At 36.6% G+C, this 144,179-nt stretch overlaps 2 protein-coding genes and 1 long non-coding RNA gene across 3 annotated transcripts; all 3 read right to left on the bottom strand.

The window, feature by feature from the left end:
• Positions 1-28,904: 28,904 nt before the first annotated feature.
• On the bottom strand, positions 28,905-100,396 carry TNIP3 (TNFAIP3 interacting protein 3). Its single transcript, XM_060686451.2, has 11 exons — positions 100,093-100,396; positions 87,291-87,379; positions 70,484-70,586; positions 49,776-49,850; positions 47,103-47,168; positions 45,458-45,589; positions 40,188-40,295; positions 35,066-35,185; positions 32,946-33,071; positions 30,355-30,408; positions 28,905-29,595 (listed from the first exon to the last, which is right to left on the bottom strand). Exons 2-11 carry the CDS (start codon positions 87,320-87,322, stop codon positions 29,431-29,433), a joined length of 981 nt encoding a protein of 326 aa, XP_060542434.2. The 5' UTR covers positions 87,323-87,379; positions 100,093-100,396; the 3' UTR covers positions 28,905-29,430.
• LOC132710498 (uncharacterized) lies at positions 59,808-63,069 on the bottom strand. The gene is made up of 2 exons (XR_009621207.2): positions 62,386-63,069; positions 59,808-60,039 (listed from the first exon to the last, which is right to left on the bottom strand). It is a non-coding gene; the product is annotated as an uncharacterized LOC132710498 (long non-coding RNA).
• Positions 100,397-114,235: 13,839 nt separating the features above from the next.
• On the bottom strand, positions 114,236-143,835 carry QRFPR (pyroglutamylated RFamide peptide receptor). The gene is made up of 6 exons (XM_034442830.3): positions 140,960-143,835; positions 124,354-124,512; positions 123,077-123,138; positions 121,909-122,144; positions 120,401-120,498; positions 114,236-115,732 (listed from the first exon to the last, which is right to left on the bottom strand). Exons 1-6 carry the CDS (start codon positions 141,297-141,299, stop codon positions 115,335-115,337), a joined length of 1,293 nt encoding a protein of 430 aa, XP_034298721.2. The 5' UTR covers positions 141,300-143,835; the 3' UTR covers positions 114,236-115,334.
• Positions 143,836-144,179: the final 344 nt, after the last annotated feature.

Here is a 144,179-nt window from a genome sequence, read left to right as displayed (position 1 = left end):
CCCTGAAGAAGGGAAACATCAGGCCTTTGTGGCCTATGCAACATTTCAAAAAGGTACAAAAATTAAATAAAAAGTAAGCATGCTGCAAATGACAGCATCAACATTTATCATAGTATTTGTTTGTTTATTGTTTTATTTATTTATTACTGTATTTGTTGCTGCCCAGAGTAGTCCCATGGCAAAATAGGCAGCAAATAAATTTAACAAAAAATAATACTGTGTTGCTAAAACTTTGAATTTTGCAAAGAAATGCCTGTGGTGGTGCAGAGCATCTAACAGACCCAGTTTGTTTTTTTAGTATATATTTGATTAATGCATAGACATAGTCTACCTGGCAACCATTCTATGAGTAGCAATAGCACTTAGATTTATGTACCATTTCACAGTGCTTTACAGCCCTCTCTAAGCAGTTTACAGAGTCAGCATATTGCCCCCAACACTCTGTGTCCTCATTTTACAGACCTCAGAAGCAGTAGTGGGTTTCAAATCCCAGCGCTACCAGTTTGCTATCAGTGTGCTTGCTTTGAAAGCGTGTGATGCTTCTGCGCATGCGCAGAGTATTTTTGATGACATCTGGGCGGATGGACGGAACTTCCCTGCTCCGAAGGATGGAAGGCTGAGTCAACCTTGAGCCAGTCAGGATCGAACTTCAGGAGAGAGTAGCGAATTAGCCTGCATTACTGCATTCTAACCACTGCGCCACCATAGACCATATCTCTGCTAGTAATCATTCCCCTTCCATTGCTTTCAAAATGTGTCCTGCATAAAGAACTGCCTATCCCTGCATTAGAACATGACAAAGCATTTTGATTACGGAGACTTTAATGGATATATGAGAAAATGCAGAGGACAACATCTGGAGTGAGAAGACTGGCTTAAACTCTCCCAAAGTTATTTCCCAATGCCTCCCCTTAATTCTGTCAGTGGAGAGTTTCCCCTCCAAGATGCCTTCCTAATAGTCTTTGTGCCTCTTTTCTCTTTCCTGTCAGAGAAGTTTATAATGCCAAATGTTGTAATACTAACGAAGTTTAACCCTAGCTGCAGTTTTAATAGAATGAGCAATATAAAATAAAATTGGAGAACAGTATAGATTGAAATATAACATTTGTAAAAAAAAAAAAACAGTTATTTTCTTATCAACAATGGCATTTTCCTTTATAGTGTTTTTCAGTTCAATTCAGTTTTATTACAGTCATATTATTGCGCATGTTCAGACATGCAGCACACAAGAGTATAGAAGTCAAATAAATTAGATAACATTATCCTAAATAGACATTCAAATAGAATCATTATTCTCTCACACATGTAATATTAGGACTGCCTGCTTCTTTCACACCAGAAAGTGGTTTTGTTTTAATTTTCCAACCTTAAATGTTGGGAAACATATTGGCACTAGATTATAGCCATAACAAGAACCCCAATATAGAGAAGCAAAGTGTGCATATGAACCAGTTTCTTCCCTTTGGTCATTAAGTGTTATTGAAAAAAAATATTCAGGAAAGTACTAAATGGCTAACTATTGTGTTTATGTTTCTCCAAGTTATGTATTTGTAATGTAAATGCATTTTATTTTAGAAGTTTATGGTTATAATATAGAGAGAAATACATTATATTTTAATATAACCCAAGACTCATAGGCAATATAAATGGGAACAGCAGAGTCAACCAACATGCCATCAGTTTGTGCTGAGAAAAGGTTTTATTTAATTAAGGAAACACATTTATTTGGCATCTTGTCCTATACACCTTTCAATACCCAACTGCAACAAATATGTTAACCTTTTGTTTCATAATATGATATTCCTATTTATTTATGTGGTATTCTTAAAGCTATTTTGTGAGCTTGGTAACAGGAATATAAAATAAAATGAATATAGAAAACTGCAAATGAAAGACTGTTAAGATTTGCATCATGTAACTATATAGTTTTAAAACCAGGGCAATAATTCAAGCCTGAAGCCTTGTAGTGTATTTTTAAATTTTTGATGTATATAAGCTTGTGTTGCCTCACATACTAAGAATAAACATATTATCTGGCAGGTGGTAGAAATGTTGCATTATATGAATTCTTGGTGTATATAAGCTTGTTTTGCTTCAGCTATTAAGAATAACCCCAACCTGGCAGATGGATAAAAATATTGCATTACATGAATGAAATTCAGTACTCCTCTCTTGATTATGTTAACAGAACCAGATGCTGTTGATATCTTTTCTCTCTTCACCACCATCCCTCTATTATATCACACACAAAATCAGTTTGAAGAAAGAAAGATAAGAAGATTTCTCTGCATCTACTGTACCTCTCCAATGGTGGAAAAGCTCAGGTACTGATTGCCCATTCCCTGGCTGGGTCTATGACAATTTTCAGCATCCAACTCACCACGGCCAACTTGCTCCAGGACAACTCACTTTGGGACAAGAGTTACACTAACATCAAAAAAATAGTGGAATGCAATCATTAAAGAAAGGATGCAAAAGGAGAAACAGAATGAAATGTGAATGGCAAAAATTAAAATACTTTTTTATTTATTTTAAATTATTAAATAGAATTGTAAATTGTCCCACAGCAAGTTGTCCCACAGTCAGTTGGCCATGGCGAATTGTCCTGCAGTGAGTTGTCCTGCAGTGAGTTGGCTGAAGCAAGTTGGCTGTGTCAAGTGGTCCCTATTGTGGCTCCGTCCTCCGAGCCTATCTTATCGGAGGAAGAAGGCTCCGAACATGAAGGAGAGGAGCCAGCCAGGCCTCCCTCTCCAGGCCCCTCCTCTCTGGCAATGCCTCAGGTGTCTGCTGAGGGAGAGGAGATTGACCAGGAGCCAGGTGTCTCCGATGACAGCGATTGGGGTGATAAGTCGTTCCTGGATCCACGCCAACGAAGGCGAGATAAATGTTTGCAGCAGATGAGGAGGCGTGCCAGGGATTAAGCTGAGTCACTGGACCACACCCCACAGGCTATATAAGAGAGTGTGGTGGCCATTTAGACTCTGTGACGGACAAAGCTAACTTCTGGCTATTCACTTTGTACAACGCCTGATCTGCTGAAGGTTTCATGTTTGAGCTAGACTGTTTTGAAAACTGTGTGTATTAGTTGGTGTTATCTGTTATTAACACTCCCTCTTCTTGAAGTAAAGCACTTGGCAGACGGTTATCGTATTGCTGCCAAGTTCCTGATAACGAACCTTGTGTGTGCCGAGTACTTCTTTAATGCCTGGCTGGCTGTTTGTGTGGGGGGAGGGGGGACAGAACAGTCCCATTACATCCTTGGCTATAGATATTGAGGCAAGGCAAGAGAAAGGTAAGAAAAAGGCTGCATATTCATATCTACTGACTTCTACTTGTCATACAGTTGCAAGGGATAGGACACCTGAGCCACATGAGAAGCTATTACAGTGTGGGAATGCAAGAAAGCTCAAAGAAATGCAACTAGGAATGGCCAGATAAAAGGCAGCTCAGCCTGAAGCAGGAATGTGAAAATGGCAAACATCTTAGAAGGAAATCACTCAGATCTTTGAAAACTCCATTTTATGATATGATCCTTGCACCGTATACAAGATATCTCTATCTTTATCTTAGCAGTGGTATTGATAATATCTCCTTCAGCTGCATCCCCCTTAGGTCCACACTGCTTTCTTCTAAAGCACTTATTTATTAATGTAACTAAGTTTGTTCAGTTGGCTTCCTCCCTTGCCTTAATTATTTGTATGCCTATCTAGAGGAAAGAGAGCAATTATGAAGTAGGATTTTGAAAGCATGGGAGAATTAATAGGATAAGATTAAATTGCTTTCTTATGCTTCAGCATAAGTAATGGAACAATTATACCATTGGAAGGCAAATGGATCTTTGGTATTGGATTTAATCCTGTAAATAGAGGGTGTGCAAAAAAAGCAGAAAAAATGGGAACGTATTAAATACCTCTAACAAGTCTATATCAAGTTCACAAGAAATGTAACTCATTTCTCATGCTCTCCTCCCCCTCACCTCCCCCCAAAAAATTGTTAAATAGCTATTTGTGTGGGTAAAATCTTATCTATTTGGCTCTTCAACGGTAGGAGTAAATAATGACATTCATATATGAAACATCATTAGAGCATTAGTCTAAATCTGAAAATATCAGATTCAAAACTCTAAGTAGCTATAAATTGACCAACAGCAGTAGGTTGTAATGCAGCAGTATGTTATAAATAAATATAATTCACATGACAGTTTTGGCCCAGTCATAATCTCTTGGTTTAATTCATTTTACATGATTATTAGAGTGGTACATTGACTTACTTTTGATGTTCTTCAAAAGGAAGTTAGGGCAGAAGTTTAAATAAGCATGTAAAAAAACTCTTTTTCCTTTAGATAACAAATTGTGGTGCTATAGAAAAAATTGATATCAATTTAAAAGGACCTTTTCTTACACAGACAGACAGCAAAAATAGAGTCGACACATTTAACTAAACCTAACTGAGGAGATTCAATGAAGGAAGATGGAGAAACTTGCTAAGCACCATGTGGCCCCCAAAATGCTATTAAAGGTTTCAAAGGGAGAAGCCAACAATCATGTAGAAGGGGATTGGGGATAAATATGAGTACGTGTGAATAAAGGGCATAACAAAATGCGGCTTTCAAATTATGCTTTCCAATATTCAAGTGCATCAAAAACAACAAAGTGCCCCAAAATGCCTTAAAGATTAACAGACACATTGAAGATTGGTTAGCTGTAAGTTTAACTAAAATTATTTTAACTATTAATTAATTAAAAGTTGATTAATAAATATGGAAAAAGAACACTTTGGCAGAAACAGTAACAAAGTAAAATATATTTGAATATGATAAATTGTATATGATATGATGTGATACGGTCAATGCTCTGTTTCAAAAAATATGCAGGTGTGTATGGAGGGGGACCAATAAAACTTGTCAAAAAAATTATTTTAACTAATACTTAAATGCTTTCTAATTCATTAAGACTCTTACTACATGCATAGAAAATAAATGGAATATTATTCTGACTGTATAGAATTTTTAAAGATAGGTAGGTAGGCAGGCAGGCAGGCAGAAAAAGACAGAATCTTAATTCCTGCTTTGAATATATTGAATATATTAGGGAGATATTCTACAAATATCTACTTAAATTGCCATTAAACAGTTTGTAAAAAAGTATAAATATTTCATCATTTCTATCACTGGAATTTAGGCAGATAATATTTGCTTGATTAGGCAGCAATACAGAGCAAAACAGAAGATGACATTAAGATAAAAAGTTATTTTAACACTTCAAAATATATGAATTTTATCTGAAATCCTTTTCCTATATCACTTTATTTCAAGGAGCCATTATATATGAATCTCAGTTTTCATGAATTTTCATGTTAATGACAAATTTAACAAATAGAAGATTCAGCCTTCATAGTTAGGTGAGCAGAAAGGTTGACATGAACAAAATAAGGCTTGTTGGCTCTAATACTGTATCTGCTCTACAGACGTTTATTTGTAGTGTTCACTTCAATCCAAAGTCTGAGGTGCTTTTTCACAAATACTGATCACCTGCTGAGCATTTGAATTGAGTTAAGTTACATTATAATTGGATTTTCCTAGGGCACTATATTAGCATTTTCTACTATCTCACTTTTATTAGCCAAATCACTAATCAAGAATATTATGGCTATACTGCCTGCTAGCTAAATTATCTGCTGCTTCTAGATCTTTAAGCCAAGTTCCTATCCATTAACAAGGCTATCATTCCCATTTTCTATCAAAGGGCACTTGTATTATTTTTCAGTGCCTAAAAACAAGGATAAATGTAATTTTCTGAAACTTATTTTAAAAATAGTTTGTATTTATTCAGTCAGACAATATTTTTCCTGATAAGGAAGTATAAAATGAAATTCACTTAACTGCAAAAGAATTCATATTGCAGCACACACCTTTAGTTCTAACAATTCTTTTAAGTGGAATCTAAATCAAATGTATGAATGAAATAATTAGCATGTCTATGATTCTCCAGCTGAATCTGTGCTTTCCAAAATTACCTGCTAAACCTCCACTACAAATAAGTGTGTTGGTGTAAATTGATTTTTTTTCTTTGTATGTGTGTGAGAAAGAGAGATAGAGAGAAATAAACCTTTATGGCAGTCTTGACTGCTGGCAAAAATCTGTATATTCCAAAAAGAATTGATAATATCAGGTTAGTTAGGAAAAATACATACAGATAATTTTGATTAAAAATAGCATTTAAAACAGATAATATGCTTTCTCAGCTACATGTGTGCAACAAAGAAAAAAGATTAAAATTAGCAGTGCAGTAGTATAAGCTTTACACTAGTAGTAGAAAATAGAAAAGTATTGATAAAGCAATAAAATTCTACAAAGGCTATAAACTTATCTTACAGACCCTGTCAAACCTGAGAAGAACATATGGTATATAGTATGTAGTATGTAGTATAATAGCTCCCATAGCATGTACCAATGCATAAATACCTCAAGAAGTTTAAAAATATCAATGCTTAATGCTGAGCCTGAACCATTTCTGACTATCCATACTCTTAATTATTATAATAGCTCTTAATTATTTTGACCCAGATTTGCATACCACCATGCAAGACCTGGCTACCTCATCTGTTATTCAGGGTTGATGATAAAGTAGGAAGTAGGAAGCTTCTATTCTTGATTGGCGAATTCTGTTTTGGTCATCAGGAGTGGGGTAATTAAGAGCATTTCAGAGCACTGTATAAAATTGGCAATACAGAAGAACACATTTGGTAGTTTCAGCCTGTCCTGAGTCACAGGGCAACATTTAGTATGAAACCTGACCCGACTTAGCTTCTGGCCAGATAAGATTGGCCAAAGGTGTGCATAAGAGCACCAGTATGCATACCGTCCCTGTCCAAATGCTTCTTCTACATGTGTCTATTTTATGTATCCAATCCATGCTTATTGTCAGGTTTCGAGGTCGTCTCAAATAAATTGCTTCAAGCTGCATTTATTCTAGTGCTGACACTTATACTTATTACCTAATACGTTCTTGACAAATGAATAAATAAATAAATAAAATAAAAATATTGTCTTTTGAGACAGTAATATATAAACATGTTCTGGACTATGATTCAATTTTCAAGGTAAAACATAATCTAGCAATGTTTATTAACATACTATACACTCAAACACATTACATTCATTACACCATCCCATTGATAAAGAATCAAAACTACCAATTTCCAAATTTATCTCTGCAGAAAATCTAAAATTGTCATTTATATAAATAGGACCATAATTAAAGAAAGAATACAATAACTATTGTTTGGGCAAACAAGAGCAATTAACATTGTTGAAAATCTAGTTTGCAGTCTTAAGTAAATTTTTGAGTTATTTGATTGAAATTCTCAGTCATATAAATTCACACATTAAATAAATATTTTGATTAATGTGTTTTCTATCTATAAATATTGTCCCTGATCAGACATCCAGGGTAATCTGGTAAAGTTTCTCTCATCTTCATTTTATGATAATAAGGAAGCACAGATCTATTCTAGACATTATCACAATCCATATATAAATTAAATTAGATACCACCATTTAATATAATATATAATTGAATAGATTGTAGAAACCATTTTATAACTCGGAATGAAATTATTTTTCACATTTTAGAATGTATTTGAAATGTAGTTCCAATACAAATATTTGCAGCAATCACCAAGACGATTTGCTTAGAAAACTCTCTGATGGTTTCTATGTAAAAATAGATTAATGAATTTGTTTTAAAATTTTAATTATCTCATTGGAGGAATGACACTTTTAATTATAATGTGCATTTTTTTCTCTGATTTCAAAATAGAATCCAAAACTTCTTACGAATTATTTTGAATGTGTTGTAATTTTTATTTACATCCTCTCTAATTGCTCCAAAGACATTTAGAAATTTTGGCCCCAGGTGGCCGTGGAGGGGCCAGGGGAAGATTTGAGGCAGAACTACAAAATCCTGATAATCCCCATCTCTGTATATACAGGGGGCTCTGTTGGAGTAATCACTATTGTTAGCAAGGGTACACTCACAAAAGGCAAGCTATTGTTCTCCACAATTTTTCCAATGCCCTTCAGCTTCAAAATGAAGACTATGTATTACCTTCCTACTTTTATCATTTCTGGGCATTCTCCAAAGCCTTGCAGATATTTTATAATAAATAGTTGTGTAAATTTTATCCAAACAATTGAAAATGTATATTCTATTAAATAAATTATTTTTAGCTGAAATAGTGATGCAACTTTCTTAGTTAATACAAATATACAAGAAATGTAAGTTAAATACTACAGCATCCTTTATTGGGATAAAGTAAATAAGATAAATACTCAAATTCCTTTTATTTTTATGACTGTACACTCATGCCAAAAGTAAATCCTACTTAACAAAAATGTTGCTAAAATTGGATCAAAGGTTTAGCAATGCAAGCTCAGATAATCAAATGAAGATTAAGGCATTACATACATTTCCCCTTTGACCTCAAAATGTCTGATATCTTTTATTTGCTTATTATTTCCATTTGTAATCTTTCCTTCAATAGAAATATGGAGGGGAGCAGGAATCGTTCATTCATATGAAACAGGAGGAAAGTTGGTATTAGGCAGTGGTGGGATTCTGGGGGTTCTAGGGGGTTTGGCCGAACCCTTTGTTAAATTGCTGGCTCACCCCGCCCCTTGCCGCGCCCCTCCGCACTACTATTTATTCCCAATAAATGGGGTGAGCGAGCCAGCAATTTAGCAAACGGTTCAGTGTTTTTTTGTAATTTATTGGCTCCGCAGCACACAGAACCATTTGTTAAATTGCTGGCTCGCCCGCCCCTCGCCCGGCCCCGCCTCCCACCCGTGCGGCGCCAGCCTACCGTAGCCAGGGGTAGGCAATTGTGGCTCTTTTACAACCTGTGGCCTTCAACTTCCAGAATTCCTGAGACAGCTTGGCTGTCTCAGGAATTCTGGGAGTTGAAGGTCACAGGTTGTAAAAGAGCCACAATTGCCCACCCCTTCCCTAGCCTGAGTTTCGCTGCCTGGGATCCATGTGGGCTGCCACGTGGTTCCCCACCGGCTCCGGACGCAAGAGAGCAGGATGGAGAAAGCAGCTTCCACGCCTTCACTCACCCTCACTCTCTGCTCTGTTGGATCGCCGGCCGTTCGCTTACCCCGCCCACTCCCAATCTATTGCTGTCTCCAGAGTCCCAGCTGATGGCTAGAGGAAAAAAAACTTCAAATTCTTGCTGCGGGGCTTCAAAGGGCCGCCCTATAGCCAGTGGTGCAGCCGAACCATTTGTTAAATTGCTGGCTTGCCCCGCCCCTCCGCACCACTATTTATTGCCAATAAATAGTGGTGGGCGAGGGGCGGGCAAGCCAGCAATTTAACAAATGGTTCAGTGGTTTTTTTGTAATTTTATTGGCCCACGGAGCTTCAGCATAGGCTAATTAGCCCCTTGATTCTATCGGCCTCCCGGCTCTCAGCTGATTTGCCTCAGCTGTTTTGCTCAGGGCTCTGCTGCTTCCTTGCAAAGAGTCCTGGAGCAGATTTTTTTTCCCTTAGCTCTGCTGAAACATGAAACTGAAACTGCTTTGCTGTTGCTGCAACGTTGGAAAATTAGGCAGGCAGAATTCTTTTCTTTTTCCTCACCAAAATAGGTAGGTGCAAACAATGGGAAATTTAAGGAAAGATTTTAAAACACAAAAGAAAAAAAGCTTTATTTAACTAGGGAATTGTAATAATTGAGATACTATTAATTGTATATTTCTGAAAGCAGAAATGGTTAAGTTGTGGTTTGGAGGAATATATGGGGAAAATTATTTGGTTTATTATTATTGGTAAATATAATTAATTGATTTGATTTTATCCTTTTATGCATATGGACTACTCAGAGGGCTAAAAAAGTTATTTCTGACTGGTCTCACACTTTTGACCAGTCCTTGAACTTACGACTGTCCTCACATTTTATGTTTTTGCCCTATCTTGTCACCATGGTGAAGAGAAGCAGTTGTGAAATGAGTGACATGGTTGTTAAGAATGCTACAATGGGCATAAATGTGCCCTATCTTGTCACCATGGTGAAGAGAAGCAGTTGTGAAATGAGTGACATGGTTGTTAAGAATGCTACAATGGGCATAAATGATGACCAGTCATAAGTGGGAAGACCGGTCAAAAGTGCGAGGACCTGTCAGAAATCAGCCCTCTGGGTAGTCTTTTTGTGCATATGGACTACTCAGAGGGCTGAAAAAGTTATTTTTGACTGGTCCTCGCACTTTTGACCAGTCCTCGAACTTACGACTGTCCTCACATTTTACGTTTTTGCCCTATCTTGTCACCATGGTGAAGAGAAGCAGTTGTGAAATGAGTGACATGGTTGTTAAGAAAGCTGCATGGGCATAAATATGAGTATGGTCATAAGTGTGAGGACCGGTCAAAAGTGCGAGGCCCAGTCAGAAATGACTTTTTTCAGCCCTCTGAGAAGTCCCTATGCACATAGCCACGTCCACCCGGTCACATGACGAGCTAGCCATGCCCACACAGTCACATGATTGCCAAGCCACACCTCCAATTAAGCCACGCCACAGAATCTGTTAAAAAAAGTGAATCCCACCACTGGTATTAGGCTATAGCAAAAAAATGTTACTTAGATGTTTTAGGAAACCGGTGTCACTAAATTCATTGGCACTCACAATTAAAATCATGTCTGCATGATTTTATTATAATTGAACTTATTAATATGTCCATTTCTCAGCAGCTGAGGACATGTATGATTAGCAAAGTTAAAAATAGATGAGAGAACCAAGAAGATTGCACTTAAAGAACGATCTGTATCTGTTTCATCAAAAAGGTGAAGAGACTCACATCCACAACTTCATCTCTTTCAAGATTGTGGCATCTATATTAGTGAACTAATATAGCATGGAACTAATTTCATGTCCCTCTTCCAGATAATGAATGAAAAGGCCAAGATTTTCCATGTGTTAAATGAATGCTTCATGAAGCCAATGGAGAAGGAGAAATACAGCCTGTTAACATCTGGGAATTTAAAGTGTATTACTAGTCCTAGTATTATGACTGCCATATGCAAGCACAGTGCAAAAAGAGATAGATAAAGATACTGCAAGATACTAAGTTATATTCCCAATGCATCCTGTCCCTCACATCAGATAATCATTATATTTAGACCTCTTTATGATCACTTCGAGCATGTATTATAAATCAGGAAACAAATACATTTGAGATCATGCTACTGTTCAAACTAAGCATGATGTACCCTTAGAAATTCTTCTAAGAACCATATATCTTTAATATCAAAAAAGCTATTGCTTAATTTAAAGTTAAGGACAGAAATAATACAGCATTGTATTTTAATGTACAGTACAATATGTATATGTAAGATTTAAAACATTAAATACATATACAGATACAGTATATGTAACTTCATAATACTAAGAAACTAACATTATGTATAAAAGTAGTCCTAGTTTTTATTATTTATCTCTCACTGGAAGATAATTTTACATTGTTTTGATTCATTTGTTTTGTGGCTCTGGGAATTGTACCTAGAGTGAGTTTATTTTGCCAAAAAAGTAATGCTAGAATCAGGCAGGATATTTATTTGGAAAGCTTTCTTTCCCACTGAAATAGTTCCTTTTGGTTTTTACTTGTTCAGGCTCCTTTTTCCCTTGATGTAATTGATGATGAGAACTCTTCCATGGAATCCAAGTAACCTCCCATCTAAAGCACTGATCACATCAAAAGCTGTTTAGCTTCAGGATGATAGCTGCATTATGGGTTTTCCAGGCATCCTGGAAGTAAGTAGGGACTTTAACTCTCCCTGCACCACATTTGGAAGGGCATTTGCAATAATTAGGCAAACTGCTGATGTCTTTCAAATATAGTCACAGTCTAAATAAGACATGAATAATTCTTTATTTGAATGATACCAGAAAGAAGCTTTTATAAACAGTGAGCAGTCAATTATTGCATGTTTTTCTTCCCATTTTATTTTCTTACTCACTCTTTTCTGGATGCACTCCAGTTTGTTAATATTTTTTCATAAAATGCCATGCCCAGAACTAGGCATAACATTCTAAATGTGGTCTGAAAAATAAACAACAGACAGCTGTTGATGCAGGCCAGGATTGCATTTTATTTTTTGTTGCATTTGCAATAACAATAATGTCAGCAATCTCCCTCTGTGGATAGACTATGTGCAAGGATGTTACTGAAAAAAATGACAGATGTAGAGCAGATTTTATCTGACAAGGTAGAGATGGTATCAAAAGTAGATTTACAACTGACCAATTGAAAGAATCACTTGGAGAAGGATATTTCACTGGCTGCACAACCGAAATTGCCTGATGTTTTAAAATTCTAATGGAAAATTTAAATGATAAACCAAGACAGTGACCTGGACAATTTTTTCCTATTGGATTTACAAAAGAAGTTTGCATCTTTCATCCTTTCTTTCTCTTTTCTTTAAGTTTAATTTGTACTATACTTTATTCTAATAATCAAAATTTTGAATCTGAATTATTTATTTTATTATTTATTTATTATTCGAATTTCTATACCGCCCTTCTCCTTTCGGACTCAGGGCGGTGAACAGCCAAAATAAAAACATTTATACATAAATACGATTAAAAATAGATTTAAAATAATTAAATTTGGCCCATAGTTTAAAATTTATCAATTTAAAATCCATATCAAAATTTAAAACCAACCATAAAATCATAAAATCAAGAGAGACCGGCTAACTGAAAGAGATGAGTTTTTAGGGCCCGACGAAAGGTCCGGAGGTCGGAGATCACTCGTATCTCTGGGGGTAGATTGTTCCAAAGGGTAGGTGCCACCACAGAGAAGGCTCTCCTCCTGGGGGTCGCCAGCTGGCATTGTCTAGCCGACGGCACCCTGAGGAAGCTCTCTCTGTGGGAGCGAACTGGCCGGTGGGAGGCTATTGGTGGCAGAAGGCGGTCCTGTAAGTACCCTGGCCCTAAGCCATGGAGTGCTTTAAAGGTGATCACCAACACCTTGAAGCGCACCCGGAAGTCCACCGGAAGCCAATGCAGCTCGTGCAGGAGAGGAGTCACATGGGAGCGCCCAGTCGCTCCCATAATCCCCCGCGCGGCCGCATTCTGCACCAGTTGGAGCCTCCGGGTGTACCCCAAGGGGAGCCCCATGTAGAGAGCGTTACAATAGTCCAGACGAGAAGTGACAAGTGCTTGAGTGACTGTGCGTAGGGAGTCCCGATCCAGAAAGGGGCGCAACTGGCGTATCAGGCGAACCTGATAAAAAGCCCCCCTGGCCACGGCCGTCATATGCCCTTCTAAGGACAGCCGTGCATCCAGGAGGACGCCCAAGTTGCGGGCCCTTTCCGTGGGGGCCAATGATTCACCCCCAATAACCAGCGATGGCGTCAGCTGGCTATACCGGGACGCCGGCAGCCACAGCCACTCGGTCTTGGAAGGGTTGAGTCGAAGCCTGTTTCTCCCCATCCAGACCCGCACGGCCTCCAGGCACTGGGACATCACTTCCAAGGCATCGTTGGGATGGTCTGGGGTGGAGATGTACAGCTGAGTATCATCAGCGTACTGATGGAACTCCACCCCAAAACCACGGGTGATCTCACCCAGCGGCTTCACATAAATGTTGAACAGGAGGGGCGAGAGGACCGACCCTTGTGGCACCCCACAAACAAGGCGCCTCGGGGTCGACCGCTGCCCCCCTGTCAACACGGATTGCGACCGGTCGGAGAGATAGGAGGAGAACCACTGCAAAACGGTGCCCCCCACTCCCAGTCCCTCCAGCCGGCGCAACATGATACCATGGTCAATGGTATCAAAAGCCGCTGAGAGGTCTAACAGGACCAGGATAGAGGAGTAACCCCTATCCCGAGCCCTCCAGAGATCATCCACCAACGCGACCAATGCCGTTTCCGTGCTGTACCCAGGTCTGAAACCGGACTGGAGCGGATCCAAATAGACAGCTTCATCCAGGTACTGTGGAAGCTGTTGCGCCACCACACTCTCAACAACCTTTGCAATAAAGCGAAGGTTGGAGACTGGACGATAGTTAGCCAAAACAGCCGGATCCAGGGATGGCTTCTTGAGGAGAGGCCTCACCACCACCTCTTTCAAGGCGGCCGGCAGGACACCCTCACTCAAAGAAGCGTTGATAATTCCCTGGAGCCAGCCTCGTGTAACCTCCCGGGAAGCCAGCACCAACCAGGAGGGACACGGGTCCAATAAACATGTGGTGGCGTTCAGCCGTCCCAAGATCCTGTCCACGTCCTCGGGAGCCACAGGATCGAACTCCTCCCACATAACATTCTCAAGGCCTGCCTCAGTCATCTCGTCTGAACTAACCCAGTCAGTGGCCAAGTCTTCCCGAATCTGAGTTATTTTATCATCCAGATACTGTACAAAATCCTCAGCTCGGCCCTGCATTATATACCCTCCCCAAAAGTAGCTTTTCATTTTATAGTACTGTTGACAGCAGCAAAAATTTAACACCACAATAGGCTACAACTCTTATCCTAAGCACAATTTTCAATAGCATAAAAGTTAAAATTCACTTACTAATTGCTGGTGCAGCAACTGTTCAAAGTTACAACAATGCTAAATAAAAAGTAAGCTTGCATCGAATCTTCACAACCATTGCTGCATCCTGCAGTTATGTAATCGCCATTTGCCCAGTGTACAATTACAACCATCACAATGTCACTCAGTCATGTGATTGCCATTCATCTATTTCACATCTGGTGCATATTTTCATTTGTAACCAGCAGTTAATATTGTACAGTATGGAAAGCGGAAGTAAAATCTGAAGTTGAAGCTATGTGATTTGGTAACAACCACATTGTTTTGCTTAACAACCAAAAGGGAAATAAAGTCATAAGCCCAATCGTGGTCATGTGATTTTCTGCTTAGGAGCCACATCATTTAATGACTGAGTTGCCAGTCCCAGTTGTAAGTTGCTAAGTGAAGACTATCTGTAATGCAATATCAACTTTGGATTTCATTTGGAGGTAGCATTTATACGATAGAACAGAAGGTAGAAAAAAGTTATGCACTATGTGACATGGCACTAAAATTTTGCAACAGTTTCTTATGAAAATTAAGTTGCAACCAAGAACTCTTTTGGAATATTTTCACACCCCACAGATTGTGCATCTCTGTTCTCAACCATTCTTTTTACAGTCCACCAGTTGATCTCTTTTTTTTCCTCACCAGCTATTGTGTAAGGAGACAAATCAAAGACACATCCACTGGTAGCTATGCTGTCTTACACTTTTATCTGACCATATCCATGTCCCAACCCCTGACAAATTTCCTCTACAACAATATTCAGACATTAGGCTAAAAATAATGTCTGAAGTGAGTCTGAATCCCAAAACAGTTAAATATGAATAGTATATTTAGCCATAAAGATATTGAATTTTTCTTTAGGCCTGCAGGGTTAACGAGACAGGGAATGACATAGCAAAAGACTGATTCAATTTCCTTTGAGATAAATTTATAATTGCCAGAGAAATCATTCAGGTCTTAGCAATTATTAGGAAAAACTATTTGGAAGTAGTCATCAGGGGCCTGATCCTACATTAAAGACATTAGGGTTAAAGCTGAGTTTCTCTTTATGACAGAGCAATCTAAGTAAGAAAGGGAAAGATAAAGTGAACAAGCAGAGGGAAGAGGTTACTAGTTTATGCTCATCTGCATACAAAATGTGTAAGAACCTTTTTGTAATAAGACTTGCATTCATTTCTACACTTCAAAATTTAATGGAAAGTACTTTAAATCAATAACCTGCATATGTGAAGGACAGCAAAAAGCATTAAAGGTATCATTAAAGGAGGGGGGGGATCATTTTTTTAAAAAAATAAACTTTTAAGTGGTTGTTAAATTGTCTCCATAGGCTAAAGCCGGAGGTGGCTTAGGCTGTCTTCCACTCCAACACTTTTTGTAAAGAGTAGATGTGCTTAATTTCTGGATCTTATTAAAGCACATTCTGGAGCGGGCCAAAGTTGAAGTACGTGCATTAATAACATCTAAACAAAGTTTCCTCTTGGACTTTTGTTACCTCCCTAGCAATTATCATGTAGGAGCTTTGCTATCCAGCTTCTCCAGAATATGTTTTTTAAAAAAATGAATAGAATTCAGTGTTAGAATACTTTACTTACAATAACAGACTTTCTGTGGCCAAAATGAGTCAGAATGACTCGGAAGGTGCTTCCAGATGGAAAGCTTCTAGTAGACTTTTTAAAAAAATCCTTGGGAAGTTATTCTTCCTTTGTTTTAATTTTTTTTTTTTTAATTCATTCATTGGTTGAAAAGAAGGAAAATAGGAGGGAAAAGGGAGAAAAATACAGAAGGACTACGTGGCAAACATGCCATTCTGATCCACTGAAAATTATGTGAATGAATCAAGGCGGTTGCATGAATATATTTTAACAGCAAATATTTAAGCTGGATAAAAAAATATTTAAGACTAAACTACAAAACACAGTTTTGGTGTAGTTGCTAAATGCATTTGTAGAACAGGGACATCAAATGTTCTAACACTACCACACAGCTGGGTGACTTTAGTCCAGTCACTTTTTCTCAACCAAAGCAAGAAGACAATGCCAAATCACTTCCAAAATACTGGGATTTGTCCATATGGTTTCCAGAAATCAAAATGGATTTGAAGGCACCACAAAGCAAAAACAACTGCAAAAAATTCAACTATTTTAAGTAGTGTTGAAATGTTTTAACTGGAAGCAGCAGTGAGAGAAAAGGGGACCAGGACCAAAACCATAATGCAGGGATTTCCAACCTTGGCAACTTTAAGCCTGGTGGACTTCAACTCTGGGAGTTGAAGTCCACCAGGCTTAAAGTTATCAAGGTTGGAGACCCCTGCCACAGTGCACCCGGGCATGCAGATTAAGACTTCAGAAGTCCAGTTAATCACAAACCAGCATCCAAAAGGAAAAACATGGGACAGGAACTTTCCCAGGGCAACTTCCAGAGACGGCATGAAAGCATGTAGTCCAGTGGTGGTTGCCCCCATTTCGGACCTGTTCACAAGAGCCAGTAGTAAAACCAGCAGGAGGTTCTGCCCATTGACCCGGACGTCATCAGAAGTGATCTGCACATGCGCGCACAGGCACGATGCGAACCAGTAGTAAAGGTAGGTAGAATCTACCCCTGATGTAGTCATTGACTGGTTCACACACTGGTCTCAGTATGTTTACCCATACTTTATTGAGTAGATCACAATTCACTGTGCATAATTCAGATCTCCGGACTGGGATCTCTGAACTTGGCTGAGTATGCTGAAATGAAACAAAACAAATTGTAAGGGCCAGAGGTCAAAGTCAGACAGCAAAAGCCAAGACCAGACAGGACGATAACAACAATGAACAGATAGATGTCTTCTGTCACTTCCACTAAGATGCAACCTACTCCTCAGGTGCATATCTCATATCTGCTACATACATATATCTTGTAGTATTCAGCTGCCATTGCTGGTTATTTTCTCTATTATTGCCTTTGTATCTTACTGTAGAACTGCTATCGATAGAACTGCATTATCAAAAAAATGCTTTCCTTCCTGATGATAGTACCAATTGTAAGAAATAGCCTTGGCACTAATTGAAATTTCCTTCCTAAAGGTAACAGTATATTTTGAGGTGACATACCACATCAAGAGAGAAAATATATATTCAATAATTTGTTTGTATTACTTCACATTTACTCTTTGAATGTCGAATTTTTTCAATCAGTATTTGATAGTTCTAATTTTAATATAGTTGTGATTATTTCAGTAATATTTTCCCAGTCTAGAAATACATTGGGAGCTCAAACTTGCCTGGTAGCCATTATAGGAGCTACAATCAAAACATGTATTGAAAAGCAAGCACCATGATGGGGAAAGTGCTAGGACCATATGTAAGCTACCTGAATCTTGATGTTTTTTCCAGATCAAAAATTCTAACATACCTTTTTGTTACCTTAGAGTCTACTTCTGGATATATGAAATAATAATCCCTATTTAAATAGGCAGTTCAGAATTTCTTTTCATATCTTACCCAATAAATAGTAAACAAAGTAAAACTTTCATCTACGCTCCAGCAACTCTTTCCAAGACTTTGAAGCCAGACTGACTTTCTCTGCAAATGTTTTTGTTCTTTGTGGACAGTTGGCTCACAATTATATGAAACTTCAACTTTATAAACTAAAGCTTTTAAGCACTTCAGGGGCTCCACGTATGTGGAGCTAGTCAGCTTGGATTCAATAGTTGGTTGGTTGGTTCAGCAATACTCAAGCCATACAATCCAAGTGATTAAGTACTTATAAAGAGACACAGAGCTTTCATACAAAGAATTAACAGACAATCTTATGGCTACAACAATTATTGCCTCTAAAGAAGTTTTATGAACAGCAAAGTGGGCATCTGAAACAACAATTTGAATATGATATGCTGATGTTGCTTTGCCAGATAAAGCTTTTAGCATGTAATCTGCCTTATTCACGGAATGTTATAGGGGCCAGATGTTACTGGATTCCACTTGTAATTTACCATCTTTTCTATCCACAAAAATCCATTAAGTTAAAAAGAAGGGGGGAAAAGACATAATGCCTGCCAACATTAGTGCTGGTATAGGAACTGAAAACAATGTTAGGAATGTGATGAAATCAGAGAAAAAAATTCTGTTTGGTTCCAAAGATAGCTTTCAGACAAGGCATCTTTAGATTACTTAAAGATAAGTAAAGCATGAGATCAAATAATCACTGTCATCATCCTCATCATCCTCATCATCATTTTAGACATTGGCATTCCACTGGAAGATGAAGGCCTCTTCAGCATGTTTCCAACCAATGTCATCTTGAGCTTTCTTTTGCTAATTGGGCCCACAATGCTTGCTGATCTCGTAGATTCATCTTGTTTTAGGTCTCTTTATCAAGTAGAATCCATTCTATGACTGCCTGCCACCAGTTCTTCTTGCTATGAGACCAATTTCACTGCATTTATTTTAAATAAAGTTGACTGTGAATTTAAGATGATCAACATTTCTAAATAAAAGCTTGATAAAAATATTTTGTAAAGGCCACCATTGTATCAACCTAGGATTGCCAATACAAGCTAAAACAAATCCCATATATTTTCATCTGTCATAAATGGGTGCCTGTGACATATTCATACAGCAATGTGTATTAGACTGGTTTGTGTATGTATGTGCATAAGTGAAGGTGTGAAGAGAAGGATAAAGGAATATATTAATTGAATTTTTAAATGTGAATTAAGAATTGATTTCTTATAAAATAAGTTTCCCTGTTTTACAAACTATTTACTATATATATTGTCATTGTTTCACAGACAGATAGCACTTTAAAATGCAAATATAAATTCTCAAGAACACACACATGACTTTCCTTTTTCTTTCAGAAATAGTAAAAAATAAATCAGGAAAGATGCTTGCAATGAAATGAAAAGAAAAACAAATGAAGGACACTAAGGAAAGTAAGATGAGGGAAAACAGTAACAAACCGGGGGAGGGAAACTCTAGGTGATACAAAAAGGGTTAAATTCACCAAACAAATCACCCTTCCAAGCAACATTTTCCCAAAGGTGCTTTTTTCAGAAGGCAACTGGACTTCCCTTTGTTTTTTCTTTGAAGACGTTTCTTCAAAGGAACATCTGCAAGGAGTATAAATCCTTCTATTCCTTACTATTCTGTCAGAGCTGAAGAAGCTTCTTGGATGAGAAGTGAAATGTCTTCAAAGAAAACAAGTCCAGTTGCCTCCTGAAAAAAGCAACTTTGGGATAACCATGACCTAAATGACTGAGAATCTCTACAGACTTTTATCCAAGCAACAATTTATCCAGGCTAATTTCAAAGGCATCCATGTTTTGGATAACTGTAGTATATTGCCTTTCACTCTTTTTTGGCATAAAACTAAAAAAGTACCTTCTAGAAATGATGGATGATATCACTTCAAACAATCTTGCCATAGAAAGTGTCTGGCCACATTTCCTTTGGCTAGTTTGCAGGAATTGGGTATGTCCAGTCTAGAGCAAAGAAGGAGTAGGGGTGACATAATAATAGCATTCCAGTATTTGAGGGGTTGCCAGAAAGAAGAGGGGGGTCAACTTATTTTCCAAAGCAACAGAAGGAAAGGTAAGAAACAATGGATGGAACTAATCAAGGAGAGAAGCAACCTGGAATTAAGGAAAAACTTCCTAACAGTGGGGATAATTAAGCAGTGGAACAGCTTGTCTTCAGAAGTTATAGGTGCTTCATCACTGGAGGTTTTTAAGAAGGGATTGGACAACCACCTATCTGAAATAGTATAGGATCTCATACTTGAGCAGGGGGTTGGACTAGAAGACCTCCAAGGTCCCTTCCAGCTCCATTCTGATTGATAACTGCAATGAATTTCCCTCTAGTATGCAAAAACAAATTGGCTATTTTCTTTACAAATCAAAGATGCACCATCTACCTTTAGATCAGTCAAGAGATACGCTGTTCTGATTCAAATAGTTATATGACAATTTCTTCTCCGTGGGTATGATTATTTACACAATTCTTTAATGTATAACATATTTTTAAAATAAAAAGCCTGACAGCTGTATCATATTTAGAATATATAGTCTTAGCCACATGTATGCATTGTAGTTTTACAAAATAGAGCTGTATACACATCATTGACTGCTTATGAAAGTATATTAGCTATCACCCTCCCCCTCAAAAAAAGACCCATTAAAAGAAAATACTTAAAATATGTGTTTGCTGCTGCCTAACCATTTTCCTTGTGGTGCACATCTGGCGGAAACCAGTCAGGAACATACCATTGATAGTCTGGCTGCGCAGAACAATAAAACATTATTACAGCAACATGGACTTCATAGGCATTTCAAACAAAAGACTAATATAAATAGTAAATATAATTATATTATAAGACAGTCATATCAAAGTAATTTCCTCCTAAATTGCTCCCTCTTATTTTCATGAATTAATTCTTCTGATTAAATTCTTCAGCTGTTTTTCATTTTATTCCTGTCTTTTTGATGAAATCTCCTAAATCAAATCCTAAACTTTATTAATGTTAGCAAATCAGATTTCTGAGAATTTGATGAATCTTAAAAAGCAACAGAAGAATACATGGCAAAATGGAATGCACCTGATGCTATCATAAACAGATCTCTAATGACTGTCAATGTCAGCTGAAGAAGCTAAGAGAAACCTGGTATGCATCAATTTGACAGGTGAAGATGTTCCAAAGGGAACTTGATTGTGTTTGTTACAATTATTTTAAAATGCATTGACCTCATAGATGAAATTCTAATCTCCATGTCTGATGGCAGTAAGTTAGGACTTGAGTACTTTTTTTAAAAAAATGCAGGTTTTGCAAAATCATGCAGTATTTCAGTTAACGTATTCATTTCAGATCTTAATTGGAACACTGAAATAAAATGTTAAAAGGCAATGGAATGGGAGGCATAGATATATTTTGAATTGTCGGAAAACAAAACAACAGAGTTGGAAGGGATTTTGGAAGTCTAGTCCAACCGCCTGCTCAGGCAGGAACCCCAATACCATTTCAGACAAATAGTTGTCCAATCTCTTCTTAAAATTTTCCAGTGTTGGAACATCCACAATTTATGAAGGCAAGTCGTTTCACCGATTAATTATTCCAACAGAATCCATTTTATTGGTGTGTCCCAAAATGGCAATTATCAGCCACAGTACACACATTAGAAGTAACCCTACCCTTTCAGAGTGTCTCTTATTATGCTTCCTTACAACATTCATACTAAAATATTGGAGTGTAGCCATCCACATTTTTATTTTAAGAATGTTTATGGACTTACGTGTAGACATTCTTAGAAATAAGGCTGATGCAGAGGTGATTAATTTACATTGCAACATACCAATTTCCCATATTAAACTCTTAAAATGAGACTGGAAGTGGAAACTGATAAGCACTAAAGAATTTGTTAGTGAGCATATTGGTGTTCATAGGTACCCTAAGGAGGACCTATGCTTTTATGTTTTCTTCAAAACTAAAGAGCTCAATGCACTTTTGGATAGGTACAAAATGATACTCTGATTTAACGAAGGCTATAAACAAACAAATGTTAACCAAATTTTCAAGTAATCTACATCTACAAAGTAATACATTGGTTTTCCCTGAACAGTATTTTTCATTATATTCTAAATGTTATGTGATGTATTATATGTTTCAAAACTTATTGTTACAGTTAGAATTCTCTTTTAACCAGGATATCAAATCAATATAAAGTTGTGATAGAACACTAAACCTATGCACCAAGACAAATTCCTTGTGTGTCCAATCACACTTGGACAATAAAGAATTCTATTCTATTCTATTCTATTCTATTCTATTCTATTCTATTCTATTCTATTCTATTCTAATCCCATAACTGTTAAAATTGGCCTCATTGTCTAAAAGAGCTGAAATTCACAGTCCCTATTCTTATATCGATCTGGGACTGTATAAAGATTGATTTGAATTCAATAGCTAGGGTTAGGTTCCTGGATATATGTAAATATGATGAAAAACTTAATGCTAGATTTACAGAAGAAAAATATCTTAATAGGAAGAAGCTGGAGAATGATTCCAGTGACAAAATTATTTCCTGGAAAATTTGTCAACCACAAAGAGATTACCACTAAGCCAAATCTTTCATATTCAAAGCTTTCCTGTACTTGATTTTTATGCAAGAAAAAGATGGAATTTGTGTAATGCAGTACTTCCCAAACCTAGGTAAATTACCCAAAATTGAGTAAAAGACGTTTTTCTTTGGATAACAAGACATGAAACTATTACCCAATCACAGCACAGAAGGACAATCATATTTAAAGAAGGACTTTCTAATAAGCAGTTTAGGTAATAAAGGAAAAGTTTGGAAAACACTGGTTTAATATGTGACAATTATAGAAATATCTGGTTTCATTAAAACTATATTTGCCCAGGGATTATCTTTCCTTTGAGGAAAAACTATGTCTGATCTACATTACTCAAGCACTTATCAACCCAATAGCAGATTTCCTTTAAAGGCCAACCACAAGTTATAACTATGACAGCATGAAGAACATTCATAACTGTTTCGTGATGCACATGCACTATAACAGAAAAAGTAATCTAATCTAAACACCTGATGAACCAATTGTCCATCTGCTTATTTTCTCATAACTTCCTTTAGAAATGCTTTAGGACAGCTTTTGTATGTTCTGTCTATCAAGATCTATTTAAGTCAGTGTTGCATTTAAAGCAGTGGTTCCCAATTTGATTTTTAATGGGGGCAATTGGAACCTTGTTTAAACCAAGTTAGTGGCCTTTTAGGCTTCGTCCTATGAGTAGGAGTTCACTTTTTGAATAGTAAGAATTATATGTCACAGGAGGGGAGGCATCAGGATTTTCGAGATTCTCGGGTGGGGCATGGCCAAAAAAAGGTTGGGAACCACTGATTAAAGGTAAATTTTGTTAATATTTGACCTTATTAGTAGTCTCAACCAAGGAGTAGAGCAAGGAAAACATGCATTCCCCCTCCCAATTAGAGGCAGCCCATGATCATAGAGAAAGATTTGCATTCTACTTGTCTATTCTCTATCTGTTTTTCAGGTGAATGAACTATAAAAATAAAGATTACAGAATGGATATGATATGAATGGAATGGAATGGAATGGAATGGATTGGGATGGGATTGAATAGAATAGAATAGAATAGAATAGAATAGAATAGAATAGAATAGAATAGAATAGAATAGAATAGAATAGAATAGAATAGACGTCCGGTTGACGTCGCGGCGAGAACAGAAAATAGAATCTATTATAATTAAAAATAAGCTAAGGTTAGAAGCTGGAAGTTTAGAATTAGGTAATCTAATTGTATTATTAATATTAACAGTGTGTTAAAATATATTATGAATTTAAACTTTTAAGGATTAAAAATTGTGGGGACTTTAAGATATAATCCCTGGATTGATTAAATTTTGTTAATATTTGGCCTTATAGTAGTCCTAGACAGTTGGGATATTGAAATTATGGTGGAATAATGAGTAATTTTTAAAATATTAAATATTTGTGACTTAGTAGGGGATAACAAATACATGATGCAAAGAAATGTTATTTAGGTGTAAATGAATTAATGGGAAAAATGGTAAAGAATTATAAAGAGAGAATGGTATTGTTGAAGATTAGGATTATGCATAATTATTTGTATTATTATTGTTAGCATTGTTTAAAAAGGACATTGACCCAGTCAATACACTGTCCACAAAATATGTATGGTGTGAAAGGAAAACTGCAAATAAAAAAAGAATTAAAAAAAAGAATAGAATGAGCTGGAAGGAACGTTAGAGGTCTTCTAGTTTAGCCCCTTGCTCAATCAGGAGAACCTATACCATTTTAGATAAGTCTGTCTAGACAGGGGTGTAAAACTCGATTTCATTGAGGGCCGCATCAGGGTTGTGTTTGACCTTGGAAGGTCTGGTGGGGGTGGCCAGGGTGGGCATGGCCAGCTCAACATTACTCATGTTGGGGGCACATGAGCTGTTTTCACTGAAAGAGGGTTGCAGGAAGCAATCACAGCCGAAAACAGAGGTCAAGAGGGCCGCATGCAGCCCTCCTGAGCTCTGTTTTTGCTGGCAGAGGGACTGCGGGCTGGTCCTTCTCTGTTTCCAGGGCCGCCCCTACAGGGCCTTGAGTTTGATACCCCTGGTCTAGACTCTTCTTAAAAACATCCAGTAATGGTGTGCCCACGATTTCTGCAGGCAAGCTGTTCCATTGATTAATTGTCCTCACTGTTAGTTTCATCGGGAAAAACAGGCTGTTCTAATCCAGCTTGTTTGTAGTTGTTGTGCCTAAATGGACAAATTGCTGAACTGAATAGAATTATGGCATCATACCCTCAGCTAGGCAATTTATATAAGAACTTCAACTAATATTCATTTATCTCAATATTTTCACATTGAAATAAAAAACAACTTTCTACAGTTTAACAACTCCCTGGATCAATGTTTCTCAACCATGGCAATTTTATGCTGGTTGGGGAATTCTGGAAGTTGACGTACACACACATTATGTTGCTAAGGTTGAGAAACACTGATCTAGACAGTAGAGATGGGAAAGATATATATTCCCTGATTTACTTTAGAGGCAAATAACTGAAGGTTCATTTGCCTTCCCTCTAAAAGAGGAAAATAGCAAGCCATTTCACTAGCTCTAGAGTAATAACAGCTCTGTCAAAATGAACAATTTCTAGCTGGTCAATGATAATGCAATTTGATTTTTTGCCCCCTTTTCTTTTCCTTTCCATTCTCCCTCACTCCCTTTTGTAAAATTATAAGCAAATACTGGGATAAATTGCCCAGTATACCTATTTTAGCAGAGAAGGATTTTAAAAAGTATAAATAAAATGAGGATTTGGAGGTATAAATATGCAACCAAAAGTATAAATGGTTTTTAATGAAATGCTATGTCGAACTACTGAATATTCAAAGAAACCAAACACTAATGTGCAAACTCTGCGTTATAACAAGTAAAATCATTTTCACAATTAGGGTCTTGAAACTATTCCAAAAAATAAAGAGCCAGGACTTGCATTCAGACTAAACAAAAGTTTTCATGGATAACCAAAAAGTAAATAGTAAATGTGAGATACAAAAGAGGCACATAGAAAGTCAAAATTTAATGAAGTAACTGTACTGTATTCCATACGCTAAGCCTGAGGCTCCTTTAACACTTTTTATGTTTGATGATAAATTGCTTGGCAGATTATAAAAAAATACATGTTAGAGCTGCTTTGATTGTATAAGAAAATGATCATAAGGACTTCAGAAAAAAATACAAAAACAGCCAATCAGCAAACAATTCCACCCTTGAAACTCTATTCTCAAAGAAAGACAAAAATTGTTTAGAATATATTACACAGCTCAAAATCCAGATTGTGAAAGCTGTAGGATAAAGGCCAACTTTAATGAACTTCATGTTAGAAAAATAAAAACAAAATTATTAAATTAAATTATCAAATTTGGTTTATATTATATCAGTGTTTCTCAACCTTAGCAATTTCCAAATATGTGGACTTTCAGAATTCCCAGCCAGAATGTTGGCTGGAGAATTCTGGGACTTGAAGCCCACAAGTCTTAAAATCGCCGAGGTTGAGAAACCTGGTGTGTGTGTGTGTGTGTGTGTGTGTGTGAATGTGTGTTTGTGCGTACATTTTTATTTTGTTATAAATATATAAGAAATTTAAAAAATCTATTTACTCTTATGGCACAATTATATCCTAAGCAATGCATTTTGGGAAATGTCCCTAAATGAACAACACAGACTTATATTATCCTTTGCTGTACATATGTTAAATTGGTATTTCCCCCAGGATCAATATGTATGAAATTTGTTAGGTTTTGCCACTCATTCTTGCAAAGAATGTCATGTGATTGCATTGACTTGAGAAATAAGTAATAGAGACAAGACAAAGATCAGAAAGAGATCAAAACATTTCATGCTGCCTTGATGTTGACACATGCATGCATGCATGCATACATACATACATACATACATACATTAAGGTGACCAGACGTCCCGCTTTTGGCGGGACAGTCCCGCTTTTGAGCAATTTGTCCCGCGTCCCGCGGCGTTTCAAAAAAGTCCCGATTTTTCTTGAGCCCCAGCTGATGGCTAGAAGAAAAAAAAACTGTTTAAACTCTTGCCCGGGGCTTCAAAGGGCCGCCCTACAGGCAATCAGTGTAAAGCAGTTTTTTTTTCCCCTAGCTAAGCTTCAGAAACGAAACCGAAACCAGAGTTTTTGGTGCAGCGTGACAAAATGAGGCAGAGAGAGATTTATTTTTATTTTTATTTTTCCTCCCCAAAAAAGGTAGGTGAAAAACTGCAAACAATGGGAAATTTAGGAGGAGAGTTCAAGATTTTAAAACACAAAGGAAAAAAAGCTGTATTTAACTAGGGAATTGTAATAATTGAGATACTATTAATTGTATATTGTGTTGAAAGCAGAAATGGTTAAGTTGTGGTTCGGAGGAATATATGGGAGAAATTATTTGGTTTATTATTATTGGTAAATATAATTAATTGATTTGTAAGAAATTGGATTGCATGGAAATAATTGGAATATTCATGTTCATATTGATTAATATACAAAAAAGATAGTTTTATAACTAATTGATTTATATTAAAATGTTGAATTTGTATTAAACAACTATTACATAATTACATAATTAAACAATGTGAGGATGGATATAAAAATAGATGACAATGGGAAGGGGTATAATATAGAATAGAAGGGAAAAATTGAATTTGATTAAGATTAGAGATGAGGATGAAGGGTAATATTGGTTTTTTTTAAAAATAGATGAGGAATAAATATGGCAAAAAGGAAATATAGAAATTGTAAATTTAATTGAAATGACTAAACACTGTTTAAATTTGTGAACCAGCCAAATATTCTGTTCAAAGAAAATACATTGTATGTTTGTATGTGTGTTTCTAAGTATTGCTATTTATTCATATTTGTTCTCTTTTATTCTTTAAAGTTTAACAATTCATTCTTTATCTTAATATCTTTATATTTGCTTGGGGTTGGCTTTCTTCCCTTTCATCTTTTTTATTGTACAGCAATCTTTCTCCTCAAACCTACCACCTCTCTCTTTTCTTTCCTTCTTACTTTCTCTTCCCTCCACCCTCTTTTTCTCCTCCCTACTTCCTCTTTCTTTCTCCTTCTCCTCCTCTCTTCCTCCCTCTCTTACCCTCACTCCTACTCTAATTTCCATTCCTTCATCCCTCTCTATTGCTGTAATCCTTTAATGCATATGGACTACTCAGAGGGCTGAAAAAGTTATTTTTGACTGGTCCTCACACTTTTGACCAGTCCTCGAACTTATGACTGTCCTCACATTTTACATTTTTGCCCTATCTTGTCATCATGGTGAAGAGAAGCAGTTGTGAAATGAGTGACATGGTTGTTAAGAATGCTGCATGGGCATAAATGTGAGGATGGTCATAAGTGTGAGGACCAGTCAAAAGTGCGAGGACCTGTCAGAAATGACTTTTTTCAGCTCTCTGGTTAGTCCTTTTGTGCATATGGACTACTCAGAGGGCTGAAAAAGTTATTTTTGACTGGTCCTCACACTTTTGACCAGTCCTCGAACTTACGACTGTCCTCACATTTTACATTTTTGCCCTATCTTGTCGCCTTGTTGAAGAGAAGCAGTTGTGAAATGAGTGACATGGTTGTTAAGAATGCTGCACGGGCATAAATGTGAGGATGGTCATAAGTGTGAGGACCAGTCAAAAGTGTGAGGACCTGTCAGAAATGACTTTTCAGCCCTCTGAATAGTCCCTATACACATAGCCATGGCCACCCGGTCACATGACCAGGTAGCCACGCCCACCCAGTCACATGGCCTCCAAGCCACGCCCACACAATAAGCCACGCCCACAATGGTGTCCTTCTTACCAATGTTAAAATCTGTTCACCTTACCCTATAGACATAGCCATGGCCACCCGGTCACATGACCAGCTAGCCACGCCCACCCAGTCACATGACCAGCTAGCCACGCCCACAAAATAAGCCACACCCACAATGTCCCTCTTTACCAATGTTAAAATCTGGTCACCTTAACATACATACATTACATACATTTACCCTTTTCTTAATACCTGACTGTATTATATCTCAAGTATTCTTAAGCTTTATAATGAATTTAGCTTCTCATATTTGCTTTTGCAGCTTTAGCTACTGTGGTCTATCTATTTGTGATTTTCCTGGTCATTTTGTTTTTTGTATCAAGACAGGCTAAAGGAATGTATACAATCTCTTTTACAAAGGGTTGTATAAAATTAACTAAATGGTAGTAAAATAAATTACATTCTGCTTATAACTTCAAATTAAAAATATTTTATCTACAATTTATTTAAGCTACTATATATAAATGTACAACTGTTTACAAAATTAATATGCATAAAATAATTTCAAAGTGAAATATATTTTTCTAATTGAAAAGACAGATAATGTATATCAGTAGATAGAGAAAAATGCATGCATCTTTTTAACAATCTGAACTTACTTTTTAAAATGATAATGATACAGAAGTACAGCTGTAAAAGGGAAAAATAAGAATAAAATGTTTTTTTCTTTTGCCTTTTAGAATTGATGTGCAGGAAATGCAGATAATAGAAATGAGTCCATTACTTGTTACATAATAAACTTATCAAATTCCCAGAAGAAAGCAAAGTGATGAGGTCAGTGATGGAAGAGGATATAATGAAATTATAGCTAAGAAAGAAATGTGGTATTTGGAAATAAAATTAAACTGCTGGTAGAGTTGCATATTTTTTAACGTGACTAAATTCTCACAGAACAGTCTGCTTGTAAAATGTTGGTCTCTGAGTCTTTTTGCTGACAGAGTCTCAGTTTACAGGGGCTGCTGCTGTTTTCTGTTAGCACCAAATGACCCCAATGTTATTTGAGGTTCACAGGATGGCTGAAGGAGGCCACAATTCCCACAATTAAGACAAGAAGGAACAAACAACTGCTGCCGGCTGAAATATTTTTCTGTAAGCGCTTGGAAATCTTGGGCCTATATAAAAATGGACATAAAACAAAATTGATAGAAACAATTATTTTTCTTGGAAAAACATGACATGCTTGTATTTCTTGTTTTTGTGGCTCATTGTTTTTGGTTCAATATGAACTATTTTTTAAAACATTTAAAAATATACATTAATACAAAATAAGATTTTTTAAAAGTTCCACATTGTCTTAGCCTTGGTGGGGGAAAGGGTCCCTTAACTTGCTTTGAGCTGACTTTATACCCCAATTATCAGAGTATAGATAATATACTATTCAAGTACAGGTATCTAAACTCTAATTATGGGCGTCATTTTTGGAAATGCTTTTCAAAAACTATATTAGCCTAAAATAAGGTTGCAGAGTACTTCCCGAAATTTCTGAGGAAAAGTGTTGATTTAACTTTAAAAGCTTAAATTTGGTTATGACTTTAATTTTCTAAATGTATTATATTATAATTATTACATATATATATATATATATATATATATATATATATTGTATAACTATTAGGGTTGTGTTTTTTATTTTTATATTGCTTTAACCAATAAACAGGTATGTATGCCAGCCAAATATTTTTATTATAGTGCATTACAAAAATATTGAATTATATGCAGAATAATTAATTAAAAAAAACTTTAGCTTATTAAGTTGCAGTAACTATAAAGCTGAATATTAATCAATTTTAGCTTAACCATAGTAGTTATATTAAAAGTATAGTCTGCAAGCTTAGGAGTCACTAAATAAATCTAAAGCAAAAAACACAAACCTGTTGTTTTACTTGCTTCTGAAGAAATTCATTTTCTCTCTGATAGTGTTTAATCTGTGAAGAGAAGAAATTCAGCCAATGAAGTAAAATATACACGATATAATACACAGCTATAAAGAAAGAAGTTGTATCAGTAAGAAGAACTACTGGTATTAAATATTGCATGAAAGTAGCATTTAATTATTACACTTATTAAAAGATGAAATTTTAAAAAGCCTTACAGCCTTGTCTAAATATGCATTTGTCAGTACCTTGCTAGGTTTCAGAGTAACAGGGGCCTGGCCCTTCATCCAATAAGGAAGCAAGTATTAGTTGTGTACCTACAAGCCTTCACGAAAAGGAGCATCTGACAAGATCAAGCAGTTATTTAAAAGCAAATTTCAGAATTGTTGAAAGGAGAACCTCTTGCACCCTCTAGTGGTCCTTTCACTGCATCATTTTATAACTTAGAAATGTGATTGTTTTTACTGCATTCCAAATTTTTAAAAAAATGACATTGATGAATAAAATTGTTTAATGTTGATAAAAGATATATTGCTTCTTCTGAATAAAGGTCTCAGTAAAGAGTAGTCATTTCAATAAACTAAGCAGGCTATTTTAGGTTGAATACAAGGTGAAAAGCTATTAAACATTTGACTGGGATGGTAGAAGGCTCCTTCCTGCTTTGAGCAGAAGATTGGACTAGAAGACTACTGAGGTCCTTACCAGCCCTGAGATTCATATTTTATGTTCTAAATGCAATGTAATAGCATGTAATTCTTAGAAGGGTCATGCAAACCTCCATTTATCAATAATTGTCAAGAAACTATTGAACAAATTCCTGTCAAGGATGTCTTAGGTACAGATTATCCTGCGTTATTGACTGAACTCATTTCTCTTATACACTATAGAGTGCATAAATCATTTGCATTTATGAAATGTTTTATTGATACAGAGTATCAATTGCCATTTTTTTCATTCCTTCATTTGTTTCTTTAGAACAGGGGTGTCAAATTTGATTTCATAGACGGCTGCATCAAGATTGTGTTGGACCTCAGGGGGCCGTGATGGGTGTGGTCAGGGTGGGCATGATGTCACTTGTGTCAGGGCCGCCTGCGAGCGAAAATGGGCTCCCGAGCTCTGTTTCTGGCTGCGACAGCCTCCTGCAACCCTCTGCCAGTGAAAACAGAGCTCCGTTTTCACTGGCAGAGGCACCATGGGCTAGTCCCTTGCTGTTTCTAGGGTGGTCCCGCAGGCCTTGAGTTTAACACCCCTACTTTAGAAGAACTGCAGACTGGCTGATCAGAAGTGACAGGTCCTGACCAAGGTAGAAGCCGGTATTCCAAGAACTTAGAGCTAAGTACCGTATTTTTCAGAGTATAAGACGCACTGGAGTATAAGACCCACTACCTTTTTTGGTGAGGAAAAGAAGAAAAAGAAATCTCCCCCTGCCTTTGCCTCTGAGCAGTTTTGCCTCATGGCAGCAAACAACCTGCTTTACTTTCATTTTCGTTTTCAGCATAGCTTGATTAGCACAAAGAAAAAAAATTTGCTCCAGCAATTTACCTCTTTGCAGTAAGCAGCAGAGCCCTGCGCAAAACAGCTGAGTCGGGAGGCCTATCCAATCAACTTGTGCTAATTAGACTGTGCTGAAGCTGAAAGGAGCTGTTTTTTCTTGCTGTTTGCTTGCAAGGAGGTCCCAAAGAGTAGGGACCAGTGGGTGGGCAGGGCTACATTCGGTGTATAAGATGCACCTAAATTTTCACCCCCTTTTAGGGGGGAAAAGATTTGTCTTATACTCCAAAAAATACGGTACATAATAACTTTTTTGTTGGCACAATGCTACTATTCTGCTGTGATTTGGCAGACATCACCCGCTCTATGTTACGTTCACCTTCCTATCTCACAATCCCCCAGCCAGAGAATGCAATGTATCTAGAAGGCATTATGTTGGGGAAACTGGTCTAAAGATTTAGTAAAATAGTTACAATTCTACTGAAAAAATCACTGGTGATCTCACATTTAGATTTAGGCTCCAAATACAAGTGCATTATTTTTTTCACCATGTTTCTTGTGGTTGAGATCCTATACAAAATTATTTTTGAGTATGCTGCACTAACTTCCAGAGATGTTCAACATGGGCTTAAAGTGTAAATCTTGCAGTAGGAGACATTACTGAGCCATTATTATTTGTTTTGCTTTTCTTCTATGTTCTGGAATCCATAAAGAAGAGGTAGGAAAAAAGAGCATTTTATATTATTTACAGAATATTTAAGGAGACAGTGTTTATTATTATATTTATTATATTTCACGTTCTACCGATATCAGAAATTTAGACAGAAGCAGTGTTGTACCATCACGGCACAAGCTCTTCCCTTCTGTAAACATATGCAACGTCCTGATGCATGCAAAAAAGGCGCAGAGCTTGTATCATACTGATGCAATACCATTTGTGATACCTGATCCCCCTGCAGTTGTGCCTGGAATGATTTCTTCCAAGCTGAGGATCTCATATAAAATATTATGTCAGTTATTTCTTGGGTTACACTGGAAGTGAGAAACTAAGAATAAAGTATGTGTTTTGGGAATGATACTTTTGTTTTGAGACATACCTGAGATTTTAATTTGTTCAGCTGGGACTGTGATTGCTCATTAAGTTTTTGCAGAAGTTCTTTCTCTTCACTGAGCCTCTCTCTCTCGGATCTTTCCTTTTTGAAATCTTCTTCATAAATCTGAACCTACAATTGGCATTATTTAATGTGATAGCTCTACACAAACATTATTAATTAAAAGAGGCACAAAAATGCAAATTTGTTTACTTCTGTCTATAGGGTATAAATGTCACATAGAAAAATATTTACATGCAAAATACATGAGTTCGCATAAAAATCTTTTTTACAAGTCTTTTTTATTATATTTCATGAACATAAAAAAACAAAGTAATATGACGGGAAAATGGGGAAGGAAATAACAAAACAAGTTAAGAAGTGACAAAAAACCCATAAAAAATATAAAACAAAAATGACTATCAAACTTTTTTCAGAACAAAATTCTTCAAAAATGTTTGATATTCACATTTTAACATTTCTTTAGTTGTAGCATTTACATCCTCAGCTATACTATTTTTCATCATTCTCATAGTATCTATGATTTTCTTTTAATGAATTAACTTTATCGCATTTGTTTTAAGATCACACCTCATTCCTATACTAATCTCTAAAGTATACCTTGCAGCAGCCCCTTAAATCAGTTTTATCCCAAATAATTGTATTATTTTTATTTAAAATTTTACTCTCTAGTCCTTTTTAGTGCTTTTCACTCACTTTCAACAGTTTTTTAAAATTTACATCAAAATCAATTTCCTGATCTTTTAATCTTAACATCCCATGATGTTTGATTACATTCTTTGTAATTACCTTTTTCTGTGCATATGCATTAAACAGTATCTTTTTCCATATTCATTTCTTCAACAATCATTCTCTAATATGCATATACATGTACAGCAGTCAGTGGTGGGCTGCTGCCAGTTCAGACCAATTCGGACGAACAAGTAGTTCCCACCAACGGCTGGGCCCACCCACCTACCCTGGCACCATCACACCATCACAGTGCATGCGTTCACATTTTTGGTTACGGGTGAACAAGTTGTTACAGTATGTGAGACCCACCTCTGATGGTAGTCCTCAACTTATGACCACAACAGAGCCCAAAATTTATGTTGCTAAACAACATATTTGTTAAAGTGAGTTTTGCCCATTTTACAATCTTTCTTGCCACAGTTGTTAAGTGAATCACTGCAGTTGTTAAGTTAGTACTAGAATTTGAGGTGACATGATAGCAGTGTTCCAATATTTAAAGGGTTGCCACAAAGAAGAGGAGTCAACCTATTCTCCAAAGCACCTGAAGGCAGGAAAAGAAGCAATGAATGGAAACTAATCAAGGAGAGAACTAATCTAGAATTAAGTGGGGGAAATCCTGACAGTTAGAACAATTATTCAGTGGAATGACTTGCCTCCAGAAGTTGTGGGTGCTCCAACACTGGAGGTTTTTCAGAAGAGATTGGACAACCATTTGTCTGAAAGGTTATAGGTTTCCTGCTTGAAACCTATAACCTAAGGGGGTTGGATTAGAAGATCTCCAAGGTCCCTTCCAACTGTGTTACGCTATTATTTTGTTAGTAACATAGTGGTTAAGTGAATCTAGCTTCCCTACTGACTTTGCTTGTCAGAAGGTCACAAAAGGTGATCACATAACCCCAGGACACTACAACTGTCGTAAATATGAGCCAGTTTCAAGCATCTGAATTTTGATAATGTGGCCATGGGGATGCTGCAATGGTTGTAAGTATGAAAAACATCATAAGCCACTTTTTTCAGTGCCATTGTAATTTTGGTCACTAAATTGTGATTACTAAATTGTGGTCACTAAATCACTGCTGTAAATCAAGGACTACCTGTAGTTTGTTTAGTTTATCATTCCAACAAGCAAATATTTTCATATTTCAGAGTGACAGAACATTTGTTCTGAACAAGGAGTCTCCAATGAGGGATTTGCAATAATGCATGAAAAAAGCCAAGGATAGCTACACAATCAGAGTTCTGCCTACTTTAAATGTGTGTACAGGTTTTAACCCTGTAATCATCGTAACCTCTGAGCCCCATAGATGCTGCTGCTTCCACAATTTTCAGAATTAACTGAACGTTGCAAAGAGTTATATTCTGTCCACTGATACCTGTTCCCAGAGAACTTCGATTTGCATTCCCATCTCTTCTTGGTTGCAATTCTTATTCAATGCCTCAACATGAGAACTCTGGGAGAATGCATTTTGATGTTTCAAGATATCCAAAAGAGACTTAATCCCCAAAAGCAAAAGGCAAACAAAGAACAATAAGAGATACGTATATATTTCCTCCAACTAATCCAAAATACAAATATAAACTCTTTTTTTTAACAGTTAATGTATACAAGATATGGTGTGACTTTTCTTCTATATTTGTTAGAATCACCTAGACTCTACGTAATTTATAGAGTTGCAAAAACGAAACCAAAACTATGAATCAAACCAAAAAAAATGAGAGTAGATAATATTTGGATAAAATAGTGTCACATAAAGAATGAAAATCCATTGTCATTTACTATAGGTCCTATAGTAATGACAATGGATTTGCATTTTTATGTGATAGTATTTTATCCAAATATTATCTATTCTCATTTTTTTAAAAAATAAGAATAGTTTTGATTTGATTTTTGCAACTACATTTCTTCCTCTTCCCATTTTAAATAAGTATACTGCTTCAACTCTACAATCCGACTATATATATTCTTGGAGGTAAAATTATATTCAATGAAAACTATTGCTATTTCCTAATTCAGTGCCTAATTATATTCAGTGGACCTATGTTCTAAAATATGGCCTGAAATCTTTATTATGTACACCTGAAGCTTACATACTTTTATAGGATGTAAACGAATGGAAAAACCAGGGATTGTACTATTACTACACTAGTTACCTTATTTACTTTATAGTACCAATTTCAGATTCTTGCAGAAACCATTATTACACAGACTTCCACTGTTTGTAAACAAACATTTATCTAACCAAAATATTTAGTTATCCATTTAATTTTCCCATTTTTCTAGCAAATGTTGGAGACGTCATCCGTTTCCACTAAATTGTTTCCTTTATGGTGCAGAAAAGAGGATAGATCATCTGGGTATACTAATTTTATCTCTGTTCTGCTGCCACATAATATATTTAAATGAGTAACTAAATACCATTCTTTCGTACTCATAGTATTATTATCCATAGCTCTGGAATATTCTGTGCCTTTGGTGTGTTTTGCCTGCTGATTTTTTTTGCTGGCTGGTTTGTTTTATCACTTTCAATTGTGTGTCAATTTATTTTATCAGAGAACACGAGATAGTCCATGTAGACATTTTTTTGCTTAAGAAAACTTTGTAGCTGCCTGGGTTCACATGTTAAATTATAATGGCATTTGTATGCTTTTTGTTTAATATTATCTGCATGCCAACCAACTGATGATTATATCTTTGCCCAATATATAAATTCCGTCAAACCACATTGTGGCAGATGGTCTAGTTCTTGCACTTAATTTTAAAATAAGTTATTTTAGTTTTTAGATAATAGTTTATAATACACTATTAATTATAAAAAATTCAACATTCAGATTAAAAAAGATTTGAGGGCTTATAATCATGCGCAATATCCACAAATACATTTGAATACAAAAAAATGTAAAGATAAACATTGTTCTCCCAAATACAGAATCACAAAACAAACTAGTGGTGTTTATTTTCTACAAATTAAACTATTGCTGTCAATTTTGTTGTTCTTTGAGCTTCCTGATCTATATATCCTTAGATTGTAAATAAGAATTTTAATTATACTTTTTGATTTCTTAAAATCTCGTTTTGTTTCTCCATCTACACATCTTTACAAGTTTATAGTGAACCAAATCTAACAACTTCCTTTTTTTTGGTAATTTTCTTAGCTAAGAAACCCCTGTTTCTTAGCTTTAACCTTAGAACACTTTTTTAAGAAATAGGTTTCCACAGGAAATATGTGTAAGGTTAAGCAGGAAACATATTTTAATTTAAACAATACATTCATTGCAGAGGTGAAATGCTTCCGGTTCGGACCGGATTGCCCGATCCAGTAGTGATGGAGGCGGGTGGTTCGGAGAACCGATAGCAAAAATCCCTGCCTACCCCATGCCCAGCTGAGGCGCGCAATCATCAGAGGCTTTTTTAAAAAAAATTTAAAAGCATTTTTTCTACAACCTCTTCGGCCAAAAAATGCTTTTAAAAGTAAAAAAAAAGGCCTCTGATGATCGCGCGGCTCAGCTGGGATCGTCAAAGGCTTTTAAAAGCATTTTTTCTACAACCTCTTCAGAGATTTCTTTTCAGACCGCCAGCCCCGCGATTCCGTTGGAGCCGTTCTGACAGCGCTAATCAGCTGTCAGACGGCTTGAAAACCTCTCCTTCAGGAGAAGAAGGAGAGGAGAGCCGGTGGGCGAGCAATTCCAGGGGCTTGGAGGGTGAGAGCTCCCTGTTCAGCCCACTGAAGCTCCGGATCCGTGGCGACTCCATTTTAAACGGAGCCAGACGCCGGCGACCAACTCTGCTGTGAACAAGGAGATTAATTAAGTCCAAAAGCAGGCAGAACAGAAGCAGGAGAACAAGCCTTTGCAAGTATGTTGCTTAACTCCTGGGATACATTGTTTCTACTTGATTTTGCTGAGCTGAAGGAGGAAATGGCGTCTTCATTATGGCTGGACTGAAAGTGAAAGTTAAGTGCTTGTTAATAGATTTGTGCTTAGAGACTGGACTTAAACTGCTGGGATTTGAGAGCTGGGTGTAGAAAAGACTATCTTGCTTGATAAACTACAAATAAATTTGAGAAAGTTGCTTAAGAGATGTTTTGGCTTTGAAAAGAAAAAATTTCTTAAAATAATATGGCTTCCAAGCAAGGAGTTTTTGAAAGTGGTGGAAGCTCTCTAATGGTGTCAGAAATGACACAGAGAACTGATTCACAGAGCCAAGAGGATTTTTTCAGAGACTTTACAGAATTTATAAAGGAAACCATGAATAACCAAATAGCAATTATTAATAACTTTACAGCAATCATGGAACGAAAATTTATAGAACTGGTGGAGGATATAAAAGCAAATGAAGATGTTTTTGAAGGAAAGCACAATGACAATGAAGGAGACATTTTGATTAAAACAGAGAAGCTGGATTTGGCTGATTCTCAAGAATCTTCAAACTTTCTTCCTGCCCTTGTGGAATTAACTGACAGAACTTTTCAAAAATATAATTTGGAGCAGAAAGAAGAAGAAACTGATCAGCCCTATGAGGTTTCGGAAGATTTGGCAGAGGCTTTCACACAATTAATTGAAATGCAACAACTGGACTTTTTTTTCCAAACTCATCGAGTTAACTCTTCGTTCTATGAACTGACTGATTATATAAGCAAGAAGAGTCAATATGGGGGCTCCAAATCAGAGGAATTGATTCCAAGAAAGGGGCAAGTTTTAAAGATACATCAACCTCCAGTTGAAAATCAAAACCTCCTCAAAATAAAAGTAAGAGGGAGGAAGAAAGATTGGAAAAAATATAGAAAGAAAGGAAGAAGGGAAGATTAATTTTCTTTAGTCTAATAATTGATGTATTAATGACTAATTACAATGACTAAGTAAATGAATTAAGAATTCAATTAATGATTAATTAAGGTTTAAGAAAAAATATTTGAATTTTGAGAATAAAAGTAGGAGGGAGAGTAAAATGATTAAGAAAATGAACTAAGAATATTTTACAGATGTATTATGAGAATTTTAGGCTTTGAATGATCTATTAGTGTTTGTTAATGTTTTTAAAACTCTTAGGCCTAAAGGATTATATGTTATTTTGAGTTTATAGGAAGGTTGATGAATAATCTGTAGAAGGGGAGTTAAGGGGTCTAGGGAGTTATAGTCTTGCATTAACTTAGCATATTTTAGCGTATGTTTGATAAAACTTATACCCTGTTTTTCTTCTGGGAAGTCGGGGGAGGGGGTGGAAATGGGGGGTGGAAGGTTGGGCTTATAAATGTTTAAATATACAAGTGAAAATGTTATTTGTTTGATTATAAAAAATAATAAAAACTTTTTTTCAAAAAAAGAAAAAGAAAAAAGCCTCTGTCAATCAGGCAACTCAGCTAGGATCATCAGAGCCTTTTGAAAGCATTTTTTTACAACCTCTTCGCCGAAGGAGTTGTAGAAAAAATGGTTTTAAAAGTAAAAAAAAAAAAATTGGCCACACCCACCCAGATACATTACCTCCCCAAACCACGCCCACAGAACCGGTAGTAACAAATTTTAGATTTCACCACTGATTCATTGGTTTTTGCTGCCTTCCTGGTGGAAATATATTTATTTACTATATATCTGTAACATCCAGATAGCTATTGACTTCCAGCTGTTCATGCCCAAAGATTCACATATTAAAATAGCTGCTGCATTCTATGGTAGATAGAGAGTAAAGCAGATGATCTTGATGAAATTTGCAAGACCAATTACCTATACAAAACAGGTGTTTAAGTTCTTAAAAAACAAAATAATATTCAGAAGCAGATCAGAGAGATGGCTTCCTGGTTCATTGGAGCATAATGAGTTGGATGTAATGGTTTGTGGAAATGATCTTGAGGAACAAGGGAAGAAATGCTGCCTGGAAAATAATCAGATAAGAGAAGGAGGAGCTCCCAATCTCAACTGTCAGAGGAAGGACCCATCTAATTATTCAAAACTGGCATCGGAAGTTTGTTCCTTCAAAGTTGCAAGATTCTGTTAATTTCTACCTTTCAAAAAGGTAGAAAATTAGCTCATCTAGTTGTATTCCCTATCTGTCTGGTTTACCAGGGAGGCTGGCAGGAGAAAAGTACAGGAGGTGCGGTCCAGTGGTGGGTTGCCCCCAGTTCGCACCGGTTCTATAGAACCAGTAGTAAAACTGGCGGGAGTCTCCGCTCACCGACCCTGACGTCATCAAAACGCTTCTGCGAATGCACAGAAGAGCGCGTGCATGAGTGAAGTGAGCGCACGTGGCCCCGCTGTGAACCGGTAGTAAGTAGAACCCACCCCTGGTGTGGTCTCACTAGATTTAATTATATTTCCTTTAGTTTATACCTTTATATTTTTTTATTCTTTTTCTTGCCATGAATGAGAATGGCATGATTAATCTGTGTGTAGGCATGATAATCCACATAATCCACAATGTAATATTACCAAGTGTATAAGAAAGATATATGAGTATGATTTTTTAACATAGATATATGAATACTAAAACAAGAAGAATCCTACCTTGTTTAGTCGATTTATTTCACATTCATAAAACATATTCTTTGTGCTTGAACGGGTAGTTTCCTGTTTCAAAAACCTGTTCTCTTTCCTCAGTGTGTTCTTGTCTTTCTGGAATGAAAAATATATAAATACATTGATAAACTACAGATAATTGAAGCTGTCCCTTTCCCTAACAGATTATTATATACATTTTATGCCGAACATTTCAAAAACAAAACAACATAAAACTGATGCATAGTGTATCTCTGAAACAGAAAGAGTGATAAAACTCTATTATTTCTTCTTGGGCTCTCTGTAGGCCATACATGCCATAAACAGTGCAATATAACTGAAGAAATATAGCTTGTGGGAAATCAATCTTGCTATTATTTTTATATAACTTGTATCATTCTTCAATCTCAAAACAGTGACTACTAAAAAGCAAAATAAAGGGGATCTATAAATAAAAGTTGGATGTACACTGTGTACAAAATAATAGTGTCTTTACCTTCTCCACCCCGTACCTATTTTCTATTTAGTAACCAGTCGCCCTTCTATGCCCACTGAGTATGCGTAATCCACTGGATTGTTTCAGAGGAAGGGATTTTCCTGACTGGTATTTTTGAAATATGTTTTGTATTAGTAAAAGTCCTACGGTTACCCCAATTTTCCATCATTTTTATCTCAGAGTACAAATAGTACTATTTGAGCATCATGGGAACACGGCTGGTCATGTGAATGATTTAGAGTGATTGTTTATTTTACCTGATGAATTTATTTGATATATGCATATGACATCTCCTTTCCTGGATATCAGGAGACTGAAAATTATTTTACAGTCAGTCTTCCTTTTCTCTGGAACAGCCTAAAACAACTCCAAACTTATCCTATCAAATATTCCCCCATACAAATCATTTCTTCTGACATTTGTCAAGAAAACGAATTTAGTTTTCTCTCTGACTTGCTAGCTATCTGTGTTAAGAAGCAATTATTTTGTATCGTGGATCATTCAACATGTGAATGACGAATTAGGCCAGGCTTAGTGCAGAACAGCAAGCAGTTTTGAGGACTTTTTCCCCATCTCAAATTTTAAGGAGTTACTTAAGCCAACCTTGCAAAATGGTTACTATCTTGGGCATAGAGATAGAGAAATTCACTAGAAGCCATCTGATAAGTCTGCTCTCTATCTCTACCTCAGGACTCTTTCTGGACAATCTTATATTTTTGGGGTAGGTTTGGATCATGTATTTACATTTTTTTTCCTAAGAAGGTCTAAAGTAGTGTTCCTCAATTTTTACCAATTTTAGGATTTGTGGACTTCAACTCCCAGAATTCTCCATCCCATCAAAATGCGTTGAAGTCAGTAGTGGGATTCAAATCCCATCGCTACTGATTCGCTCACATGCGCAGAGACGTCCGGGCGGGTAGGCAGAGCCTCCCGTCGCTGCTGCTACCAGTTCGCCCAATCTGGGGCAAACCGGTAGCAACCCACTAGTTGAAGTCCCCATATCTTAAAGTCAGCAAGGCTGAGAAACACTAGCCTAAATTATCAATTTGGAACTCAAAGGATTTCTTGTAAAGAAATATGACATTGGAGATTCTTACAATCAGTACAAAAACAAGACAAATGATAAATTTGACCACTACAAAAACAAATGACAGATGGAGTCAGACCAGCCCACAGAAAGATAAAAGTGTGTAGTTGTTTGGTAGGCCAAGAAGACCATGTGTTAATAGTCTCTTCCTAAAATGCATAAAGAATGGTGTTCACTTATTTCTTCAATAAACATTACTTAGTAGACTTAGAGCCAGTTTGCCAGCTCTGCTGAAATCCTATTTAGGCAATCGAGAATGGATTGCATGTTTTGTTGTTGTACATAAAACTTCTTTAAGTGTGTTTTTGGCAGAAGAGCAAGAAAAAATATTTTCAATTGTTTCAAAATCCACTTTATTGAAACTGGAACTAATTTCCACTGTGTTCCAGATGCCATAATAGTAAGTAATTTTGCTCTTTGAGAAGCCAAACGTCTGGTGTAAAATAATATTGTTTAATAATTTTTCAGAACATGAAAAATAGGAAATTGTTTTTTGAGATTACACTATCTGTTGTTGCTATTACATTTCACTATCTAATATTCTCAATGATCTGTGGAATAAGATTTATCATCTCCTGAGCTTTTTATCTGGATAACTAGATGCATTTGTTATTTATTTTATTTATTTATTTATTTTTGTGATTTATATGCTGCCATTCTCCTGAAGGACTCAGGGCAGCTTACAACAACAATCAATAATACAAATCACAAAATGACAAAATAAGTTAAAAAACCCTTAAAAACCATATTTAAAATTATTACAGTTTGTGCAACCCCTAGCAGATCAATTTATTTGACGGAAGAGCCACGTCTTCAGTTCGCAGCGAAAGGAAAGGAGATCTGGGGCTATCCTGAGCTCGGTGGGCAAATCATTCCAGAGGGTCGGCGCTCCGACAGAGAATGCTCTCCCCCTGGGGACCGCCAGTTGACATTGTTTGGCCGACGGCACCCTGAGGAGGCCTGCTCTGTGGGAGCCCACGGGACAGTGGGAGGAAGGCAGAAGATGGTCCTGCAAGTACCCCGGGCCTAAGCCATGTAGGGCTTTATAGGTAAGTACCAGCACCTTGAAACGGACCCGGAGAGCAACCGGCAGCCAGTGCGGCTCGCGCAGGAGAGGGAGTAACAAGGAACTCCCATAACTACCCATGCGGCCGCATACTGGACCAGCTGGAGCTTCCGGATGCATCCCAAGGGCAGCCCCATGTAGAGAGCGTTGCAGTAATCCAACCGAGAAGTAACAAGGGCATGGGTGACCGTGGCGACGGCATCTCGGTCTAGGAAAGGGCACAACTGGCGCACAAGTCGTACTTGTGTGAAGGCTCCCTGGTTATGGCCGTCAGATGGTCATCCATGGACAGCCGAGAATCCAGGAGGACACCCAGATTGCGAATCCTAGCGGAGAGGGTAAGAGTCTCCCCTCCTATCACTAAAGATGGTACCTCTAGATCCCGAGATGCCAGCATCCACAGCCACTCAGTCTTGGATGGATTGAGTCTAAGTCTGTTCCCACCCAATCAAGCCCACATCGCCTCCAGGCAACGGGACATCACGGAAAGGGCATCCCTAGGGTGATCTGGGGTGGAGATATAAAACTGGGTATCATCCGCAAATTGGTAATACCTCACACCAAAACCACGAATGATCTCACCCAGTGGCTTCATATAGATATTAAAGAGCAAGGGGGAGGGAACCGATCCCTGAGGCACCCCACAAGTGAGGGGCTTCTGGGAGAATCTCTTACCCCCTGCCGATACAAACTGCAAGCGGTCCAAGAGATAGGAGGAGAACCACTGCAGAACAGTGCCTCCTATCCCCAACCTCCCGAGTCGCTGCAATAGGATACCATGCACCAGTTATGTGCTGTTGTTACCAGGCCGTCTCTTATCTTTAAGAATTCAGCAGACGAATAGCCTGAAATTTTCTCTACCTAAGAGTCATACCCATGTGATTCAAGCAGATTCATAGTAAATACAAATTTCCCCAGAAGCATAATAATTCATTACTAATATGATAGTGGGGATATTGAAGATGAAACAGTCAGGATTTATATGAGTTTTACGGTATATTTTATTATATTTACCCTCTTGTGGACTATAATCTCTAAAGAAACATCAAACTGAAGCTTTCAAGAGCAAATGGTTTTCTGCATGTCTTTGGTTTTTCTCCAGAATTCTTTTTAAATTTAAATAATCAAAATAATAATCTATTATTTGAAAACAGAGTGCTAAATGTCTTTGTCCAAAGAAATTTGCTTAAATGATCACAAAATAAAATTGCTCCTTGGCATGCACTTAATAAAAACAAAATTGAATGCAAACATTATCTGAGCTGTGTTACTGTGCAATCCCTGTGAAAGCGGCTTTTACAAGACCACGGTTCCTGAAAATGACATTTTCTCAGATTTCTCAAAATCCCATCTAATATACAGCATGCTCTGCCCTTGCTCCAAGGAAATTATAGAAGATTTTACCCATTACTGTCCTATTTGTACTTCATAGTGTGTAAAATTTCTAGAACCCCTCTTTGTAAAAAAATCATTTTGGCCTGATTCAAATAAAACTGAGTAACAAATGAATTTAAACAAGGAGACACTGATTAGATATTAGCACAATTTTTACTGACTGCAGTTAAAAAGAGAAAATACTTTATAAAAAGTTTCTAATATTTTATTTTCTGTAATAACACATGTTAATATTTTCAGTGGTTTTTGTAATTTTAATGTATTTCATTAAGGTTTGGCCACTTTTGTATAGCTTTGATCATATTCGTTATGACAGATGGGCAAAACAATAAAATCAAGGGACCAATTGATTGATTCTGTTGTTACTATATTTTATAAGGTCAATTGTCAGTATATTACCGTATTTATAATCTGATGGACTTGAGCAGTTGATAATTTTATAAATAAAAAATAAATAGGGTCTAAAAGAGCTAACTCTTTATGTAAGTTGATGATATTATAAAGATTAATTCTCCCCTAGACCACAGAAATACAGCATATTTTTGTTTCTTCACTTTACATCATAGGTGTCAAATTCGCTGCGTCACATTGCTATCATGTGACATTTCGTGACATTTTCCCCATTCGCAGAGCTGGGTGGGTATGGCCTGTGGGTGATGCATCCAGCCCGTAGGCCACCAGTTTGACACCTAACGTTAGACTATGTGGACTTCAATCTTCAAAATTCTTGAGTGGTAAATTCTGTGAATTAGAGTCAACAGATCTTAAAGCTGCCAATGTTGAGAAATACTGATCTAAACAAATTTTAACATGCAGATTTTTTTAAACTCTCCCTTTAAAAAAAAAAGTTTAATGAAACTGTACAAGGGGACTCCATTAAAGGGCTGGACAACTGTGTTCTAGACCTATAAAAACTTTATCTGGTTGGTCCTATATTACTTTATTACATTATTATTATGAAAACTATTTTATGAGAAAGAAAGTAAAGTAAACCAGGTTTCTTGAATTAAAGAGACCAGTGAATGACGGTGAAGATATTTCTGAATGACAGCTCAATAAACGTAAATCTTGTTTTCTTTTGTCAATAGTTACCAAGTGAAAGGTAACTCCTTGCTATTTCAGTCACTTTTCAACTAAGCAAGATGCACAAATACAAATTGTGCATTGTTAAATACTTTAACAATGAACAGTAGAAACCAGGCCTAATAAAACATTAGCACACCCAGTTCTCCTACCATTTCCTGCGTTAATCGGCTCCTCATGAAATCTCCCAGTCTTTTGCACTCTTCCTGTGTTTGATATCTTTCTCGTTCAAGATCCCTAATAATCTTCTGCATAGTTTCCAGTTTTGCTTTCATTTGCATGATCTGCAACAATACAAAACTATGCTGTAAGATAGATAGATAGATATACACATATACACATACACACATGCACCCATTTGTTTGTTTGTTTGCTTGCTTGCTTTTTGTGCCACCCATCTTCCCTACAAGGTGATTGTAGAAATGAGTCTTTTATTCTAAGATGTTCCATCAAGAAGCAACAATTGGAAAACACAACAGTCTGCTCAAAAACATAAAGGAAACCACTGACAATAAAATGTATTTTAGTCAAGATCTAGGAAGCTAGACCATGATATAATAATCAACTCTTATCACAGAGACAAGCTTGTGTACAATTGACAAAATAACTTAGTTTCAGTCACAAACCTCCACAAACTGCCTCCTTACTTCAATCCTTGAATGTTTACAGTATAAATTATACCCTAATGTTAAATGTATGAAGATTATTAAGAAGTCATATACAAATTACATGGAAAATTTGTTTAGGTTGCTAACATTGGAGTTACTAAATTACTCAAATATCAATTTCCATTTTTTGGCCCTTTACTAAAATTTCTAATATAAGGTTAGAAATGAAACACATGGCTTTGTGGAGTATCTCTTCATTACGACCTCATTTGAGCACTGCTCATGGCACCATTTGACAGATATTCAGCAATTGCTACATTGTCAGCTCATTTTTGTTTGTTTGTTTGCTATTTTCTTGACAATAGCAGAGATGCCATATTTTTTCCTCCCACGGTGCCTGAAGTTATATTATCTAGGATGCTATGGGAGGAAAATTGATGCTTGTGACAGAAATAGTGCAAAAGTCCCTAGTTGCTGTAATGTTTTGTTATTATTTCCCAGTTCTTCATGTTTCAAAGAAGGTGAGCACTTAAGTATAGTAACCTAAGATTGGAATATAGGAAATTACAATAGGCTGATGAAATGGAAGTATACTTTTTCTGTTGCTAATAAAGGAAATTTAAAAGACAACATTATTGTTGTTACTGTTATATACTGTTATGTTTATTTCTATTTTTCATAAAGGTTAAATGTTGCAGAAATGTCAGGTGTCTCTTGAAAACATTAGATAAAGTCAGGAGGTCTGAGAGATTATATGATTGACCTAAAATCACTCCATGAGCTCCAAGGACAACGGGAGCCTGCATCTGAGTCTCTGTGATCCCAATCCAAGACCTGTGCTTACCCATTGTCCGTATTAATTATGAATATTCCCAACCAATTATTTTTATGCATATTTTATAGCAAAATAATAGCTGGCAATTTTCATTTAGTTTTAAGGATTATAGTTTTATGCCTTTATGTGTTCTACAATACTATTTTCTCTTTTCTGCTTGGTATTACACTGTTTTAGATTGTAGAGGCAACGTGCTGACTCTGTAAACCACTTAGAGAGGACTATAAAGCACTGTGAAGTGGTATATAAATCTAAGTGCTATTGCTATTAAAGTTAAAGAAAAATAACTATACATTGTAGAAAATAGATCATACTTTGAAACAACAGTGAAAACAAAATTGTTATTTGTTTTACCTTTTTTTCATAATGCTGTTTCATCTGCCTGGAATGTTGATCCCATTGATTGTTCACTGACAAAAGCTGAAACGGTTAAGCAATGCTTAATACAATATTTTCACATTATTTTTAAATAATGTTACACTATTTTACCATATAATCTTTAAACTGCTATGCTATTGTGGGTTTTTCATTCCTCTAAATTATTATATTAAATACAAAGAAGTTTTTCAAATATCATTGGCATAAAATTCTTCGATAAAACGTATATGTGTATGTGTGTGTGTGTGTGTGTGTGTGTATGTATGTATGTATGTATGTATGTATGTATGTATGTATATAGCAGTAGTGTAGGCAATACTGAAATTTTACATTTAGGACACTGTATCATCATAAATATGAGTCAGTTGCCAAGCGTCTGAATTTTGATCACATAACTATGGGGATGCTGCAAGTCACTTTTTTCAGTGCCACTGTAACTTTGAACAGTCACTAAATGAACTCTTTTAAATCAAGGACAACCTGTACAATTCATAACTGTTTACACTGAATACATTGTATTCTTAAGAATATTTAATCTACTCTGTAATTCAGAAATGAATGAATATGAATGAATATAAGTGCCAGGCAAAAAATAGTTTGGGAGTGGCAGATGAGTCAATATTATACTGTAGTAAAATTTACTGCACTAAATTCTCAACTCAAACTGCCTGTGGGAATTTCCAAGATGTGCAGGATCCTTTACATTTCTGAAAGTTATTTAACAATATAGCATTAGCTTCTCTCCAGCTCCTTGGTGTCATGTTATAATTACTCTGTGTATTTTAATATGCAGAGCTAGTCTCACAGGCAAAAGACTTTGTTGCATATTTAATACAAATCAACCTCCAGTAATTCACAGTTCCTGAATAAGGTGCACATTGAAACATAATTATTATTTATTTTTCTATCTCTATCAGAGAAAATGCACGCAAATAAAACATATTTGAAGAAATGCATGCAAAATGTCTCTATTAGTGACTTTTAAAAAATAATTTTGATCTGAAACTTAATACAATAAACTTGTGTTTAAAAGGGGAAATGTTACAAAAATATGTTTGAATGCTTATTATACAACAGGCATTTCAAACAAGCAGCTTTAATTATCATATGTATTTGCTGCATATATAATGTGTTTCAGTTACACAGAATGTGGTAATATTATGCTCAGATCTAATTTTTAGCCACATGCTTGAAATAGTCCATGCATAGGACAAAGTTAAATATAACTATAACTTCTTACATGCAAAAAATGTAAAAGTTTGTGCCACTAAAATTAGATGGGAAAAAATGTCACATAACTGTGAGTTTATCAAATCATAAAACTGTGAATAATGAGAAGTATAAGTTTATATACTTAGTTACTTAGATCATACTTCCTAATCTGACAGTCTGCAGATATGTTTAATTATTTCTGAGATTTTAATCCCGACTTTTATTATTTTATAAGTAACTCAAGGGCTGAATATACCTAATACTCCTTCATCTTGTTTTTCCTACAACTCTGTCAGTTGGGCTGAAAGAGAGTGATTAGACAATGTCATCCAGCTGGATTTCATGCCTAAAGCAGTCTCCTAGTTTTTAGGCCAGCACAGTGGTGGTTTTCTACCGGTTCACCCCAGTTCAGGCAAATCAGTAGTGTCGGCGGCAGGAGGTTCCGCCCACACACCCAGACATCATCACGGACGCTCTACGCATGCGCAGAAGCGCCACGCGTGAGTGAAGCGAACACGCGTATGAGTGCACTCCCAATTCCGAACCAGTAGCAAAGATAAGTGGAACCCACTACTGCGCCAGCATCTTAATCGTTATAGCAAATTGGCTGTCCTATTCTACAACCTGCAGAGTTCCCAGTGAGAATTCTGGGAGTTGCAGCTCAAAATACCTGGGGAAAGCTTGACTGAGCAGTTTCCTAAAAGACAGGTACCAAGTATAGTAGGTGTTAAGAAGTTCTGCTATCTCATTGTTCTGTATTATCAATTCATCACTTTCTCCTTGCAATGGACCAACACTATCACTGGTTTTTTTGGGGGGGGGTTCTCCCTCTATTTATCTGGGGGGAAAAAATTAGTTATCTCTTGCAAACCCCCATTTAATCTGTGCTTTAGCTTCACACGCAGGCTAAATTCCTAAAGTTTCTGGAGACCATTCTTCTTTGTCTACATAGTCCATTTCTTATTCATGTACCCTTTTTCCCATCAGGATTTTAGAGAGATCTGTATATATCTATATAGGACTATTTAAATTTCTTTCATTTTCCTTTTTGTAGGAATTATTTGATTGCCCCTTCAGCATCTCATTTGTAGAAAAATGTAACCTGAAGTCACCCAAGATCTGGCAACTATCGTATAAACAATTTGGTGATTCTGAAAGGAATTCTAAATTTAACTGTTGGATTGCATATTACCCTCATTGGCGTCCAGAAATGCACTGTTAGATCAGTGATCTGCTTGGCTTGCTTTTCTGGCAAACCACAAGTAAGCCTTTATAGTTGGAATGAATCATCATGAAATCTGCCATGCAGTTTTATTCTTGTTCTTCATGTGTAGTTCTCCTTCCATGCAGACAAACCCATAAAATAGTATAGAAACTGTGTTTTGGAGAATCTTAATGACTTAGGTTCAAAGCGCAACAAAGATTGCTTCAACTTACCTCCTGCTTCTGCTTTTCTAATGATATAATTTTTTGTTGCAGTGGTGTATCTGTTAAGTTCTTTGTAAATATACACTGCAAAAACAAAATGATTTAGTTGAAAATATATCTATTTACATTGACCTAAAGTGTGTGTGTGTGTGTGTGTGTGTGTGTGTGTGTCATTTTTTTCAATTTTTCATTTACCAACTAAACCTATATTATCTATATTTTGAAACAAGTGCTACGGATATCCAAAATATTTATAATATTTATGTACAAATATTGTATATAAGTATTGCAATATTTAAAATTACATTGAACACTTACAATATTACAAAGAATTAAGGGAAAGGAAATATGCATCTTTTCTGATAAAAGTATCCAAGATAATTTTTAAAAATCCTAAAACCATTTTTACAACTTACTAAAATAATATTTTACAATATGGTTCAAATCTATTAAGCTGCTATTTATTTACCTGTATATCAGGGGTGAAATCCAGCAGGTTCTGACAGGTTCTGGTGAACCGGTAGCAGAAATTTTGAGCAGTTCGGAGAACCGGTAGCTGAAAATTTGAGTTGTTTCAAGAACTGGGAAATATCACCACTGGCTGGCTCCATAGTGGGTGGGAATGGAGATTTTGCAATATCCTTCCCCCAGAAGTGGGGTGGGAATGGAGATTTTGCAGTATCCTTCCCCTGCCACACCCACCAAGCCACGCCCACCAAGCCACACCACACCCACCAAGCCACACCCACAGAACCGGTAGTAAAAAAAATTGGATTTCACCACTGCTTTATATGCATATGTGACTGTTTCTCCAGAAAGATAATTTTAATTATTTATTAAAAGGCATTTTGGGACTAGTAGTTTATTTATGATTTGCTGTGTTTTGAATGCTCTTATTTTCTATTAATTAAATTAATCATAGCTAACATATGCCTTTAGTTCACTTTAGTATCAAGTACTTTCTCATTTCATTAATGTTTCAATCATGTAGGAAAAGAAGTGGCTGAAACTGAAGGTGGAGTCAAAACGGAAATTGGGCTAGAATCTTAACATAACCACAAATTTTATTTTTTATTTTTTTTATTTTATTTCAAATTTATATACCGTACCTTCTCTCGAAAGACTCAGGGCGGTGTACAGCCCGATAAAAACATACAATACAAACATTAAAAAACAATTAAAAGGATATATATTAATGGACTAAATCCAATTCCCCTTGAATTCCATTAACCCTGAACTAGACAAAACAGTGCTAACCTTTGAGTAGATTCCTGTAAGTAAGAGCAATAAATCAGTTTAACTGGACCTTTACATGTAGGTCTTTCACACCTGACATATAGGCTGTTTAATAAGCCAACTTAAATTCGACTTCCGGTTTGGTATTGCGGCGAGACAGTCGGAGAAATAGCGGGCTCTATTGAGACCCGCGAAAATCCCAGCTGCCGAACCGCCGCCAATGGGTCTTTGGACCGGAACGGTCCTGCAGGGACAGGGGAAAAGGAGGGGTACCTCGGATGACCAAGAGGAACAGGCAAGTTCCTCAGAGGTCAGAGGGAATCCTCTGTGAGTCGACAGCGGGGGGCGGCAGCCATGGCGGCTGCCACAAAGCTGAGACAACCAGGCTAAGAAAAGTGCTGGAGGAAAGCGGACTGAAACTGAGCTCTTTGAAGCCGGGTGAGTGACAATAAACCCAGGCTTGTAACAACATTTGGAGCAATATTAATATTTAGAAGACCCCCTAGCCTAAAATAGCAACTATGCAACAAAAGGGCTTTGGAAAGTTTAAACTACAACTTTAAAAAGACAAAGACCCGAGAAACAACTAATTTTTGAACAGAATTAAGGGAATTAAATATCGAGATATGGTTAAAAGACTGGATTTTTTAAAATTTGAACTGGATCTTTAAAAAGAAGATTTGATATTTCTAAAAGCAAGGGGGGAAAGTATAAATTGGACTGTTATATAATTGAAACAAAATGGATTCTGGCATGACTAATGGAAAATGTGGATTGTAGAGGGACACCTTCTGGCTCAAAAAGGAACATTGTAACTTGTTTTTGTTATGGAAAATTTGGAACATTACAGATAAGTCATGGGACTTTGCGGAGCAGTTTTTTTTCTTCATGTCTACAAGCAGCTTGACTTTGGTGAAAAGAAAAGGAAATTATAATGGAACTCCTACAATTGAAACAATAATAATTTTAAAAACTGGCACAGGAATAAAAGAAGGCTCAAGCGCAGGCTCAAGAGAAGGGGACTTGATGCATTTTATCCAGAATAAAAATAAGAAAAAGATTTAATATGATATATGGAGGACAAATTTGAAGATTTTGAAAACGAAAGGAAATATTGTCAGCAGGAGAGGAAACAAAGAAACAAGACAAACACGACTGGAAAAAGGGAAAAGAAGATTAAAACTATTGCTTAAGGCACTGTAAGCCGCCCTGAGTCTCCGGAGAAGGGTGGCATATAAATCAAATTAAGAAAACAACAACAATGTGATCAAAAATAAAATAATGTATAGGTGGATAAGAGATTTCTATAAGAAGTTAAGCTTGTTAAAAGAAAAATTATAAATATATTTAAAGATATGTTTTAAGTAAGAACCATGTCTCAATGTTAAATTGTTATGAAAAAGATGAAGATAAATATGATTAACTGGAAATAAGCAATGTATAGTTGGATGGAAATAACAAAGGATAAGATAAATATGATTAATTAAGAATGTTAAAATGAATTTATAAATATATTTAAAGGTATGTCTCAAGCAGGAATCATGTCTCAATGTTAAATTGTCATGAAAAAGGATAAGGATAAATATGATTAACTGAAAATAAGCAATGTATAGATGGATGGAAATAACAAAGAAAGGACTAAGTAGGGATTAATAGTTAAACCAACTATGACTATGCTGTATTTAACAGCCAAAAAATAAAAAATGGTTATGCTGTGTTCAACAGCCAAAAAAAAAAAAAAAAAATGCTGTGTAACAGCCAAAAAACAAAAATGACTATGTGTGTTTAACAGCCAAACAAAAATGGTTATGCTGTGTAACGGCCAAAAAGCAAAAATGAGTATACTGTTTTTAATAGCCAAAAACATAAATGGTTATGCTGTGTTTAATAGCCAAGAAATAAAAATGATTGGTTTAACAACAAAGATAAAGATAAAGATGCTGGGTTTTATAACAAAAATAAAATGAGGTGGGATAGCCAAAATAAGGAGGACTATGTTGAGATTAACGGTAAAAATGAAATGAATAAACTAGATTTAATAACAGAAATAATGATGATAAATGTTGAGTTCAATAGTAAAAATAAAACGATTATGTTGGAATTAAATATTTTATGAATGTTTTGTATGAATGTTAGGAATTGTAATCATTTATATTTTTAAAATATATCCATCTAAGCAAAAGAAAGAGAAAAATTGAATGATATTTGGTTAGGATTTAAGATTTAAATAACGGGATTTTGGGGATAATGGCATAGTTAAATAGATAGATTTGAGGGAAATAACTGAGTAAAATATTAAGTTGTGTTAATTGAAAATTAAGATTTGTTGGTGATTTGTATTAATCTGTGACCGGATCAAAAGCTTCATTTTGAAAAGATGTGTTTTATGTTTATGTTTCAAAAATAATAAAAACTTTTTTCAAAAAAAAAAAGCCAACTTAAATTCTAGCTAGAGGAAATTTAAATGGTTTTTTAAAAGGTTCAGTCAAGGTGTTAGTACTTAATATGAGTCATTGGAAACTCCAACTTTCAAGCATTAACTGGACAACTTCGCTTATATGCAATCTGATGTATGCTGATATTGAAGGGCTCTTGTCCTTCTTATAGAATGGAAACTTGAAGATTGCAGTTTTATATCTACTTGGGAATACAATGCTATTGGTACTGGAAGCACTTATTTTTGAATAGATATGCATAAGATTACACTATTAGTAAGATTAACCTCACTTTACATATTCTATGCAGTATTGTACATCAGACATGATCCAATATGTCAAATTGGTGTGCTGATGGTAGCGCATTACAAAATAGTGACCATAATAGGGAATGTTACATAATACTTTTTTATTGTTACTTCCCTCAGTGAAAAATTATTTCACAGAGAAATTGTTCCTTGGCCACATTTCAAGGTAGCACTATATTATTGTTTAGCTTTACAATAATGAGTTATTGTGACTTTTACACACTTTATACTTCTCCTTTGTTCTACTTCCAAAGCACAGAAACAAAATCTGTTTCTGTTTTAAATCAAATGCAGCTTTAAAAATTGTCCGAACCCTAACAAAGAAGCAAATTAGATTCATATACTGGTTAAAAAGTAATTAAATACCATTTTTCTGGATAAACACTGTTTTTTACAACTATGCTAGGTCCAGACCAAAATCATGCATTTCTGTTATCCTCAACAAAATATTTTAGCATTTGCAGTGTGTAAGATTCATTTAAATATTTCACTTGTTCTATATTATATACCAGCCACAGCCACACGACGAATATGGAACACATCCATGATGATTAATTTCACAAGAGATCAAATTCTCAGATACAAGGCATTTTGCTCCATCCCATTTTATTGAATAGAAGATATTAGAGTTCAAGCACATTGCAGGTATATTTATAGCAATAGCACTTAGACTTATATACCGCTTTACAGTCCCCTCTAAGCAGTTTACAGAATCAGCATATTGCCTCCAACAATTTGGGTCCTCATTTTACCAACCTTAGAAAGATGGAAGGCTGAGTCAACCTTGAGCCTGGTGAGATTTGAACTGCCAAATTGCAGGCAGCAGAAGTAGCCTGCAGTACTGCAGTCGAACCACTGCGCCACTGTGGGTCACCATGGGTCACTAATTATCATGTGTGCATCATAGTAAAAATGATGTTGTTCATCTTCTCTGCATGGCTTTATCACACTTGTTCTATGAGAATGGGAAAACTAGGTTCCCACTACTACCAACTTGGGGCCACATATTTGCTTCCTTCCCATGTCTTATGGGCATTAGATTTCAAGGCAGTGCATGCAAATTATTTTACCATCAGCTAGCATCAGAAATTATATATAGGAAGAAGAGACCTATCTTCAGCAAGCATAAATGAACATTGCCCTTTTTTTTTTTTAAAAAAAACAGGGTTATGTTTAGGAGCATACCTGAGGGGCAAAACAAGTTTGGCAAAGCATAGATGTCAATTTCATGTAGGCAATGTTTTTTTGGAACAATTTGGACATGAATAACCACATAGTTGGAATAGTTCTCTCTTCTATGAAAATAAATCCACACAATAAACCATTCAATTACAAAAATGATCACGTTCACCAGGAAGTTTAAAATTCTTATTATAAAATACATATTAAAACAGAGGAAAAATCCTGATTCATTTAAAAATTCCAAAAAACAATAACAATTATATTTAATCACAGTACATTAAAAGATTATTATTTAATAATAATTTTGTTAATTCAATTCAATCCGTATTTTATTTGCTTTTTTATTGTTTATTGAAAGATTGAAAGATTATGGCATAAACTGGCCAGGATTGTCTCAGTGTTTGCACACTAGGTGCCATGTCAAAAATCTTAGAAAATCTGCATATTGTCAAAATTTCTATCAATTACAAAAGGCTATCCTGCTTGGATCTGCACATATGCTACACTGAAACATTATGACATCTTAGATACTTGGGAAGAATTCAGTACATGTGAAAGTCAAATCTAGCTAAAAAACTGAAACTCTGATTTTATATTGTTGTGTATATACACTGTTGTGTATATAATAATAATGTAACAATAATAAAAGTAGCAATAATAATAATATATTAAATATTCATATATTAGTATATATTTATAAAATAACATTAAATGATTGAATTGCCATAGACACACCTTTAGACCGGGAACATACTTACTTCTGAAATGCTTTCTGAAATTTTCTTGGATTTCATAACAACTTGTCTCATCCCTGAACAATTTTGGCTCTTGCTTTTTGCAAAGGGCTTTAAATGATGCAATATGAAGAAATCATGTACACTATGATAGAATCAATCCAAAGAGGAACACTAAAACTATAGTATCAGGAACTTTACATGAGAATTTCCCATTTTTTTCTGCGTGTCAAATGTTGAAAGCAATGGAACTTGTATTTGAATCTTTTATAAAAGGGGCTTTCCAGAATATCTCAAGCATACAGCCGATGATTAATGAATAAAGGTAACTGTTATAAATGCAAACTGCAATTTCCCTGTTGTCCTTCAGTTGTTTTTGGCTGGGTGGGACTGCACAGGCAAGAAAAAGAAATAGAGTAAATTTATTATTTCCTCACCACCATCCATGATAACCATTTCCTATCAGAATTTTTTCTATGCTATTTCCCACATGAACCAGAAAGTTTTCTGATCACTGTTAACACATACTGGATATTTGCCCATGACAAGGAAATGGGTGAATCATATTTTATACAGCAGAAGAATGACTATTCTTGAGGTAAATTTTAAATGACTATTCTTGAGTTAAATTTTAAATTGATTTTAAATTTGGTTGTTTTAATTTACAGCCAAAATATTTAATTATTTTAAACTGCTTTTAAATTTTGTATGTACTGTTTTTTACTTTGGCTGTTCACCGCCCTGAGTCCTATTTGGAGAAGGGCGGTATAGAAATAGGAACAAATAAATAAAATTTTAATACCACAAAGTATGTCCTTTATGACCTGGGAACGAACTTCAATGAAAGTTAACTTGCAAATAAACACATTTTCTCTATTGTGAAAATTGGTGGGTTCAAAAGGAAAAGAATTCTGGAAGAAACTTATGTTTTTACTTGAATAGAATAGAATTTTGATATAATTTCTAATCACAGCAATAATAAATTTATAGTAACTATATAGTTGTTATGAGCTTTTCCCTGTGTGGGAAGAACATTTGCTAAACTAAGAGCTGGTGTAAAGTTATACTCCTTGGTGATACATATCTGGATTGACCCATCATTAACTTAGTCAAAAAAGCAGAGGAGTACTGTACATCTTATATTATCTACTTTGTTTTTGTTTTAAATATTTTTGTAGACATTCCCAATTCATTTGATTGTTTGCCACACAAAGTTACACCATGTTTTGTGAACTGTTGTAGATTTATGCATTGAATGAATTTTCCATTGATAACTGCACCGATATAGCAACAGACTTTTCTAAATATGAATTGCAGATATTTGCTTGACAATGTTAATCAATAATAATGCTTTTATACAAAAAACCCAGATTTAACATGATAACTTCCCTCAAATAGCAACTAAAGCTTTAATAAGTTTCTAAATATTCTGGAAAATCTTTCTCTCCAGTTTTTCTAAAGCACTTTCAGTGCAATTTCAGGCTTTGGCTGCTACTCATTCATGAAATTCTTAATTTTAAAAAAGGAAATTCAGATTCACAAATATAGATATATTGTGTATTGTTTTCAATAAAGATTTGTTTTCCTAGAATTTTAGGTTAATTTTTGAATTTATAAGTAACAGATTAGAAAACTTTGCCTTTTCTCCATTATTTTGCTTGGAAGCTTTCTTACTACATGTCTGAATCAACATTTCTATTAATAACTTAGTAGGTATATTGGACAGATAATTAAAATGCGTAAATAAGAATATAGGTGAATATAGGTGAATAAGAATCTATGATAGACTTCCAGTTGGCGACCCGTGGCGGCATAGTGCTGTGAGAGCGATCGCTGCTCCACAACGCCACTTTTACGCCGCGTTTTGGGGACCCTTCAAGGTGTGGAAGCTTGGAGAGCTTCGTGGATAATAGCGGGATTTCGGCAAGCAGAGTGGTGAGAAGCAAGCACTCTCTGCTGAACTGATTGCCGCTGTCAAATCAACGTGGCGCGTCTGCCTCTTAATGGTGGAAGCTGCGATAGCCAACAAAGATGGGAAGCAAGGCATTTCGGTGAAGTTGGTGTTGGAAAAGCGCTCGTACCTACTCTCCTCGAACACGTTGTGATTGAAATCAGTAAAATCAGATCGGCTGGGTCGGACGAAAAGGATCCACAGAAAGAAGCAAGTGGTGACTGCAAGTGAAGGCGTGAATTTGGTCTGGTTGAAGGAGTGGGCAACTCTGGAAAATAAAAGACTCCTGACCTTGGAAGGGCATGATCTACAGAGGGGCTGGCATGCCTTTCTCTGGGACATAGGGAAAAGAGCAAGGACATATTTTCATAGTCATAAAATAAGGGATACACTAATACAGACATGGGGTGAAATAAGACGGAAACAATATACAAAAGTCCCGAGATGGCTCTCCACAATGGAGGCCAATCCTAACTTATTGGAAATGGGGAAAATGGTCAAATATAAAGAGATATTAGATGGGTGAGGGAACCTTAAAACAAATGAAGAACTGGAAGAACAGGGCATCCACATTGATTGGTGGCCGTATGCACAAATAAAGTCCCAGTACAAAAAGGACAAGGAGGAGTTTGGCGTTGAGATAGGTATTAATGAATTCGATAAGATATGGATGGGAACAGACAACAAAATATTAGCGAAATTATACAACTACTTGCTGGAATACGATATGATGGAAAAGATGGTTAAGGAACACCTTAAGGTGGTTATGATAGCATGGGCCAAAAATATCGGACAAAATATAAATTTAAATTAATGGGACACAATTTGGAATAGCAACCTTAAAATGACCAGGGCGGTGATTTATAAGGAAAATCATTATAAGATGCTGTACAGGTGGCATCTAGCCCCAGCCAGGATAGCTAAAATATATCCCAATATGAGTCCCAATTGTTGGAAATGTGGCCATCACCAAGGCACCTTCTACCATTGCTGGTGGACCTGCCCCTAAGTGAAAAAATTCTGGAAAATGATCTGGAAATGGCTTATGGAAATAATAAAAGATAATATTGATTTTGAACCGAAAATCTTTCGCCTGGGAATCCTGAAAACAGAATACAAAAAAAAGAAGAAGTATCTAATCATACATATAATGACAGTGGCAAGAATAACCTACACTCAGTATTGGAAGGAGAAAAAACTACCACCCAAAGAACAAGTAATCAGGAAAATATTAGAGTGCGCCAAAATGAATAAGCTAACATTAGAATTTAACGAAAGAGAGAACACGGAATATTATAATGTGTGGGAGCTATGGTACGAGTGGATAGAGAAAAGAAACAAAAAGTGAAATTTGAGAAGTATTAAGGTTAACTAATAATGATCATAAAGAGTTAACTATTACCATGTGCATTACTGAACTAAGGTTGCAATCTATGTAAATAACAAGTAAATAACATGTATATATGATCATAAAGAACTGTGCATTACTACCTGTAATAATACCCAAACCATATACAAGCAAAGATGCAATACTATGTAAATAATATGTAAATAATATGTATTTATATTTAACACCACAGAACCAAAAAACGCAGAATTGTATTTCTATATTTTCACAATAAAAACCAATTTAAAAAAAAGAATCTATGATAATTGAGTTCTGTGTAAGAATGAGAATGGAAATATATCACTTTTTGTGGGTGTAGTATATTGTAGTTATATATAGTTATTCTCATTTAAAATTTTACACATTTGTAAACGTGGGTGGATTTAAAGAAACCATAATTCACCCTTTCAATTTATGAGGGAAATTATTATAACTTCTATAGTAATTCCGAAGCTATATATTTTATTTAAGAACTCTCCATAAAATATGGGCATGTTTTCTCTTTTTTATGTAAAAATAGCAAAACAATTATGTTAAATATCACATTGTTATGTGTTCCATAATCAGTACCTTTCTAAGAAGATGCTAAAGAAACAATATAAAATATGCCAGTGTTACAGTTGTTAAGTTGAAAGAAATAATGCTAAAAAAGCATACTTTTACTATCCAAATATCACCCTAATAGAAAAGCCCAGTTTATCAATTTTCACAGGAAAATTGGTCATGTATGTTTTTTAAAAGTCAATGCCTGTAATATGTACAACTATGAGCTATTTCAGGTAGGCTAAAACAGTAATTAGACTATGTGAGGATTATAAGAATGTTTCTTTATTGCTATAGTGTACATTGACAAAATCTTGAAAGAATCTTGAAATCATGCCAGAATTTTCTTCTGTATTTTCAGATACCAAACAGATTCAAGCCAGGATTATCTTGAATTTCTTTCTCATGCTTTCTCCTTTCCCAAGAGTTTTTGAGTTACTGTTTGCTTTGTCTTAACAGTTCTTGCATTCCTTCATCAAATTTATCTCTGTGCACCTCTACAACCGTACCAGGGAAAGGGACATTTGAAAAAAGAGACAAAAGAAAATAAGTTGTAACTTGTTATTATTTCTACATTTCTTTCTTTCTTTTCTTTTCTTTCTATTTCAATAAATGTGGGTAATTTACAATTAAAAAATTAAAAGCAAAATATGTCAGAAAAATTATTGGTTATACCTAGTACCTGAAACTTCCATGTTTATGTGACAATGAGTTAGAAATCCAGGACATATCTCTTCTCACGTTTTAAGAGCTGAAAAGTAATAGTATATTTTTCTCCACAGGGTATTTGTATCTCTACCATCAAAAACTATTACACTATTACCTAAAGAGAGGTAATAACTACATGTAGTCTAAGACATTTCCAAAGAATTTAACTGAATTCATTTTACTGAAACCGGATTTGTAGGGGAAAAGTATGTTCTTATCTCCAAAAATTAGAATATTTCACTCTGCATTTCAAAATGTATTTTTTAAAAAATCTTTCATTAAGCTTTTTTGTTGTTATTATTGGGACATAAATTGAAGCACTCTTATTTCCCCAAATTCATTAAAATGTAATACAGTATTATAAATCTCTCTTTAGATTTCCAGATTATACAGTAAATTTTTCACATATATAGCTACTCCATTTTTTTCTCACCTGGGTGAAGCCACATTTATTTACTGATATATTTGCATTCCAAGAATTTTCATTACTGTTTTTAATGAACATCTCTTGGAAACATTTAATATAGGATTTTCATTACTTACCTTTAAATGTGTTTTTTTATTTGAAATAAGCTATATAACACATTAAGCCCATAACAAAATAGTAGAAAATGTTTGCCTTCAGATTACAATGTAATCATAAAGAAGGATTTATGACAGTATATGCAAGTTTCTTACAGTATTATATACCAACAGAACTCCTTTAAATAAAGTAAGCACCATTTTGATCTATTATGGCAATTTGAAGTTTTCAATTATATTACATACAGCTTCAAACAGACTCAAAGACATAAAGATTTTGATTACTCAACGTAAAAACACAAAAGGAATATACAATATATTCTTAATGCAGTTCTCCTTAAATCTAATATTTATGAAATAAATTATGGAAATGGCATGCTTAGATTAAAAAAATAAGCTATCTGCTTACAGCTAAGTAGACATAACTGTACAACAAACATGTTCCAATTACATTTTATATAATAAAACTACCATATTTGAATAAAATAAGACTAAATTATAACAAAAATACTAGAATGCAATAAATCATATCCACTTTACACTAAAAAAAAGTTTAAGAAAAAAAATGCCTTCTTCCCAGATTTTAATAAAATTTATGTATTTTATAAGACAGGAATGAGTTTCTTATGGAATATTTGGCCACAGAATGAGAAAATGTTTAATATGTTGGGCAATTTGATCAAAGTCTGCAATGTTGTTTTCTGGGGTTCTTGTTTAATTTGCTGAAGATTTTTTTTATTGATCTCAAATTTCATGCTACTCAAAAATGCAAGCAATAATAATTTAATTACTAATGATGAAATCCTTTTGCGTTGTAATTTTTGATTCCTTGGAAACAAGAGTCTTTGGAAGACAAGAATTTGGAAACATGAATTGCTAGCAGTTTAATATACTTGGGGAAAATCCCTGCAAAGCAAAGTGCAAGCTCTGCCAGTTTTCAAATCACAGGAAGCCTTCAAACATCTCTGACCAAATGTGCACGCAGGACAAAGAACCATGTTGAAAAGTGCAAGAATCCATGATATAACGTACTGTATATTCCCTTTCAAGTTTTATTTCTAAAATAAAGACACTGAGCCTTGGTAGTACAGTGGTCTAAGGCACCCTGTTATTAAGCTGGTTATTAAGACCAGCTGCCTGCAATTACTGCAGGTTCGAATCTCGCCAAGGCTCAAGGTTGACTCAGCCTTCCATCCTTTTCTAAGGTAAATTGAGGACCCAGTTGTGGGGGCAATAAGCTGACTTTGTATAAATATACAAAAGGATGAAGGCTATTGCTGAACACATTGTAAGCCGCCCTGAGTCTCCGGAGAAGGGCGGCATATAAATCAAATTAAAAAATAATAAAAAAAAACTGATTTCCCCCCAAAAAACAATAATCTTCTATAGTTTGGAAGAAGAGGGACCAATTTTTCCTTCCTTCTTTCATCTATGCAAATTAAAGCTCAACTTTTTATTATCATTTCTTCATTGCATCTTTTTCTTCTTTTTCCAGGAATATTAAGTCTGTCCCAAATAAATTGTATCTCAATCCTTGCTTGTATAAACAGAGATATAGAATCAAAATCATTAAAGTATTATTACTTTTTTATAAAACTTTAGTAACACCACACCTGGAACACTGCATCCAGTTTTGGTCACCACATTACAAAAAAGATATTGAGATTCTGGGAAAACTGTAGAGAAGAGCAACTAAGATGATTAAAGACCTGGAGACTAAAATAAATGAAGAACAGTTCCAGGAACCAGGTATGGCTAGTCTAGAGAAAAGAAAGACCAGGGGTGACATGATAGCAGTATTCCAGTATTTGAAGGGCTGCCACAAACAAGGGGGGGGGGGTCAACTTATTTTCCAAAGTACCAGAAGGCAAGATAAGAAACCATGGATGGAAACTAATCAAAGAGAGAAGCAACTTGGAATTAAGGAGAAACTTCCAACGGTGAGAACAATTAACAAGTGGAACAGCTTGCTTTCAGAAGTTGTAAGCGCTTCATCACTGGAGATTGTTAAGGAGAACTTGGACAGCCACATGTCTCAAATGCTCAAACCCACTTGAGCAGAGGGTTGGACTAGAAGACCTCCAAGCTCTCTTCCAATTCTATTCTGATTGAAGTAGAAACTGCAGCTTTACATTTGCTTCTAGCATGTACTGTATGCTGAATTGAAAATATACTGAATATTTATGTAAAGAAAGCTGGTAAATTTATTACTGTGTCTATCTCAGTTTTCAAAATTTTTACACTATGTGTGGTCATAGAAATTAGGGGAACCAATAATAGAAAATATATGTTGCTCATGGTTCAACTGAGTTGAACTACTAACTCAGACAAAAAATCAACTAAACAGCCTAATCAAGGCACTACTAAGAAGAAAAAACACCCCCAATCAACATTGATAGGTCAAGCTAACTGTAAATAAACTGAGAGCAAGTCTCACTCCCTTCTAGCTTCTAGCACTAAAATTAGGTAACAAAATATCTGCAAGAAAACAACCAACCAAGAGCACCAAAGATTCAACATTAAGAAAACCATTTCACTGGATTGCCCTTTGAGATATTATTGCAAAACTAGCATAATTTTTGACAGGTTCTGGGCCTATAGACAGGATCTGGGCCTATAGGACAGGATTCTGGGCCTATAGACATATTTAGAAGTGAGAATGTGAGAGAAAACTTCTCTCACGGTTTGCTGTGCCTATTGATTGGCTTCTGCTTTGGATATTTGAATCGGCCAATCAGAGCGCAGCTCCTAACTTTGAATTTCCTGGGCTTTTGTAACTGACACTAACACGGTATATAAGGAACTGCTCTCCAGCGGGAAAAACGCTTCCTGGGTCAGAGACAAGAGCTGAAGTCACTAAAGCCTCCTTCTGAGGAAGGAAGACCCGGGCTCCAATCGCATGGACCAACTCCAAGAAGAGCTGTATGGACATTGCTGAAAGGGAGATGACTATTGATATTCTTTTGTAGATATTGTTTTGTTAGTTTTATTAAATTAGTTTGTTTTGAACTCTTCTGTCTTGTTTGTTTGGTGCATTTGTAAGCGGATGAGGTTGCAGTCTACAAAACCTCCACAACAGAGAAGTTATGTAAACTCTCACAAAATGGTTGCCATGAATGTAGCCAGCCATTATTTGTTCAGCTACCAGAAGGCAAACCTTGTTTCCTCTTCTCCCAGGTTCCCCAAGCATAGTCTATCATATTAGCTTACCACTATTTTTTCCAAGAGGCAAACTTCCAAATAGAACACTGTAAAAAAAGTTTGTTTTATAAGTGTATCTGTATAGAACCCAGACACTTTATCAAAAATAAACATGGCATGAGGTTGTATATTTGCTTTGCAGCATGCTAATTTGCAATTAAATTATTTGCAATAATTTTGCAATTATTTTATTAATTATTTTATTAATTATTGAAAATAAATTTATTTTCTAAAAAATAATACATGGGTAAGATGACAAAGAGTGGCATCTCGATAGGTGCCACATTGCAGGCCCAGATTTTAGAGCAATGTGGATGAATAGAGTTGAGTAATCCCTGCCACAAAATAGATTGCGATAAATATTCAGGACCTTTGTGTATTTTGTCCCACAAATCATGTGATAAACATTTAATACATTAGGTTTGTACTACTGTCAATGTTAGGAAATATACTTGGAGGTATGTCGCTTATAAACAATAACAGTAACAGTTGAAAAGGACCTTGGAGGTCATCTAGTCCAACCCCCTGCTCACACAGGAGACCTATATTAAGGATTCGAACCGCCGAACTGCCGACCTTTCTGATCGACAAGCTCAGTGTCTTAGCCATTGAGCCACCTAGTGCGATAGGGAAACATTTTTTTGAAAACTCTGCTGGGCAATAATTAAAATGAAACTGGTTTTGAACTCCATTCTGCAAGAATTCAGTGCCAAGACAGAGGCTGAACTATATTTATGGGTGTTCAGATATATCAAGCTGAATCTACTGATTCTTTGGATCTGTTTGAGCAGGATTACAAGAAGCTTTTGTTAGGCTACAACTCCCATAGTCATTGGAGAAATAATCCTTAAATGATGTGTCAGGAAGCAAACCTAATAAATAGATGCATAGGTCACACTTGTTAAAGTATACATCAGAAATTTCACGAGAGAGAGCGGGGGGTAGGGGGGATAAGGAGGGACGGATGTTTATACCACTTCATGCCTAATACACCCAAATTATTGTTAAACAAAGAAACATATGATAGACACATTTCCTTTCTGTCTTCTAAAAGAAAGGCTAAAAAAGAAGGAAAGAGAAACAAGAAAGAAAGAGGAATGGGAAACGAAACTGGATGGAAAGCAAATGGAAGGAAGAAAAGCAAACTGAAGCCTGGTTATGCATTAGAAAAAGAAATAAATTCACTGGAAAGGAACAACTTTCAAGTAACAGCTACACCTCTGACTAATTTGTAATGGCATCTACATTTTCCAGCTGCAATATACTGTATGTGATCATTTGCAGTGTCTTTTTATTCCTTTTTTCTCAAAACCTTCTTTTATTATCAGTCTATTTGAAACCACATGAATTATCAGGGAGAAAAACTGTGTCTTCCTAGGGGGAAGTAAATACTGTATTTAAAGAATTGATTCAATTTCTTCCCTTGAAATTGAGTAAGAATAATTAGTTGCCACATCTTAGGAAAGGCCCACAATATTGCAACATAAGGCAATGAAAAATTATTACAGATGTGATTATTGATGCATAGAGCAGATGTATGCAATTCTATTAAATTCTCAATCATGTGGTTTTTTTAAGCTCAGTTTTATTTTCTCTACAAAGATTTCCTGGGAAGAGGAAATAGAGGAAGGAAGTAGAGGGAATTCGTTTACACTTAAGTTTTGAAAACAGACTTACAAGAGCCTTTGGGTAGTAGGATGTCAGTTTATGGAATTTCATTTGAGTTCTTTACTGTAGAAACTGTAAACACTAGCAAAAGGTATGTAGACAGGATAGGAGAAAATTAGCATAGGGTTTCAAAAGAAACACAAGAAAGCTGAAAGAAATATGCCACATCTTATTCTCAAAATGAAATGTAGCTAATAGCATTCTTTTCACTTCTTAAAGAAACTGAAGTTAATTAGCTATTTTTTAAAATATAATTTTATTAAAGTTTTTACATGAAAAAAGATAAATATAAGAAATATAGAGGAGAGAATAAGAAAACCAAAAGAAAAAGTGTAACAACAATACAAACAGAAAAGAAAAAGGTAATTAATAAAGTAACTTCCAATTTTCTTTACAACAGTTACAAACCAATTTATTATCTCTCATCTCTCTTTATGATTACATCACACAGATTTCTTCTATTCCATATTCAACCTTTTTAATCAGAAAATCTGATCACCATTTGATTTCTTTTTTTCATTTTTAGCAAAAGTTCATAAAAGGCTTCCAGTCTTTTACAAAAGTACTTTTGTTTTATCTCTGATCAAATAGATAAATATTGCCATTTCTGCAAATCCTGACATCTTCACAATCCAATGTAAAATTTCTATGCTTTTCACACTTCCAACATAGATCAGAAGTACTTTTATACATTTTAGACACTTTTTTTTAATCATACCAACAGTACAGTACATCAATGTAAATTTCAGTCCTTTTAACCACATTCTTTCCTACTAATCCATCTGTAGATTATAACCAAACTTCTTAGCTCATTTTATCATGCACCATTTAACTTGTTCTTCCATTTCAAACCTCAACAAAAGTTAATACATTTTAGTAATCGTTTGTTGATCATTTGTACACTGTTCAATTTCAAATTCCGCCTTATGTTGTTCAATTTCAGTTATTTTTCTATGTACCTTAAACCTTTATTTTAATTGTATATAAGAACTGGAACTATTGGAAATATTGAAAACTAAATGCCTCTGCGCTCAGTTGTTCTCTTGATTTCATTTTAAATTCTCATGTTCCTGTACTAACAAATCCAGATATGTTAACAATTTGACTTTGCCTGCTATTTCTCTTCTATAAAATGTGTCTTGTGTTGAAACTGATAAAAGTATTTTCAGGCACAGTCTGAGTTTATATCTATTCCATTTTCTTAATGTAACACTTCTAACATAGTGGTTTTGGAAATCCACATTAAATTTAACTTTATTGTACCATTAAAAAAACATTCCACCCTCAGGTTATCTTCTTCTACTGGTTATATTCTTATTCTAATATTCTCTTATTTCTCAAAAGTATCTACTCTTTCATCCAAACAAAACAGCAGGCTGCAAAATACAATCTAATGTCAAAAAGGTGCATTTCTTGAAAACTATACAGCACTTTGAAATTTAGAAGGCTGGTGGCAAAATTTATAAATTATTTACTTTTCATTAAAACATAGTTACTTTCTCTCTTTATTGTACACTTTCATTTATACAATATATTAAAATACTAATTTTGTCATAACCATTTTTCACTTACATCTACCGTATTTCTTGGAGTATAAGATGCACTGGAGTATAAGACGCAGTTTAGTTTTGGGGGAGGAAAATAGGGGAGGAAAATCTGCCTACCAGGTATTCATCTGGCTAGCTTCCTTAGTCTGGTCAGCTTCAGCTGGTTTGCTGGTTTTGAGCACGTGCTCGTGCTTTTTATCCCTTGCTTGGGGATAAAAAACAACTTCTAAAGCACAGCTGATCTTTGGAGAGAAAAGCAGGCGAAGCTCGGATGATTGCTTCCCTCGCTAGCACCTCGTTAGGGCTGAAAAATGGTTTTTAAAGCACAGCTGATCTTTGGAGAGAGAAGCAATGAGAAAAGCAGGTAAAGCACGGAGATCGCTTCACTTGCTAGCACCTCATTAGGGCTGAAAAATGGCTTCTAAAGCACAGCTGAGAGTCGGAGGGAGCAGGCAAAGCGCGGAAGATCACTTCACTCACTAGTACTTCATTAGGGCTGAAAAAAGCTTCAAAAAAGCTACATTCAGTGTATAAGACTCTGATTATCAGCCTCTTTTAGGGGGGAAAAAGTGTGTCTTATACTCTGAAAAATACGATATTTCATATATTCATATCATGTTTCCTTTAGTAATCTTATACAAATTCTGAAAGATGCATTTTGAAGTCTTGAGTATCTAAGGAAATTTGAACCCAAAATTTACTCTGATCTTCCCTGTGTCCCATCCACAGGAATAGGACACATAGGAATGTGTGCTATCCACTCATCATGAATCAGCAGAAATTCTGCTTCTGTTTCAGGTCACTGCTATTCATTTGACTCCATTCAAAGTAATGCATAATGAAACATAACAAATTTCATTAATTTACACTGCCTCCTCAGAACAGTACTCAAAACTATTTTAATAACATTGCAGTTGACACTGAATTTAGACTGTTATTTGCATAGGCTGGAGATGAAATGAATTACAACTTGTGCACAACTGATAAAAAAAATATATTTCCAGAGAACATCAATGCCATGACTAGGTAGAAATGAAGAAAGAATTGTAATGCAGATATAATATGACACATGTTTTGACACCTTCTTTCACTCACTCATCTACATAATCTCAGTCTTCTAAAGTAGAGGAGAACGTCACAAATATTACAGATGCCTTTTATTATTTATTTGGAATTATTTTTGGCAGTCAAGTGCTACAGGGAGGCAGGGCTAATCTAAGTGTTACCGTTTGGTTTGCACTCTGCAAGAAATTGCTGTAAGAAAATGGAGAAGTGCCCTTGGACTGTTTTAAAGAATTCTAAACAGGAATTGTATGTGTTTTTCGGTCCTATAATCCTAATTTTGTATTCTTTATAAACAACTTTGCATCCATGCAGTACTGTTTTCTGTCAATATTTCAAAGTCTACATGAACCATCCCTGAGAATAGTCAGGAGGTTATCAAAAATACCAGAAATGTTCTGCACATGATGGGTTGGACATTAGGAAAGACATCCTTCAGGAAATTATTTTTTCAGTCATCTGGACTTCTCTAACCTTCAATAAGTCTAATCAATTGACAATCACTTTAATAATGGAAAGGAACTGGCTTATGTGTAGAGAACAGATTTCACCAGAAGTCAGATCCACTTACATTCTTACCAGGCTATTATGTTCCTAGATCTAGACTTGTGATTCCATTATAACAAACTGAAATTTAACTAATTGAAACCAGTTTTTTAATGTTGGGGTTTAACGCACTATAGATATTTCTTTTGGCACTTATTTGGCTATTGCTCAGATGTTTTATAGATATATTGAGATTAAATAGAAAGATAAATTAAACAAACAGTATTGTTGAGTCATTATTGTCCAAAAATGTCTAAGTGGGAAATGAAACAAGATCTTTTCACTTTTCATTCCACACATTAACCTAACACCACACAAATAATTGTAGTAGGAAGAACTAAAAATATTCAGCAATGAAAAAAGGAGAAAAATAAGTACCGTGTTTCTCCAAAAATAAGACCCTGTCTTATATTTTTTAACTCCGAAATAAGCGCTTGGCCTTATTTTGGGGGAGGTCTTATTATTTTGGGGCATGTGGAGCAAGACGAGGCTCCTCTTGCCATCTTACCTGATTTCCAGCTCTGTGTTTAAATATTTTCGGGACGGCTTATTTTTTTGGGGGGGGAGGCTTCTTTTAGTACATGTGCTCAAAAGCCTGATTGAGCTTATTATCAGGGGATGTCTTATTTTCGGAGAAAAAGGATAGTAAGGTTTTTGAATTATTAGTCATTACTCACACAACTCTCATTATTCTTAGTATGATACACAAAACTAGTTAATGCAGAAAACAATGCTTTCTGTTTCAGTTCTTTATGTCAGTTTGTTAAGTCTGGGTTCTTTGGAATCAGGTGTAAACTACATTATTTTAGTTCTATCAAGCAGATGGTGTTCTTGGATTCTCCTTCCCTCCCCTAAATTAAGCACAACTGATTACCGTGAGGAAACAAAGCATGTAGTCTAGCAGCTGTTGCTGAAGAAACTCCACCTTTGAGTCTGATTGATAAAGAAAAGGTGGCATTTTCCCTTTGACTCATGATTATTTCATATAATCATGAGTTTTCATCTAGCTCTGATATATCTTCAAAGTGAAGATGTGTGGACAGAATAATAATTTGGAAGCTGCCATTTAGATCATCATTTTCAATCCATTGCACAGTATTGAAATTCAAAATAAAGTATTTCTGAGAAATCATTGTGCAGTATCTGATTGAATACCATGTGATAGTATTTCTGTATCTGAATAATGATATAACACTTCTTCACCAAGGGGAAGCATACTAATGATATCCGTTCAATGAATAAAAACACCATTATAAATATATTTTTTCAAATAAATCATACTGATATATATCCATCTCTTGTCTTCATACAGTTGTGACAGAATAATATAAAATAAATGAGGAAGCAAGAAGATGGAACTAAGAAGTATTGATCTCATCCTGAGCTATCATTTCATTGATGTGTTGATTTCAAACCTCCAAGATTAGTTCATAGATTATTGCAGAAGTGATTATTGTAAATCTGATGTCCAAAACCTGCCACACCAATGTAATGATGTCTTACTCTACCACACAAACAATGCCATCTCATGTCAATGTTCTTCGTACTACCAGAAAACAACTGCAGAGAGCAGAGTGATATCTGCATTAATTTAGCAATAAATGAAGTGTTTGTACAATTACGTAAAAAAAAATTCAACTGACTAATTTTAAGCAGCTGTCAAGAATGACAAACATAAGATACTTACATTTAAGGCACATGAACTGTCCTCTGGTTTCTTACAGGACTCTGGAGTATCATTCTTCCTGATCAAAATCCTTATTTTATCATCAAGTTCTACACTATCACATCTGGTTTCAGAAGAGAAAAATAAATGATACCTTATTTTCTAAAGACAACAAATATACATATATTAATTCAATTCTTTATTTAATTAGGAATATTCTTAAGCATATTCTAAGAATTTGCCAAAAATTATTCTGTCAAATCAAATTGGAGCTTCTGGTAAAAAAGATAATCTGTTCATTACGGTAGTTATGAATTTTACAAAATATTGTTCAAATATTTTTAAAAAGATGCTAAATTAGTTGATATTATGAATCTGCTGATCTAATAATCTTAAATATATCCATCTTGGAACATAAAATATGGTTCTCATATGTACTAAATAGCTACAACGGGGTTTTGTGGCCACATGTGTTAAGTTGTTTACATTTAAACCTCTTTGTTTTCAATGAAATATTCATTAGAAGTTTTGAATTACAGGACCACCCAGTGAAATAGTCTTTTAATTAAAGAGGTTTCTTTTTCCTATTTGGGCCAGTTTTCTATACTGTTTCATCCAGGGGTTTTTCTTATATATATTGTATTTCCATTAGCTGATCAAAAATTTTAAGCTTACCAGAAATTTTCTGTAGATTTGGACACACTTTTTTCACAGCTGAATTTTATTTTTTGTCTTTTTAACAAGAGATACAGCCTTAAAATATTATGATTGACAGCTATGCCAGAGACCCAACTTCCACAAATTCATTCAGTTCCAGAATTATCAGTTAACAATATCCATTTTCCAAACTGTTGCTCCCCAAATATCCTTTACTTGCACTTCAACTTTCAGAATTTACAGTTCAACATCTTGAGAGTACTAGGTTGGTAAAGACTGATATAAAAAACAAAATGCCTCTTTTTACATAAACATTTACATCCACAGTTCATTAATACTTAATACTTGGATGGATACTTCTGCACCAGGTGATTTGAAACAAGCATAGAAAATTGCTTACATAAAGAAATTTAGTTGCTGTACTGCAATTTTTATTTCAGCCCCATTGTCTCACAGGGTTGCTGCTGTGAGAATAAAATGAAGGACATCTCCATGGAAGCTGTACTGAGTTCTTGAAAGAAAAGCGGAGCCTAGCAAATACATTTTTTAAAAACTATCCACTGATTAGTATGCTGTCAAACACAGCTATATCTTAAATTAAAGCTACAAGCTTGCTTTGACTGCACTGATTGGAATCTTTTTGAAAGTACCTCTGCAGACTTAAATGAACTTAGAGACTGTAACACAGGGGTGAAATCCAGCAGGTTCTAACAGGTTCTAGAGAACCGGTAGCGGAAAATTTGAGTAGTTCGGAGAACCGGCAAATACCACCTCTGACTGGCCCCAGAGTGGGGTGGGAATGGAGATTTTGCAGTATCCTTCCCCTGGAGTGTGGTGGGAATGGAAATTTTGCAATATCCTTCCCATGCCACGCCCACAAAGCCACGCCCACAGAACCGGTAGGGAAAATTTTGGATTTCACCCCTGCTATCAGCTTCACCCATATGTCAGCTTCTGTGAAGACCTATGTGTACCCACCAGGAACTTGTGAATATACAGTTATAACAAACCTTGGTTCACAGCTAAACTTAAGCAGCTACGTCATTCCAAAGAGGAAGCCTACAGAAAAGGTGATAAGATGCTGTACAATCAAGCCAGAAATGTATTAACAAAGGAGATCAGAGCAGCAAAAAGAAGCTACTCTGAAAAGCTAAAGAATCAGTTCTCAACAAATGAACCAGCAAACATGTGGAAAACTCTTAAAAATATCACTGGCTATGGCAAACCTCCTTCCCAGGCTGAAGGAAATCAGCAACTGGCAGATGACCTGAACATGTTTTACTGCAGGTTTGGAAGGAAACTACAGCCACCTATCTCCACAATCCCCATCTCAGACACACCAACAATAGTAAAACCTCCTACAACTGATCCCATCCCATTGGGTTCACAACCCATAGTGATCACAGAAAAGGAAGTGCAAGACCTATTTCACAGACAAAAGCCAGGAAAAGCTCCAGGCCTAGACAAGATAACTCCTTCTTGCTTAAAAGTCTGTGCTGACCAATTGGCCCCCATCTTCACCCGTATCTTCAATAAATCACTAGAGATGTGCTATATTCCTTCTTGCTTCAAATGCTCTACTATCATCCCAGTGCCGAAGAAGCCCACCATCAAGGAACTGAACGACTACAGATCAGTTGCTCTAACATCTGTAGTCATGAAAAACTTTGAAAGGCTAGTGCTGTCCCACTTGAAAACCATCATGGATCCACTGTTAGACCCAGGGGTGAAATCTAAATTTTTTTGCTACCGGTTCTGTGGGCGTGGCTTAATTAGTGGGCAGGGCTTGATGGTAAGGTGACTGGGTGAGTGTGGCCAAGTCAATGTCATTTCTTTGGCCTTTTTTAACCTCCAAACACAACACAACACAACTGGCTCACCACAATGTAAAAGCAGCTATGCTAGATCCAAAATGGCCCCTGCAACAAGCAGGAACCTCACACAGCCACAAAAAGTCCAAAAAACCAACTTTCACACTTTACACACACAAAATTCCACATACAGTTTTGTGAGATTTTGTGTGTTTGTGTAGTTAGAGTGAAACACTCTAAATCTCAGAACACACTAAATCTCAGAAAGCTGCACAAATATTATTTTATTTTTATTTATTTTTATTTTTATATAAAAGCAGCTAAATTTAAAACTTCCTAAACTTTAAATAGCTAGGTCTAAAAAAAGAACAACTAAAAAAAAACCCAATTAACTATTTTTTTTAAAGCTCCCAAAGGGGAAAAAACTTACCCAATAGAACAGGGCTCTCCAACCTGCACCTTTAAGACTTGTGGACTTCAACTCCCAGAATTCCTCAGCCAGCTTTGCTGGGAGTTGAAGTCCACAAGTCTAGGCAGGAAGGCAGGCAGGCAGAAAGAGCTGCTCACCGATGAACTTGATTGCAGGCAGGGCGATTCAGTTGCTTTCTGATGCATGGATTGCGATTGTCATGTGATCAGCAGCTAAGGTAAGCAAGCTGGACACTGGGAGAGGGGGGACAGAAAAAAAGAAACTTTTTTTCTTTTATATGGCTCTGGCGATCCAAGCTGTTGCCTGATTAGCAGGCAACTCAGCTGGGATGTCAGAGCTTGGCTGGTCAGAACCATTTAAAAGGAAAAAAAGGCTCTGATGATCGCGGGGCTCAGCTGGGCATGGGGGGGCGTGGGCAAGGATTTTTGCTACCAGTTCTCTGAACTGCCCGCCGCTATCGCTACCTACTCACCCGAGCCAATCCAAACCGGGAGCATTTCACCCCTGGTTAGAGCCCTTGCAATTTGCATATCGAGCAAATAGATCTACAGATGATGCTGTTAATATGGCTCTGCACTACATCCTACAACATCTTGAATCTCCAAAGACCTACACAAGGGTTCTCTTTGTAGACTTTAATTCAGCATTCAATACCATCAGTCCAGACACACTTCTAACTAAGCTAAACCAGCTACAGGTACTTGAACACACTTGTAAGTGAATCATAAGCTTCCTAACAAACAGGAAGCAGCAGGTGAATCTAAGCAGAATCAGATACCTGTACAATTAGCACAGAGCCCCCCCCTTCTCTTTTCTCTGTATACTAATGACTGCATCTCTAACGACCCATCTGTTAAACTACTGAAGTTCGCAGATGACACAACAATGATCGGTCTCATTCGAGACAATGATGAATCTGCATACAGACGGGAGGTTAAACAACTAGCCTCGTGGTGTGACTGGAACAATCTGGAACTGAACACACTCAAAACCGTAGAAATGGAGATAGACTTTAGGAGAAACTCTTCCATACTTCCACCTCTCACAATACTAGCAACATAGTATCAACAGTAGAGACCTTCAAATATCGCAAGATCTAAAATGGACAGCTAACTTCAAAAAGGTCATCAAAAAAGCACAATAAAGAATGTTCTTTCTGCACCAACTCAAAAAGCTCAAACTGCCCAAGGAGCTGCTGATCCAGTTCTACAAAGGAATTATTGAGTCTGTCATCTGCACTTCTATAACTGTCTGGTTTGGCTCTGCAACCCAACAAGATGGGCACAGACTTCAGAAGATAATTAGAACTGCAGAAACAACAATTGCTACCAACCTGCCGTCCATTGAGGACCTGTATACTGCACGAATCAAAAAGAGGGCTGTGAAAATATTTACAGACTCACATCCTGGACATAAACTGTTTCAACTCCTACCCTCAAAACAACGCTACAGAGCACTGCACACCAGAACAACTAGACACAAGAACAGTTTTTTCCCGAATGTCATCACTCTGCTAAACAAATGATTCCCTCAACATTTGATTGATTTACTAAGTCTGCACTACTATTAATCTTCTCATCGTTCCCACCACCCATCTCCTTCCACTTATGACTGTATGATTGTAATTTTGTTGCTTGTATCCTTACAATTTATATTGATATTGTTTCCTGATTGATTATTTGTATCCTATGACTATCATTAATTGTTGTACTTAATGATTCTTGATGAATGTATCTTTTCTTTTATGTACACTGAGAACATATGTATCAAGACAAATTCCTTGTGTGTCCAATCACACTTGGCCAATAAAAACTTCTATTCTATTCTATTCAATAGAATAGAATAATAACTTCTAATCTATTCTATTCTAGATCACTAATTATTATTAGGTACTGCAAAATTAGATACTTTATATAGAAAGAACCAGGCAATCTTTCTGTTAATCCAATGGAATGGCAAAAAAAGCCATTCACTTAATAATAAATGAAAGAAATAAACAAATAAAGCTTTAATTCTTGCAACTAGTCCATATTAAATTGCAGGAGATCAGCAAAACTGCCAAACCAGCCTTGTTACTGAGGCCTGGTGTAGGCACGCTGCAGAGATACTGCGAATTATTTGTTACATAAAATATATTAACCTGTCCCTGAGAAAGAGATCATAGTAACTTTTTCTTAGAATAAGAATTAAACTATTGTAGCAATCCAATTTAATCTTTCTTTAGAAACTGGATTCCCTGAATTGTACTTTTGTTTTCATAAACATTTTTAAGGAAGGTGGGAATTACCTACATGTTGTTTTTCTCTTATGCATTGATGGGATATTTAATCTTGATGCTACTATCATTCACATAGGATATGGAATCTATCACAACTAATGTAAATATATAGTCATAAACAAGGTTGATGGTGATATGTTCTCCTACTAGGGTTATAGTAGGGCATTCAAAGACAGCAATATTGGTTGTTTTTTTCCTCTCACCAAGTAGCCAAAAGATTTCTACTGTACTCTGTTTGGAGGTATGTGGGAGGATACTTCAGGTTTTTTGGACTAGAAACCATAATTAGTTTCTGTAAACAGGACTTCCAATTTGGTGTCGGGTTGATGCAGTCGGGGAAATAGCGGGGCTCTAATGAGCCCTGAAAAATACCCCAACTGGCAAACTGCCACTGACAGGTCTGCGGACCGATCCTGTCCTGAAGGGACAGGGGAAAGAGAGAGACCCCTTGGGTGGCCGAGAGACACAGACAAGTTCCTTGGAGGCCGGAGGCAACCCTCTGAGTCAGCGGTAGGGGATGGCAGCCATGGCAGCTGCCACAAAGCTGCGACAAATTGGGAAAGAAATGTGCAGGAGGAAGGAAGAAAGGACGATGTGCTCTGGAGCCGGGTGAGTGACACCAACCCAGGCAAGAAACAACGTGTAAATAAGGATATTTACAAATAAGACCCCCAGCCTTACCTAGTGGCTGAAGTTCTGAGGGGCTTGAAGATTTTGCAAAATAAGGAAAGAAGTTAAAGACCCTTTAAGAAATTTACTTTAGCACTGATTTATTGGAATGAATTGCTTATTAACCAAATAGAGCTGTTTATTCAAACTTTCTTGTTAAAACTGAAATGGATTTGACTTTTGGAAAAGAGAAAAATGATAATTAAGGAATTGGCATCTTTAAAAGCCAGACAAAGAGATTAACAGCTACATAAATGTTTCAAAATGGCGATTGAAGCTGTGACTAAGTGAAAGTGTTGATTGCGGAAACTTGTTTTTTCTTGAAAACAACCCATTTGACTTGTTACATATTGTGGATTACTTTGAAAAGAACTATGGTTTTTTGAATTTTGGAGATTCCTATTCTGTCTTCTAATGGCTTTACAAAGAAAGAAGAACACAATGAAACTAAGAAACTTTTAACTAACTGGCACAGCAACAAAAGGTCTGGCGCAGGAATGGAAGTGGACAAGCTGATGGATTTTACTGGAAACAGACTTTACAATAGAATTAAAAAGGATATGCAGAGTTTTAAGCGTGGAAGTATTGACTTTGAATTGAAAAGTTTATGGACAGATAAGGAAATGAAGAAGCAAAATAGATAAATCAGATAGCATGTTTGAATGCTTAATTGTTTAAATGGTTCAAAGTTTAAGTGAGCTTTAAATAAAAACAAGAAGTTCTTATGGTATAATAAAGATAGAAAATAAAAAATAAAAGATAATTAAAATAGAAGTGGGAAGTTAAGGTGACTAAAAGTGATATCTTCATAAAAGCATAATTTAATGTAACATGTTTTAGTTTTAATTTGATAACAAAGTGGTGGTAATTATGATCAATTGTTACTGATTATAGATGATATAATAAGGTACACAGATGGAAGTAATAACTGAGATTGAATTTAACACATGTTGGAAATGATTAAGAAATATTAAGAAATAGATGGGGATACACCCTGGAAGAGTATAGTTGGAAACAGTGGATTAATAGACAACATATTGAAAAAGAAATTTTTAAAATAATTTAGCAGAATAGTAGTTGGAGTTATGGAGGAAAATATGCTAAAAACTCAGCCAAAATAATGTAATGCTGGAAATCAGCTAAATAATAGGTGGAGTTGTGGAGGAGAATGCTGGTAATCAGCCAAAATAAAGCATGCTGGAAATCAGCCAAAACAATGGAAAATGCTGGAAATCAGCCAAATAATAGTTGGAGTTATGGAGGAGAATATGCTGAAAACTCAGCTAAAATAAGTAATGCTGGAAATCGGCCAAATAATAGGTGAAGTTATGGAGGAGAATGCTGGAAATCAGCCAAAATAAAGCATGCTGGAAATCAGCCAAAATAAGAGAAAATGCTGGAAATCAGCCAAATAATAGTTGAGTTATGGAGGAAAATATGCTGAAAACTCAGCCAAAATATGTTATGCTGGAAATCAGCCAAACAATAGGTGGAGTGATGGAGGAGAATGCTGAAATTAGCTAAAATAAACCATGCTGGAAATTAGAAAAATAATAATTGGAGGTAGAGAGGAGAATACACTGAAGAAAAGAAAATGTTGGGCGATAATTAAAATGAAATGAAAATTTTTGAGATGTCTATGTAAAAGTTTAAGATTAAAAGATTGGAAGAATTGAGTCTAGAAAACGAGAAAAATAGAAAGAAATTTTGATTAATAAATTGAAATAAAATTTGAGTTGTATACATTTGGAAATTAAGATTCATGGTGATAAAATTGTAAGGTAAATATATAGATTAACAGATTAGACTGTTTTTGTGTTTAATGTTGATATTAAAAGGAGCTATGGAGAAAAATTTAGAGCGGTATTGAATTTTGATTTATAATTGAATTTATAATTGAATATAAAAATGAGCTTTGCTTTAGTAGGAAATTAAGATGTACGATGAGATAATAGACTTAAATTAAGATATTGAAATTTATGTTAAAAATATCTGTCTTCATTTATTAAACTAGTATACCTATTTGTGACCGGACCAAGACTTCATTCTTGGGAAAAATTGTTTTTATGTTTATGTTTGAAAAAAATAAAAAAAAATTAGAAAAAAAATTAGTTCCTGTAAACAGGATGTGGGAATGTCTCTGACCATATTATTCTCAAGGTGGTTCCAGAGACATCCAAGAGAAAGAGCTGAAAGAGAGACAAAAGCACCACTACAGACTGACAACCAAAGACAGGTCAGGGCTGCCCAAACAACAGACTGAAGATGAGAAGGAGATAATGGGACAAGAAATTGTTTCTCAAAAATAGTTAGTAAAGTATCTTCATTCATGGAAAGAAGGAGGTTAAATATACTTTATGAGACTAATTTTCAAGCAGTCTGTTGGAATAGGAAGTAATTCAATCATCTTTCAATGAATTTATGAATGTTCCTCCCATTGCTCCAACAAAGCTAGCAAGTTGTTATGCTTAGCAACTATGTGTTCTCAAAAAGTAAAACTTCTAAAAGTAGCAAGGATATAAATAAGTCATGAGGTCTTCATGAGGTCTTACTATGCTGTATTCAGCATAGGCTTACATAAATCAAAGGAAGATTAGTGTTAGAAGACAACTAGAGAGGGCATAGAGCCATCAATATTTTCATTTTGTGTAAAAGACAAATTAAAATAAATAAAAATTACCAAAGGTTCTTGAAAAATACAATTGAAGTAATATGTCATTTACATTTAATCTCATTACTTATTTGAAGTCATAAACTAGGAAAATCCTACTCCACCTTTAAAGGCTGTAATTATGTAACACCTTCTAAACCAGGAAATATTCCTTTGTTCCTCTCTCCATTTTAAACAGATTAACATATTGGCAAACATAAATGTAAAACATTTATATTTCTACAGTTCCAATTTTAAATATTTCTGAACTTTTTGAGTAGTTCTATTTTAAGTTTTTGACAGAGCAGAAAGATGCAGTATAATTAAAATCATCCATCCATAAATAATATTGAAATAATATTGCTATGAACTTTCAGGAACTCCCCACAATTCCCTAAAAGAAAGATTAAAATGGATCCTTCACAAAAAATAAAATATGAAAATGTTTATTACTGTCTCAGAAATACTACTAATGCTCAAGTTCTTTAAATACCAAATTCAGCCCTATTTATAAATATTCAGTTGTAATTATTGTTACCTTAGCATCAGTACTGCTTCATTGGTTCATATATTGGTGTATTTACAAGCACAAGTTTAATTTTATAATTATAATAACTATTATTGTGATATATTCTTAATAAAATATTTATATGGAATTAAAATTAGCAAGCTAAAGTCACAGATTTGCTGTAGTCACAGATTTTAAATTATTTTCTGCAAGCAATTAGTAATTTTGCATTAATCATCCAAATCCTATAAAACTAGCAAAGTTCTGGAGCAGACTTTCCAGAAATCTCTAGGTTCTACATTTATAAGATTCTACATTTACTAGGTTCTACATTTACTAGGAATTCTAGGAGTTCTAGCCCAATGCAACCAGACAAAACTAAAATGAAGGACCAAAATGGAGAAGAAGATTCACAAGATGTTCCCAACTTTGTGTTGGGCAAAATCCTTTCATAGGCCTATGAAATGCATCGCTTCATTTACAACATTATTTTATTGATCTATTTGCTTGCAAGGTTGTTCTTGCCATTGCTCCTTTCCTTTTATTGATTATTTCTTTGATTAATGTGTGGGTTGGCAGAATCATTGGTCCAGTACACCGTGTGTTTGATTTGGATTTAGACCATTATATTTTGTGTGCATCGTGATATATAGCATTATCTGAATTCATCCAATTTACATACATAGGTTACATCAGCTTTTACATTTCATAAAAATAGTCCTATTGTATATAGTAGGAGTACTGTATTTAGTATTCAGATCTCCAAATGACCTGTAAATGGTAGCATCCGAAGATACTGTAGCTGTTGGATACCAGTTGGAACAACAACAAAAATCTATGACTTTTGCTTACCTTAACTAACAATACTTTTCCTGGGAATCTCTCTTTTGCAGTAGAGAAGCGGCGTGCTGAATTTCACATAGCTATGCAGAATATATGTTTTCAGGACTGTCAGAGTAAAATCTTTCTAATGCTTGCATAGCATTATGCTGCCAACCAGGCAGGACAATTTCACAAATTTACGATTTTCCTGCAGGGGGTGCACTTAGTTCTAGGAAACGGCTTGGAAATCGGGTTTAGATCTCTGACAATCTGGCATAGAGATTTCATGCTATTAATTGTGTGAAAAACAAATCAGGTATGAAGCATGTCTTAATCCCTTGGTGTCTTCCCCTTGCTGAATTTTTCCTTACAGTTTAAAATAGTATTGCAGTACTTCTTTTTAAAATCTAAACAGCACTCAGAATTAAAATAACAAAGCTTTACTAGATACCACAACCTGTTACTTAAACTTATATATTAAAGTACATTCAAAGAATATCTTGTTCACATGCTAGAAACATTTCTTATTTACATCTTAATTATTTCTAATATCTGATAAGTGAGGCAGAATTAAAAACGTAAATTATTATTGCTGGGGCACAGGACAGCAGAGCTATATTCCCCCCCACTTCTCCCTCCCTCCCTCCCTCCCTCTTTCTCTCTCTCTCTCTCTCTCTCTCTCTGTGAGTGTGTGTGTATGTGTGTGTGTGTGTGTATTTGAGGTCACATTATGGATGGAGTAAAATTGTTGGCTTGTTTTAGGGTACTATAGGGAGTGATAAGATTTGAAATAGAGGCATTCAGTATTGCCAAGTCCTAATGTACCTATTTGGCCCCTTATTTTAGCAAAAAAAACCAAACAAATGAACAAAACCCACTATCAATCAAGACAATCTTTTTGCCTTCAATATTGACAGCATAATCAGAGCTGCTCTGGCATCTGATAAGTAAGTGCTAGAAAAGGGTGTATATTCTGTGAGCCATAGATGTTCTAGCATGTTAAACAGTAAAGAATCGTGGAATAATTATTTTTGTACCTGGGAGAAAAACAATGACTTTTAAGCAAGGATAATTACCTGGAAAAGCTCTGATGGAAACTTGAATAGGCCACATCATGCACATTTCTACTCCGAAAAGTTTCCTGAATTCCCCCCCCCCTTTTTTTTTAATCTGTACTATATGTATTTCAAAGTTGCCATCACATTTTGGTGAATTTTCTATCCCACACCTTAAATTAAATGGCTTGATGACATTTATTGGCAAGCCTTGGAAGACAGAAATGAATGTCAAAAGCGGAGAAAGATGATATGCACAAAGCATGTATTATCCAAATTTGGGATATAATGGGTTTGTATTTTTTTTACTGGTGGGGTTGGTTTTCAATAAATCTGAAGGAGAATCCCATTAAAAAACTCTGAGCAAACTATTCTTTGGGATACTATGCTTCCACCAGAATAGATGGTAGTACTGTTTTGATAGCTTTATTACAAATAAAATTCCATGAGATGAAGTTTCTTTCAAATGCATTCAGTTTCACTTGTTTTCTTGCCAACAATGTGATAACTAAGATAGTTGTGTAGAGACAAAACTAAATTGTTTTATGCTTTGGAAAAAATTAGCAATGATAAAAACTTTGTTGTCATTCATTGTAACTTTATTTTAAAAAATAAATTTGCATAATTTATATGCCAGGCATTTTAATACAATCCTCTATTTGATTGTGTGTTGGCATCTCTTAAGTATGAGCCTGAATGGAAGCTTCAGACAAACACCAAGACAGCTAAAATATCTAGCTAAAAGACCGTTAAAATATCTTTGCAGTAAAAGTGCCAAAAGCAGCATCTGGAACATAATACATGCTATGTTTTAAATGAAACTTCTCCAAATGACGTTAGTTCAAATTGGTAGAGAAAGAAGCTATATTTTTGGTATATTGTTAATCAAATTAAATATTTATAAACTTATCCAAAATGAAATGGTTCAAAATCAGTATCAATGTTATAAAGCATTCAGATCATTATCAGATTCAAAGTGCTTCTGACGTCATATAGTCTACTGGTATGTGGGAATAACCTTGAGAGATGAGGGGAAGAAGCAACTAAAATTGGGAAGGCCGCAAGTGAATAATGGGCAGAGAAAGATACTTATAAATTATCCCTGTTCCTTCCTCCCTTCCCTCCCCTCCTCCTCCGTTCTTCCCTTGGTTCCTTCTTCCAACTCCTTCCGCTGCTGTGAGAGAGCAGGGGATTCCGGGTTGCTGCTTATATAAAGACTTTCTGTCCTAGGACTCTGTGGACCCTACCAAACTGCTTTCCCATTCTGATCTTACTTGATGTACTCGGCGGCGGAGCTATGTGCACTGCGAGACTCCTCCCTCTCACAGGTTTGGCCCTCCACTCTATCGAGGGCCTACCTTAATGACGGGCTTTGGAACCCCGAGAGGTGGCATGGTGCGAGAAGGGGGTTGAGGGGTTTTTTAGCTAAATTTTTAACCAAAATTTTAAGAGGACCCGGGAGGAAGGGAGGGGGCTGTAAAAGTGGACCCAGGGGGGCTCAGATAGCAACTGAGCGGGGTGATCGGTCGATTGGCTGCAACAGAGGGGTCGTGAAAGGAAATTTAACCGGGGAGCAGGGGAACGATAGGAAGGGCTGTGTAATTGAAACAATGAGTGGGAGGAGCAGGTATGACGGGCGCAGGGGGCCATATCATGTGCTGGGGGTGCGCACACGCTGTTTACGAGCAATTACGCACCCCGGCCCCCAATGCGCGACTTGTGTCCTGGGTTGTGCAGAGTCTCAGGCCCAGGGTCCGCGGCTGATGTTGTGTAATGCCAGGTCGGTCGTTAATAAAGCCCCCCTCATTTGTGATCTTATTTTAGAGGGGGGTGCGGACCTGGCAGGTATTATGGAGACCTGGTTGGGCCAAGGGGGGGGTTCCCCTCGTTGAAATGTGCCCACCAGGTTACACGAGGCTGGCTCCAGGGGATTATAACTGCTTCTCTGAGTGAGGGTGCCTTTCCCACCACCTTGAAAGAGGCAGTGGTGAGGCCCCTCCTCAAGAAGCCTTCCCTGGACCCAGCTGAATTAGCTAACTACCGTCCGGTCTCCAACCTTCGTTTTGTGGCGAAGGTTGTTGAGAGTGTGGTTGCACGACAACTGCCCGGGCACCTGGATGAAGCTATCTAGACCCGTGCCAGTTGGGCTTCAGGCAGGGGCACAGCACAGAAACGGCATTGGTCGCGTTGGTGGATGATCTCTGGAGGGCTCGGGACAGGGGTTGCTCCTCTGTCCTAGTCCTATTAGATCTCTCAATGGCTTTTGATACCATCGACCATGGTATCATGCTGCGGCGGTTGAGAGGGTTAGGAATAGGGGGCACCGTTCTGCGGTGGTTCTCCTCCTTCCTCTCCGACCGCTCGCAGTTCGTGTTGGCAGGGGGGCAGAGGTCGACCTCGAGGCGTCTCGCATGGGGAGTGCCACAAGGGTCGGTCCTCTCGCCCCTTCTGTTTAACATTTATGTGAAGCCGCTGGGTGAGATCATCCGTGGTTTTGGAGTGAAGTGTCATCTGTACGCTGATGATACTCAGCTGTACATCTCCACCCCAGACCACCCCAACGATGCCCTTGATGTGATGTCTCACTGCCTGGAGGCCGTGCGGGTCTGGATGGGGAGGAACAGGCTCAGACTCAACCCGTCCAAGACCGAGTGGCTGTGGCTGCCGGCGTCCCGATACAGTCAGCAGGTGCCATCGCTGACAATTGGGGGTGAATCTTCGCCCCCCACAGAGAGGGCTCGCAATCTGGGTGTCCTCCTGGACGCACGGCTATCTTTAGAAGAGCATATGACGGCCGTGGCCAGGGGGGCCTTTTATCAGGTTCGCCTGATCTGCCAGTTGCAGCCCTTTCTGGACCGGGATGCCTTGCGCACGGTCACTCATGCCCTTGTCACCTCCCGGCTGGACTATTGTAATGCTCTCTACATGGGGCTCCCCTTGAAGAGCACTCGGAGGCTCCAACTGGTCCAGAATGCGGCCGCGCAGGTGGTTATGGGCGCAACTCGTTGTGCCCGCATGACACCCCTCCTGCGCGAGCTGCACTGGCTCCCAGCGGTCTTCTGGGTGAGATTCAAGGTGTTGGTTACCACCTTTAAAGCGCTCCATGGCATAGGACCCGGGTACCTTCGAGACCGTCTTCTGCCACCAATAGCCTCTCACCGACCAGTCCGCTCCCACAGAGAGGGTCTCCTCAGGGTGCCATCAGCCAAGTTATGTCGGCTGGCGACACCCAGGGGGAGGGCCTTCTCTGTGGGAGCCCCCGGAATGAACTGCCCCCGGAAATACGTAAGATCTCCGACTTCCGGGTGTTTCGCTGCACATTGAAGACCCTGTTCCGCCAGGCCGGGCTATCAACATAATAATTTTAAATTGGGGTATTTTAAATTTTTGGGGTTTTAAATCAGCCAAATCTATTTAATTATTTTAATTTTTAATCATTGTTGTGTCTTGTGTTTTTAAATTGGCTGTACACCGCCCTGAGTCCTTCGGGAGAAGGGCGGTATAGAAATAAAATTATTATTATTATTATTATTATTATTATTATTATTATTATTATTATTATTATTATTAATTTCCCACTCTCTCTTCTTTCCTTTCTTTCTCCATTCCTCTCGCCTTCCTTCCTTTCTTCCTTTCCTTCTTTCCCTTCTTACTTCCTTCTTGTTCCTGCTTTCCTTTGCTCCCTCCCTCCTCCTTCTTTCCTTCCTTTCTTCCTTCCTTTCCCACTTCCTTCTTTCTCAACAGGCAGCTAAGTGGTTGCTGCCAGGTGGGGGAAGATGCAGTGACTTCGCAAGTGGCCAGCATGATGCACACAATCATGGCAGAGAGAGTGCAAGTCAGAGAGAATCCCTATTGACTTTCTCCCTGCAAGCTTCTCAGGCAGCATCCCAGGGTCGCATGATCAAAATTCAAGATGCTTGGGAACTGACTCATATTTACGATGGTTGCAGTTTCCCTGGGTCATGTGATCCCCTTTTGCAACCTTCTGACAAGCAAATTTAATGAAGCCAGATTCATTTACCAACCACGTTATTAACTTAACAACTGCAGTGATTTACTTAACAACAGTGGCAAGAAAAGTCGTAAAATGGGGCAAAACTCACTTAACAATTGTCTCGCTTAAAACAAAAATGTTGGACTCAATTGTGGTCATACATTGAGGACTCTCTGTACATCAACTGGCATATCTAACATACACGTGAGCTCTTTGCAAAGAATTTGAGACTGAGAATATTTTTTTTATCAAAGGTATTTTGAAAAAAGGTATAGCATTACTGTCTTTCTGTTATTGTAGTCTGGCCTTATCCAATGTGATAACCTACACATATATTTGATTAACATCTCCCATAATTTCCAGTTAACATGTCCTTAACATTTATTGATAGCACCAGGTTCCAAAGGCATATGAACATATATGCAGACCTGGAAAACAAATTGAAAACTCCACCACAAGAAAACGATTTGTATTGTCTAACTTTTGTTTGCCTCAACCATTATAGCACCTAGCTGACCTCAGAACGTAAGGGTCAGCCTATTTAGTGTTTTGATGGGACATATTCTGGAATTCCTATGACTATTAGCTAAAATGAGATGCTGGCAAATATGCACTGAAGACAGCAACAGCAAACAAAATGTTTATAAGAAAACTGCATAGATGCAGTCACCAATTAGATGGAGCTTTTTCTGAAATTATTCAAAAATATGCATAGGTTGCTATGAAGATAATCATCATTTCTTCTTTAGAAAAGGATGCTATGGCATAATGTAGATAAATATAGATTTAAATAATATATATAGACATGTAAATTGGGTAAGAAAGAAAAGCACCACTTTCTTCCATTCTAATTCAATCAAAACATCTGCCCGTTACCCCATAAATGTCCTGGTGCTTCTGTTTCCCATATGAAAAAGGAATGGCATTTTAAAGGACAAAATAATAGCTGGCAGCTGTTTGTGAAATGACACATCTGGAAAACTAAATTTTGTTAAATGTGAATAGAACCAATTGTTTTCTAATAGCTTCTACTTAATTTTTTGGAACCATAGAAATAACAAAACTAAAACAAAAAAAAGTCATACTTAGCATGGAAACATCTGGTTTGGGTGAAAAAAATTAGAATGCCCCAATAATTAGCAAAATCTGCACCTGTGTCTGCTCAATTATAATAAAAGAGTAAATGCTTAATATCAAGGCAACATTTGGTGTACCCAAAAGCCTTGAAAATCTTTGAACAACCACTCAGTAATTAGAAATCTTCACTGATTAAGATAAGACTAATATGACATTCTAGCACAAGTATTCCATCTCAAATAGGTTGCAAATATAAGATAATTAATAAAAAACTGAGTCGCCCTGAGTCTCCGGAGAAAGGCGGCATATAAATTGAACTAAATAAATAAATTGAACTAAATAAACTTTTTTTAAACTTTTCTTCATTGTATATAGCAGCTACTATATCATCTTTTTATACTCAAGAGATGGCTCAACCTTCAGCAACTTGATCCAGCATGATCATTACAAACCCAAATCGCCTGATAACTCAAGAGCATTTTCTATCTTTTGTTGGGCCTCCAAGTAAAATTCTCCTATATAGTACTAGGCCTGTACAGCAATACATGTTCTGTATTTGCAGCATTAGCTAAAGGCAGATTAATACTATTGAGACAGCAAAAGAAAGAGAATAGAAGGCCCTGAAGACTATGAGTGCTTTTCTACTCAGCCTCAAACAATATCCTTGACCTAACTGAAGCCTGATCCAGAGGTAAATTCCAGTGGATTTATGGGAAATTGCTTCCAGGAAAGCTTGGATTGGAATAGATTACATATTAGATAACTAGCATGAATGACTTGTCTTTCCAGTGTTCGTACTTCATCCATTTCATTCACAATGACTGTAGCTGGACAGATTGTAGGTAATAAATGGGCAACATTTAACAAAATGTAATACCTTTCCGAATCAGAGGACTGACTGTTATGCATATCTACAAATTTCTTTTTCAGGCTTTCACATCTGGTTTTAACCTGCGAGTTATCTTCCTAGGAAAGAAGAGACAGGAAGTTAACACAAGTTAAAAGTTGCAACAAAACATGTTTAATGAAATAATACTATTATCCACAATATGTAATAATTTAATAAATATAAATGCTGCTATCATTATACATTCATCCCTGAGATGGATATAACACACTATTTTTCAGCCAGTGATGTGTATGTATTTTGCAGAATATATATGCTGCTTCGATCACAATGTGAATAAACAATTTGTCCTGTATAACTTGGGTTGAAAAAAACCAAAATACACAAACAAATACATAAAATTGCGTAATAGTATGAATCACATATGTATATTATATGTGTTATGAATAAAACCATTTAAATTTTTTAAATGTTGTAAGCCACTTGGAGTTACCTATGTGTAAATTAGATGGCTATATAAATTTGTTTAATAAATAAATAAACTCAAATTAAAAATAAATTCTGCTGCCAGGGCCCAAAGATCATTTTTTCTTCTTAGGATATTTTAAATCAGGGGTCTCCAACCTTGGCAACTTTAAGACTTGTGGACTTCAACTCCCAGAGTTTCTCCCAATTCTGGGAGTTGAAATCCACAAGTCTTAAAGTTGCCAAGGTTGAAGACTCCTGTTTTAAACAGTCAAGACTTAACAAAATTTCTAAACACCATAAGGGAAGGGGCCTTGTTGATGAAAGGTCATTGAAATGGGTTAAAGTAATGGTCCTTTTATAAATATTGTAGTACTGATCATGAACAATTCTTATCTAGATCGTAAGAAATGGAGTTAACAAGAGCTACTTAGTGAATTTTCTACAGTTCTAAATCATGAATCTATGGCATAAAACAAGTCTGGCCCTTATCAAATCTGAACTGTACTTAAATGTAGGATATATATATCCTTAATTAAATTTCTATAATTGGTAATTTTCCAAAAAAAAATTTAAATGCCATGAAAACTAAAAAAAATATTAAGCCAATCTATTTTTGGCCTAAAATATTTTCATGTCTCTGAGCCATAATCATATCTTGGGAGACAAATTTTGTACACTCATCTTATTTCTGAATAATCGTATCTTGCTTCATATTTATTATCTATAGCAAACAAACATTTCAGAGCACATATGAGAAGTACATATCATTACTTCCCGCAAAAAAAGTCTCTTAGGAGGTTAAAGCAAATCAAGTGACATTTTTATCTTCACAACAACATTTTGAAAATACAAAAGGGAATAACTGTGTTATCAGTTTAGTTTCCATACCTCAGACTCATTATAGAAAAATTTTACTGCATGGATAAATTCTTCATTCATGCATCATAATTCAGAATTATAATAATTACTGTTAAGCTGTACAACAGAAGAGTTAAGATAATTATATGATCTATGCTTTTGCTTTATCCACTATTTCATACATTTCAGCCTGCCCAGTCCTACAATATTACATTAAAATACTAATATTAATATTAATAAATCTGAATATATATTTGTAAAGATAGCTAGATAGAAAAAGCAAACAAATTCCATTAAAAAGACCTAATTTAAGATAATACTTAATATCCACAAACTGTAAAATCCACAAAGTTACATTTGAGCTAACTTATGATTCTGACAATTATATAAAAACAAAACAGTTATCTTGGTTATCTTCCTAACTCTAAACAAGCTCTTTTTGATTCCAACATAAATTTTCAAATGTAGATATATGCTATAGTTTTAAACTTTAAAAAGTAACCACTATCCCACATAGAATTACAGTCAGTTTATAATGCTATGTCCCAGACTAAACAATATGAGATTACAATGTGAAGTTCTGCATATTACATTGATTAGTTCCCCAAATGTTGAATGCATTTTATTCTGTATTGTACTTGGTGTCATTTATACCCCAACTTTTCATTCAGACACAGAATGATATTTTCTTCTCTATGGTTGCAGTGTCATTATCTAAAGCAGACATTGGAGAGCCATAAGCTTGGAATGCTATATTTTGGACTCTGTAAGAGAAAAGCAAAAACCTAATTGTTAGGTTTTCTAAACTATCCATGTTTGCCAGTAAGTCGTATTTGATTTGTTGGACTTATTGGGTTTGTTTGATTTATTTTCTTAAAAATCATAATATGATATGTATATATTTTAGTGTACGTTTGCTTAAGCAATGTTTGTCTACAATTCTGTCTAACACACACATTTCCTGCAAATAGTTTTCCCTAGTAGAATCAGTTTTGGGACACTTTTTCATGACCACTTGCACTTCTGAAGGTACTTTTGAAGCTATATTATTTTGATTATCAGTGAATTGCATTAAAAAGTAATAAAAAATAAGCCATTTTTGTATCAAAATAAAGATATGTTGTTTCTTGAAAACATTCAGTGTAAAAGCAAAATTTTGGCTAATTCAGCCAGTAAAAGAAATAAAGAACAGCTGCAGTACTCACCATTATCTAGATGCAGAGTTTGTGCTCTTAGATAACTGTAGCCCTTATCACAAATCACACATATACATATATCTCTCAAAAGGTCATGTTCAGGGAAATCCAGTTTTAAAATATTCACAGGAAAAAAAGCTGCTTAATCATATCACACAGAATCACAACCTACGTAGTTTAAATAGAAAGTATTCAAAGTGAAAGCACAGAAAGGATTCCCTCACATTATTCAAAGTAATAGATCGTGGAAAAAAAACAAAATATTTCTTCCCCCTCATCTGAAGGGACCTTCGTGGGAGAAATAAATGTCCTCTGTGGTGGAAAATAGGTTGATCAAGAATGGGAGCCCACCCAATACGGCCTTAAAGCAGTATATAGTGTTTACAGTAAAATTGAGTAAGTCATCGAATCATTTCAAGAAATGTACACCATGCTTTGTTGTAAAAGATTAGTGATTTCTCTAAATGTTGAATTCTTTCTTTCTTTCACATAGCTTTTTAAGACGTGAATTATTTTTGTTTCCACAAGAATCATGAAGTAACATTTATTTATATAATATAACCATGTGCTTGTATCTTTCAATTTATATTGTTTTTACTTGTTTCCTAGTACGATTTGATAACTAATTATAACCTTGACTATCACTAAGTGCTGTATCTTTTTATTCTTGATGAATGTATTTTATTCTCCTTATGTACACTGAAAGCATATACACCAAAGACAAATTCCTTGTGTGTCCAATCACACTTGGCCAATAAAGAATTCTATTTTTTACATTGTAGGAGATACCAGCCTCTTCCTTAAGATTGGTTTCTTTTTCTTTCTTTCTTTTTATTTTACAAAAATATGACTTTACAGTGCTTGATAATAACCATGGGCTTGATTAGGGCTGCTAGGAAAGTCCTTATTTACATTCACCAACACTTTTTTTAATCAAATAACTCTCCTAATACCTCCACCAGAAGTTATTAATGGGATAAAGCTTCTTCTCTTTCTTCAGTAATTGGTAGATTTCTATAAGGTGCTATAAAATAGAGCCCCAACAAAATCAGTCAGAAATTTAGTTTTTTATTGGCGATATGTGTTTGAACCTTGTGCTTTGATATGGCCTATATGCTAATCAATAAAGCTAAAAAATTTTTAAAAAATATTGTTTTAGTAATAGTGGATTATTCAACAGTCAGATGCACCTATTAATGTGAAAAGGTATAAAAACCTTTCTGTTTGTATCAATAGGAAGGTAAATCAGAATAAATTTAATATCATTGGATCAGATAAATGATTATGAGGGAATCCTTGTACTATAAGTAAAATAATGCCAATGGGCATATAGTAAGAAGCCATTTCATTTCAGGAAAACACACCAATGTTCCCTTTATAAGTAAATGGATAGGCCGCCTGGAAAAGCCCTGAACTTCAGAGTCTTTAGAACTTTGAAGACTTGGATGATTTGCCAGGCGTTTAGTCCAGGAGCTTAGGCTAACTTGTTGGTGATGCATTTTTATTATTGGACTGTGTTATTTGCCCAAACTGCTAGTCATTATTTTTAATTGTTGGGTTTTTACTTGCACTTTCCCTGCATGTCATCCAAAGTCACTGCTGTGAGATATGATCCAATCAATGCAAGTTATTTCACCAAAAATTCTAGAAAAACTGCACACACATTCAGTCTTACATAGTTGTCCATACACGGATATACATATTGGAAGAAAATTAGTACTTTCTAAATAATGTCCTGGCCTGTCTTTACTATACTGGGATATGAACATTTGAATCATTCTTATTCTGGACCTTTGTTTAGGAAAACCAGAGCTCTGCCCACCCATTATTATTACTATTTATTAGTATATGATGAAAACATGACAGAAGAGAAGCAACGAATATGCACAATCAATGTAATTATATACAAAACCTCTACAGGGGTATGGCAGTGGCCTTATAATTACATGTCCAATTCAACTATCCAGGTGATCTATTCTGGGATTCAGGAGCCTGAGTGGCGTAGGAGGCTAATGCCTCCTACTAAGGCAGCATTTAACATCCAGCTGTCTGCAATTACTGCGAGTTCAATTCTCACCAGGCTCAAGGTCAACTCAGCCTTCCTTCCTTTCTAAGGTGGGTAAAATGAGGACCCGGTTTGTGGGGCAATAAACTGACTTTGTATAAAATATACAAAAGTATGAAGGCTATTGCTTAACGCATTGTAAACCGCCCTGAGTCTCCAGAGAAGGGCGGCATATAAAAATAAATAAAAATAAAAATAAATAAAATAAAAATTGCTTTGTGTAGATCTTCTAGGGAACCAGACAATGCATGTTGTGAGCAAGCTTGCACAATATGTTTAATAGTTTGCATATTAGCACTACTATCACAAGGGGAATCTTTCCATTCCCACTGATATACGACAAAGGCATTTTTTCCAGGATCACACCTCATTCTGTTCAATTTCAACCAGACAGAGTGAGGCAGTTCAGACCAGAGGACTTGGTAGAGGGAACACTAATGGTCAGGCCACAAGAAAGCACCTTGCACTAACCTTGAGCCATGATGGCTCAGTGGTTAGAATGTAATATTGCAGGCTGACTCTGACCTCTGCCATGAGTTCGATCCTGACCAGCTCAAGGTTACCTCAGCCTTCCATCCTTCTGTGATTGGTAAATAAGGACCCAGATTGTTGGGTGCAATATGCTGACAGTGCAGGGGTGGGTTCTAAATTTTTTTACTACCGGTTCTGTGGGTGTGGCTTATTTTGTGGATGTAGCTTGATGATCATGTGACAATTCTTTAGGATTTAGCAAAGGTACTGGTCTACCAGGCTTTAAACTGGTAGACCAGTAGCCCCAGCCCCTTTGGGGTCAACCTGCAGCTCTCCCCTGCTTCCTAAGGCGGTGGAGCATGTGGGGGGGGAATGCTTTTCAAGAAGTCACAAGGACGGCTGAGAGCTGGTTTCTGTCCCACAAGTAAGTAAGAAAATATAAAATTGAAAATGAATACAGCAATAGAGAGGGATGAAGGAAGGAAAAGAGAGATGGAAGAAGGAAGGAGAGAGAGGGAAGGAAGAGAAGGGATGAAGGAAGGGAAGGCAAATTAGAGTAGGAGTGAGGGTAAGAGAGGGAGGAAGAGAGGAGGAGAAGGAGAAAGGAAGAGGAAGTAGGGAGGAGAAGAAGAGGGGGGGAAGAGAAAGTAAGAAGGAAAGAAAAGAGAGAGGTGGTAGATTTGAGGAGAAAGATTGCTGTACAAAAGAAAAGATGAAAGGGAAGAAAGCCAACCCCAAACAAATATAAAGATATTAAGATAAAGAATGAATTGTTAAACTTTAAAGAATAAAAGAGAACAAATAAGAATAAATAGCAATAATTAGAAACACACATACAAACATACAATGTATTTTCTTTGAACAGAGTATTTGGCCGGTTCACAAATTTAAACAGTGTTTAGTCATTTCAATTAAATTTACAATTTCTATATTTCCTTTTTGCCATATTTATTCCTTATCTATTTTTTTAAAAAACCAATATTACCCTTCATCCTCATCTCTAATCTTAATCAAATTCATTTTTTCTCTTCCATTCTATATTATACCCCTTCCCATTGTCATCTATTTTTATATCCATTCTCGCATTGGTTAATTATGTAATATTACAGTTGTTTAATACAAATTCAACATTTTACTATAAATCAATTAGTTATATAACTATCTTTTTTGTATATTAATCAATATGAACATGAATATTCCAATTATTTCCATGCAATCCAATTTCTTACAAATCAATTAATTATATTTACCAATAATAATAAACCAAATAATTTCCCCCATATATTCCTCCAAACCACAACTTAACCATTTCTGCTTTCAACACAATATACAATTAATAGTATCTCAATTATTACAATTCCCTAGTTAAATAGAGCTTTTTTTCTTTTGTGTTTTAAAATTTTGAACTCTCCTCTTTTGCCCTAAATTTCCCTTTTTTGCACCTACCTTTTTTGGTGAGGAAAAAGAAAAGAAATCTGCCTCTGCCTAATTTTCCAACGTTGCAGCAAACAGCAAAGTCAACAGCCTGCTTTACTTTCAGTTTTGTTTTTCAGGATAGCTAGGGGGAAAAAAAATCTGCTCCAGCAATCTTTGCAGCAAGCAGCAGAGTCCTGCGCAAAACAGCTGAGAGCAAATCAGCTGAGAGTCGGGAGGCCGATCTAATCAACTGGCTAATTAGCCTATGCTGAAGCTGAAAGTTGTTGTTTTTTCTTGCTGTTTGCTTGCAAGGAGATAACTGCACAGGCCAAAGGGTGAGGGCCACCCTCCTTGCCACTTAACGCCTCCCTGCCGCCACCTTTTGCCTCTAGTGCTCCCCCTGCTGCCCCCCTTGCCTCTTACTGCTCCCCTAAGGCATCCCACCGCTCCCTAGGGGGTGGTACCGCCCACTTTGGGAATCACTGATCTACTCATTTGTTTTCTTTTAACACTGATTAGCTGTAGGGTGGCCCTTTGAAGCCCCATGGCAAGAGTTTAAACAGTTTTTTCCCCTCTAGCCAATCAGCTGGGACTCAGGAGGCAGCAATACATTGGGGGTGGGGCCAAATAAAAGGTAAGAATAACGCGGGGGGCAGGGGGATGGGGGGCAGAACCGGTTCAGTGACATCATATCATCACCGCTACCGGCTCGGCCGAACCGGGCTAAACCAGGAGGAACCCACCACTGTGACAGTGTAAATTGCTTAGAGAATGCTGTAAAGCACTATGAAGAGGTATATGAGTCTAAGTGCTATTGCTATCGCTATTCCTCTTTCCAGGCATTGTCAGGGTTAAAATGAATAGATGTTAAGCAAATAGCTGTTTTCCATGCTGGCCTACAGGATTTCAATCCTGTGATGGGCTGTGCATTGTCCTGGTGAATAGGGAGAGCCTTGTTGTTCAGCATTCTTGGCCATAGTCAAAAGAAAGCTTGTTGTCTTCTAACATGGGGCAGTATGATATTGCTAAATGATGACAAGATGGCAGCTTCTTCAATGCCATATTTTATTTCTTTCCTTTTATTTTTTTAGTTGAATCCCCTCTTTATTGTTTTTTAGAGACAACTCAAGATGTCCAACGCATCTAGCCACACCCTGTAAGGTGAGAGAGAAGACTCGCCCAAGTTCACCCAGCTGGCTTTCATGCCTAAGCCAGAACTCACAGCCTTCTATTTTCTAGTCTGGTACCTTAACTACGAGACCAAACTGGTTCTTGTATCATATAGTGATTATCCAGATTTTTATGGTAGCTGAAATATGGTAGGCTGAAAATATAAAGGCTAAGGAAAATTTGACTGCTGCACACATTTGTCTCAAGGGAAAAGAACATTTGAAGTGACTGAGGTGTAAAGAAAGACTTTTGGTTCTTTGAGACTTGCTGTTCCTCTTCCCTTTCTCCTGGCTACCCTCAATTTCTGCAGCCTGTGCTGGAGAAGCTTTCCCACCTTAGAAGCCACATCTAAGAGATTGGCCATTAAACACAGAAACGATATAGTCAAATGCACAGAGACTCACCCCCACTCCACCCCCTAATACTTTATTCAAGAACTGATAATTATTCCACAAGGCAGAGTATTTTTGAAGATTCCCCAGGATCACTATGGAATGCACTCTATAGACATCACTGAAAAAATGTTGCCATAAGATCATTTAGTGCTTTTTAGTGTAGATGATTTAGTCATATAATAAACTACCGTACACTAGTCTTCAAGGAAAAGACTTTTGTTTACAGGAGTGCAAGAGTGCCCTGGGACAACCCTAGGATAGTATTATGCAGGCTTATTTGTTCATGATTGTATTGGACTACTGCTATGAACATTTTCTTAGCCAGAGGATGTGGTCAACTTGCTTTAAATCAATGAATAACATTGCTTTTTTACATGCAATAATATTGCAAGCTTCTTAATTACTGATGCAATTTGATTTCTAAGACTAATATTGGTAATGTGAAGATTTGGGGATTTTTAAAACATGGATTAAAAATGAATAATATTATATATATGTCAACCTGCCCAAGCAGCTTTCCTAGATGTGTTGGCTGGGCATTCTGAAACTGTCATTTTCTACCTCTAAAGGGAACCCTGACAGGGACAGTTGATGTGTACATATACAGTGTGTGGGAGGGGGACACTAATTATTCCCATTTAGCTCACTAATCATCAATCAAAATAAGACAGGAATGGATGGTGTCACTTCACTAACTTGCCTAGCCTCATACTAGAGCAAAAGAAAATCACATCATTTACAGGAATCCCTCCATAGTGCAAAATTTAACAGGCAGCAAGTGACATTTAGGTCACAAGTAATAGGTTAACCTAAATGCAGGTATTGTGGAAATATTATACTGCCAGAAAAAATGGCAGTGTTTCATGAGACTTCTCCAACTGTTGTAAACTCCAGGCTTCACTTATTTTCATGTAGTTTAGTGGCTTACCTGCATAGCAGTATAACTGTGATACCAATCTGAAATAACATGAGGAAAACTAAATCATTCGGCAAGCCCACAGTGTGTTCAGTTGGCCCTAGAGCAGTGATGGCTAACCATTTTGCCATCGCGTGCCGGGGCGGGAGGGTCATGTGTGTACGTGCCCACATCCATAATTCTATGTGTCCACCCCATGCGCACCCCCGACTCCTGGCACGCGATGGTCTGGTAGGCTCATTTTTTTCTCTCACCTTCCCCCCCCCAGAGGCACCAGAAGTTGACAAACGGGCCATTTTCAGCCTCCAGAGTACCTCTGGGGGGGGGAAGGCCGTTTTAGCTCTCTCCAGACTCCTAGAGAGGCTCTGGAGGCTGGGGACAGCAAAAAACAGGCCTTCCGGTCCCACAGGAAGTTGGCAAAGGGGCTGTTTTTGGCCTCTGGAGGACCTCCAGGGGGTGAGGAAGGCCGTTTTCGCCTTTCCCAGGTGTTAGAGAAAAACGGGCCTTCCCCATCTCCACCCGAGGCCCTCTGGAGGCAGGAAACAATCTGATGGGCCCAGAAGGCCCCAAAATCAGGTGGCCGAGCTCACGTGCCCACCGATATGGCTACGCATGCCATCTGTGGCACGCATGCCATAGGTTTGCCATCATGATCCTAGAAGATTTGGGTCAATTCTTTGTCCAGTAATCATATCTTAATGTCAAAATAATATTAGCAATTGCTGAACAAGCATTAACTAAATACAGGGATAAAAACTTTCCCAGTGTTTCTCTTTCCATTCTTGCTTGTGAAATTAAAGCACTTCAGGCAGAAATGGTTACGATACTTCTTATAGACTTGAGAAGACTATAAAAATGAATTCATTATTGATCTCATTGTGATGTTTTTCTCACATGTTCCCTTTTTAATGGGAACAGGACTTGCATGATATCTTGGCTATTGCTCATACAATTATTGGAGCTAAAGATTAAATTAAGTGCTAAAGACTGACAGGAAACAAGAACCACAGCTAAAGCAAGAGAAAATGGTAAAAAACAAATAATTCTGCTTCCTTTCTGAAATTAATGGATTGTCACATTTAAATAGCACACGAGTCACTTATTTACAAGCATTTGGAGTACTAAAAATATCGGCAAGTATATATATATCATTATTCTATTGCCTCTAAATGTTTAAAAGGTTGATCTCTATTCTTATACACTTATATGGCATTTTCCTTTTTACAGCACGGATTTCACCATCTTCCAGTGGCATCATATATCAACCATATCTGATTTTCTAGTAGCTAGAACAGGAAATGAAATAGTCTAGCTGTCTTTCCAAGAAAAAAAGGAGGACAGCAGCACAATGGACAGATTCACTAATAGTGCTGATCCCTTCACCATTGGGATACATTGTGCCTAAATCACCACCAATTTGGTGGCATATAATATATAAATCAAGTGTCTTCCCATTAGTATTAAAAGCTGCTTGTTAATTAAAGAAACTTTAAAAGAAACCCATCCTTTGTTAATTAGTATATATTCATATTATAAGCTATCATGCAGAAATGTGTATTAAAATTTTTACGTCACCCACATGAACATGCAAATACAAGTTATTCCTTTCTCTACATGGCAGATCCAAAATATGTTTTAATGTTTTCTAATAGCTACAATGAAGATAATACATTTTTGAAAGAACTCTTATTGCATTACCAAAGATTGATACAGTAAAAATCCAATAAAATCATATAAGGTTTTACTGGTAAGATATGGTTTTTAATACATTGTCTAATGAAAATTCAATGTATCCAACAACAATAAAATATATCTAATTAACATTCATATCCTTTGTTACAAAACAGGCTTTTCTTATATTCATTATCCATCCAAGTACAAATAATGCAGGTTGCATAATAAATAGAGTAACAATGTTGCACTGAAAGATATCTGAAGAGCAAATAATATCAATTGTCAAGCAATTAACGTATAAGATGCACCAGACCATAAGATGCACATTAGCTTTAGAAAAGGAAAACAAGAAAAAAAATCTGTCTCTGCCTCCTAGCATCCATCTGGTATTCATCTGCGTCCTTGCAGCAAACACCAAACAGCCTGGTCAGCTTCAGCACTAATTCACAGCCCCAGCATGTGGCTCATCAGGGCTCTGCTCCATTGCGCCATCACCAGTCAACTGAGCTGAGCTGCTGCCGCCGGCAGGATACACTGGAGCCTTTACTGCTGAGCAGCTGATTGGCGGTTGGATTGGCCTCCTGGAATACTGCCGATCAGCTGTTCTAGGCAATGGGGATCACCACCGCCGCCTATCACCACCCCTAGAGCAGTTAGTATTCCAGGAGGCTGATCCAACACCAATCAGCTTCTCAGCAGCGAAGGCTCCAGCATTCCCCAATGGCAGCAAACAGTGGCAGCGGTGATAGGCGGTGGTGGTGACAGGCGGCAAATACCGAAGCTGCACCAACCCCCTCCCCCCCGCCGCAATATTCACTCTATAAAATGCAGATATTTCCACCCACTTTTTGGGGGGGGAAGTATGTCTTATAGTGCAAAAAATATGGTATATAAAACTAGATGCTCCAATTAATTATTACATTAATCATTAACTAAAAAGATTGGCTAGAAAGTCTCATTGTCCTTGTAGGGTGGAATTATCCATGTCACCTGTAAGTGACATTGGGGTGGATTGTGGGGCAAAAAAGTTGTCTCAATAGCAAAGTTTGAATTTTGCATATAAAGTGTCCCAGTTTCAGTCCTTAGCTATGAATACTATATTTGTCTAATACCTGAAGAATCACAAGCAGCAATTGTAGACTAAAAATAAGCTCATCCTCTCCTATAAATACCTACAATTCCCACTATGCACTTTATCTCACCATGCACTAGCTGGGTTTGCTAGAAGTTGCAGCTGAAGAGAGCTACAACTTTCTCAAGTCAGATGCAAATTCAGTAATTCAGAAACAGATAGTTTAATAATAGACAGTTTGTCATGGACAAAATTTATATGTTGCTAAGAGTCATCACCAATCAATCATGTAAGTTCTCTAATACTTGGTAACTATAGAAGACCTAGAATACAATCCAGGATAACATAGGTCTAAAGGAGTAGGCCAATCTTAGCATGTGAATCACAAATTAAAGTGTCTGACTTGTTAAACACACTTGTATACAGACAATTTGCATGTTTTCTATTACTAGGTCTTGATATTTAATTTTTTTATTTAGGGAAAATATTTGCCGTTTGTTAAATCCACTTCCATTTCTCTTATTATTAGCACAACCTCAGCTTACGTCAGTGCACATTAACTTTTAATAAGGAAAGCCCCATACCTTCCAGCACAACAAATGCTTGTTTGTTAAGAGGGGGAATTAGTCAAAGGGTAAGGGAAGCTGTTCATTTCTGCGGTTTTCAGTCATTTCCTTCCCATATAACTCAGAGGTAACGATCAGTCTTTAGATTCACTTTAAACAGAATACTACTCAGTGCTGCATACTTTTTGTACACTCGTAGCATAACTTTTTCCTCCCAGCTGCACAGTCAATCCATTTAATAAAATGTGCTCGGGTAAATGTAAGGCTTTCTGGCACTGCAGCTTGCTCATCTCCCTGGATAAATTGCCTGGAAATGAAGCTACTTTAAGGACTTTGGCCAGTCACTTTCTCTCTTACCTGAGCTGACTTCACAAGTCTGTTTTTGCAGGAATAAAATGAGGGAAAACTCCACACATGCCTCTTCAACTCTCAGAGAAAAAGCAGAAGATAAATGCCATAATAAAAATAAAAACCAAGCATGTGGATTAATATGAAAACCGAATACTGACTGTTGAAAAGTAAAAACCATTTATGTAATCTTTGTTAGTACAGTTTGTATTCTTACCTCTACTCTTTGAGTTTAGGAATAGGGTTATGTTGGAAGAAAAATCCAGGTCCAGTTCCAAGCTGGGAATAAAATGGAGGCTGCTTAAGAAAGAAAGGTCCGTTTATTGATATACAGAATCAACACACACACAGCGTGCAGTTCTGGGACAGCTAACAAAATGGAGTTGAGAGTGAGTGAGGTTTTTTTATAATCTTGATTCCTATGGGGTCATGTAGGGGTCATGGCTGGCTCTATAGGCAAAGGGAGGAATGCAAATCTTTTCTCTGAGCTAATCTTGTCAATCTTTGGCTTGCCTAATTGTGTTGCTTATCTGAAGTTTCTATCTGACCCAGTCTTTCTGAATGGATTACCAAATCTGCACTTCTAAAAGGTGGCCTCCTCAGTTTCTGCTTGGGGCGAGGAGACTGGGGCTGGTTTCTGCCTCCTTAAGATTTTTTCCCATTTTTCCTTTAAGATAAATATTCTATCCTGCCTTTTTTTAATATTCCCCAAAATATTTCATTCTCTAGGAGGGTGGGTGGGTGGGTGCTGATTTTCTACAGTTATAAACAGAATAGCTGAGTACATATCCTTTGAATTTTAGTGAAGGATTCTATCTAAGCTAAGCCTTCAAATAAAATTCTGGTCCTGGCCTACTAGTTCATATTCTTCATATCAACAGTTGACCAGAGTAGCTGTTAGGACAGCCTGTTTTGATTCTTTGTTAAAGTGAAGCAACACAGTTCTACAATCTGCTTCATTTCATCTAACCAGAACCATGAAGCTCCAGAAGGTAAAACCCTCAGCAAGGCAGACTGGGATGATCAGTGGTGTTCACAGGGTCAACAACATCAAAATGATGAGCAGGACCCAGGGTAAGTATCACCACACATGAGGCTTCCTCACACAGCTATTGATTTACCTTATTGAACTAAATACTGCATGATAAGTAGCAGTTAATTCAAAGAGTATCCTAATTGTGATTTGCAGTTAAGGCTCAAGATATAATCACTTTATTATCAAAATTAAAAATGATCAATTTCTTCTTGTTCTTCTTGATTTTAGTAAAGAAAGAGGTTATTGTTGGCAAATATTGTTGCTTGTAAAAATAAGCCAGAATAGAAGTATAAAATGTAGTCTGCTGGACTCAGTAAGGATTCTTTCTATTTTAAGAATATCTCCCCAGAGTTAGAGTTTAGAAACTACAAAATCCATTTTATCTGTCAAACTTCTATTGGCAGACAGACTGAAACCAATTAAGCAATCTTGCATTTCATTTCAACCCTAAACTACAAATATTCTCTTTCGTGGAATCTTGCATGAATTCGCAAGAGTGCCAATGTGTCAAATTATGATTTATATAAGAAATAATATTTAGAATTTATTGGACTCCATTATGTTGGTATAGAGAAAGACTGTCAAAATTGCATTTTATTGGAGATGTAATACACATTTTTACAAGGTCCTGACTTATTAAGTTTTGGTAGTGGATTATATAAATGTAGCTTTTGTGACAAAAGCTAAAATTTCAGATTATAGTGTTCTCTTGAATTACATACCTAGTACTTGGAATCTGACAACCAGACAACTGAAATGAATTTCTGTGCTCTTAATATATCCAAAGACTGGCAATGCTACATTGGAAAGATAAATACTGAATGGATTGTCTATATATAGACTTTGTATGGACAAGTATAATGAAATATATTTTTTTACAAACATATAGTAGCTTAAAATATGATAGCTATATAAATTATTACAAATATATATGTACTTGGATAATAATTGCATTAGATAACTATATATAAACATGTAATTTTTTACTGCTCAAATCCTTTTTCATTTTTTTCTCTTTTCACTTTTTCAAAAGCTTCTTTTATATTTTTTCCTTTTCTTTTCCTTGATTATATATGGATTTTTATCATCATCTGTGTGTTTGGGTTTTTCTTTTTTGTCATGGCCTTAAAAGTAATAAAAATTAAAAAACAAAAAAAGCTTGCATGAATTTTTCATAAGTCATAACTAAAGATTCATACAACTACAGTATTCCAAGCACAAACCCCATGCATAGATTCAGCATTCAAGCTTTTATTCCCCTTTTGTGCACCTAACATTAACAGATTACTTGGCCTTCGTTTAGGGAAGGAAGAAGCCCTTTTACCATCTGTTCCTTTTTTAGAAAATATTCTGATCTGTCATGTTGTTCTCTGTGTGAGAATGAACTTCAAAATATTACCCTTTCAATTCATGAGATTATTTTTCTGTAGTTAATTTGATTGTTTTGTTTGTTTAGCGTTCTCTGGTGGATCACAAAAATAAGTATCAGAATTTCTGTTAGAAAACTGAATTAACTTTTTTAATTCATATTTTTGCTTTGCACACTTCTATTTAGAATCACATTTAAGTTATACCAAGCATTTATACACACATCTGCATTATCTTACATTTGTTATAAATTTTGAGTTGAAATATTAATAGATAACTACTTTCAATATTTTTCTAGGCCAACGGTTACTTCAAATAAAACATGATTACAAATTGACTTTTAAATGCATCCAGCATTTTTAATATATTCTTAAAGTAATGTTAAAATCTTGATTTTAAGTATGGTAAGCAGTGTTGAGAAAGTTTCTTTCTTGCTATGACATATAAATTTTAGAATGATCTCTCTTTAGGAACTAAGTCCCCAGGTTTTCTCCTTCTTTACTTTGCATTTTGCAGCAAGTTATTATTATTTTTACTGATTAATACTGTCTTTGAACCTCTAAATGACTTTGTCATATTTTAGACTTTGGTTATAATGTTGACAGTAATACAATTTTGATGTACATTTCATGTATTTCCTTAACTTCATCAACTTCGGATTACAATTGAGACTGGAATTGCACTCGTTGCCTGAAGCAGTAGTTAAGCAAGTTGTCACATGATCAATTCACTAAACAGCAGCAACCTGCCTCTTTTATTTTTATTTTATTATTTTATTATTCGAATTTCTATACCGCCCTTCTCCTTTCAGACTCAGGGCGGTGAACAGCCAAAATAAAAACATTTATACATAAATACGATTAAAAATAGATTTAAAATAATTAAATTTGGCCCATAGTTTAAAATTTATCAATTTAAAATCCATATCAAAATTTAAAACCAACCATAAAATCATAAAATCAAGAGAGACCGGCTAACTGAAAAAGATGAGTTTTTAGGGCCCGACGAAAGGTCCGGAGGTCAGAGATCACTCGATTTACATAATTTAGTTGAAATTATTAAGTGATTTTGCAGATTATTAAGCAAAGTTCCAGTTAAGGAATGTAGTGGTGTCTCAGTGGGGTAGGGGAGATCTGGTGCACGCCAAGCATGACAAAGCCATACTTGAAAGTCTCAGCTGCCCACATATCCCAGCAGCTCATTCAAAGCTGCCACATCTCTGGAAGGGTCAGCTGCCTACCTGGCCTAATTGAGGGTCCTGCAACCCCATTTATCTCCTTCCTATACCTTTTTTGAGCTCCTTTCACAATGACACTTGTCAGTAGCAGCAGCTCCAATGCTGGGCCTGAAATAGAGGCCTAAGGACTTCAGTAGCCTCAACCAGGTACCACTGCCTCCAAGTCTTTATCTTTACTTATCCTCAAGGTTGCTACTGCAACTGAAAAATGCTACCTCATCCCCACTTATGCCCTAGCACATCAACACCATTCCACGAAGTCCTAATTGCTTTGTGGAAGGCTCCATTCTTGCAATCCTTCAGAACAGGAGTCACCAACTGGTGGTCCATGGAACACTGGTGGTCCGCGAGAAAATTTTGGTGGTCCGCAGAAAAATTATTTATATTTTTTATATTGCACTAAATCAGGGGTCCTCAAACTACAGCCCCTGGGCCGGATATGTGCAATGAACGTTTGTGTTGCTGCAGAGAGTCTCCCCCTTCTGGATCTTTTTGTGCAGGTCAGGAGAGGGCAGAAATTCTGACTTGGGGTCTGCTTCAGCTTCCTGGTGCAGGGCTTTGGGCGAAGACTGGAGGGAAGCGTCGCTGGTGGAGAAGAACCAGAGGGCCTTGTTCCAGTGGGACTGCATCATGGCCTGGAACTGGCTGACCAACTTAGCCCGCTGAACCTCCAGGTGCTGGCACCTGACCTTGCACTCCTCCAGGTCTTTCCTCTGCTTGGAAAGCCTGTGCTCATAGTCCTCAGTGAGGTGCTTCTGCTGAGCCTCCTTCTTGGTCAGATCCAACTTGAACTGAGCCAGCTGTTTTGCCAACTCTTTCTCATGGTGGCTGCTTAGCCCCAGCACCTGCTTCCTGTTGGGGCCCTAAGGAGCCCAGGTGGGCAGATGAGGAGTGGTGAGTAGAGGCTGGCAAGGCACGCCTTGACGTGAGTGACATTGAGTTGGCCATGCCCACACAGTCACATAACCACCTTGCCACGCCCTCCCAGCCATTCATTAGGCAGATCATATTAGTGGTCTGTGGGATTTAAAATTATGAATTTAGTGGTCTCTGGGGTCCGAAAGATTGGTGACCCCTGCTTCAGAAGACTCCTTCTTTAAATCATGTGATTTAGAGAATGATGCTTTGAAAACATTCTTCCCAAACACAACACTCTATTTTTGTGATCCTTTGGAAACCTCATTCTCCTCATCATGTGATTTGGAAAAGGAAGCCTCTGAATTATCACAAGAATGGAACCTGCATAGAGAATGATGCAAGACAACCTTGATAAGAAGGCCTGAGGGAGTCAGGCGAACCTGATAGAAAGTCCTCCCTGCCACAACCGTCAAATGCTCTTCTAAAGACAGCCGTGAGTCCAGAAGGACACCCAAGTTGCGAGTCCTCTCCGTGGGGGCCAACGACTCGCCCCCAATAGTCAGTGATGGCACCAACTGACTATATCAGGAACCACAGTCACTCAGTCTTGGATAGGTTGAGCCTGAGTCTGTTTCTCCCCATCCAGATCCGTACGGCCTCCAGGCACCGGGACATCACTTTAAGGGCATCATTGGGGTGATCCGGGGTGGAGCTGTACAGCTGAGTGTCATCAGGTACTGATGGTACTTCACCCCGAAACCATGGATGATCTTCACATAAATGTTGAACAGAAGGGGCGAGAGGACCGACCCCTGTGGCACCCCACATACAAGGGGCCTCGGGGTCGACCTCTGCCCCCCTGTCAACACAGACTGCAACCGGTCGGAGAGAAAGGAGGAGAACCACCGCAACACGGTGCCCCTTACCCCTAACTCTTCCAACCAGTGCAGCATGATACCATGGTCGATGGTATCAAAAGCCGCTGAGAGGTCTAGTAGGACCAGGACAGAGGAGCAACCCCTGTTCCGATCCCTCCAGAGATCATCAACCAATGCGACCAATGCCGTTTCCGTGCCGTATCCAGGCTTGAAGCCCAACTGGAACGGATCTAGATAAGCCGATTCATCCAGGTACTGAGGAAGCTGTCGCGCTACCACACTCTCAACAACCTTCGCAACAAAGCGAAGGTTGGAGACTGGATGATAGTTAGCCAACTCTGCTGGGTCAAGGGAAGGCTTCTTGAGGAGAGGCCTCACTACCGCCTCCTTCAAGGCAGCAGGGAAGACACCCTCACTCAAGGAAGCATTTATAATCCCCTGGAGCCAGCCTCGTGTAACCTCCTGGGAGGCCAGCATCAACCAGGAGGGACACGGGTCCAATAAATATGTGGCCATGCTCAGTCTGCCCAGTATCCTGTCCACATCTTCGGGAGTCACAGAATCAAACTCTTCCCAGATAATATTCTCAAGACCTGCCTCCATCATCCCTCCTGAATCTATTCAGTCAGAGTCCAGGTGTTCCCAAATCTGAGCGATTTTGTCATACAGATATTGTACAAACTCCTCGGCTCTACCCTCCAAGGGGTTCTCCTGTGCTCCCTGATGGAGCAGGGAGCGGGTCACCCTAAACAGGGCGGCCGGGCGATTATCTGATGACTCAATAAGAGCGGAAAAATAATTACATTTTGCCGCTTTTATCGCTACCAGGTAGGTCCTAATATGAGATCTTACCAGTGTTCAGTCGGATTCAGAACGGCTGGTCCTCCAACTGCTCTCCAGGCATCTTTTCCGGCGCTTCATCTCCCTCAGCTCCTCGGTGAACCAAGGGGCCAGGTGAGACCGGCGCCAGGTCAGAGGCCGCAAAGGCACAACCCGATCCAAAGCTCCAGCGGCCGCCCTATCCCAGGCGGCCACTAGGTCTTCAGTCGAGCTGTGAGCCAGAGCCTCAGGAAATGGCCCAAGCTCTGTCTGGAACCTATCCAGATCCATCAGGTAGGTTCCGCCTGGGGCGGAACCACCTCATCGGTTCCACCTCCCTGCGGCGGGGTGTGGCGGTTCGAAGGTCAAAGCAAAGGAGGGAGTGATCCGACCATGACAAGGGCTCGATCACTATATCCCCTATCTCAAGATCACTCAACCACTGACCAGAGACAAAAACCAAGTCCAGCGTGTTTCCCCCCGTGTGAGTAGGGCCATGAACTAACTGGGTCAAGTCCATGGCCGTCATGGAAGCCATGAACTCCCGAGCCACCTCAGACGCCTCACCGACGGATGGCAGGTTAAAATCCCCCATGACCATAAGCCTGGGGGTATCAACCGCCACCGCAGCTATAACGTTGAGCAGCTCGGGCAGGGCTGCCGCCATGTGGCAGGGAGCCAGGTACATAACCAGCAAGCCCATCTGCACCCCGTGACCCCACTTCACAAGGAGGGACTCACATCCGGCCGTCTGAGGAACAGTGGCCTCCCTCGGACCAAGACCTTCTTTAATGACAACCGCCACCCCCCCTCCCCTGTGACCTCGGCTGATGAAATGCACGAAAACCGAGTGGGCACATTTCAACGAGGGGGTCCCCCCCCTCCTGGCCCAACCAGGTCTCCGTAATACCCGCCAGGTCCGCTCTCCCCTCCTGAACAAGATCGCAAATGAGGAGGGCTTTATTTACCATGGCGTTGCATAGCATCAGCTGAAGGCCCAGGGCCTGAGGGTCTGTGCAACCTGGGGAACGAGAGGAGCATTGGAGACCAGAGCGCACCACTGCTTGGAGACAGCGAGCACGCACTCCCACAACATGATATGGCCCCCTGCTCCCGCCATGTCTGCCCCTCCCACCCACAGTACTGATATAATGTCCATCAACAACACAAGCTCTAACCCCCTCCTTGACCCCGAGTCCCGCACCTCCCAATAATAATTGGGCTTATTATCAGGGATATCTTATTTTGGGGGAAACAGCAATGAGTATATCATATGTGAAACTGTATCAGCATTTCAGCAAACCTCCTTTCCATGCTGAAGGGAATCAACAATAGGCAGATGATCTGAATGTGTTTTACTGTAGGTTTGAGGGGGAAAAAAACACTTTCAACTATCACCACCATCTCCATCTCAGATACACCAACAACAGCCAAGCCTCCTACAACTGACCCCATTCCTTTGGGCACCCCACCTCGGATGATCACAGAAAATGATGTGCAAGGTCTATTTCACAGACAAAAGCCTGAAAAAGCATCAGGCCCAGACAAGATAACTCCTCTTTCTTGAAAGCTTGTGCTGAACGACTGGCCCACATCTTCGCCTGCATTTTTAATAAATCACTAAAGATACATTATATTCCTTCTTGCTTCAAACGTTCTACTAGCAACCCAGTGCTGAAGAAACCCTCCACCAAGGAGCTGAACGACCACAGACCGGTTGCTCCGACATCCGTTATGAAAGCCTTTGAAAGATTAGTGCTGGTCCATCTGAAAACCATCATAGATCCACTGTTAGACCGCTTGCAGTTTGCCTACCAAACAAATAGATCAGCATATTATGCTGTTCATATGGCTCTGCACTACATCCTACAACATCTTGAATCTCCAAGGATCTATGCAAGGGTCCTTTTTGTAGACTTCAACTCGGCATTCAATACCCTCATTCCAGATATTCTAACTAAACTGATTCAGCTAGCCATGCCTAACCACACTTGTAAGTGGATCATAAGCTTTCTAACAGACAGGAAGCAGCAGGTGAAGCTAGGCTGTGTGCTCTCTCCACTTCTCTTCTCTGTCTACACCAGTGATTGCATCTCAAAGGATCCGTCTCTTAAAGTACTGAAGTTTGCAGATAATACAACAGTGATTGGTCTCATTTGAGACAATGACGAATCTGCATACAGATGGGATGTGGAACAACTAGCCTTGTGGTGCGACCATCAAGAAACCATCTTGAAGTCAACACACTCAAAACTGTAGAAATAATAGTAGATTTTAGGATAAGCCCTCCTATTCTACCACAGTATCAACAGTAGAGACTTTCAAGTTTCTAAGTTCTATAATAACTCAAGACTTAAAATGGACATCTAATATCAAAAATGTCATCAAAAAAGCACTACAAAGAATGATCTTCCTGCGCCATCTCAGAAACTCAGGAAGCTCAGACTGTCCAAAGAGCTGCTGATACACTTCTACAAAGAATTATTCAGTCTGTCATTTGCACCTCTATAATTGTCTGATTTGGCACTACAACCAAAAAAGACAGACACAGACTTCAACGAATAATCAGAACTGCAGAAAAAACCACCCTGCCTTCCATTGAGGACCTGAATACTGCACGAGCCAGAAAGAGGGCTGTGAAAATATCTACAGACGCCTCATATCCTGGACATAAACTGTTTCGATTTCTTTCCTCAAGAAGACACAATAGAGCAATGTTGGAGAACCTTTTCGGCACCAAGTGCTGAAACAGGAGTGCGTGCACATGCGTACACGAAGACCAGCTGGCTGGTGCGCATGCGTATGCTGGAAACCAGAAGAGCAGCTGCCCGGTGCGAATGGTCGCGCTGAGATGATCTTCTGGTTTCCGGCACGCACATGCATTCCAGAGGCAAATTCCTCGTGTGTCCTATCACACTTGGCCAATAAAAAAATCTATTCTGTTCTGTTCCTTTTCCTATTCCTATTCTTGCCAACCTGTAATGGAAGCCAGTCTCTGTCTGTTTCTCTCTTCCACCTGGATCTGGATTATCTATGATATTTGGTTCAGTTACCTGCTTCTTCATTGTTTTTGCAGGTTCACATACCTGCTTCTTCGTTTTGTGCACGAGAGAATGGTTTTAAAAATAAAAACTTGATTCTTGCACTTTTAAGATAAAAATATTTGAAATTTTTCATTTCAAAACAAGTAAGATATTGCCAAGAAAACCTGACAATAAATCTGGTGTAACATTAAACCTGAAACCATGTATTTTTAGCCATTTTAGCATACGTAGTAGAATCCATTAAACAACTGCTTATGTTTGTTCCGCGGCCAGAATATAGCAAGATGCTGCATCTCAGGATTTCAACCATATTCCAAAGTGTTCTGCTTCCAGATTCTCTTTTTGTCTCCCTGGCCTAAGAAAGTGAAAATGAGAGCTGGTGTCTGAGATATAAGAAATTATCCTATATGGTTGGACAGTGCTAGAAAATACCTTTAGATCTCCAATGATATGGCTACCAGTAAGCCATGAACATGATACAGAATGAAACTTGCAAAAAGATTTTTCAAAATTTACCACATGATGTCACCAGTTCTACACAAAATAAGCAATTAATCTGCTCTGACAGTTTCTTTGAATGTGTCAGGGGCAGCCTTTTTAATTATACAATAATATTTAATTGTCTAAATTGTTCAGATACTGAAGATTTATTTCTGTCTAACAGCAACATACTTTATAATCACCTAGTATATGTCATCAAACATCAATTCTAGTAGAGTTTATAGCTTCTCTGTCAAATATTTTTCTTTCCACTTGAATAATATTATAGGAAGCACTTGGACAGAAATTTGTGGGAACAGGAATTCAGAAATCACAGAGCAAAAAAGAAAAATATTTAGTGCAGACATGTTAGGCAGTACATTCAATGGAAGGATCAAATTGAATCAGACATTTTTCAATGTTGGCCTTTCAATCCATTGTACATATCATGTAGAATGACCAACACTAATTAGATTCATAGTAGATAACTAATTAAAATTAAAATGAATAGTAAGAGAAATTAAAATTTCCCTTTCCTGTGCCCCAAATTGAATTCCCCAATATATTTTTTTAAATCCAGCAACAAATGTCATATATAGGTTACCATATTTATCATGCAAAAAAAGTGAAATATGAGATGTTCACCATTCCTAACTTCCACAAAGAACACAAAACAAAAGGATTAAATGATAAAAACAGAAAGAGATGCCTTCTTGGCAGTCAAATTAGCTCTGCGTGTTTTTTGTGCGTTTGTGTTTTATTTGAGATTTCTTTGTATTTACTATCAAGAAAACAGACTCATCTGGCACAGAAAAATTATATTAGTTCTGAAAATTGTATGGACAATGAGGTAACTTTAGTTTTGAATTGCATTGCATTGTTTTACATGTTTACATTATCAAGATGTTTTGTGTATTGCCAGAACTTGCACATACACTAACGTTTTGTATCTTGCTAGAACTAGTTCATATACTAAAGACATACACTTGCACATATACTAAATTTACACATACACTAAAGTGTTGACAAAAAAGTGAATCTTTTTTGTTACCACACTTTGTATAGTGTTTTACTAATTCATATGCATATTTATATATAGTGCTTTAGAAAAAGTATTTTAGTATACTCAAACATTTATTTTAATAGATCAGTGTAACAATAGGACAAAAATATCTTTAAAGAAGAAATAATATGTACAGTTGTACCCTGTTTGCTTCCAGATAACACAATAAACAGAAATATGTAGGTAACAAAATTGTAAACTATGGTAAATTTTATAGGCTAAAATTTTAGAATATTTTTACATGAACTGGTTTGACAAACAAAATGCAATAGGAAAGGAACAGGAAAATAATTCCCTGCCTGTCTGGAAATCAAAATTAAACAATGGCACTATGCATTTCAAATTCTTAAAATATCATCAAAAACAGTTTTAAACCATTTGGTTGAGCACACATTTGTTTTATACACACTATGTGTAAACGCACACATACACAAACAAATGGCTATTGTAGATAATTTTTCTGCTCTTATGATTTTTACCCTAGGCTAATCTGTTAATAACATCTACTTCTTTCTATTAAAAAGATCCCTATATAAAACCTAATCGTCATCCCAGAATCCCTTCTTTTTCATCAACAAGTTTAATCATGAGGAAAATAGATGCTATAGTTCCAACTCTTTATTCTAAAAAAGAAAATTAAAAAATAAACATTGGACAGCCTTTGACACACTAAATAAATATGTTCTTTTCCAACTGCACGATTACAGATACATATTTGCATATAGCATCAGTTGGAGCAGCCTTTAAATAATTTAGTCTTATTTATTTGTATTTATAATACATAATAAATTTATTTATTGGAATGTATAATTTCTTTGTATTTATATTCTTTATGGAACTTACAGTTTAATAAATTTATCCAGGCACCATTTCATTTGTTCAGAATTACATACAAAAGCATATTGCATGGGTTCCCAATAAATTAACAGAATGAAAGATTCTATTCTTTCACTAGGCTATAGTTCTCTATACATTTATTGGAACAAAGTCACAACAAATTCAGTAAATTACAAATGGAATGTATCATTAGCTACTAAAATGTTCCATTATATGTCTACTTAAATAGATATTATTCAGATAATCTATGTGGCCTCTGGTCTATAGTGAAGATCAATGGACTTTTTAATCTACATTTGTCAGTCTATACAAAGGTAAACAAAAGTCTGTACAAAGGTTAAACAAAGGTATCTACTCTCTCCTTTGATTTTTAATGTCAGCTTAAAATCCTTGATTTCTGTTATTAGACAAGATCATATTATTTATGGCTTTTTGTATAATCCATACAAATATAAATTGGTATTGCATGCTGATATTATTTTATGAATTTTATATTTTGATTCCAGGTTTGGTTCACACTATTAATATATTTTACATTATTTTCTCAACTCAAACTTTCAGTTATTTTATTTATAATAGAACTCTTATTACATGTAATATAATAAATATTAAGAATTCACTATTCTTTTCTTGGAGAAGCTCTAGAATCATTACTGTTATAAATGGAATTTATCAAAAATTATTTTTAAAAAATACTTAACCAAAATTAGAACTATACATTTTTTTCTTTACAAAGAAGTGCTATTTAATCACAACCACATAAGATATTCTCAAAAAATTCATCAGTAGCTGCATTTTTAAAAAGCAAATATTACAGATTTTAATGTATATTAAAATATAAGCTTTCATCATTACCATATATTGCTATGTATCAATAATTTAGCTTAAAATACATGACAGAATATATTAGTTTCCTATTGGTCAACTTGATATCCTATCCTTATTAAGTAGAGTTTCAGCAACATATTGATGTTACTAACAATGGAGATAAAGAATCAATTTCCATTATGATCATAACTACATCCAGTTTCTGAATATTCAGTGAGATCAGAAAAAAAGCTATTCTTCGTTTTTATATTTCCATCAGCTTTTCTATTGAAGTTTCAGATTTCTTACACATATGAAGGAAAGGATGTTCCTTCAACCAGTGGAGACATCCTGCTTCATCTATACTGTTTACTAGGTTCATTACAATGCCAAAGCATTCTGCAATAAACTAAGTATGCTTAATGCAGACTAAGGGTACCTAAATTTATGCACACTAGAGCACTTTCCATACTTTTAATATGTTCAATTGGGATTCTAGGCTTGCTCAACTCTAATGAATGCATGTCATGGATTTGTTTGAGATGCAGGTCTTAAAGTCTTCTATCTATTGTATCCTCAGGGGAAAATACCTATAATATAGAAATTAAATTTCCATATCACCAACTTATCGTGAATTTAAAAAATAGAAAAGGGATTGTACTCATTCTGTAATAAAACCAGTATCTCCATGATAACCTTTCCCTGTATCGAATAGTTAAAAATTCAGGACATATTTAGATTCTATCACTAGTTTTGTTGAAAGTATCTCAAAATTTTTTAGAACTGTTGATTACTTTTAAAATATAGTAGCAGTGCCATTCACAAGGAGGAAGGAAATGATAAATTAAGGATAAATTTCTATTTTATTATTTTTAAAATTATATATACATTGATAATATTTTTTACAAATATTTTAGCTGTAATTTTGGCTTTAGAAACCTTTCAGAATGTAATAGATAAAGTTAAATGTTTCATTAGGCTTTCTAGTTAAGCCAGGAAGGTGCCATTTTCTCACTGAAAAAAAGTTACAAACTTTGTTTTGCTCCAGTAAGCAAAGACGGGGATCAAAAATAGTAGAGCAGTATTATTAATACAAAAAGAAAAGTGCTGTGCTGACCAAGCAAAAGATCTGTTTATACTTTTAGCATCTTTAAAATAAAAAGTTACAAAATAACTAAGTTTGAATGTACCCAAATTAGTAATAAGTCTAGATGCTAAACAAAGGCAGAAAAATTAAATAGTTTATAAATAAGTGCTATATATTTACAGTGTGTTTATTTACATATCTAGCTACTCCTCATCGCTAGACAAGACAGCATCACATAAATCCAATAAAGAAAATAAATCTAGAGATTGTTGTCAACAAATCTTGGATTACACTAATGACTAAAGAGCCAGAGAAACAGGGCTGCAAATTATTCAGCTGCAATTTCATCTAGTAAGTACAAACTATAACTCACTAATGCTACTTCCATAAAGTAACGAGCAGAAGCTCTACTGAATGGTCATTGGACAACATATAAAACAGGAATTATGTGCTTTTGATGTCCAAAGGCCCTTACGATGGTTCATGTCTCTAGCTTGTAAAAACAAGTGTGCTAACATTTCAACCATAATAACACAAGGGCTATCAATAGATTCAAACTCAATGTTAATCACTTTAATCTTGATTCTAGGAAATATGACTTCTGCAATAGAGTAGTAAATGTCCGGAACACTCTACCTGATCCTGTTCTTAGACTCTCTAATCCCATACCTTTTACCTTAAACTGTCTACCGTGGACCTTTCATGTTTCTTAAGAGGTCCCTAAGGGGGCGTGCATAAGCGCACCAGCGTGCCTACCGTCCCTGTCCTCCTGTTCCCATTTATATGTAATCATTCTATGTGTTTATGGCTATGTTTTGCCTATTTATATCCTTTTATTTGTGCCAATTTTTTTTTATGTGTCCATGTCTATGTCTATATCGTTACTTGTTGCCTTATACTTGTTTTGCAACAAATTTATAACAAAATGAAACAAAGTAGCTGGTGGATATTTTGAAATCAGAATTCAGTTTTAAGATATTTGTACATTAGTCTTTTGTCTATGCATCATATAGTAGAAGCGGACTTGCTGTGCTGGCAGGCTGCCTTTACATTCTGTAGCACATGCAAAGCTTCCTGCTTCTCCAGCACTTACTTGTGGGTGAAATAACAATTCTAAGATAATTATCCCAACAGATGTAATTAAACACTGAAGGGGAGTTGGTAACTTTGCTGCATATTAGCCTGTATGTGCTGATCACTGCAAGTTCCTTTGGAGAAAAGTAAAAACTATTTTCCATCTAACTTGGTAAGAAAATCTGCCATGACAAATCCTAAATTGCTTTTAAGCAGTGTTGTTCTGTGTCTTGGAAAGCCAGTCCTATTCATAGGCAGTAGGGCTATATTTCTTATCAGTTAACACTGGCTCCACTGTGTCAACTATGTTGTTATATTTACTTAATAGCTGGTTTTCAAATCCTCTGAAATCAAAAAATGATTTCTGAATTGGTTTTGGGTTGCTTTCTCTGTCAGAAATGCTTCTCAAAACTTACTCTGCACTCCTGTAGAAAATAAGTTTCTAGGGTTTTTTCCCTTGTTATTCAGGTTGGAGACATTATTTTAAAAAAATAACCAAATACTGATTATTAGGATATCAAATAGCACGGATGTGATTCATGATCACAGGTTTGTTTGGGATTTTTTGCTATTACACTGATTGGCAAATAGTCTAAACACAGTTCATCTGGCAGGGCAAGGATTAATTTCTTATACTAAAAAGACATAATAAAACAGAAAAAGCAACATAAAACTTTTAAAAAAAACAAATGGAAAAACTACTGTGGACTGTTTGCCTACTGCAGTGATGACCATATCTAAACCTAGTAGCTACTAGTCTCAATTGAGGCAAACGCAAAACATCTTCGTATTGTGTATATTAAGCAAAGCATTTTAAATATAATACTTGAAAAACCATTGCCAAACATTGGAACACAAAGAGCCATTTTTGCTAGGATTCCAGTGAAGTGTGCCCAGTGAATTCTGATGAGAACAAAGCCAGGTGTCTTCTAGAGGTCTTCTTAGGAAAGGATCGATCACAGAATTTTACTTCAATGTTCCCTTCACTGAATGCTCCTCTTCTAGTCTCTTCCAGGGAGACCAACTCTCTTCTACAGGCCCCCTCCTCATGCTGCATCGTTGTGACTTTCAAGTTTTTATGTTGTCTGAATGAAGACAAGTTTTCTTTCATAATGCAAAAGCAAATTGCAGAAAGGAAGTTCTTCTTGAAGTTTTCATTCATAAAGGCATATACAATTGGATTGCAAATGGAATTAGCAAATCCAATTACCTGGACAATTCCAAATATCATCTTAATAGTGACATCATCATATTCTCTTTCAAAATTACCTACACAGAGAAAAATATGTTTAAGCATCTCTTCAATGGTATACATTAATTATCTATTCAATCATTTATCTCATTATGTATCTGAACGAGTTAAGTAGAAATAAAAATCCAATTATTCCAGAATGAAATTTATACCAAGCTAATTATAAGACATGTTCAAGAAATTCATTAAGAATCATGCTATTAAAATTTTATCTGCTATATACATAATTTATAGTGAATAACTTAATAAGCTGATGACTAATAAACTGGCTCATGCCTTACAAACACACAAGCCTATAACTTCTTTTGTGTGTTTGTGTGCTTTCAAGTAAATTTTTGGTTCCCGGAGATTGAACAAGTCCCTAGAGTTTTCTTGGCAAGATTTTTTTCAGAAGTAGTTTGCCATTGTCTCCTTGCTAAGGTTAACAGAGGGCGACTGGCCAAGGTCACCCAATTAGCTTTGTTCCTAAGGCAGGACTAGAACTCATGGTCTTCAGTTTCCAGTTGAACTTCCAGCACCTTTGGAAGCGAGATCTGCGACCTCCATGGGTCTGTTCTGAGCTCTCCCTGTCGGGTGCTTCATATTGAAGCCATAGTCACCCTGTAGGGGTGGTGAAGCAAAGGGGGACTGCTTTGCAGGTTGAGGGAAGCCGTATATCCTCTCCCTGACTCGGAAAATTCCCTCATCTGAAGACTAGAAGCAGCAGCAGTTAATATGGCTGCCATGAAACCAGGGAACATCCAGAAACAATAAGTTTGTACAGGAGGATCGGGTGTTGTCTAGGTAAGAAAAGATTTGCAGCTGAAACCGGACCCCCCGCAAAAAAAATTTAAGGGGAATATCTTTTAGAACAATTTGTTACAGTGGCAGGTAACTATTGTGAAAAAGCATATTGGAAATTTAAAGATTAAGCAAATATTTGCTTAAAAAGAAAATCAAGTTGGAAATGGAATCCCCAAAACAAAAGGTGTGATATTAAGAAAGCATATTAAGATGCTGGAACTATAAACCTACCTTTTCTTCAAATAATTTGTCATAAGTAACGGAGTTATAAGTTAAACTAGGCAAGAGAAATAAATTGGATTTGTCAAAATAAAAGCTAAGCAGCAGCAGAGTCAAAATAAAAGCAGAGGCAGCAGAGTGAAGTAAAGAGTGCCATCTGCTGATGACAGTTAATTTTTGCAGCTTGGGAGCAAATATTAAAATGAAGGGAAATAACTGTTGAACTATACATATTTACCTTCTAACCACTGGAGACTGGAATATTTAAAAAGAATTTGCATCTGGGGACCCCTAAATACTATTGGATATACTTGAGGAAACAACTTGAGGAGTGGAGGATCCCTGAAGTAACTACCTGATTTGATTGAACATTGATGAGACATTTAAATTTGACTTGGTTTCTGAATTGACGATTGTGGAGACTCAAACGGAATAGAGTTAATGATTCAAAACATTAAGGACATTAAGGACCTTATCTGGGACTACACAAGGACATGGTGGAAATATGTGATCTTATAGATAGAAGACAGGAAAATTGTATACAAGAGACAAGGAGTAAAGACCAGGACAAGAAGGAAAGAATGGAATCATCACCTGGAACAGAAGGGAAATTAGAACTGAAAAAACAGCAAAAAGAAGATAACAAGGAAGAGACACTATTAAAATTAATAAGAATTGAGGAATTAAAACAGAAGGAAACCATTTTAAAAGATTTTTAAAAGAAATGGGAGGAACGGGAAGAGGTTTGGAGGGAAACGATAGGATTCAGAGTAGAAAGCTTTCAAATTAAACAATGGGAAAAGACACGGCAAGGAGAAAAAATTAAATTATGGATTCAGAATATAAACTTTGAAGTAGTTGGAATAAAAGACTTAAGAAGGAAACAGGGGAGACAAGTCAAAAAAAAGGTAGGACTAAAGGAGGGAATGTGGATAAGAGATAATGGTTAAGGGGAGAAAAAGAGATTTATATGTCATAATTATATGTTAATAATTGTATTAATATTAGAATGATATAGACTGGACAATTAGTTGGCATTTAATATAAATAAATATTAGGAAAACATTATCACAAACAGATATAAAACTGGAAAATTATGAATAAGAATTCATTATTAATTGGAAATGAGAGGTTGAATGATGGTATTATTAAAAGTGTATAAAATATGACTATTGTGTAGGTAATGTGAAAGTAGATATATTTATGTGTATTAACAAACTTTAAAGTATACAGAGAGGAAGAGTTAAATAATGGGAATATGAATAACAAAACAGAGTATCAGAGTATCATGAAATTTAGAAAGGGTGTAAAGCAATGTATCACAAAGTCAAATAAGTTAGGAAAACAAACATGAAAAATAGACACAAAGAATGAAAATGGTGGTAAGCTTGAAATGTTAGGATGCAAGAAACTGGTATTCAGACGGTATGCTGTTTGATCAATGAAGTGATGTACTAAGAATAATATTGTAGTTGCATATATATATATATATATATATGCAACTACAATATATATATGATTTTGTATGTAAATTTATTAATATGATTAATCAATATTATATTATTATTATTATTATCAATAACATGTTTAAGTGATTAAGTCTGTTTCTTTTATTTTTGAATGTAACTTTAAGAAGTTGTATAGTTATAGTTGAAAGAGATATTAATTGGAAAATACACCATATCCTGTAGCTATTGGGAATATTGTATAGAACAACGAAAAGAGAGAGGGAAATGGAGCGGAGTGGAAGGGAGAAAGAGTAAGGGTAGAGAGGGGAAAGGAGAGAGGAAAGTGGAGGGGAGGAGAAGAGTAGAAAGGGAAGGAGAGGGAAGCGGAGAAAAAGAGAAAGGGGGAATAGGGGAGAGGAGAAGGAGAGAGGGAAATAGAAGGAAAAAGAGGAGAAGGAAGGAGGGAAGTAGAAAGAAAGAGATGGGAGAAGGGAAGAGAGGGAGGAGAAAGAAGAGGAAAGGAGAGGGATTGGTGTTGTAAAATTGGGAAATATGGTGTACAAGAGAAAACAGTCGGACAATTTCATATTTTTTCTATTTGAGGGTTATACTATTGAAATTATAATGAAAGATTAAACGTGGACGTTAAAACATATTTAGATGTTATTGCATACTTGTTAATATTTATATGAAAATAAAAATTTTGTGTAAAACATTGGGTTAAATAATATGGAATAAGGAAATGGAATGTAATAATTATGAATATGTTTATCTGTATTGAAATGTATGATACTCAAACACTACACCATCTACATAATGATATGTATATATTTTTTAAAAAATAAAAACTTGATGAAAAAAAATAGAACTCATGGTCTTCCAGTTTCTTAATTAATATTATTAATTTAATTAACTTTAATTAACTTAAAATATTAATTTAATTAACAATATTAAACTATGATTGCCATATACAGTATTTCACTAATCTTTTTTTTTAAAAATATTCTCTGGTATCCTGAAAGCAGCAACAGTATGAATCATATTCATTCACTATTAGTTGATAGACATATCTCAGGCAACTTTCCATATTCTATATGTATATAGATATATACATATTGTTTTCTCCTTTATTAGCAGATGGATAAAAAAGCTTTAACCATGTGAAGATAAGACATTAAAGTAAAATAAAAATATATGTCAAATTGTACTGCTTTTCTATGGGTGGACAGGAACCCAATTAAGTAAACAGAACACCAAAACTCTGATCCCTTCGGCTTTATTATTACTTTCAAAGGCCAGAATCATAGTGCAATTCAGAATTGTATATGAACAATCCTGAGATAGTTTTTCTTTTAAAAACCCTGATTGTTGAAGACAGTTTATAATGATGAGAAGTTAAAAAAAAGCTCTTGGGTGAATCTATAAAACTCACTTCATAATCAGACTGAATTACAAAAGTCATTTATCTGTATGGGCCATTCTCAATGGACTCTCAAAATGCACTATAATTCAACTTTGCAAGGAAGGGACAAGAGGGAAATGTATATATAGAGCCTTGGTGGCGCAGCAGACTAAAGCACTGTTAAGTAACACCAGCTGCCTGCAACTACTGCAAGTTCAAATCTCACCAGGCTCAAGGTTGACAGCCTTCCATCCTTTCGAGGTAGGTAAAATGAGGACCCAGTTTGTGGGGGCAATAAGCTGACTTTTATAAAAAAGAACACTGCTGGGGTGGGGGGAACGAAAGCCCTACTAAGCAGGTATATACAAAAAAGTATGAAGGCTATTACTTAATGCATTGTAAGCCACCCTGAGTCTCTGGAAAAGGGCGGCATATAAATCAAACCAATAATAATAATAATAATAATAATAATAATAATAATAATAATAATAATACTCCTCAGTATGGTATAAAAGACAAGGCATAAAGAATAACAGATATAAGTAATTGCAATGTACTCAAATGTAAATAGCTTTCGTGTATAAATAAGAGGCTTTTAAGATGACTTTCAGGCCTGACAAATAGAATGCAGGGGACTAAATATTATTAATTTGATTAAGCTTGACTCATACATCCCAGTAAACATGAAAAATTGTCTTTATTGGAATATATTTATTATAATAGCATATATAAAATCCAATATTCTGGTGTAATTTAATATATTATCTTGTTTACTTTCTTTATGCAAAACAACCCCCCTCTCTGCTACTATTTAACAAAAACAAACTACTCACTGTATTCTATTAACATGTGCATTACATGGAAGGGTGTCCAACAAATAGCAAACAAAACCACAACAGTCACCATCATCACGATTGCTCGCTTCTTCTTTCTGAAAAGAGAAATAGTTTGGACTGTTGATCGGAATCACTTTGATAAGGAGGCAAAACAAATAATTTGTATGAGGAAAAACTAGATCTCAGTAGGAAGAAAGATACTTTGTGTGCAGAACATCCTATATTCATATATCTAGTTAAATGTTTAACATTTTATTTTTAAAATAAATTATATCCTGTCCTTCTTGAGAACATTCTTTATACAGCAAGGCAGGCAATATGGAAATCCAAAATTAAAATAATTTAAAGGTATGATTTTAAAGCTGTGGTGGCGCAGTGGTTAGAATGCAGTACTGCAGGCTAATTCTGCTGACTGCCAGTTGCCAGCAGTTTGGCAGTTCGAGTTTCACCGGCTCAAGGTTGACTCAGTCTTCCATCCTTCTGAGATCGATAAAATGAGGACCCAGATTATTGTGGGCAATATGCTGATGTTGTAAACCGCCCTTGATCTGCTTTCATCAGTCATGCTATGTCAATACTGGAACAAGGAGAAAGCCCTCTCCACTGAATCTTATAGAACAACAGGCTGGTAATGGATGTAGCATTGTCTACAGGATGTTCTTAAGAGACAGTATTGAGCATACAGTAATACAGGATAATTTAATGGAGGAAAACAAAAAACAAAACCCCTCCCATTTTAAAATGAAGAATAATAAAAGGAATTAAGAGATGGATGCACATATTAAGTCATAAAACAGTTTGTCGGGCAATGTTTTGGCTTTTATATGAATCCAGACACTGTGTTTTGTAAATTATAATTTAAGGGGCCACACAGTACATGAACCCAGTCATCATAGCTTATTCAAGCTATAATTTAGTTTGAAAGTCGAATTTAAACAATGTATTATAAGGTTTTATGGACTCTGGAAACATTTTTGAAGGCCATCTCTCTGGAGGTCTGAACTGGAATAATTTGATTTTTACTTTAATACCAATACCTATAGCCCAACCCATATTCTTTTCCTCCCTCTTTCCCAAAATTCTGACTTGCAACTCTTCAACTCTTCAAGTTAGAGTGAGCATAATAATATAAAAGAACATCATAATATAAAGGACCAAGACTCTGCAAATAGCAAATGTAAGAATCCCTCAGTGCTTTATTGGAGTGCTCTTCTTCTTCACATTTAATTATGCCTTGTCACTTTCCAGGTATATTTATTAATTACATGTAGTTCAATTCTATAAAGCTTCATTCAAAAAACAAATCCCTAAAAATAGACTTTAGGAAAAATTTGTTTAGCAAACAATCAATGTCCTTAACCTCATTGGTGTTTTTATAGATTTCTAGGAAATAGGAAGATATTAATTTATAAGAAGTAATATAAAATTATATTAAAATTACAGAAAGCAATATAATAACCTTTTTCAACATAGCAAACATAAAAGATAAAATTATATATACCAACCGAGAAATTTTAGACATCTCACTTGCATGAATGCTCCGGAGAACAGAAGCATCTCCAACTCTTTTCTTAATCCAGAGCTCATAACCAATCTTGCTATAAAGCAATAGCATTAGCATCAATGGGAGAAGGAAAAGAATGACCAAAATGAAAGTGGCATAAATTTTTTGGTGGACAGGACTTGGCCATTCTTCCAAGCAGCAAACGTATTTCTTTTCATAAAGGAAGTCATATTTATTCTGCAAGACATTAAGCAGATGTTAGTACAGATTCCTTTTTCAATATATTATCTGTAAGAAAAAGATATCAAAAGATGGAATGTTCAGCTATAGGAAACTATAACTCCAAATGTGGCTCTCATATTAAATCATCCAAGCTTGGACTACATATTTATACATATCAATAAAGCACCAGGGTATGGGCTGATATTCTAGCATACATCTCATCCATTTTATACTCAATAAGCAAACCTGGCTACTAGGAGTTTTATCTGCAGAAAACTGTGATTTTATGACCAAAGTGTACAATCTGCATATTTGAGTTAGTCCTCATTTAGCAACTACAATTGGGATCAGCAATCTTTTACTAAGTGAAACCACAACTGTGTTCATGATATGAATTCAACTTTACTTTGCTTTACAGAACCGTGAAGTTCATAAATATGAAAATTGGTTGTAAAGTTACTTTTTTAATCACCATCATAACTGCAAATGGTCACTAAATGAGGCAATTGCTAAACAGTTGTATATTTCCAATCCTATTAAATTCGTCTATGTGATACAATGATTTATGTCAACTGACTTGATTTATACTGCAGCAATTCAGTGCATAATTATCGTAAATGCTATTTCTAACTATATGCTACAGAGCAGGAGTATCTGCAGCATATAGTCAGAAAAAGATGATGGCTGCAATGCTGAGATCAAAGCTCAGTCCAGTTTTATGAATGTTGCACGAGTGATGCATATTTTTTTTATAAAGGTAGAGTTTCAATTGGTCTACTATTTGACATTTATCAAACCCTGCAGACATGAAATGTGATTCTTACATTTCCATTATAGCATTGGAAATAGCATTTCCATTATAGATTATATTCAGCTCCTGAACATATTATACAAAAACATTCCAAATTACAATCCTGAATAAATGCCAGCATACAACACAACTATACCTCCACTCTTTGTACATGCCACATTGGTGAACCAACAGCAGCAGCCAACAGCCAAACAATGCCTAAAAGTAAACAATTGTTGGTGATTTAAGAAAAACAACACAGAATATAAAAATAAAATAATATAATATATGGGTTATTGGCATTTGGTAGTTGTTTTTAAGATTAACCAGTTTGTGAAACATGATCAAAGTGAGAGATGAAATACAACTTTTTTTATCTACTCTCAGAAGATTCAAAGTAATGACCTTTATTTAAAGAAGGGTTAATTACAGAATCCTAAAGATTTGATCTATTTTTTTAAGACCAATATTTGGGGAAGAAAAATAGTACTGTTCAGATGGATATTCTAATTACTATATTTCTCCATTCCCCATTCATTAAAAAATAAAGGTCATTCTAACTAAGTTCTATTTAAGATAAGTATCTTGATAGCACTTTCAAGAATGCTCATGTAGTCCAAACTCTTTGGAATGCAAATACTTTTACTTGTTACTTCATTGTGGATGAATTGCTGGTCAATATTAATCATTATGTACTTGCACTAACAGCCCAGTCATTAGCAGAAATAGGAAATACTTTTAAAAAGTCAGAAGAAAATTATATCCATTAGCCCCCATACCAAATCCCTGTATAAATCAGCTCCTTGTCAATCACTTATCACTTCTTAGGTTGATTACAGTGGATTTCTATTTCTATTAATCTAAACATGAACGTACTTTTAGCACATGGGAACCTGATAAAGCAAGATTAATTGTTGCTTGAAGACTGAGAAATTAGAGATGACAGCATGGGCAAAATATCATTGCTGTGACTTAGCTAGTATGTCTGAATGAGATTTAGAATTATTTCAAGAAGTACTAATCTAAAAATACTGAATTACAGTAAAATATTTAAATAAAATCATTAGACATTTTTCTTCCTCTTCTCATCTTTACACAATATTATCACCATTGTATACTATGAATAAGGCATGTTTTCAGAATTAATGTGATAGAAGATGCAGATAAATGCCTTTCCAAAGGCGCTTTGGTTAAGGAACACAAGAGCTTTCATTTTCACATAAATGAGCAGCCAAGGTAATGGCAACACCCAGCTTTGCAGACCATTGTTACGCTAATTTGTGTGAGTTTAACAGTTTCTTTCTTTCTTTCTTTCTTTCTTTCTTTCTTTCTTTCTTTCTTTCTTTCTTTCTCCGATTATATAAGTATTCTGATGTTCTTTAAATAAAAGAAAAAAAAGTTAAAAATAAGTAATAAAATTATATGGGACCTTACCCAACACTGTATATGCTCTTCTGTGGGTATACTGCCATTTCATTTTTAGAGGGTGAACAATGCCATTATGCCTTTCTAGAGCAATGCAAGTCATTGTAAGTATCTCAGTAACTATTGCAGTAGATTGCACAAATGGCACCATCTTGCAAGCAAAAGCACCTATAAAGAAAAGAAATTAATCATATTATTAATATATTCAGAACCAGGCTCAGCTATATTTGTTCTTATTTCTGAGGAATGCGCAGGTGGCCACATCTATTGATCTTGCCTGATTTCCTAAGCCTTGCAGGGTCACTTTATGGGAGGACAAAGTTAGGAACTCCAGGGAATTGTCTGGACCAAGAAGAAAAGCATTTCCGAAAAAGCCAGTGGTCATGAAAGCTGCATGGATGAAATGCCCAAGTGTCAAATTTGATTCGAGTACATTTTACCTTTATCTTTTTTCTGAAGGATAGATTGTATGTAATATGTACTTTAACAGAATTGATATTCTCTTTACATTGATTTATTTATTTATCATGAAACAGGCAACATCTCAAGAAGCAACATCAATTTTGAATAAGAACTTCTTTGAAATGAGTGGATTAAGCCCTAACTTTATCAATACTAAGTTCAATAGGCACACTTGCTTAAAAAAAATAATATATTTTTCCTTGTTTAAAAAAAACAGTGGATAAACATATAAGAACTATATGTGGTAGTGACTTTTCCTGGACCTCCAATTTTTTTTTTTAATAAAGTAAGGATTATAATACGAAACACTTGAACTGAAAGTATTCAAGGACTGCCACTTGAGTCTAACACTATGTAACATTATGAATAGTATCTACACGTCTTCTAAAATCGCAACAACATTAAAATTATCTTGCCCATGACTATTTGATGGTATCTGCCATAACGTTTAACAGAAACTCATTTAAAGCAAGGAAATTCTTTCTTTTCTCCTGTCTTTGGTGAATGAGCATGGTTGCCTTCAAAGTAAAATACCCTATTATACACAGTAGAAACATTACAACTGCAGAGAGAAGCACTGGCTATAGAATGCAGTACACTAAATGTTTAAATTCCTCACATTGAAACTAACAGAAAGATGCTTGAAGAAAACATTTCCACAAACTGACAACCAATTATGCAAAGTGTTTTTTTTTTACTACTCTTAGCATTTCTTTCTTCCAGAAAGCTTCAGCCCAACTGACTCAAATTGAAAAGCCTTGTCTTTCAAGAAGTAGTGAGGGGTAAACAATAGGAGACAGAACTACCACCCTGCAAAAGTGCTGCAGAGCTAACTGCATGTCATTTAGGACTAATAACGTTGTGTGACCTTTCCAGTATCTTGTAATACCATTAAAATTAAGGCAGCCATGCCAGTTAATTACAATAACTAATATATCATTCAGCATTCCCAAATAACTTTGTTTTCGCATGAGGTACTTATAAATGCCTAGTTTTTGTTATTGTTGTTGTTAGTTGCAAAGTCATATCCGATCCATGGCGACCCCATGGACAACATTCGTCCATGCCTTCCTGTCCTCTACCATCCTCTGGAGTCCATTTAAGCTCACACCTACTGCTTCAGTGACTCCATATAGCCACCTCATTCTCTGTCGTCCCCTTCTTCTTTTGGCCTCAATCTTTCCCAGCATTAGGCTCTTCTCCAGTGAGTCCTTCCTTCTTATTAGATGGCCAAGTATTTGAGTTTCATCTTTAGGATCTGGCCTTCTAAAGACCAGTCAGGGTTGATCTCCTCTAGGACTGACCGGTTTGATCGCTCTTGCAGGGGACTTGCAAAAGTTTTCTCCAGCACCATGGTTCAAAGGCCTCAATTCTTTGATGCTCAGCCTTTCTTATGGTCCAACTTTCACAGCCATACATTGCAACTGGGAAAACCATAGTCTTGACTATACACACTTTTGTTGCAGGGTGATGTCTCTGTTTTTCAGAATGCTGTCTAGATTTGCCATACCTTTCCTCATCTGCAGTAATCTTGGAGCCCAGGAAAATAAAATCTGTCACTAACTGCATTTCTTCCCCATCTATTTGCCAGGAATTGAGAGGGCCAGATGCTATGATCTTAGTTTTCTTAATGTTGACTTTCAAGCCAACTTTTGCACTCTCCTTCTTCACCCTCATCAAGAGGCTGTTTGGTTCCTCTTTGCTTTTTGCCATTAGAATGGTATTATCTGCATATCTGAGGTTGTTGATATTTATCTGGCAATCTTAATTCCAATTTTTGATTCAGCTAGCCTTGCCTTTCTCATGATGTGCTCTGCATATAAGTTAAATAGGCAGGGCGACAGTATACAGCCTTGCCGGACTCCTTTCCCAATTTTGTTTCTAGTGCTTTTCTTTACTTTTCCCTAGTTTTTAGAGATATTCAAAAATGTCCTTACCAATTCCACCCCATGTTTATGGTGATGCTTTTGCTCAAGCTCATTTACAAATCAACTTTATCTCTTTGTTAAGAGCAACACAAATCATCTGCTCCTAGGCATTTAAATAAAATGTGTTTGGCCTTTCTCCCCCCAGAAAAATAAATTATTCCTTTCTCAGTTACAATGAAAAGCCCTAGCTGTTACCTCTACAGAATCATTCACCAGGTCTTATATGTAATGAATGGCAATTACAGTTCATTAAACATCAGTCATGTCAATATCTGTTGTATGATAAGATTTAAGGGCAAGAGACTAGCCAATTATAATGCTGAATTTTCAGTTAGTTTGGTAACAAAGTTATGCTTCAAAATGTAGAGAAAAATATTACAATTAAACATCAGTAGACCAGACTCAAAATGTAATTTAAATGTAGAGAAAATGATAAAATTCTAACAAATTGACAAAATGGGCAGCACCTCGCTTCACGTAACCTCTCCAACATATTGTAATGAAACTGCTATAATTCAACTTTCTTTTTTATTTTCAAAAATAAAAATAGAATTAAAAGTACACTTTCCCTTTCTTTTTCGTCTGTTCAATCATGTCCAACTGCTAGTGATTGCCTGGACTTCCCTGCTCCCTTCTTGACAAAGTTTTTCTGAAGTGGTTAGCCATTGCCTCTTTCTTAAGGCTGAAAGAAAGTGACTGGACCAAGATCACTCAGCTGGCTTTGTGCCTAAGGTGAAACTAGAACTTACAGTCTCCTGGTTTCTAGTCTGATGCCTTGACTAAAATTTCCACTTGTATATACTAATTCTAAGTAACATATAAACAAAATTATATTTAAATAAAGTCAGTGATCCATGGTCATGATACCTAGAAATACAAATCAATTATCCAATCATCAATATTACATGCAGACTTTCCCCTGCAATTTGTAATACATAGTTTATGATTTAGTGCAGTTTTTTCCAAAGCCAAAGTGTGTGCCCAGCAGAATTACAACTTTGACATTCTCAGTCAGTATACCATTCTGGTTAATTGCAGGAGCTGTTCACACACATGAACACATTCTAAAATACTAAACCAAAATCAATACTAAAGTTAAAAAATCGAGTCCAAGATTGTACTTATACAATCTTGTTTTTCCCCCCAAAACCAGGAATTTATTAGTTCCCCTCCTGATTTTAAATAATCAGAGATAGTGCAATAGTGAAGCAAAATTAGATTTGCATCCACATTCTATGGAGACAGCTTGAAAGTATGCATATAAAATCAAATGTTATTTGTTGTAATAGACCACAATTCTGTGTGATACATAAAACAACAGAAAATGTAATGAAACTGAAACATTAAAAAAGATAAATACAGTATGTAGCTACCTATTCTTTATCATCAACATAATCAATGAGAACTCAATTATATAGAGAGATCATGATTTTATCCTTTTTTTACTTTTCAACAGTCACTGGTTTGCTAATACAGTAAATTCACTTATATAATATAATCTATAAAGTGTTATTGTAAAATATTATAAAATCTCTGTCATAATGATACATATTGCTGCATTCTTCTCAGCAATGAATTTATAGTTATTTTTATATATGATGATAATGAGGAATACTTGAATTACTGAGAAATTCTGTGAAATAAAGTAGCAGAAGAGATCCTTAAAGTAATGTTTGAAAAAGCTGGAAGAAAATCTCATCAGACACATGAGGAGTCTCATCAAAACCCAAGATTAAGATCTATTTTGTGACGATAAGGTGGCAGTAGATGGAATCTTTACTTTAGAGGTTATTAAACAAGCATATGGGTTCCAGAGGCCCCAAAATGAACCTATAATTAATAACTGGTCAAACCATTTAAAATTAAATGGTTTGAAATTAAAGTAGAAAGGCAATCAAATAAGCAGTAATATAGTGCAAATATCTAAAACCAACATTCAAACACTCAAATAACTTACAGTAATAATTTGAGAGAGAGGCAAAGATTTCAGAAAGAAGCATATTTATTTTAATAGAAAAAAGCAGGAGCTTCAGGGAATAACATATTTAATTCAGAGTTTGGAGAGCAACAAACTGAATTCAAGAAGAAAATGGCCTGGAGTCCAAACAGTAACATACTGAGTGCAAAATGAGATAAAAGCATGGATGTAAGAAAATGGCATGGGAAATGAGGGTATGGGAAATGATTGATGGATTATATGCCATCAGCTCTTACCTATAAAAAGGTAATCTTCGATTTACAACCAAAGCTGGGACAAGAATTTCCATTGCTAAGCAATAGAGTTATGAGATATCAAGTGACCAAGATACTTAGCGACAGCAATCCCGACACGGTTATCAACAACTGAGAATCTTGGATTGTTAAATGGGTATACATCCCACTTCAACACCCTCCCACGTATCTCCTCCATCTATGCTTTTTTGCCCCTGCCAGACTGCACTCCATTGCTCCAGCTGAATTTCAACATCTTCTTGCTCCCACTACTGACTAGGCATGCTCAGCCTTGCCCTTCGCCCCAAGAAGTCCTTTTGCCCTACACTGTTCTGACCTAGGCTTCCTTAGAAAGTAAACAGCACAAACTTAGTCCCAGCAAGCCTCTTTAATTTAAATGGCTGTGAATTATTGTCATTCCCAGTCTGAAAGGCTTCTCATACAGTCTATCAGTCACTCACCTTATGTCCCTTGGATTGCTACCAGAGAACTAATTGCCAAATGCAGAGCAAAGCTAAACTTAGCACAGAGTCAAATAGAGCTTTTCCAGAGCTGTTACTGACCAGATGAACTAATTGCTTCCTGCAAAAGCTCATGTCCCAGTTTGCTTCTCTTTTATGTCTTATGGAGGGGGCCAATCATTTCCAAGCCTTACTCCCAAGTCAACCCTGTTTTCTTAATTGTTCCTGTATTCTGGCAGCTCTGCGCATGCGCACACTGGAAACAGTCTCAAGCTGTTCTTCTGCCTTGCTGATGTCAGACTCTGGAGGTAGCAAAGAACTACTAGATGGCCTTGGCTCCCTCTCTGCCTCTGACTCAGAGCCTTCATCCAAGCCTTCCCCAGACTCCAGGACTGGCCCACGTTCCCCCCCAACCTCCTTACTGTCTGACTCTGCTGCCAGCTCTGCTGGCCGCTGGCGGGCCACAACATGCAGTAAACTGGGCTTCCTAGACGGCCATGGATCTGGCACTGCTTCTTGCTTGCTTCTGCTTTTTGCAGTGCCCTGGGTTGGGTCTGGATATCTTGGCACTGCATGAGCCAAGGGACGCAGGGAGCCAAATTGCAGACAGGAGGGAGATACATGGGTGGGGGCAGTGGAAGGCAGTCCCTTACCTTACTGAGACTTGGGACTGGGAAGGACTAAGTTGAGAATGGCTTGGATTGGGGTGGTACTCGCTTAACGTCTCGTGATTGTCAGTTAATGATGGCAACAGCAAGTGTCAGGATTGCTGTTAACCATTTCTATCATTTGATGTCTTGCTTAACAACCAGATCACTTAGTAATGGAAATTCTGTTCCCAATTTTGGTCGTAAATCAAAGATTATCTTTATATAGTTGTTCAGAGATAATGGCACGTAATTCATCAATCATTTCCCATGCCATTTTCTTATATAAGAAGTGGGTTTCAGCCAGTTCTGACCAGTTCTTGTGAACCGGTAGTGGAAAGTTTGAGTAGTTCGGAGAACCGGTAAATACCACCTCTGCCTGGCCCCGCTCCCAATCTATTCACTGCCTCCTAGTCTACCAGCTGATCGGTTAGAAGGAAAAAATCAGGGCTTGCTTTGCAGCCAGGAGATCACTTGGCAAAGAAAAAGAGAGGGAAAAAACCCCAAGACGCAGTCACTTTAAATTGACAAGCCAAGCAGCAGCTGCTGGAAGGAGGTTTTTACTTGCAGAAGCGAAGTGACATTCAGCAGTTTGTTTCTGGGTCAGCTGAACAACAAACTGGATAAGATGATGGATTCTTATATGGTTGTATGTTTTTGAAGATTTGGGGTTTGTGCAACATGGGCTTTGTGTTTCTAAAAAGGTTTGGGTGATTTCCATTGTGAACTATCCTGTCTTGAATGAGTTTTCTGCCTGCTTGTAAATAGAGCTGAACCTCTGGCTTCCACTTTCTATTATCTCTAAGCACCGGTAGTTGTTTTCCTCTTACAAAGTTTCCTTTATGCAGCTGGCAGGAATGTGGAATGAGCCTCAGGTAGATTCCTTTGTTAGAAGCTTGATTTTTCCTTGCTTTTCTGGGAGCCTTTTCTTATGAGTAATACTTTATTTAGGAAAATGAAAAGGGGGGAGCTTGATTCCTTCCCAGTGCAGGTTATTGGGGTGGGGAGGGAATGGGGATTTTGAAGTAACCTTCCTCAGAAGTGGGGAGGGGATGGGGATTTTGCAGTATCCTCCCATCATGCCCACTAAGCCACACCCACAGAACCGGTAGTAAAAATTTTTGAAACCCATCACTGTCATATATCCATGCTTTTTATCTCATTCTGCACTCAGTATGCTACTCTTCGGACTCCAGGTCATTTTTTTTCTTGAATTCAGTTTGTTGCTCTCCAAGCTCTGAATTAAATGTTACTCCCGAAGCTCCTGCTTTTTTCTCATTAAAATAAATATGCCACTCCCTGAAATCTTTGCCTCTCTCTCTCAAATTATTATTGTTTATTATTTGAGTGTTTATTTGTTTTAGAAGTTTGTACTATATTCCCCATAAACTGTCAGCCACTTTATTTTATTTGACGTTTTACTTTAATTTCAAAGATTACTTAATAAATGATTTGAAATCTATTAATTATAGATTTAAATCTATTAATTATAGATTCATTTTGGGACTCCTGGAACACATATGCTTGTTTAAAACCTCTAATGTAAAGATCTCCACTACTGCCCCCACATTATCATAATGTAGACCTTAATCTTGATGAGAACCCTCATGTCCGATGAGATTTGCTCCAGGTTTTGCAAGGATCTTTTCTTCAGGAAATCAAGTATTCCTGATTATTATGGAACATAGAAATAATTATAAATTCATTACACAGAATATAAGATGCGGAAGGAAATAGAAAATCTTTGTGCCAACCAATTCCCTAAAATAAATCTGTTTCACGCAGATACTTAAGTAGCATTTCCAGATGAGTCTACATATAACAATGAAGACTGCAGTATTTGCTTTTATAATGGCTGAATAATTAAAGCATCATGAGGTAAAGTAAGAAGCATCAGTAACTTTGAAAATTTTAGTGAATAAAGGATTAAATAATTAATAGTTTCTGGACACTAGAAAAAATTAGTTCCAATTTTATTAACATAAGCCAACATCATGGAATCAGAATAGAAATTGGTTTTTTATGTTTTATTATTATAATTTTTCTAACCTCAACTGAGACATTGAGTCATGTTACTATTAAAATACAATATTTCCTGTTGCTAACAGTATTCCCAACCATATTCATTCTTAGCAATATTTTATAGTTCTATTTGACTTCACTTTCCAGTGTCTAGCTCTACTTCTGTTATGAAATCTTCATACATACCAATTTGTATTTTGTTTTATATAGTTCTGTGTATTTATGTTCGTTTATATCACCATATCAGCTTTCTATGCTTCATGAATTCCATTTGTCAGATTCAGTCAGTTAAATCTATTCTTTATGTTCATTTACCATATAACCACATGGACTATTGCTAAGAATATATCTTGTTGGTCAAATGTTTTTTAGTTTAAACAGTATTTTTTCAAGATGTTCATGTTTTTGTTGACTTAATAATGCCTCTCCATTTTTGCTTGCGCACCATATTGCTAATTAAATTTTGTTGTGGGTCTGATGATGTTCATGGGTGGAGGCATCTTTTAGGTTAAATAAGAAGATATTCAGTCACTGATTGATACCATTTTGTTAATAGCTACACTATTTATTTTATGATTTTTTTATCAATAGATCTGCTTTGAATCAATTCCAGTCCATTTGGTCTGCTAATTCCTGGAATGTCAATAGATATTAGAATAGATTTCCTTCCTAATATACTGTCAGATTAGGGAGTTTACTGTTCTTATGTGTCTGGGCCTCATGCTAAAAGACTCGACTCTCCCCACTTATGAAGGAGATTATAAAGACCTTACAGATGTTATTATTACAACTGAACAGTAGAAATCACTACGGGAACATTTTCATCCTTATTGAGATGCATTAGCGTAGGTAGTCCTCATATATTCAATCCTCTCTAGGATTATACAAACCAGGGGTGAAATTTACTTACCTTCGCTACCAGTTCAGAAATGTGAGCGTGTGCGCTTCCTCCACGCATGCGCAGACCCTTCTGTGCATTCACAGAAGGTAAAAAACAGGATGTGATGACGTCCAGACGGAGCCTCCTGCCGCCGGCACTACCGGTTTGCTGATCCGAATAGAACCAGCTGAATTTCACCACTGATCCAAACCAAATCCTGGTAGAGGATTTTTAATATATAGAGACTACTTTTTCCTGATAAGCCTTAATAAAGATGCAAGTGGTTGTGTACTGTAGTTCCATCTGCTAGTCAATAGCAATTATAGCATCAGGATGTCAGTGTTCAGTCTTGGTATTCCGGCTCTTATCCAATCAAGTTTACTTTGATCTTGATTCACATATTTCATGTATAAAAATTGGTTTTTTATATTACTATTTCATAGTTTTGCTGTACAATGCCAAGTCACTCTTTCATGAGATGGACAGCAATATACATTTGATGACTGACTGACTGACTAAATAAATAAATAAATGGCATCTTTCTTGTGTGCCACATTAAGTTTTCCTTTTACTCCTGGACACACCCAGAGTTAAACTTTTCAACTTTAAACCTGCTACCAAAAGAGCAGTAATTTAATTTAATTTAATTTAATTTCCAATTTATATACTGCCCTTCTCCCTGAGGACTCAGGGCGGTGTACAGCCAAGATAAGAACATAGAATACAAATATTAAAAACAGTTAAAAATATATGTAAATTTGGCCCGAAAGTTAAGAAATCACAAACTGATTAAAAGAATTTAAAAATTTCTTCTTAAGCCAGCCCGGCTTGCTGGAAAAGATGGGTTTTAAGGGCACGACGGAAGGCATTGAGGTCATGGATTCTCCTTATCTCAGGGGGCAACTTATTCCAGAGGGTAGGAGCGCCCACAGAGAAGGCCCTCCCCCTGGGGGTCACCAGCCTACACTGTTTGGCTGATGGCACCCTGAGGAGGCCCTCTCTGTGGGAGTGCATGGGTCGATGGGAGGTCGTCGGTAGCAGCAGGCGGTCTCGCAGATAGCTAGGCCCTATGCCATGGAGCACTTTAAAGGTGACAACCAACACCTTGAAGCGCACCCGGAAGACCACCGGGAGCCAGTGCAGCTCGCGCAGGAGCGGTGTTACATGGGAGCACTATGTTGCTCCCATCACTACCCACGCTGCTGCATTCTGGACCAGTTGGAGCCTCCGGGTGCTCTTCAAGGGGAGCCCCATGTAGAGAGCATTGCAGTAGTCAAGGCGAGAGGTGACTACTCTAGAGTAGAGAGCATTGCAGTAGTCAAGGCGAGAGGTGACGAGGGCGTGACTGTGCACAAGGAATCCCGATCGAGAAAGGGCCGCAACTGGCGAATCAGGCGAACCTGACAGAAGGTCCCCCTGGTAACAGCCTCCAAAAACAGCTGCCTATCCAGGAGGACTCCCAGATTGCGAGCCCTTTCAGTGGGGGCCAAAGACTCGCCCCCAATAGTCAGTGATGGAGTCAACTGACTATATCGGGATGCCGGGAGCCACAGCCACTCAGTCTTGGAAGGGTTGTTTGAGCCTGTTCCTCCCCATCCAGATCCACACAGCCTCCAGGCACTGGGACATCACTTCAAGGGCATCGTTGGGGTGACCTGGGGTGGAGAAGTACTACTCATCCTTGCCCTTTCTTCTACTCTTCTCCAATAACTCACTGGATACCTACCAGTTTAGGGGGTTCATTTTATAAACATTGGTATTATCTTACTTTTGAATGTTCATTTGGTTTTTTGGCAGCATTTTGGGACAGATTGTCAGTTTCTTTTCCAGTTTTGCTACCTTATCTAGGACCTGCCATCATGATTGTACAGTCCCAAATTTATAGCTTATAGCTTATTGTGTTTTATAAATGTTTAGTACTACAGGGTAACAATCCATGAAGGGATTTGTAAGAGAAGAAATGTGTTATTTATGGTAGCAAAAAACCCAAGAAGTCTAGTAACACCTTTTCCAGCTAACTAAATGTATTAAAAGTCATTTTTGTGAGCTGCAGCATCATTTGGATCTGATGGATTGAGTTGCAGCATAAGAAAGCTTATCCTGGATAGATAGATGATGATGATGGATGGATGGATAAAAGCAATCAGAAATATTCCTATTCTTTTGAGTCAAGGAATCCATATACCATAAGCAATCTTAGTAGATATTTTACATCTACTAAATGAATATTCACCTTATTCTCTGAAGAGGAACTAGTAATCCTTAACATTTTTCAAATAAAGGATGTAAAGTTAAATAGGTGGGACATAACAGGAAGAAGAAAAAGGCGTAATGACTCAGTTTAATATACATTCAGTTCTGCATAATCTGATATAGTAGCTCTGTCTTGTGATGTTATTTTTTATTGCATCGTTAAAGGTAATCCTCAGGTTATGGATTATTCATTAAGTGAATGTTCAAAGTTATGATAGTGCAGAACAAGGGGAATTTACAACCAGTCCTTGAAGTTCTGGCTATCATAGCATCCCCTCAGTCACATGATTACAATTTCCAATTTTTTTCCTGCAAAGTCAATGGGGAAGCCATCAGAAAGTAAGAAGTCATGATCACATGAGGCTTTTGCCTGGGTGGACCTCATATTACCACCAAAACTGAGAGCGCTAGAATTGCGGTCACCAAGCAACATGGTTATGTGATCTCACATTTTACAATCATATTGCTTAGCAATAAAAATTTCAATCTCAATTGCCATTGTACCAGAGTACTACCTGCAGTTAGTGTCTAAATCTAATCAAGTAGCATTCAGTAATTTAGCTTTGTAATTATTTTAGCCTTTTTTTGGTTAATACAAATGAGTGTGATTTTATTTAAGTTTTCTACAGGACTCTTGTGGCTTTGTTTGAAATAAATTTCCGCTTCCTCTATTAAACACACACACACACACACACACACACACACACAATCTAGGGAAGCAGTTATGTGTGTAAATATCTCTTTAGAGCACCTCAGATTTTACTATGTAAATACAAAATGGATTTTTTACAACTCTATTTAGTGACATGAAAACTTATTAATGGTGAACTACATTAATTCTAAGTACAAAGAGGTCACTGATGTAGTTTGCCTACATTTGAAATGCTTATTCTTATTCATCATTTAACATTTTTGCAGTAATTTCCAAAATCAACACCATTTTCTAAGCTCACTATTAGCCCTTAAGGAGCCATAAAATGCAATAGCTTTGAGATGTGGAACTAGTGGGCTAAATATTCACATATGCAACAAGATAAGAGTATAATGCAATATATAACAATTATATCCCCAATTGCACCATGTAAAAAATAAGACTTTATCATACAATAATAAAAGAGAAATTCTCTAGTGTAAGTATTTCAAGGAAAAGAGACTAAAACTCTCCATTCAGAATTCAACTACAGCAAAGACAGCTACAATCAGGAAGCTTAAAACAAATCTCTTCCATGAACTGATTAAATGGCTTTTCCAAATTCTTTTTTGTTCCTAGAGCAAAGCTATTGGAAGGATAAAAAAGTGATGCATGTGATTTCCTCTGAACATTTGTTCTCTGAAAGAAGTGAGAGCATGTCCCTCCTCAAGAAAACAATACCCAATTTAGATATATAGGACAATTACCATCTCCAATCACCACTTTAGAGTGAAAGTTGTAGAGAGTAACCTCAAGAGAAAGGAAACGGGTTATTTTGAACCATTTCAATCAGGTTTTCAGCTCAGGTTCATAGCATTCATGTTATATATGATCTCTGATTGGATTTGTAGCAGAGTAGAACTTTTATACAGCTCCTATTCAATATTCATATGAAACTGCTGGGTGATATCATAGCATGGACAGAGAGACAGGTTTCATCAGCATGCTGATAATACCCAATTATACATCTCAATTTTTGGCCACATAAATCATGCAATTGAAGTTGAGATGACCAGAGACTTCCTGGGCTTACACAGAGAGAAACAGATTAAGATTCAATGCCAGTGTACCAGTAAGGCAGAGTAACTATGGATTCGGAGGTCTACAGAATCTAGTGAACAGAATTGTACTTCCCTGGCAGTGCTAGTTCACATTTGAGGAGCCTTTTGGAGTCACAGCTCCTGCTCAAGAAGCAGATGACAATTGTCACCATGTGAGCATTTACACAATTCCATCTTGTGTACCAACTATAATCATTCCTGAGATGGGTGGCATTAATTATTGTCACTCACGCTTTAGTTACCCCTTGAGTAGATTACTGCAATGCATACTATTTAAGGGCTACATTTGAAGAACATTTAGAAACTACAGATGGTCCAAGACTTAATAGCTCATGTAGTTATAAGTACCCTACAAGGCTCCTACTTAAAAACTCCTTGAAAGACATTGATTTCCATTTTGTTTCTAGAGGTAATTCAACATACTGATTTTTACTTTCAAAGCCCTTCATAGTGGAGGTATCTATAGACCGTCTTCTTATAGCCTACCTAATAAGTTTCTGTAGGGTGGCTCACTGTATATCTCCTCTATCAGAGATGTTACCTTCAGGGAACCTGAAAAATAGATAAGATCCTCTCTATTGTCACTTTTTCTGTGTACATACTGGCACACTTAAAAATGAAATTTTAATGCCCTTTTTCAAAAAAATCTGTGTGGGTGTATACTCCCATATATATACATACACACATATATACATATGCTGTTTGTACACACACACACATATATACATACACATATACATACACACACATATTATACAAAACTGGACACTATATAGTTGTTTCATCAAGCCAGGATAGACAGGTTGTTATGACTATCCTTCTGGATGATAGAAAGTATTTTATTTTTTTGGTTATGATTCCTGGTTTTATAGGATTACAATTACAATGGATAATGCTGTTTTAATTTGATTTATATTATTTAGTTTTTAATCTCAATTACATAACAAGGAACTATGCAATCAACTGACTGGAGCAGCTCTGTAAATACTGAAATGCTTAATACCAGGGGTGGGTTCTAAATTTTTTTACTACTGGTTCTGTGGGCATGGCTTATTTTGTGGGCATGGCTTGGAGGTCATGTGACTAGGTGGGCATGGCTAGCTGGTCAGAGTCATTTCTGGAAGGTCCTTGCACTTACGACCAGTCCTCGCACTTACGACCCGACTCATTTGTTTGCTTTTAACACTGATCAGCTGTAGGACGGCCCTTTGAAGCCCCGTGGCAAGAGTTTAAACAGTTTTTTTTTCCCTCTAGTCATCAGCTGGGACTCAGGAGGCAGCAATAGATTGGGGGTGGGACCAAATAAAAGATAAGAATAACGTGGGGGGGTGGGGGTGGGAGGGCAGGGGGGAGAACCGGTTCGGTGACGTCATATCGTCACTGCTACCGGCTCAGCCGAATCGGACCAAACCAGGAGGAACCCACCAGTGCTTAATACCATTATCCACAAATACTACAGAACACTGGAGTAGAAAAAAAAGAGAAAACTAAGTTTATCTTTAAGTATGCCCTGTTTGGCTACTAAGCGGAACAATGCAGAGATTTATCTCAAGTACTATGATCAGGTATATCAATATAGTTATCTATAGCTATCTACAAACATCTACAGACATCTAAAGACCCACCTCTCTAAAAAGCCTCTATGCTGGGACAAGTAAAAAAAAAAAAAAACAACTAGGAAGAGACGAACCAGCAGCAAGATGGATGGACTTAGTTATAGTGGTGTTAAGTACACACCACACTGATTCCCATTTTATTTCTGAAAGGAATTCAAAATGTTCATTTTTACTTTCAAAGTCCTCCATCATTCATGGTCTAGATATCTACAAACTATCTTCTCTTGGTAGCATCAGCCTGGCTAATCAGATGGGAGACTTGAAAGAACAGGTTAGGGACAGATCATCATAGAGAGCACCTACGTAGTTGCTAAGGATCAAAAACAACTTGATGGTGTATGTATGTATGTATGTATGTATGTATGTATGTATATATGTTTACACAGAGATACATAATATTTACTGATTCGCAAATAACATAGTCACTAGTGGTAAATGTGTTTTCCTTGAGTTTTTGTTACTGCACTTTATTTAGAAACCTTAATAAAGGAAACCTTGTACTAGGACATACATAAACCCAAATGTGTAAAATATCTAGTACTTCAGAAGATAAGAAGATCGACTGGGTTCAGAAGTACTTCACAAGAAAAGTCTTGCACTCTTCTGTACACAATAGAATTCCTTATGCTACAAGGCTCGAAATTCTCGGTTTGGATAACTTAGAACTGTGTCGCTTGCGGTCAGACCTAGGTATTGTATACAAAATTATACATAGTAATGTTTTACCTGTAAATGACTTTTTCTGTTTTAATCACAATAATGCGCATGCAGACAACCGCTTTAAACTCAATGTAAATTGTTCTAAACTTGACTGTAAAAAATATGATTTCTGTAATAGAGTTGTCAAAGTTGTCAGGTAGGAATACTCTATCTGATTCAGTTGTTTCAGCTACAAATTTTCACAATTTTAATCACAAATTGACTTCCGTGGACAATCAATCAATCAATCAATCAATGACATAAAACCCGTTAAAAGGGGTGGCTGTCTCAGATTACGATTATAGGTGATTACAATTATAGATGCCCAAATAAACATACTCCAATTAATTTCTAGACAGTTCAGTTTTAAGCTTGATTAAGCTTGATTGTGCATTATAATAAAACCACAGGGCTGTGATTTTGAATACATATTATTAGTTTAAACTTCTCCTGCAGCCTAATTCTGAAATGAAATGAATGGAATGATTTTTTTGGACAGGTCATTTACCAGTTTTTAATTCTGATAGGGAACAAAATCAAAAGACGGGAATATGGATCCAGAGTTCTATTATATAAGGCATCATAATCTACTACAAATATGAAATTAATATTAATATAAAACTAATCAATTTCTTCAACTAATTCAATAGAATACTAGATCTGCAAAGGCAGAGATCCTTTCCAGCATCACAAAAATCTTATTTTCTCAAATAGTCTACCCCCAGGTTTTAAAAAGTTAGTAGATAATTGAGAAAGAGAAATACTGTTCAGTATGAAGATATTGATAAAACAAATGCATACTTTTAAAATACTAAGAGAGCTAATGTTATATATTTATACTCATTTGTAAATTTGACAGCATACATACAGCTACTGTTTGATTCCTAATTACGTACTAATAATGTCAAGACAGTTTTCTGAACACTTTCATTCTGCCATGGCAAGTTATGAAGAAATGACCATGAAAATAATACATAGAAAACACTGTACTTATTAAAATTAGATCCTAGTAAGATTATAGTTTATATCTTGCATGTGAGATAATAAGCACCTATACATATAAAAAGTTTAACTGCATACATATAAATGTTATATTGTATGATATCCACCTTCTACCACTGAACTACTAATAATGGTATGAGAACAATGTAAAATGGAAATCAGCTTTTCCCAATGTGTTGACTATGGGGATTATGGGAACTGAAGTCCAGCACCAAGTTGAGTTTTGCCAGTAGAGAATTCTCAAACAATAAGAATTAACATTAGGCTCAAGATTCCCCAACGCAGCACTAAAGCCAATACACCTGTTAAGAATAATGTAGTGAGGGAAGTAATATTTGCCCATTAAACAAGGACTTTTGCAAACCAAAAAATCTACCTTCACACATATACTGTACACCCCAACAAGAGCAATAGAAAGAAGTGATGAAGAGGTTACCTCTCCAAAGATATAAGAATACTTTTTTCTGTATTACAAAATCAGTTGCTGACACCCACTTCCCACATTCCCTTCTTTGCACACCTAAGCATAATGTTAAAAGGAAACCCAGCCTGAAGGAACCAGAAAGGTATGCGGGGATGGCTTCGAGGCACAGATTCTTAGCAAAGCACACACACCGCTGGCAGACAAAGCGCCCGCCTGCTAGGATGAGGCTCTTAAGTCTAAGCAGCCTCTCCAGCTCACCTCCCAGCCAATTATTGGAGATATTCTGCAGCAAAGTGAAAGGGACGCAGAAGAAAGCAATGAGCAGGTCGCTGAGGGCCAGCGAACAGATGAAGATGTTGGTGACGGTCCGCATGGCTTTGCGGCGGGCCACCACGTACAGCACCAGGCAGTTCCCGAAGAGCGCCAGGCCGAAGATGGCCGCGCAAGTGAGCGTGAAGGCCAGCTTGGCGCGCTCGGGTAGCTCCGGGATGTAGACCAGCGGCTGGAGCCCATAGAGCGCAATAAACTGCTCGCGGGTTACGTTGTTGTCGCGCAAGAGCTGCGCGAACTGTTCCGGCGTAATGTTCAGGGCTCGCATAGTTCAGGATCGAGCTTCTGTCTTCCCTCGCTCCTCGGACATGCCAGGCGTTGTCGGATTTTTTTGTTTTTTATTTTTTGTTTAAGCTCGAGGGATAAGAACTAGAGTCTCCTTCAACTAAGAACCCGCCTTTTTCTTAGACTAGATGAAGAGCTCCCGGGCAAAGTCCTCGAAAGAGCAGCCTCAAAGCTCGAGCGCCTCGATGCAGAATAAAGTACAACTGGGCGACGGAGGATCCCGCCCGCGAAACCCGAAACTTTATAGAGGCGAAGGAGCGCCGAGCGACAAACTAACCGCGCTTCCCTTTGCTGTTGATTTTTGCCCTTAAGGCTTGCAAAAAGCCCGCGCAAACGAAGCGTCCTTATTGAATGCTTGATCCAAGCCACTAGTGGCTAGCCGGTCGAGAAAAGCGGCTTCTCTGCTGTGCCCTGCTGGGTCTCCGCCTTCAAAGTTTCCGAAGTGGCGGCTGCTCGGAGCGGAGCGAGGGTTGAGTAGCGAAAGAAGAAAGTGAGGAAACCGCCGTGTGTTGCTGGGAGGATTGGCGCTTGGAAAGGACTTGAAACGCGGCCAGTCAAACAAGCTGGGAGAAGGATGCTAGCGGAGATGCGTAGGAGGATTGCTGCTGTGCGGGAAGGAGCCTGACGAGCGCCAGGAACCGGCGGATTTTTTTAAAACGTGGTTTCCCAGTTTGGTGCAACCCAGGTGCATTGGATGACATTCTTTAGCCACAATCCTGGGATTTGGCACGCCTAGAGGACACATTGAAGAAAGCTGCTTTAATTCTCGGGATGTTTAGAGTTTATTGTTATTTAGCCAATGCTGAGGTTCAGTTAAGTGGATAGCCTGAAATATTAAGACCAAGGATCTTGTGATCATAGCATTTGGAATCCGGGAGGAAGATCTATAATGAATTGAATGCTATCGAATACTACTTGAAGAACTAAAGGCTGTTTGGTTGACTTAGATTGGGGAAGGGAAACTATATCGTAAAAAAGAACTAATGTTCTTCTGAAAATTGCATTTCGCTTTTGGTTGCTTTCTGTAGTTTTGTCCCATTTCCAGCTAAGCATTATGCAAAGATATGGCCACGCTGGGATCAGTTAAAACAACTGCTGGTTGCTTTTATTCTACATCCACAACTTTAAAAACTGAAGGTGGTGTAATGCATATAAATGCAGCAGCTATGCCAACCAATTATCACATCAATCTTTGTGCTGGACTTGTTTTTGTAGTCAATCTAGCTCACATTTTAGGAATAGTTTACTAGTCATGGAAACATTTTTATAAATCTCTCCTGCAAGGAGCTGATATCCCAGTAGATTTGAAGCAGATGCTATGGCAAAAGAGATAATTATCTGGCCTGTAACACAATTTCATTTCTTTACAACATCTGCTAAGAATTTCTTTTCCAAGGACTTAGTCTCCTAAATCAGTTCACTACTATCTATCCTTTTTATCCTTGAATCCTATAATAAAATTATTCATCAAAACTTACTTTGATTAATAAAGGTAAAAGGACGCTGCAGATTTTATTGCTGAATATAGTTGTTGCTGAATATAGGAGACAGTGCTCATCTCCATTTCAAGGCCATTGAACCAGCACTATTTGACATGTCCACGGTCATGACATCACAGAGCACTGTTACCTTCCCATCAAAGTGGTATCTATGTATCTACTCACATTTGCATGCTTTCAAACTGCTAGGTTGACAGGGTCGCGAATAGGAGCTCATCCTGTCGCATTGTGCTCAGGTCTCGAACCTGGGCTTCTAGCTTTCCAGCCAACAAGCACAGTGTCTTAACTGCTGAACCACCTCACCACCCCAATAAAAACTATCAATAAACTCTGTTTTTCTGCCCCATTTTGTACACATGTTACTCAGATCTTTTGATCTAGCCTTCCGAGCATGGATTTGTCAGCTGGAAAGCTGACAGCCCGGTTTCGAGACCCGAGTGCGCATAACTTGGTGAACTCCCATTACTTGCCCCAGCTTCTTCCTATCTACCAGTTTGAAGACATGCAAAAGTGTGTAGATAAATAGATACCACTTCAGTAGGAAAGGTACAGCATTCCATGCATCTCAGTTTATAGTCATGCTGGCCCTGTGACCACGGAAATTATCTTTGGACGATGCTGGCTCCTTGACTATGAAACAGAGATGAGCACCTAGAGTCAGACACAACAGGAAAGGGGAAATCTTTACATTTACCTTTAAGATACTCAATTAAGTTATTACCTATCTTTGGAACTATTAAATTTTAGAAGATCCCAGAATGTTCTGCAGGTACCAGTAATCTTGCGATGCCCCACTTTTGAGATATTGTAGGAAGAAAGCCATGTTGGTCTATGATAGCAAAAAATCAGAAAGAGTTTAATAGCACCTTTTTTAAGTAGAAAATGTTATTAAAGACATAAACTGAGCTGTAGCTCATGAAAGGTCATATTTTTTAATAAAATGTGTTGCAGACTCCTTCCATTATAAGACCACTAGGGATAAACAGCTGTCTGGATAGCTAAGCCAAATAAAGTTTTCTGTAACCACATCATCCTTGACATTTTTGTGCAATTTACCTGACTTTTTATCCATGCTTTTCACTGCATAGTACAAATTGTGTGCATTTCTAATATATCTGTAAGATGAATGCTTTCAGACTGAATTGCCATAAACAACCCACTTAATATAGACCGTAAAGAAAACTCTAAGATGAGTTCATGCTGCCTGTATAGATTTCAGTACTATATATTCAGTACTACATAATGTAATTGGTAGGTATATACAGATAAAATATTATGTTCATTGTGATGCAGGGGCTGAAAGACTAAAACAGTAGGGGGGGATCTATTTTTAAATTTCCAGATAAACAATTTAACTGTCTTCC

Source organism: Pantherophis guttatus, chromosome 8, assembly GCF_059756535.1.
Source record: "Pantherophis guttatus breed Tessera chromosome 8, ASM5975653v1, whole genome shotgun sequence".
In the NCBI taxonomy this organism is placed as follows: domain Eukaryota; kingdom Metazoa; phylum Chordata; class Lepidosauria; order Squamata; family Colubridae; genus Pantherophis; species Pantherophis guttatus.
This window is presented reverse-complemented; position numbering and strand designations above follow the sequence as displayed.

What these genes read in the sequence shown, in the direction of transcription:
- TNIP3 (XM_060686451.2), bottom strand. Translation starts at nt 87,322, where the DNA reads ATGCATAACAGTCAGTCCTCTGATTCGGAAAG. An exon ending in ACAGTTCATGTGCCTTAAAT is followed by an intron (nt 49,851 to 70,483) that starts GTAAGTATCTTA and finishes TTGTTTTTGCAG; the next exon opens with TGTATATTTACAAAGAACTT. An exon ending in AACAGCATTATGAAAAAAAG is followed by an intron (nt 45,590 to 47,102) that starts GTAAAACAAATA and finishes GTATTGTTGCAG; the next exon opens with ATCATGCAAATGAAAGCAAA.
- QRFPR (XM_034442830.3), bottom strand. Translation starts at nt 141,299, where the DNA reads ATGCGAGCCCTGAACATTACGCCGGAACAGTTCGCGCAGCTCTTGCGC. An exon ending in AAGAGCATATACAGTGTTGG is followed by an intron (nt 123,139 to 124,353) that starts GTAAGGTCCCAT and finishes GTTTACTTTTAG; the next exon opens with GCATTGTTTGGCTGTTGGCT. An exon ending in GAGATGTCTAAAATTTCTCG is followed by an intron (nt 120,499 to 121,908) that starts GTTGGTATATAT and finishes TTCTCTTTTCAG; the next exon opens with AAAGAAGAAGCGAGCAATCG.